This window comes from Culex pipiens, chromosome 1 (genome assembly GCF_016801865.2).
Source record: "Culex pipiens pallens isolate TS chromosome 1, TS_CPP_V2, whole genome shotgun sequence".
NCBI lineage: Eukaryota > Metazoa > Arthropoda > Insecta > Diptera > Culicidae > Culex > Culex pipiens.
This window is the reverse complement of record NC_068937.1, coordinates 135,919,572-136,063,750: the sequence shown is the minus strand read 5'-3', so window position 1 is coordinate 136,063,750 and position 144,179 is coordinate 135,919,572. Positions and strand designations below refer to the sequence as shown.

Here is a 144,179-nt window from a genome sequence, read left to right as displayed (position 1 = left end):
TCCCCCTATTTTCAGAACTACCCGAGGGGTTGCAAACTGCATCCAACTGCAGTCGCCGCCCCCCGTAGCAGTAGCATTGGGGTCAGATCGTTATCCTCTAATAGTGCGAGCACAAAACACCAACTCGTTACGCTTATTAAATCGAGTTGCGAAAAGTGAGTTTTGCGAGAATGAGAACTTCTCGTAGTGAGTCAGGCGATTTGGAGGTGTACCCGGGTAGACAATTACCATTTGATGACCATATAAAACCATAGAATGTTACTTGGCGCAATAGTGACCATTTGTAAAATTGTTTTTCTATTATTTTTTTTCAACTGAAATTTAACTGTTTAAAAATTCTGAACTGTTTATTTTTAGGTAACTGTTCAAGGACTATTCATCAACAATACAACAAAAAGTTTTAATATAACAAATGGTCACAGACTTTGGTGAATGGTAGTACCAATTTGTTGTATATTTCAATAACCATAAGATAAATAGTGCTCCAATGGTTGTTGTCCTTGCGGGCACCATTCGGTTCGGAACATATGATAGAACGGTGAGCTGTCCGCGCGACTGTCAAAACGCCGACGTGGCCTAAGGGGAAAACAGGTCAGGCCGTAAATTTTGCGCGTTGACAAGCTGCGAATAGCTGCACTACATACGAGGTGGGGGAGGCGGGCATTACACTAATCAATTTAGCATATCGCTGCTCGAAAGAGAGGGTGTAAATCGTATCAACACTCCGAAGCTCTGTACTCTTGCCAGGTGCTTGTACTCATGACTGCAAGGACAATCCTAAAGTGTCGTAAAAAACACTTTTACCTTGTCGGGCTTTTTTGTTTGTTTCTCAATCTAGAAAGGATCTGCTCGGAAGGGGTTGGCACCATAAAAAGGCGTCACATATAAAATGCAAATGAGATCGTTACTGAGGGAGCAAACATACTCTTTTGCTGCTGGCAGCAGTAGTGGTAGTCAACAGTGTGGCCAATAAAGGTCTCCCCCCTCACCCAGGGGAGCATGCTAGTTTCGAACAGTACTCGAAAGTGGTCACAATGAATATCCGATTGAGCGTCAACGGAGCCATAAACGAGAGCGAGCTGGAACGAGTTAACTTTTTTTATGATCCAACTCGGAAAATGGGAGGATATCCGGTCCCAAGGTTCTGCTGCCGGACAATCTTTACTGCGTAAGGGTAATTACGCGGACTGCTCCATTTTGATGGTCATCTAGTAATTTAGGGCAAGCAGTTTAACAGTATTCAAGCCCAGTTAAAGAATTCTTAAACGGTTTTTAATCCTTGCGACCAAACCAGCAAAATCTAATTTAAGAGGAAAATGCTCTCAAATTGTGAGTAAACGATACGATGCACAAAGTGATCGTGAGCGTTTGGCTCTCAGGATAATTCTAGTTTATGTTTACCATTGCGAATTATGTTATAATTTTTTGTATTTTTACGCCTCTAGCAACGCAATCTATTATGAGAGGAAACTGCTCTCAAATTGTGAAACTGCGCAGAGAACTTTTCTCTTTATATAAAAGTGATAACTCTCTTTTCGAGAGAGTTTTCTCTCAATCTTTTCCTGTTTTTGTTAGGTAAAAGATTAAGTGAAAACATTTAAGTAACAGAAAAATAATGTCTTCTCATCGAAAATCCTACCACAAGACACTTTTGCATAATGTCATCCCCCAATTTATCTTCAAACTCTCCCCATCGAGAGCCATCCGATTAACCCTCGATGATGCCGATTTATTGAATTTTTCCCGACTGTCTGTGGAAACGGAAGCGGAAAACGCACGCAAAAACCGATTAACGACAGGTCTCCGAGCTACCCGGAAGGGAAAATCCCAGCAAAAAAAGAGAAACATTTTCAAGGGTTGGTTTCTTGAAGCGACATTAATCGAGCGCGATAAAAGTGATGAACTGGGATTCAATTTTCAGGGGATTTTTTTTTCTATCGGAAAAAGGGGAATTTTCAAATTCATCTTTCTACGTAAGGAAAAATAACAAGGCAGGTAGGTCGTAACTTGTCGCGTTTTTCTTGCTTAAAAATGAAAATTGCTTCGGGAAACGCAAGTTCCATAGACCGTGGATTTAATTATGAGACACCGACGAGCGCCTTTTGCTGGTCCCCTTGGAAAAAGGAGGAACAAAAGTGCCACGGAAAGCGCAATTTAAAATTGTCCTCGTTTTTTCACAGATTGCGAAACATGGGGGTTCCTTTTTGGGGTATCAGGACTGTGAAAATCACAAAATTAGAATTATTAATTAATATTTTTTAAATTCATGTTCAAACATGTTTTTCAGATAGCGGCGGTGCCATCTAATCTCGGTACTTAAATGGACACTTTTAGTTGATTTATTCAATTTGATTAAAAAAATGATCACCAAGCCAAGAAAAACTTGAAATGGACGAAACATACACTTGATATGTATTCTTAAACCTCGTCGACGTGCCATCCGAGCAGCAATGCTAAATGGTGGACTGGATTCCATTTTTTTAAGATTAGCATTAAATTTTCCAACACAACTTTCACATCTCTGCTCACGCCCCAAAAATGAAAACTCCCAGGAAGTGTACGCAATTGTATACGCAATTTGCATACAATTTTCCCAGGCCCGAAAGCCCGCCTCCTCACGCCACCGTCACACTTGGTTTGCCGTGACGAGCCCACGGGCTCGGGATGGCTGTTCGAGGAAGTGTCAAGAATGATTCTTGCCGGTTGTTTGTGCTGAGTTGTTGAGGCCCCGCGAGGAATACACAAAATCTGGCACCTTGCGGATGTACATTTTTTTCTGGACGAGGAAAAACTTGATGCTTTTTGGAGGAAGACAAGTATGCCGAAGTTGAAGGCGTTTTTCCCTGGATTAAGGCGACGCTTGGTTGAAAATAAATCAAGGAAATGGGCTGTGTCGGTCAGATTTGCCACCTTAAAGTGGTTATTTTGCAATATCAGCACGTCATTTGGCGAAGATGGAAAATTGTGTGATTTTCTGGTGAATGCAAATAAGATAAATCAGTCTTTTCAAACTTTTCCAAGTTTATTGTCAACAGTTTCAAACTAGCAGTGTCTGCTTTAATATTCGCCTATAACTTTTCCTCTCATTTGAGTCCGCAAGTGTTTAAAATTTTATCGTCACAATTTTTAAACAGACTTTTCGAAAACACTTTTATGATTATGAACCCGCCACCACCGCCAGTCATCGGCGACAAAGGCAAAGAAGATAGTCTGCAGTAAGAGGGCAAGTTTTTATTCTCTGACAGCACACGAAAGAAAGAACTCGTTACACGCCAATGAAGCATGGCAAACATAAATAACAAAATTTCCTCTGTTGCCAACTCTGTGATGTGGCGGTTAGTTTTTTTACTGTCCTTTGCTGTTTTGTCTAAACTTTGTTGCCGATCAGGGATGGGAATCCAATTTTATTTTTTTCGTCAAAATTTAGAAAAGTACAAAACAAATAATAAACGTCTCCTCCATAGCATAATTGCTCGGGAGGCACGTAGACGGGTGCTTGAAACAGTTTTAGAGTATTTTTTCTAGTATCAAGTTCATTTTAAAATACATAAACAATTGTTTATTTAAAAGTTAAAATGAACTAATCGTCAAAAACAGTCCAACTTAGCAGCGTATCTCGGTTGGCACCGTCGAATTTAAATAATCTTTAAACTTCTCATGACAACTCGAATTACAGAACTCCAAACTTTTCACGTCAAATTCTATGTCCCACCTTTATCAGCTCCGTTTTTGGAATGTAATTACTGTTCAGGACTAACTCGAGGAGGGGAAAGCGGCGAAAGCTCGGCTCATTAGGCGCCCAATATTCTGCTAATTAGCAGAACAGAATGTCGAGTAAGTGTTTTGCGTTTGTCAACGCGCGTCGCGGCACAGTTTCAGTTTAATTGAAATTAAAATTCACCAAATGGCCACCCGGTGAGGAGTTTTGTGCTGTGTAAAGTGGAGATGATTTATGGTTTGGACTGGGGGGAAGAAGAATTAGGGACGGTTTTCTGGTTTGTTGTGTTTCGCCGAGGGTGACAGCTCGACAATGTCGAGTGTCGAAAGCGATGGCTTTATGAGTTTTAAATCATGGCCAGGAATGTGTCTAGTCATTTTCAGACATCCCGGATAAACGAGGACAGTTTGCTTACCATACAAGATTCTACAATTAGGGAAAAAGAACCCATTTATGAATCAGTAATTTTAGTGCTCAAAAGTATAATTTAACCTTTTTTAAATTGTTACTGGACTTACGTTAAAATCGAAAACCTTAAGGTTAATGGTAATCATATGGTTATTGTCTTTGCAGGATGCAATAATTTTTAACACAACTTTTACATTGTAGAACACAAATCAAAGAGTTTATATTTAAAGATTTATGTTCAACAAAGCAAATTTGGTGGATCCAGAGAGGAAACCAGGTTGGTTTGAATACAAAATAACACATTCAAACTGATTCTCCGAAGAAAATCTTCTGGAAACCCCCGCAAAAAGGCTCCTTCCCGGAATCCGGAATCCCCTCAACAACACGGAGAAAAAAGAGTTCCCAAAATCGTGAACAAGCGTTCATGAAAATGGGAACCACGAACAAAGTGTTCAAATTTTATGGTACGTTTTTCAAAATCGTACCATGGGATTTGAACACTTTGTTCGAGGTTCCCATTTTCATGAACGCTTGTTCACGATTTTGGGAACTCTTTTTTCTCCGTGAAGAAAATGATGTTTTCCATTCACGCAGAAAATGCTCTCGATTGTCAGGTTGGGGTTCCTCCCACGCACGGTTTGGTTTGGAAAATTCGCTGGTAATGACGATGTGCCTGTTCGAGCCAGAAATAATCACAATGAAGTGTATCGCGACAGGTTTTTGACATTCCACCTCCGTCGTCCTGTTTGAGGTAAACTCCACTGGATGATAAATTTAATAGTATGTAATTTCAGAACGCAACGAATTATTCATCGATTTTACTCCAGTTAACCGTTTATCACGTGCTGGAAATCAGATTTGGGTGAAACTCTGCGCCAAAAGTAGGTCATCCAGCTTTATCGTCCCCGTTGATAGGGGAATGTGTGGCATATAATTAGAGGCTATAAATTTAGGGCTTGTATGGAAATGGGATAGCCTTCCAGGGTGGGACAACCAACTAGAATCCCGAAATAGAAAATAGAACATCAGAAGTTTAGGCAAAAGGACGAGCCCTTATCGGTGGAATCGATCAACCTCGGAGAAGCTGTCCACCGCACAGAGAGAGAAAATCCACTCTGAAAAAGTTCGTCAGGTGAAATTAATTACTGCGCTAATTGGATTTTGGGATTTTGTGCTTAAATTCGTCGTCGCGCGTCCGGACCAGACACTCCGGTTACGAAACCGCAATGTCCGAAAAAGGGCTCGAAAGTAAATTTATGATCAGGTCGGCCTAAGTGGTCCGAATTTGCGTAACATAAGCGGGTTGCTTGGGAAATTTGTTCGCGATGATGGTCGGAACATGTGTTTCGAAAGGTCATGCCGTGACTACTGTTTGCCGTGTTGTTTGTACAGGCAAATTACCTGCTGTTACGCGGTGTAGCCGTAAATTCGGTAAAATCGATATGGCTGTCTGCAGTTGGTAATGGCTGCAGATGGCAGATTATGGGGTATTCAAGGATACAGGCTTTGACGTGACTCTGCGAAGCGGATAACGCTCCGCAACACTTGTCGCGGGTAAAGTGCGTAAACTGCAATGGGAACTGCACGGCTAACTATCGCGACATTTTCGCGAGAAAACGCGTTTTTATAATTTCCAACGAAAATTGGTGGCTCCAGAGATGACAAACTGTTCAGCCAGACACTTAACTGCGTCCAATCCAAGTATCATAAAACAAGAGACAAAAAACCGAGCAATTTCCTCACCGTAACAATCTCGACTTTTATTCTCCATCCTGGGACAGTAAACCTGCGACTTTTGGGCCTCGCTGGCCGTCCCTTTTGACGTTCCCATAAAATGTTTGAATTTCTTTCTTCCAAAAAAGCACCCACTCACAAAAGAAATGCCAACGATTGCAATCGAACCGTGCTGCCAAAACAGGTCACAAGACATCCGGAATGCCGTCGCCGGGAATGCCCATAACCTCCAGCGCGGAGCAGTTCCATTTCGCTGAATAGGGACCATCCATAAACCACGTGGACACTTTTTTGGGATTCTGTTACCCCCCCCCCCCTCCCGTGGACAATTGTCCATACAAAAATAAACTTTTTTGTATGGATCGTGGACTATTGCCAAACCCCCCCCCCCCCCCCCTCAAAGTGTCCACTTGGTTTATGGATGGTCCCATAGGTACTTCTACACGTTGATCAAAGGCAGACCGAACCCCGACTCTCGAGAGGTGGCTCCTTCGCCGTAGGCCGCTTCTAAAGGAATCGATTTTCGCCCGGAGGTGAAGAAGCTCCCTCGAAGAGGGAGGTGGGTGGGGAAACCTTTAAGCATTTTCCAGCTCCTTTTCGGGTATCGTTGCTCGATTTTCAAAGAACTACACACACACACAGAAAGAAGCGAGTCCCAAAACGTGAGCATGCGGCCTTGCTGGGACCTTGAACTGGTGCTGCTGGTGGTTTGTGGCCGTAAAAAACAGCCAACATGGAACGTGACGACTTTCCCTTTTTTCTCAAGACCACTTCAAGTGGTGACGGCGGTGGCGAAGGCTCCAAAATATTTTCATAATTCAGTTAGGGGGGGAACAAAGGCAGGGTTCTCCAACGCCAACTCACATGTGGAAATTCGATTTTCACACCTTCGCGGTTGGCACAGAAGGAAACATGAATTTGACAGGGTATCCCTTCGGGAAGGGAAATGATGAATTCTAATGGTTTTTTTTTTTTCAAGTGAAAGCTGACAATTGAGATATCGAAACTGACGTCCTCGAAAAATGGTGAAGAAATATCAGAATCGAACCTTTTTCTCCGAAATGAAGTCTTGAAGTTCCATAATCGCTTATATATTGTCGATTATCAGTCCGAAAATGGGCCCAGCAAAACCCCGAAAAAAACGGAGATTTTATTCACTATACCCCTAAACGATTGCTGAGCGGATAAGGAATCTATTCTCGTCTGCAGCAGCTTTCAAAAAGGCATCCATCATGTGGCAAAGGCACTGGCGAAAGTCAACTTTATTGTGGGGGTTGGCGTATTTTGGCATGACTACGATAGGGTGAATGTACCAGTTTTTGATGTCTTGTTTATTTGCATCAAAAGGACTTTTAATTTTAAAGTCAAACACAGGTTTGAGAAAAAAACCATTCAGAGAATAGTTCACTATTTGAAATTGATTTGAAAGCATGATATATACTTTCAAATATGTAACTCGTCTCATCTTAACTTCAATTTGACATAAAATTCTAAATTAAACTTAAACTTTCATTTCACCTTAATTTCACCTTAAACTACCATTCCATCTTAACTTTCCAGAATTAAAATAAATATTTGTTTAATTTTTAACTCAAATTTCTCATTTAACTCAGATTTCACCTTAAAGTTTCATTTTACCTTAAGCTCATATTTACTCTCATTTCACCTTAACGTCACTACCGAATGTCACAATTAACTTAAGATGAAACGGTAGTTTAAGGTGATACGGGAGTTTACGTTAAAATGGGAGTTTAACCCGTATAGGCCTGGGTGAAATTGGAATCACTAAAATGGCCATAACTCAGCGAAAACTCAACCAATTTGCATACTTCTTTATTAGTTGGACTCGTTAGAATGTCTATTTTCCGAAAATGACCCGCAGAACCCGGAAATGTTCCGGTGGCCGGAGATATTCCGGTGGGTCACTGGGTCAAACAGGGTCAAAAATGGCCATTTTTGGGTCCCGCACTATTTTGTTGATAGAAATCTTGGAAAAAACACATTTTTTCATGTTACGATCTTTGTTCTGCCAACAGACAATACTGACCAATGATTTTGCACCTCCGGGGATGTTCCGGATTGAACGGGCAGGTTCCCTACCCCGGGGGAACCGGTCAAGGGACGGTCAGAAATAAAACTATTTCTATCATGGCAATATGGGTGTCAAAGTTCATCATTTTCAAAATCAAGCTCATCTTTGATCCCCAAAACCACTTTTGGACCGATCTGGCCACTTTGGGACCGGTTCCCGGTACTCCAGTGAAATCCGGAATAAGGCAAATTACGGGAATATTTCTGAACAATTTTTGACTGGGCAATATGGGAGTCAAAGTTCATCATTTTCAAAACAAAGCTCATCAATGATCCCCAGAACCACTTTTGGATCGATCTGGCCACTTTGGGACCGGTTCCCGGTACTCCGGTGGAACCCGGAATATGGCAAATTAGGGGATTATTTCTGTATAATTTTTGACTGGGCAATATGGGTGTCAAAGTTCATCATTTTCAAAACAAAGCTCATCCATGATCACCAAAACCACTTTTGGACCGATCTGGCCACTTCGTGACCGGTTCCCGGTACTCCGGTGGAACTCGGAATATGGCAAATTACGGGATTATTTCTGTATAATTTTTGGCATGGCAATATGGATGTCAAAGTTCATTATTTTCAAAATCAAGCTCATCTATGATCCCCAAAACCACTTTTGGATCGATCTGGCCACTTTGGGACCGGTTCCCGGTACTCCAGTGAAATCCGGAATATGGCAAATTACGGGATTATTTCTGAACAATTTTTGACTGGGCAATATGGGTGTCAAAGTTCATCATTTTCAAAATTTAGCTCGTCCATGATCCCCAGAACCACTTTTGGATCGATCTGGCCACTTTGGGACCGGTTCCCGGTACTCCGGTGGAACCCGGATTATGGAAAATTACGGGATTATTCCTGAATAATTTTTGACAGGGCAATATGGATGTCAATGTTCATCATTTTCATAATTTAGCTCATTTATGATCCCCAAAACCACTTTTGGACCGATCTGGCCACTTTGGGACCGGTTCCCGGTACTCCGGTGGAACCCGAAATATGGCAAATTACGGGATTATTCCTGAATAATTTTTGACAGGGCAATATGGAAGCCAAAGTTCATCATTTTCAAAACAAAGCTCATTTATGATCCCCAAAACCACTTTTAGACCGATCTGGCCACTTTGGGACCGGTTCCCGGTACCCAGTGAAATCCGGAATATGGCAAATTACGGGATTATTTCTGAATAATTTTTGACAGGGCAATATGGATGTCAAAGTTCATCATTTTCAAAATCAAGCTCATTTATGATCCCCAAAACCATTTTTGGACCGATCTGGCCACTTTGGGACCGGTTCCCGGTACTCCAGTGAAATCCGGAATATGGCAAATTACGGGATTATTCCTGAATAATTTTTGACAGGGCAATATGGATGTCAAAGTTCATCATTTTCAAAATCAAGCTCATTTATGATCCCCAAAACCACTTTTGAAACGATCTGGCCACTTTGGGACCGGTTCCCGGTACTCCGGTGGAACTCGGAATATGGCAAATTACGGGATTATTCCTGAATAATTTTTGACAGGGCAATATGGATGTCAATGTTCATCATTTTCAAAATCAAGCTCATTTATGATCCCCAAAACCACTTTTGGACCGATCTGGCCACTTTGGGACCGGTTCCCGGTACTCCGGTGGAACTCGGAATATGGCAAATTACGGGATTATTCCTGAATAATTTTTGTCAGGGCAATATGGATGTCAATGTTCATCATTTTCATAATTTAGCTCATCTATGATCCCCAAAACCACTTTTGGACCGATCTGGCCACTTTGAGGCCGGTTCCCGGTACTCCAGTGGAACTCGGAATATGGCAAATTACGGGATTATTTCTGAATAATTTTTGACAGGGCAATATGGATGTCAAAGTTCATCATTTTCAAAACAAAGCTCATTTATGATCCCCAAAACCACTTTTTGACCGATCTGGCCACATTGGGACCGGTTCCCGGTACTCCAGTGGAACTCGGAATATGGCAAATTACGGGATTATTTCTGAATAATTTTTGACAGGGCAATATGGATGTCAAAGTTCATCATTTTCAAAACAAAGCTCATTTATGATCCCCAAAACCACTTTTAGACCGATCTGGCCACTTTGGGACCGGTTCCCGGTACTCCATCCAGTGAAATCCGGAATATGGCAAATTACGGGATGATTTCTGAATATTTTTTGTCTGGGCAATATGGATGTCAAAGTTCATCATTTTCAAAATCAAGCTCATCCATGATCCCCAAAACCACTTTTGGACCGATCTGGCCACTTTGGGACCGGTTCCCGGTACTCCGGTGGAACCCGGAATAAGGCAAATTACGGGATTTTTTCTGTATAATTTATGGCATGGCAATATGGATGTCAAAGTTCATCATTATTCAGAAATAATCCCCTAATTTGCCATATTCCGGGTTCCACCGGAGTACCGGGAACCGGCCTTAAAGTGGCCAGATCGGTCCAAAAGTGGTTTTGGGGATCATAGATGAGCTAAATTATGAAAATAATGAACATTGACATCCATATTGCCCTGTCAAAAATTATTCAGGAATAATCCCGTAATTTTCCATATTCCGAGTTCCACCGGAGTACCGGGAACCGGTCCCAAAGTGGCCAGATCGGTCCAAAAGTGGTTTTGGGGATCATAAATGAGCTTGATTTTGAAAATGATGAACTTTGACATCCATATTGCCCTGTCAAAAATTATTCAGAAATAATCCCGTAATTTGCCATATTCCGAGATCCACCGGAGTACCGGGAACCGGTCCCAATGTGGCCAGATCGATCCAAAAGTGGTTTTGGAAATTATGTATGAGCTTGGTTTTGAAAATTATCAACTTTGACATCCATATTGCCCTGTCAAAAATTATTCAGGAATAATCCCGTAATTTGCCATATTCCGAGTTCCACCGGAGTACCGGGAACCGGTCCCAAAGTGGCCAGATCGGTCAAAAAGTGGTTTTGGGGATCATAAATGAGCTTGATTTTGAAAATGATGAACATTGACATCCATATTGCCCTGTCAAAAATTATTCAGGAATAATCCCGTAATTTGCCATATTCCGAGTTCCACCGGAGTACCGGGAACCGGTCCCAAAGTGGCCAGATCGGTCCAAAAGTGGTTTTGGGGATCATAAATGAGCTTGATTTTGAAAATGATGAACATTGACATCCATATTGCCCTGTCAAAAATTATTCAGGAATAATCCCGTAATTTGCCATATTCCGAGTTCCACCGGAGTACCGGGAACCGGTCCCAAAGTGGCCAGATCGGTCCAAAAGTGGTTTTGGGGATCATAAATGAGCTTGATTTTGAAAATGATGAACATTGACATCCATATATCCCTGTCAAAAATTATTCAGGAATAATCCCGTAATTTGCCATATTCCGAGTTCCACCGGAGTACCGGGAACCGGTCCCAAAGTGGGCAGATCGATCCAAAAGTGGTTCTGGGGATCATGGATGAGCTAAATTTTGAAAATGATGAACTTTGACACCCATATTGCCCAGTCAAAAATTGTTCAGAAATAATCCCGTAATTTGCCATATTCCGGATTTCACTGGAGTACCGGGAACCGGTCCCAAAGTGGCCAGATCGGTCCAAAAGTGGTTTTGGGGATCATAGATGAGCCTGATTTTGAAAATGATGAACTTTGACATCCATATTGCCATGCCAAAAATGATACAGAAATAATCCCGTAATTTGCCATATTCCGAGTTCCACCGGAGTACCGGGAACCGGTCCCGAAGTGGCCAGATCGGTCCAAAAGTGGTTTTGGTGATCATGGATGAGCTTTGTTTTGAAAATGATGAACTTTGACACCCATATTGCCCAGTCAAAAATTATACAGAAATAATCCCGTAATTTGCCATATTCAGGGTTCCACCGGAGTACCGGGAACCGGTCCCAAAGTGGCCAGATCGATCCAAAAGTGGTTCTGGGGATCATGGATGAGCTTTGTTTTGAAAATGATGAACTTTGACTCCCATATTGCCCAGTCAAAAATTGTTCAGAAATATTCCCGTAATTTGCCTTATTCCGGATTTCACTGGAGTACCGGGAACCGGTCCCAAAGTGGCCAGATCGGTCCAAAAGTGGTTTTGGGGATCAAAGATGAGCTTGATTTTGAAAATGATGAACTTTGACACCCATATTGCCATGATAGAAATAGTTTTATTTCTGACCGTCCCTTGACCGGTTCCCCCGGGGTAGGGAACCTGCCCGCTCAATCCGGAACATCCCCGGTGGTGCAAAATCATTGGTCAGTATTGTCTGTTGGCAGAACAAAGATCGTAACATGAAAAAATGTGTTTTTTCCAAGATTTCTATCAACAAAATAGTGCGGGACCCAAAAATGGCCATTTTTGACCCTGTTTGACCCAGTGACCCACCGGAATATCTCCGGCCACCGGAACATTTCCGGGTTCTGCGGGTCATTTTCGGAAAATAGACATTCTAACGAGTCCAACTAATAAAGAAGTATGTAAATTGGTTGAGTTTTCGCTGAGTTATGGCCATTTTAGTGATTCCAATTTCACCCAGGCCTATACGGGTTAAGGTGCAATCAGAGTTTATTAATAAATTAGAGTTTAAGGTGAAATGTGATTTTTAAATTGTAGTTTAAGGTGAAATATGGAGGCGAAATGGGAGTTTTGTGTAAAAAAGAATTTTGGGTAAAATAACGAATTTAAGGCGAAATCGGAGTTAATAGAGAAATTGGAGTTTAAGGTAAAATGCAATTTACAGTTAAATTGCAGTTTAATGTGAAATATGCATTTAGAGTTAAAATTCCGTTCAAAGTGAAGTTTAAGGTGAAATGGGAATTTGAGACGAAAAGTAAGTTAAAGGTGAAATCAGGGTTTTATGTTTATGATTAAAAAATAGAAGTAAGTTCATGGGCGTGACATTTTTTTCTATCAAATATCCGAAAACATAAAAATTTTTCCGTCAACCAACGTTCCCTTTACCCTACACCAACACCGTGCGTGTATCTGCGAGTGGTACCTACTTTGTTTGCTCTTTTATTTCACCGGAAAACCACCACGTACGCCGAGAAACCAGCACCAAAACGAAATCTCGTGAATAAAGATATCGCACCGAAATGGGAAAAGTTTTTGATTTATTTTCCTGGTTGGTGCTGGTTGGAGTTTATCGCAGTCTGCGTGAGGCGTGTTGACGAAGCCAACTTTTTGTTTCTTCTAGTAGCGAAAGCGGAAGTATCCCTTGGAGTTCTGGGAATTGTTTTCCGATCTTCTCATACGAACAACATTCGGATCAGTAATTCGTTTTGTGCTGTCCAATTGATTTTGGAGCCTAATGAAGGATGACATGAGGTTGAGGGGAAACGTTTTCTCTTTTCCACCTGACGGCGATTGAGAAAAAATAGCTTAAAGCACCTTTTTCTGCTTTAATCAATTGAAGATTCGAATTTGGTGGCTCCAGAGAGGACAAATGTGTCTAATTCTGTTTCACACTCTTTACACTGTACATTTTTCGTCAAAACTCTCACTGTTCACGTCTTCTCCACCAGGATCAGGACGGAACAAATTATTGCAGGCCGTAAATCACTTTGATGGGATACCGACACAAAATTCCTCCACGCATCTCCACGCTCGAAAGTTCATTATACTGAAGGCGGCACCGCGCGTGATATGGATTCGCAAAACATTTTATAACATGAGGAAGGGAATTTTCCCACCCCCACCCCCAAAGATTTTCATTAAACTTCGAAAGCGTGAAGAGGAGAAGCTGAAGCAATTATCAAGTGTCGTAAATCACAGCCGGGAACAAGATTTCGAACAACAAACCAGAAGGGGGAAAGGGGAAGTTTGTTACCAATTTTCCGGACGAACCAACTTCACCATAGTGATTAGAGCCCGGCTCGACGATAAGCAGGTTGTGCGGTTTCGATCCGTGAAATTGTGATTCTCGTCCCGATGATGGGCCTATCATTCACTAGCTAGTGTGTGCGCTTTCAATTAACCTTGAGGTCTAACCAATCAAACTTTCTTTCAATTAGTTCTCACATGCAAGAGAGAAAACCACAAGGTATCGTATTCCCTCCCTTCCGGAAAGGTCGTCAAACCCCGACCACCGAGTCGCCATGAATAAACCATGCAGGAACCTTCGCGTTCGTGTTATCTAACATTTCTTTCCCTGTCAAAATGTAATTACTTTAAGCCGATTTGCGTGTACTGCCACCAGGCTTGCCAGACTAGCTTCTGAACTTTCCCTTTCGACCAGGACCAGGACGTCGTCGTCTGGCGAGGCAGTAGAACGTTGGGAAGGTATATAAAAAGTAGTAGTTATAGTACAAGGGGATTGACTTTCTAGCCACAACCTTGCATGATCATAAAGTGTTTTCTATTCTGTCCTAGAAGCGGCGAAGTACTTCCTTAAATTTGTACACTTTCAGCAATCTGGGATATGAAAATCTCATTTAATTAGGTATTATTTTTTACTGGAGTAAATTCCAATTTTTGCCAAGTTGGCAAACAAAATTTCCCGCAATATAATATCTCCTTCACTACTTTAGTTAGTTGAGAGATTGATAAATTTTACAGGCATGTTGATGGATCGATCATGGTCAAAAATTATCGAATTACGAGGTATGATTTTTCTCAACTGAATTCTCATCACTGTTCCTTACTTTTCCAATCGGCTAACCCAAACAATTCATATTGCTTTCTAATCGAAACTTCCGGCCGAGAGTGTCGAACGCGATTCACCACAAAACTCTCAACTTCGAAAAAAAAATCCCTTTTCATTACCTCCAGCAGGGAAGAAAAATCCACCTATCGTGACTACTGGAAATAAGCCACTTCTTCTGGAGTATTAATTTTGTGGGTGGAAGCAAAAGTCTCGGCGCACTTCCTTCCTTCCAGGCTACGGGGCTGTCCGGCAAGGCGCCTGCAACTTTACGACCTGGTCGCACGTAAAGGCCACCGCCCCCCCGAGCGCAGTCTCGTGAATTCCAGGCGAGTGGCTGTCAAAACATGGCTTTTTGATCAATGTGGGCACGCCGCAGGTTGGAGAGGTTTCATATTTTGTATTTTTTAGATTTCGGAAAAGCTCCGGCAATTCAATTTGTCACCCTATTAAAAATGAAGTGTTTATTTTTTTTTACTGTATTTTTAAAGTTTGTCTTAAAACGCGATCATGGCTAATGACCAATTTAAAAAGTATTTTCTAGTAACAATAAAATATCAAATAACCGGCAACCCTGTCTGAGTATAGGAATACTTAATAATAATTTAGCCATAACTTTGAAGTCGAATATCGTCAATTTTGAAGTTATAGACTCCCAAACATTCAACGAGTTTCATATATATATTTTTTTTTTTTTGGATTTCGGAAAATCTCCGGTAATCCTGTAGATCACCCTATTAAATATAAAGTATTTATTTTCATAATAAAATATTTTAAAAGTTTTTCATGATCAAATCATAACGTTGCTATAAAAAATCAATATTTTCTAGTTACAATAAAATATCGAAGAACTGCTAACTCTGTTTGATGATAAAAATATTTAATTGTAATATAAATAGAAATACACTTCCAAAACTGCTTCAGGTTTTTGGAAAGCCTCTTCAATGAGTCTTAATATTTGAAGATCTGGCAACCCTGTCGAAAGTAATGAGTATTTAAGTGCAATTTACTCCAAATTTTACATCCAAACATCGTCAATTTTAGATAAAAAGAGATTTACAGTGCTTTCCTGCTCAAAGAGACTAGCTTCGGCCAAAGGGTTGATTTTCGTCCAGGCGAAAATCCTTGTTGCAAAACATCTTAACTTTCTAGTTGAAAAAGACCACAAATACATAAATCTAAGCAAATTATTAGTCAGGACGAAAAGTACCATTTCGATTGTTGCCAAACCTTATTTTATTCGTAAAGTTTGAAGATCTGGCAACACTGTCATGAAAAATCGCTAATTCTTTTAGATTTAAAAAATGAAAATTTTCCGACATCGACACCATGACTAGGCTTAGTGATTTTTCACGCTCGAAAATAGCAAATTTCACGGTGACCTCAATTTCAAAACACCGAATTTCACGCAAATTTCGCGGAACGTGAAAAATGTTAAAATAACTCTGAAAATCTTATGTTTAAATCACAGGAACTACTTTTTATGCTTCATTATATATTATTCTTCAATAAACTGACGTAAACGTGACAAAAAAATCTCCGAATTATCAAAAAAAAAAATCCGTCTGGTTTACGGATGGGTTTACGGAAAATGTAAGGCATGCGTATTCTCATTTATTGAATTGCTTTTTTAATATTCAACTAAAAAAGGTTAAAAAGTTTTCACTGATTTGCTTCTGTTTTATCAGTTTAAATTTTATTGAATTTCATATCAAAGCAAGATTCAACAATCTTGTCCATCCAAAATATGTAAAATAGTTTAAATTTTCTTCAACATTTAGACCATTCAAAATAATTTTTAAAGTTTTCATCTTTCTTTTTAAAAAACTATATTTAAAATCCATAGGCAAAAATTTTATAAATTGTTATTTTTTTTTTTTTTTTGGGAAGGGTGATCCAGCCGCACATCGTTGATGTTGAAACCTCTAAACTGGGCCCTCGTCTTGTCACGTCCGTCAGTAGTCTTGTCGTACATTATAACTAGAACCAGATCTGCCAATGAATTAGTACACTTCGACCAAATAAACACTGACGCTGTATGGATCTGACTCTAGAATAAATGCACAGTTGTGTGTTATTCAGAAGTCCAACATGTTCAATTATTCATATAAGTCCAAATATTCATTTGCGGATAACTACCTAACTTGAATTGAATACAAGATTTAAAGTAACCTATCCGAAAGCTACTCTTATCTCAAATCCCCGAAATTTTAATGAATAGCCAAAAATTCTAGTACGTTTCTTTTAAACCCTGTCTGGCTTTTTTTTAAAACAAAAAAAAATAGATTACCAGTTCATATTTTACAAGTCGCTAATTGAAAAAGAGATTCGATGACAGCTTACCGGCCATCGATTAAGCCCTGAGACTGCGCCAAAGTGGGTTCTCGCAGCATGAAGTGGTGTCCATGTGTAAAAATGGAAGCTTCAGCAATATACTGAACACTTCGATTTTAATTCCACATCGAATCAAATCATACTCTTTGCCAGCATCAAACCTATGACACTTATTATGACAAAGCCCAGGGCAAAAATTTTATAAATTGTTATGAAATCGAAATTTTTATTCAAAATAAGAACAGAAAACAAAAAAATGTATTTTTTAACTTTCAAGGGAATTATTCACACAAATAATCAAATATTTTTAAAATAAAACAGGACTCAGAAAAAAATCTGAAATGTTTTAAAAAGGTGATCTCAAAAATTAAAAATACTCTTCACTTTATTTTAAATAAAACAAAGTTTGATTTCTTTTAAATAAAATAGTAGTATAATTTGTACTACAGCGAACTAAAATATTACTAAATTAAGTTAGTTTCTATAGAAAGCTTATCAAACGAAGACTAATAAAATTTACTTTGATAGTCTTTATGGTTGAAATATTTATTATAAAGTCATTTGAAAAAAAAAAATTCTACAGTAGTTCATAAGATTATTTTTATTCCTTTTTGAGTTTGATTAATTATTTTGAGAAAAATCGTTACATTTTCACACAAACATAACATTTCACGGGATTTCGCGGAAAAAGCCAAATTTCGCGGATTTCACGCTGTCCGCGAAATCGTGAAATTTCACTAACCCTAACCATGACCTTATAATTTATTAGAAATTGAAAGTGAAAAAACAAAAAAAATTAGAACCCTAGCAGAACTCGGAAACTCAAACATTTAAAGCATTCGAAGAAACTTATATTTGAAAAGAGAAGCAGTTTACCAAAGTCAGAATCGTTGTCAGTTTGAGGCCTACTGGCACATAACTCTAGCAGAAGAACGAAAAGGAAACAGAAAAAGCTTCCAAAATATAATTTGATAAGGTTTATCGGATATCCGTTGAGAGGATTGGGAGATAATCAAGCGGACCAATCTCCCTCAGGCAATATTTGTTCGCAGGAAGTAACACATCCATCAATTTCGTTCTATTTCTGTAAACATTCCAGCCAGTTAATCGGAATATTTCTGTTGAAATTTATTCTCTTTCTTCAGACAAAAACAGGGTCCAAATAAATTTATTAATTTATTTAGACCCCATGGCGGTTTGTCTCTCCTAAAATAAGTGACTTTCACCTCCACAAATTTTGCATCAAACAGTCAAATTAAATTTCCCGAAACTTCACGATTTCGCCATCGCTCTTCCGACAATTGTCAGTATTTGCATACATCGTCTTTGCCATCCTGCCACCAGGTCATGATTTCCACCATCTCCACCCCCTCCAGGTTTGAGGTAATCCTGATTGAGCATCGACTCGCTCCGCTGAATAGTTGATTAGCACGGCACGGGGAGCCCAGGACCTTGGGGGTGGGTTGGTACCCACAAGATGGAGCCGCCAAGTAGCTCGTTGCTTTATTTGAGCTTTATCGTGCTTAAATTTAGCATTTACGGGATTGTAACAGTGAGAAAATTTAGGAAATTTGTCCTTTGACACATTTTTATTAAACTCAGAGAAAGAAGTCATTACAAAAAAAATAAAATATAAAGTTCTTCAAAATACTTAAAGTTACGAGCACTTAAACGCCTACCTTTTAAAGCCAGATTAAGCTTCTCTGCCAACTGTGCATAATGCTAATTTTACGCGCTGCTGGAGATAGTAAATTCCACCCCCACGATGGAATGTTCTTTCATCGCTTAAAAGTCTTCGCCGTCGTTCCACTTTCGCGCGGCGTGTGTTTGCAATTCATGACGGCAGTTTTTTTTTTAGAATTTAAGATTTTCCCTTCCAGCAAACCTTAAGCATCATCAACTCAGCGAAAGAGAAAGTCGTCGAAGCAAAAGTTTGAACCGGCGTTCTCTTCGAGAATGATGGCAGGTGTGGTGAAGAGCTTACGTTTTCCTTTCGCATACTTTTTTTTTGTTTTATTTTCCAAGGGGGGGTTGGAGGGAAATGGTTGGAAAAACAAACGCCCCTTCTTACACCCACCAACACCATCAACCCGGAGGGAAAAACTTTTGCATTACCATTTTTAAGTGGGTGAAAGTTTATTGATCACTTTCTTCCCACGAAGTATAAAGCCTCTCCACTTGTAAGTTTGCTCGGCGAAAACGATGACAGAAATCGCCTCCCCTCGCACAGTAATGGTGCTTTGCCAAGTAATTTTCCTGTTTTGCTTCTGGGTAATTTAAATTCGGCCTCTCTCTCTTAAAAGTTGCCCAATTAGGATGGAAAACTTTGCGCTTCATTGCAAGTTTATGAGGTAGCAGCACTCTGTGAAATTTTGCCCAAACTAGATTTTTTTTCAGGAAGATAATCGAGTCCTCCCTTTATTGATCTGTTTAATGGAATTCCATTCGTGAAAAAGGGATATTTCCGCCCGTCACGAAACCACACACTATCGATCCCCTCCCCATTTTTGCTTCAGGTTGCTGGCCGGCCAAGTGAAAATTATGTCACGTTATGACCATCAGAGACGTTCCAGCAGCAATCCCAAAAAATCGACCCAAAAAAAAGTTTCCTTCTTGTCCCAAAGTGATTATTAGTTATGGCTGAATGACACTCCCGAAAAAGTTAAGGGTAGGGATGTCTTCTTATTTTTATTTTTTCGGGGGACCCCGTTTTAATATGATTCGATGAAGGAGGAAATCGATTTTTACAGCCTGTGCTACGATAATTTGGGGTTCATTTTAATTATGTTGCGATGGGACGATGACATTTTCTTCCTGCCTTAGCCTTATGAAGATACACAGAGTCTGAAGCAGTCTTAATCGATTTTTTTGCAGTTTATGGTAGACGCTTTTCCATAGAACCCTTATCAATGAAATATTACAATTCATGACAGTTCTGTTTTGTCAGCATTTTGTAAAATTATCTTTCACGTTTAAATGATTTAATTCTAGTATATTGATGACAGGGTTGCCAGTTCTTCAACATGTACTACATATCGAAAATTTCTTTTTAATACTTATAACACAATGAAAATAAAATAAATTTTCTGTAATCGTTTTTCAAACTTCGAAAAATCTTTTAAAAGTTCCGAAAGAGTATTTTTAAGGACTTTAAAACAAAACTATCCAAAGGCCACAAAATTCATCGCTTGATAAAATTCTTTAAATGTTTGATTATAAATCCTTGAAATGTCCATTAAGTGCACAATTAGCATGACAGGGTTGCCAGATCTTTAAAATGAACGGTTCATCATAAAGGTATTGTTAGTAACTCTCAAACGATGTGCAAAATGGGCTATCCGGAAATCATTCTCATTATAAAAAAATATGTCAATTAGCCTAGAAATATATAAACCAAATTTCTGCGAAAGAAGCCAAATCTCACGACAAGGCTATCAGACCTTAATTTTTTTTAAATTACCGGAAATTTTCCCCAATTCCTGTCTAGACGATTTATTTTTATTTTTATTTTTATCAAAAGATTTTACCTCCAAATTTTTAAAAATTGTCTTCAAAATACCAAACATCAAGTTTTGAAATGAAATGAAAAAAAAAAGCAAGACAACATAACCAGTTTGAAACGATTTGCGTGCTTGGCAATATCTTACGACAGAGTTGCCAGATTATAAAATGTTCAGAGCCGAAATCTGGCTATGAAAAATTATGAAAATATGTCCAAAATTAATTATCCGACATTTGCCCTTTAATAGTCCAGCATATATAGAAAAATTTCACGCCCAGGCATTTAAAAAACTATCTAGACAGTTCCGGAATTTTGTCAATCGTCATTAATATCATCTAGTCTCGAAAAGCTTATAAAATGTTATTGCTATTTTTTTTTATTAGGTAGTCATAACTTTATACAGGGTTTCCAGTACTTCCAATTTCATCCCTTTTCTTTTGGTTGGGTTTGTCTCATAAAACAAAAAATAAACTTTCTAAGCCTCTTTAAGATCACTTTTTAAAGCCTCTTCCTTCGGAATACTCGACGAGTTTTCATCCCATTTTGCCCTCCTCCTACACAAGCCTAACCTCATTAGAGACTTAATTTAGGCATTCTTCGTCTCTTCGTGCGCTTTCCCCTCTTAACTAAACGAGTGGAGAAGAAAATACGCGAAACTTTGGATATAGCCTGGCACTTCTATATTGTAATTAATATACACGTCCCACAGCACAGCAAGGGGAGCTCTTAGCCAACCGGTTAATGGTGGTGGGAACACCTTTGTCGTACAATTTATACGAACAATTAACGTCAAGATAACGAATTCCGGACGTCCTCTCGGTCTCACGAGCACTTTTGGGGGATTCTGAAAAACACCATGCGTCTCCATCAAACAGTCATCAGTCGGTGGAGTCGCATGGTGACTTCAACGCAAGCTGAACAACCAAGCGTCTCCATCAAACGTTCTCGAATCTTTTGGGGAATATTTCCTTACCAATTCAGAGCGTCAAACAAAAACACAATTCTACCCCAAATAACGTACCGGTCTTGCAGCGCGCAACTGCATTCCAGGCGGCGTTACGTCACTTTACCGTCGTCACAAACTGTCAAACCTTTCTCGCGGCTCTAATTTAATTACAATTAATCGTCTCACTTGGCGTACTCCCCTCCAAAAAAAATGGTTTCAAATTTCTGACACTACCGCGAGCGAACGACGTAATACGGGACACTTCTTGGCGTGTTCCTCTTCTTTTGCCTCCAGAAAGCCAGAACGAGACGGCCTTTGTTATTGCCGAGAACGACGACGAACAGGATCAATATTTTGCTTCCTCGTCCGATCCCCCGCAGAGCAGATTCCGTACCTTTTTTTCTCGCTAGACGTTCCGTCGACTGTCTACTACGCCGCCGAAAATGCCGGCCAACTCGCCGGGAAGTTACGTAACCCCTTTACCCGGTCCGGTTCTCCACGACCTGTTCAACACTCGTGCGTCGTAGACGCTCCGAAGTCTCGTAATCCACTTCAATTTTAAACTCCTGAGAAACTCCACTTGGCTACATTTTCGACTCAAAATCACAACTTGACAACGTAGAAGCTTCACCACTAGGACACTAGTTTGAGGGCTGGCAGAACTGTCGCACTGCTTAAATCCGTCTTGGCTGGAACAGGACTGCGCTGCAGCCCAACCCAAACATCGTACACGCACTCGAATTTCTCCCCTGTTAATGTGGAGGAACCGTCTCCGGAAGTGGCCAGGCAAAGAGGTGTCCACAGATGGTGGCGGGCGAAGGCTGAGCTTTTAGGTCTATACTCGCGGCGGCGGGGGATGGAAATTAAAGAAAAAGCACAGAGTCGACAATAGTTTGTGTGTTATTGTTGGTGGAAAAATCGCCCCTTTTTTTTGCTGGTGCGGGAAAAATGTTGGTCGTGAAGTGAAGTAGGGCAGAGGTGCAGATTTTACTATACACACGAGAGCGAGTTTTCCATCGAAAGGGAAAGTGAGTGTAGTTGTGAAGAGCTTGGCACGGTTTGTCACAAATACTAGCAACCGGGGCTTGTACTGATCAGCTGAGAAGGACTGGGCCTTGGACTTTTTGGAGAAGGAAAAGTTGTTGTTTTTGTTGGTACTTTGGAAGGATTTGTTTGCTGTCTGCGGACGGTAGGGTGGCCCTTAGAAAAATATTGTGTACATGTTTAAAATGAATGCATCATTTTTTCTGTTTAACTCAAAATAAGATTCGTATAATGGATGCCAACTTACTTTCTTAAAAAAAATTAAACGATGTTGTTATTGCAGATTTTGTATCAGTTTCAACAGAATATTGATTGAATCTACATAGTAAAAAAAATCATGATAATGTTACATCAGGGAATGCGTCCATGCGTATGTCAGAAAAATGTGTAATTTTACCTCTGTAAATGTGTAATTTCACCAAGAGGTTTTTCCGTGCATACGAAACGGGTCGGTTTGTTCGTTTAGTGCTCTTTATTTCGATTCGATTTTTTCAATGTTTTCGATACATTGCAGTATTATTTTAGTGTTTAGCTTTGAGTTTGTGATTCACACTTTATGAATCAAGTGAAGTTTTTGCCCAGTATTACGATTAATCCTAAGAATAAGAGGTTTTTTGGTGAATGTTTTCATTTTGATTTTCATTCTTTTGACATTCGATGCGGCGGCGTTTCAGTTTCCCTCGTTCCGAATACAATTTTTTCAATGGGCATGAGTTGCACAGAAGTTTTTGTCATAACTTGGATGCAAGTTGAAGCGACGCGATCTTGTTTCGGTACAGGGGGTCGCTATTCTTGTTTTTTTGTGAAATTCGATAGGTTGAATGTTTTTCAATCAATAGAAAAGCGTGAGAATAACGAAGCTTAGCACTGTTGAGCTAATTTCTCGGTGTTGCAACATAGTGCTCAGTATCATTGAAGGATCATCATCATGGAACTCGGTGAGGACTTTCCAATTACATATTTTTATATTATATTATATATTTTATTTATTGTATTACACAGAAAAAAAAATCATGGTAATATTACATCTGGGAAGGGGTACATCTTTTATGTCAGAAAAAAGGTGTGATTTTCCCTCTGGAAATGTGTAATTTTACCACTTTTCTGGTGTAATGTCACTTTTTCAGTCTAAATTGAGGTAAAATTACATCATAAAAGAGGTAATATTCAACCTTCCAAAATTAAAGCTTCCAAATTTACATTATTTTTTTCTGCGTATTATATATCATCACACTTGACACATTCTACACAACTAATGCAATCATAAATTGGAGCGTTTGGTACGGTATGTCCACGCATCCTTCCTCCCCTGTAGATTCTGTGAAATGTGATCCGTTCTCAGAATCCTCTCTGCGGTAAACACAACGCAGTAGGGCTGGCCGCTTTAATTTTTGCAATACATTTTCGGGTGTTCTCGGATGTACTGCAATTATTAATACTGACAAGAAAAGTGCTTGGGGCGTAATCTAATCGCAAGACTTTCCAGCATGCTTTCATCGGACTGGCTGCGTTTGTGTTAGATTAGATTAGATTAGTAAATGTGTAATTTCACCAATTTTTGGTTTATGTCACTTGTTCAGTCTAAATTGAGCTAAAAATACATTTAAAAGAGGGAATATTTAATCTTTCAAAATTACGCCTTCCAAATTTACATTATTTTTTACTGTGCAGCATTTTTTTGTAAATTTGAAAGATGTAATGTTTGAAGTTTTAAAATTACCTCTTGTAAGATTTGGATCAATTACATCAATATAGACTGAATAATTGACATTACAACGAAACAGTGGTAAATTTACACATTTTTAGAGGTAAAATTACACATTTTTCTGACATAAAAGATCTAATTATACCCCAATGTAATATTACAAATTTCTGAAATAATTTAAGCCAACTTTCACTGATATCGCATAAAATTGTTAAAATTATATCCTTCGTCCTAACCACAAGATAATTGCTTCCAATAAATTACTTCATTAAGGGCACCCTGACTTCAAGCAAAACCAAAACATTATCCAGCTCGATGGTATTTGTAATCATTTGCAACCGTCTGCCATGTTGGCCGTTCCACCGATTTTTCAATGTATTTGTGTGAGCTCCAAGTTGTGGAAAACTCTTCAAAAGAGCGAGCTTCCAGTTCTGAGCGTGCGTCAATTTTCCTTTCGTTCGCTTCACAAAAAGCTCACCACCATCAGCGAGAGTTTCGCTTTCCAACATCCTTGAGACTCATTTTCTCTCTGTATTGGTGGAAAATTCCTTCTAGTATTTGTGAACCGGTGGCACCTCTCACGTGGTCTCCCCTCTCGTGCACTTTCGATTTCATTTTCAAGGTGGAAAAGCTTCTCTCTCTCTCTCTCTCTCTCTCTCTCGCGGGAGAGAGAAGCGGAAAATTTTCCTTTCAAAAGGCCTCCAGACGCACGGTTTTCACTCTCGAAAGCTTGCCTCGTCCCTTTCGCTCTTTCGGGGCAGACGTTACCTTTCCCTACGTCAAACTAATTGAAGCATACCTGGTGGGCATCCTTTTTTGTTGTTGGTACGACTACCAAGAAAGGAAAGGAAAAAAAACGATGCCTCTTGCTGGGGATGTGGAGCAATTTTCACTGGCATTTTTCCAGCTGGGTTAAGCTGTCGTGTGTGTGTGCGTTCCGATGTGGCGACACAAGTCTATTTTTGGTTTGTGATGCTTCAACTTTTTAGAGTTGAGTTATTTTTTTTTCTTTTTTTTTTTTTTGGTAGGTGAACCGTTTGGTTACGTGTCTTTTCTGGCCCTCCAGGACATGGGTTTGACAGGATTAGGATCGAGATTCGACGATTTTGTAGAGGGAGCGACGAGTTCTTATTTTGCTCGGTCAAAATTGGTTAGGAAAGTTTTGTACATGGCATAGTAGTTGTGGAAAAGTTTACCTGTTCATAGATTGAATTGGTACTGCATTAAGCACATTTCCTGGAAAAGTTTTTAGTTTAGTTAACTAATTCACATACGTCTGATATTTTCACATGAAAATAATAATAACCCATGTATTATAATAATGGTACAAAATTTTCAAAATTTAATTGTTTAAAAATAAGAAAAATAACATTAAAAACGATATTTAACGTATTTCAACTAAAAAATAACCTATTCGTGAAATATTATAATTAATCATTCAGTTATTTCAAAATACAGTGTTGCCAGATTATTAAACATTATGACTTATCGGAAAGGAAAATTAAATTCCTATCCAATGATGCAAGGAAAGTTAGTTCGAAATAAATTTCACTTAAGTCGTGATACCTTAGGACAGTGTTGCCGGAAAATCAAATTTTATTAGTTATCGGGAAGCAAGTTCTTCTTTTGTTAAAAATAGTATTGAGAGTTATTTTCAACAAAAAAATAACTTAAATTCAGCCTTTAAATTTTCTATAAATTTTACTTAATTGCTCATAACTCTTAACAGTGTTGCCAGATGTTCAACATATTTAAAAAATAATTTGAATATCTTATAAAATGGTATATTAATGAAGATAGCTTTTTTGTATCTTCTGGACTTTGAATTAAGAGAATTTTCTAGTTTATAACAGCCCTGTCCAGAAAAATTAGCGTATTTTGAGCAGGTTTTCCTTTTTTTCTCAGAAATTGAATTTCAGGTCAACCTTCCAACCTTTCAGATTCGTCAACATTCGTGGAACACAGCCAGATTTTTTATCGTCACCATTAAACCCATATCTCGAAAGGTTCTTTTTCTCTAGTTTCGTTCCTTTTCCTTTTTCCCATTCAAGCACCCCCCAAAAACTCCTTCGCAAATGCGTGCGCTGCGTGGGCTTCATTTTTCGCACAAAGAAATGGCACCACCAAGCCAAACTAGGTGAAAAAGGACCGGGAAGTTTCCCTTCTAACAAGGAACGAGGCTTCTTCTTTCTTTATCGTGCTAGAGAGATACACCGGAAATTGAAATGTCGGCTTCGTAGTATTTGGGAGGTTTCCTTTCGGGGAATCGAGCTCCACTTTGGGTGTATATTGTGGGCGCCCGGAAGGTAGGCAGCCCGTGAAAGTGAATGAAGCCGAAATTTTCGACAACTTTCGCTATTATCTGGGTGGAAAATGCTAGACTTTTTTGCTTTGTTATAAATTCAACTATGAAGAAGTCCTGCGATTTTCTTAATTCAGTGACCGCATAAATTGTGAGTTTAGTTTGAAGAAAATATTCCGTTGGATTTCAATTAAAATTCAACACCAGTTGTGAGCTCCTAGTTCTGGGAAATGGTCTAATCCAACTCACCAAACATCACGAACAAATTAATTCATGCCGGCATTCGCAGCGGATTCCTGCGGCAGCTTAATCAAATACTCTCCATTTTTGGAGCTTAAACTGCCATTTTCTTTGTGAGGACTTGGGATGCCCACTTTCATACCCAGAAATCGAAATCACTCAAATTTTACCAGAAAATTATTATCCTTACAGCTCAAAACGCGTCTAGAAAAGCGGAATTCCAAACTGCTTAAGCGAGCTCAGTCGTGCGGCAAATCCATAAATCAATAAATATTGATGCCAATGCCTTAGCTGGCGGCACAGTCCAATAGAGAGAGAGAGAGAGAAAAAGTTCCAACGAAAACATGTAGCATTAATTTATTTGTTGGCTCCTCTGAAAATGAACCAGAGGAAAACTGCTGAAGTGTTGGAATTTTCTGGGAGGAGGGCGACCCAATTTTCTAGCACAACTCGAAGATCCCTGCATTCTCGCATTTTCTCTCCCACACAATGTAAGTAAAGTTTCTTGTTCTTTGGCAAAATTTTGGGTTCGGAAAAAGTTTTTTCTTTCTCCCTTTTCTCCAAAAGATGCGGGGCGACCTTTTTGAAAATATAATGTCAACACAGATTTTTAGAGCGGCAACGTGCTGTTTTCAGGCTGAGATTTGTCAATTTAGTGTTGTCTACAACAGACAAATAAAAGCCAGATTCTATCACTTTGAATTCATCTCTGAACTTGAAATCCAGACTAAATTTCTACATTTTGCGTGCGAAGTTAAAAAAATGCAAGGGTTTCGATTCCCCTTAACATGAACTATGTTAAGGGGAATCGGTACCCTTTGCGCGATTTTAGTTGTTCTACAAAGTTAAATTCCAGGATTCCATTTTACTCGAATTTTAAATTTTTTAAAGTTTTCAGACAAGTCTTAGTTACAATGTTCAGTACTTATGTACTAAGTAACATCTAGAGTTCAACTCAATTCCGCCAACGTTACAACGTACGCAATAACCCAGTGAAGCCCTTATCTACCGGTTGTAATCTCTTTTTTATAGGCAACCATAAAACCAACACGACAAAATTGCCAGATTTCCAATGCCCAACTTCCGCTTTCCTCGCAGAGGGTAAGGTTCCGCTATTTCCGGGGACAATTTTCTAATCAAATAGCAAAGGTGAACCAAAAACAAACCTTTATATAATTTCAGCGCATGTGGGAAATTCAGGTAGCTGAGGAAGCAAGATTGTTTCGTCCGACCTGTGCCGATTTTTTTTCGGCGTACGAAAGTAAGAAATTAATTGGGACCATAAATTAACCTGCAAATAAAGCGCGCGCCGCCACCACGGCTGAGGTCGGTAGGACCCAAGATCAAAGATATACGGCTTGGGAAGCAAATGAAACGGAAAAAACGACTGGGGCGGCACAATTTACAGAGGTCGAACGGAAGAAAACGCGAGGCTTAAGGATCATGCTGATTTTGATAAACGAACGCAAATATATGCGAACGCAGCTCGAGCGGATGCGGGATGGAAAAGCTTCAGGACGTTGGGGATTTGGTCCGTCGTATCGATTTTCCGATCGAATTGTAGTGAAGAGTGGAGATAATTTGAATTAAAGATGTGGTGCTCCATTTTGCGAGATTTTACTTTTTTTTTGTAATTTTATAGCCGGCCTAACGATATTTCACTAATTTATTTATCAATTATTATTATTTCATAGTTTCTTAGCCGGCTTACTCAGAAAATATATATTGAACGCACAGAAAAAGGGAAGATAATTTGAATCGAAGAAGTGGTGATCTTTCCTGAAACATTCTTATAGGCAAACAAGAAACCAAAACCATTCTGCTCAAATGAGGTTGAAATGCCGGGTTGCTGCGGTTGAGTTCTTAAAGTAATTTAAGGGATTTTATTATGAAGAGGCGTCTCAAGCCAAACCTCTTCAGGACTTCAAAGAGCCGTAAAATTAGTTTTACAGTTTAATTGAGTTCGATATTAAAAGCAAGGGCACCCTCTAACCACAGAAAAGATTGTCCAACCCCTTCAAATATCCATTTCTTCCGGAAGTTTACCAGACAAGATAGTCCTGTGGCAATCTGTCAGCCCTAATCCCGGCCCAAATTATCATTCAATCCTGCAGGACCCTTGCAAAGGTCCGGGAATCCCACAATCTTTTAATCAAATTATTATCCTCAACTTTTTACGCATACAATCCCTTACGAACTGCCACTTCCGGTTCAACACTTGCGCCCAATGTCACCGACGGCTGATTTGCATGATTTTACCTCTCGGGCGAATCACTACTTTTAGCAGGGTACCTTTTACCAGGGGACGCCGTCAAAAGTTAGTCAATGCACCCGGAAAACCGGACTATTTCTAGAAAAGAAAGTGCGGAGTGAGATTGTTCGGACTTCTTTGCTACACCTTGAAAACTTTCCGAAAAAAATTACCACTTTTTTAACTCTTGTGCAACAACGAACGCTGTGCAACTGCTGTGAAACATTTATTCAACATGCACTAAATTTCATTCAGCACACATGTTATACAGCATTTCAGAAACGGTTGTGTTACATTCGACGAGAAAATTGAAACAATTGTTTCACAAATTTGCTGAAACAAACAAAATGAATGTTGCATGTATGTTGCAAAGCAGTTTCAGATTATTTTGGTGCAAATATGTTGCATTTAAGGCAAACATGTTGCATTTTAAGTCATAACTTGTTGCACTGTAGCAGTAATCATTGCGCACAGAAGACATTGTTTAACTTATTCTCCAGTTGGAACTTGTTTCAAACATGTTGCACAGATGTTACACAGCAGTTGCAGACAGTCCAAAAACTTCCAATTCGCGATGCTCAACGTAGGATAACCTCGAAGGAAACATTTTTATCTATTTATTGGCTTGTTGGAACTTGTTACAAACATGTTGCACAAATGTTGCAACGCAGTTGCACAAAGTTCCAATTTGGTTTTCGACCGTCCAAAATCTTCCAACCCATGATGCAGAACGAGCATCCGGGAAGGAAGCATTCTTATCACCAGGCACTGCTTTGCATACGCACCATTAGGGAGCTCGAACGAAGGAAGAAGGTGCTCGTAGAGGGTGGTTTATTTGAATGTTTATGCTTTTGTTTTGCCACCCTTCCGGAAGACGTTCCGTAGACTTGACTCGACTGGCTGGCTCGGGAAAAAGTTTTTTCCGACAAAATTGCCGGCTTGTTCCGACCTTTTTTTTTCGGGACGAAGGATCCCCGCCGAGTAGGTCACATTTTTCTTCGGAAATTCTTGTGGGCTTTTGTCGTGTAGGAAAAAAAAATCTTGTGTGCGCCACCGATGGTCGTTTGTAAAATTATGTTAATAAGATTTATAATTTGGCCTCTATTCATAACCTCTTTTTTGCGTCTTCAATGTCTTGGGAACCTTTTTTTAAGGAGAGAAAGAGAGGAGTTCTGGAAGCACGAAGCAGTAAGATGGAAACCCTTGTTTCAGAGTTTTTCCTCTCGTTTGCGGTTCTCCGGAAGCGACTGTCGGAAGAGGATCCGTATTGGTCTGGGAGATAAAGCGAGAGATAAGCGGCTTATGAAAGCAAATTGGTTTTGGGATGCGTGGTTTTATTGAGTTTGCCATTATTGATGAGTTATTGTTACGGTTTGATTGGCGGTGAAGCCACCCCCCGCGGAAAATGTAAAGTTTCGCATTTGACAGCTCATGAACATTTTAAATTGTTGTAATTTGTCGAAGGTATACAAAGAAAAAAATCAATTTTCCAACAAGCTGTCGCCGTTGATTTGGCTCAGTGCGCCTCGCTGAACAACCTGTTAAGTGCGGCAGATAAAATGAATTTGTCACGAAACATTACTCCGACCATTGTGAACCATCCATCAAAAAGTTGGCGTCACTTTGCGTCCCTATAGTCGACGAGCACACGGTGGGCTAGGGGTGGTCAAAACTTTGGCAACAATGTTGAACATAAACGTTTTTTTACATATTTATATATTTTCAACATATTTGTTGCAATTATGTTGCAAATATGCTGTATTTGTTACAAAGCTTCGCTTCGCTTGAAGACTTTGATCCGAAATCCGCAGACTGGACTTCGCCATGTATATGTGATGATTTCCCAAAACAGGTTGCCTAGGAATTTACAATTGGGAATAACACCAATTCCATACTCCTATTCCATACGACTCAGGGAAGGGACTTGGAAGATGTTCTATTTTTTCAAGAGAATAAGGGAATATCTCCAAATTTGTAATTTGGCTCTATTTGTTACAAACAAGTTACACTAGTTTCAACCCAAGAATTTCTCACCGTGCTGCTGACATCTGCAAAAGTGCGTGAAAATCTGTCCCGTCAAGCAGTTTTTTTTCCTTCTCGCAACCAGTCATTAATTTTCCGATCCTGCGCCAGCTCGGCTCGGCTCTCGGGCTCAATTTAGCAACTGTTATTATTATTTTCGCAGGGATAATCCCTCTCAATGGGATCGCCGCGTCTTGTATCCACGTATTAACGCCTCAAAGCAAAGACGAGAACGACGAAGAAGAAGTCAACTCAGCAGCTTAATCTACTTTCCCAAGAGGGTGGTAGGCGGGTGGTTACGTGAGGGTTTCAGCCACGTGCACGAGGAAAAAAATGACACATTTGGCTCATATCCTCGGATACCCTCGTTTTTTTTTTAGATGCCTCGTCTTATCGCTGACAAAAGTGAAGGCTCTCTTCTACCAACGAATTAGTACAATGGGACCAGCCGATCGTTGTCATATTTTAACGTTGACGTTTTATTAACTCCCAGGGCACGTTAAAAGGGACTGTCAAAGTGGGTTTGACTTTTTTTATGTGACGTGGGTTCCACGTAATGCAAAAGAAAAAATCTGTTACACATTTGCTATCTCAAAAAAAAAATCAAGACACCACACACTGATATTCAATCTATCACTTTCGAATTATTAATGATTTGTATGGTGTAAAATCCTCCGAAAAGCCCCTCCAATCCCTTCGCAACATCAACCCGTCAAGTAGACCCAAAACCCAAAAAGTTCCGAATGACAAAAGAACTCCGAAAATCCAGCCAACTGGAAGCACTCTCGTGCAAACAACTCTTCCACTTCTCTTGTCAGAAAACCAACCCCGCAGAGAGAATGTGTGTCACTTGCTGCTGCTGCTGTCACAGTTCCCAGGGAATCGTAAAGTCAAACACTCATTTGTATTCTGAAGAGGGGCGCCCTAGCCATACTTACGGGGGCGGATTTAAAGTTTGGCAGCACAGTTTGTGCTACTGTTCTAGGGCTAGAGTTCTGTTGATGACGACGATTTCGGGGGGAAAAACTTTAACATTGCGAGCAAATCTCGATGATTAAATTTTATTCGAGGTGTTATTGGCTATTTTGAAATTGATATTTTTTTCGCAGAAGAGAAAGAATGAAAAGTCTTTTGTGAGGAAAAGTTCTTCATTGCGTGCCGTAATTTCATGGAAGTCCGCATCGCTTGTTCCATCACTTCAATTATATCTAGTCGCGCCAGTTCAAGTTTGGCCATGAAAATGGCTCAATTCTGTTCCAGATTGCTACTCTAGCAGATACAGGGTTGCAGTTACCCACGCATGTTTCGTTTCAAATGGACGCCTTCTAACTAATTTGAAACAAAACGCCCTTTTAACAAAAATGTAATGAAACATCTGGAGCTTTCTTAGGCATAAATAAAATAGAAGGGGCGCATTGTAAAGTTCATTCCAAATCTTTAAAACGCCCTTTTGAAAATTGATGTTTTGATCAGACACGCCCTTTTGTAACGCATCTAGCGTTACATCATCTTATCATCAAAAAAACAAAATCTACTTCCAAAACGCCCTTCGAAGGGCACATCAGACACCCATGGCGCATTAAGCACATAAATTAGTAGCTCATCCTAATTTTAATGAGTGAGCAGCATGAAATTTTATGAAACTACTGTTTCTAAGATTAAAACGCCCCTTTGAAATAAATTTTCAAGGCGCCCCTTCAAGACGCCCTTTGACGGACCTCAAATAAAATTTTCAGATCTCATGTAATGCAGGAAAGCATGCAGAGCATGTCCAAAATAATGTTGCTGAAAACTTTTGACACAGTCTTTTGAAAATTGGTTTTTACTTTTAAACGATCAGAAACGCCCCTTCAAAACGCCCTTTTTGAATTTGGTTATCTTCACTAAACGCCCCTTTCAGGATGTTTCCCAAAAAATTAAAAATAGTTAAGGGAGCTTCTGGAGCAACTTTTCACCCATTTTTTCGGCTTCAACCCGGCACATTTTTACGGCAAAAAAACCGTGTCCAATTCAAAGTCGCACTTTTCCGCGCGTTCTTTCAACCATCGCACCGTCGTAATTGCAAACACAATCTGTGCCATCGCTGCTAGGGTGTAACTTGATAGATCAAAAATCAAATTTAATATTTTCTTTCCTCCCAATTTCGTTTTCCCGCCCCAAAAAATCTTCCCATCAGCGAGTGCTGCTAGAAGCGCCCCTCCGGCTGACGAAGAATGAAAGATGAAACTTTTCGCCCCAAAAGGCGCAATATTTCGACGTCGTCCACGACGATGATAGTCGCTGGTGCTGCTGCCGCTTGCCGGAGGGATTTATAATGTAAATTAAATAATAAGTAATCTTATCTGCCGAGCGAAATCCTACACTTGGCCCGCTGATCCAGAACCGGGAAGGCCCTTGGAGAGCTTTGACGCAAGACTGCCGACAGTTTAAAGTGTTTGACAATGCCGTTAATTATGGTGCGAATTGGGCTGGGGAGCGCGATTTAATTAGAAATGTTTTGTGAGAAAGTTTCTCTTCCACACGAAACTTGTTCATTGATTTCCAAGAACACTGAGCTGGTGGCGCCCCGGAAGAGAAATTGTTTTTGACACGACAAGGACTCTCTACTTTTTTCATCTCTCCCCTCATCCATTTGTCAATAGCTTTCTGATTAATGTTTTATGATTCTTATCGCTCGAGAGTATTGCTTTGCCCATGTCCCCACCGTCAGCACAATCAATATTTATAAAATACGTTGTATTTACGTAGGTACTTGCAAAGAAGTTGCTCGGCAATCAAACCGAGAACATCTCACGTTGAGTGATAATTATGGAAACGTTTATTGGTAGCGTGATCTTCCGTCCAACTCAGCGCGGTCCGCGTGAAGACAACATGCGATTCGCACTGCTGAACTTGGCAGCCACAGACAAAGGGATGCCACATTCTTCTGAGTGTCTTTTTTTGTTGCAAAACTGTGTTTTAAGGTTTTAATCTTCTGTAGATCGCTTATGTTACATTTACAAAACTTCCTACATTTTAAAATTTGGTTTCACATGTGTTTTATAAAGGTTTGAAACCTCTGTGAAACACTTATGTAACCACTGTGCAACAACATTCACCTGGTGAGACAGAGGGAATCTTTTTACAACGTACATGAAAAATTAGAATTCAAAAGTTTTCGTAGTCACTTTTTTAAGCTTCACCAGTGTGAAACGCTTGTGTAACCTCTATGAAACAACTTTTGTCAAAAAAAGACATTCGAAATCCGCTTATCTTTGCTACCGCTGTAACACGCAGATTTCGCCGCAATTCGGGCCAGGAGGTAGTGCCCTGTGAAACTTTAATTTTCGGTACAGAATCGACGACGTTCGTGGGGACACAATTACCCAAATTGGTACTATATAACTTTAATTGTGTCGCCCCGGTTCAACCCTTTACCCGTGGCGCACAAAGGTGGTATCATAAACATAACACAACCCGACGTTTCACGAGACACACAGCCAAAGAAAACAATGATCGGGCTCTGACTAATTTTAGTATCGGCCCAAACCAGTCATCATTGCGGATTGAAAGGACCTGTAGTAGGGAAGTTGATTTTCATTATTAAACCTAGTTTTCTCTACCATACAAATCAAAGTATGAACATTTTTCATGAATTCGTGAATTTAGTTCATAAATTCATGACAAACATTCACAAAGTGACTAGCTTTTTTTTCTTTTATGAATTTTTAATTCATTGAAAATAGCTAAAAAACTAAACGTCTTGTATAAATTTCAAACCATTAAAGTTATCATTTTCATTTATTCGTGAATTTTATTCATAAATTCATAAATTTGTTATTTCCAAAAATTGAACGAAATTGAATTTGTATTCATGATTTCATGAATTACGATTCATGAAACCATTAAAATTATCATCAAAACACGTTTGTTTTAACAAAATTAAACAAAATGTCACTTCGCCTCCTTCTTACTGGCTCCTTAACCCCCAACGACGGCTCAGTTCTGGAATCGAATTTCCCGAAATTGTCGCGACGGCTACGTCCCCCCGAACTCGGGTCAGATCGTAAATAAATTAAAAAATAATAACTGCCCCCTCTTCAATCAGCGTGCACGCGATGGTGCGTGTTTGCGTGATGTGGCTTGTTTTTGGGTAGGTATTTCTGTGGTGATGGAGTTAAAGTTTTGTTTCGTTCCGAGCGTGACGTTTTTCGGGGACGTCACATGACTTTTTTTTTACTCAAAATATTTCAATTGTTTGAGTGTATGATGTAAATTTAGCTTACATCAAATATGATGGAATTTTTCAGACAAACAAAATTCAACCGGTTCTGAAATCTCTCACCCTAATCAAGATTATCACCCAATAATAAACAGAAGCCAATAATGTGCCATGTATTAATAACCGTTTGTTTATTTTTCCATTCACTCCGACTAGCGGTTTTATTTGTTTAGTAATCTCGCAATGAAAGACACCTCTACTCTCCCCACATACGGCCAAAGAAGAAGCAGAAGATGACGATGATGACGTTAATGTGGTCCGGCCGCCACCGGATCGGTATTTGTTTTGGAGCCGCGCGACCGGCAAACTCACGTGTTCCGATGAGGGACCACTCAAAAATTACGTAACTCACTTGAGAATAACTAAATTTCATAGACTCGACGTAACGAATACATTTCAAAATCAAAAACAATTTTAAGTTATACATTATATGTACGGTGAGATATTTCAATGTGGGAAACATATTTCAGAGCTGGCAACCCTGTTCATAGTAATTGGTACTTAGGAAGTTTTTATGTTTCTTTTTTAAAAATCTGACATGACAATTTTGATAAGCTTGACGGCATCCCCCAAGAAAATTTGTGTTTGTCGATAAAGAAATAATTTAGAAAATCTGGCAACCCTGCCATGAGATTATCACCTCTTATGTGGGAAATATATTTATTAACTTCTGAAGGCCAGATAATGTAAATTTAAATGAAAATAACATCCAGTATAAGATATTTTTGGTACATTTTTGAAATACATTCTTACGTGCTGGCAACACTGCCTATATATTTCAGCATTTATGAAATAATGTTAGAAAGAAAAGGCAAAAATAAATACATATTTCAATCAAATCTGAACTCGGCAATCAATTTTGAAACAACGTCAGTTTCGAACGACCCCCAACCGTTGATATTTCTCGCACTAATAAATATTCTAAGGTTCAAAGTTCCGTGCGCCGAATGGGCAAAAATCAATCAAGATCTCCCAGATCTGCGCTAATCTCGCCAAATGACTTTGTAAGCATCGGCGGTTGAGCTAGGTTGAGGTTATCAATTCCGTTACAGGTTCAGCTGGCAGTGATGCAATGCGAAACAGTTTCGATACGAGCCAAACATCAACACATGCTCGATGCTTCATTCGGAAGATTCACCTGAATCTGTCAATCATTCGTCAGATGCCGTAATTGAACTAAAACACATTTCGTTGTTTTGCTAACTCCCAACACGCCACGCGAGCGATTTTCCCGGCCTTTTTCTAGCCTCAATGGAGCAGCCTGGTGGTCCTCACGCTTGGCGCACGCTTCAAAAACCATTATGCTTTCTCCAAATATTTATCTTCCTCCTCCGCAGCAGCAACCAGCACCCAGGCACCAACCGGCACTGATTTATGGGTCATTCTTTGGGGACGCACAGCTGCTTTTCGAGAGAAGTGAGAAGGAAGACGATTAGAGTCAAGAATAGCTCCTTGAACGCGCATCGGCTTTTAAGGTCGTCCTTTTTGGCGCGCGGAACGAAAAGAAAAGGTGGAACTTATCAGGTGACATTTGCATGACAATATCTCTCGTACAAACAGCATGAATATTTCATGAAGATGTTTACTCACGAAGCGGGAGGTCGGAGGTTGGAACCGTTTTCGCACAGTTTCGGCACGACGCGACGCGTCGTGGGAGTCTGTCGTTACGCTGAGATATTACAGGTCTTCAGGAGGAATTACAGCGTACAGGTATGATGTACACTGTAGAAAATGTTACAGTGATGCATTGTATCATGTCTCTGCATGATTTAACACAATCAAGTGAAAGGGGTGGGGACGCATGGTGTATCAAGTCCAGAAATAGAACAATCATGATTTTTTTAACTGTGTTTCTTACTTCTACTAAACATGTTAATCCGCTGTGTCTTTTATATATGGAATCTCAATAACTCTTGCGTATACGCACCCGTTTATTCTGGATCCATACAAGCCCCGTCAATTTCAGATTCCTCAACGAAGCCCACCCGAAAAAAAATCTCGCGAATTTTACGCCATGAAAATGTGCGTTCATCACATTAACACAGGAGCCATATCCTACTGCTCCTTCCCCCTCACACACACACACACGTGGAAAATGTCTTACTTTTTATGTCAGCCAGACAGGCTCGCAAAAGCTCGGGCGCGCGATGTAATCAAGTTGTGCAAGATGATGATTTAGGGCACACGTGTCTCGCTCTTCCCCGGTAATGGGATGTGTCAGCTTGAGTTCGGATTTCTTGAAAATTTAATCCACTGCGGAACCGAGCGGTGATAGAGAGGGTGCTGGTTGTGATTTCAGGAATCTCGGAGGGATTACTCCCAAAATCGATTGAATTTCTTATTGAAATAAATAAAAAAAAATCAGTTGACAAGCTCACGAAAATTACAAAAAAAAACAGTGAGTACAATTTCGTCAAACTATGAGCAAGTCAATTTCCGAGTGTACAAACAGTACAAAGTAGCTCAACCGCTATTTTTTAGTGAGAGTTACTTTATTTCATATACGGTGACGTTAATCAAGTCTGTTTTACGATCAACCAACAAGAAGTGCATTTCTTGGCGTCATTTTTGGTGCGTTAATGACGTGGGGATCCTTTTACGAGCCAAATTTATTAAACCAAGTCGACGACGTTGTCAACAAAGCCCCAGTAATTGGAGGGTTGTCGTCAGGAAGCTGCGTGGGATTTATTTTTATGAAATTTCATTTTTTTTTTATGGACTGTAAAATTGTTTGTGGAGCTGAGCTAATTGTCATTTCTTTGCTTTTATTCATATTGTTTGGTTTCAATATGGTTCGTAGAATAATGCCCACGTATTTTTCATATTAGTCACAAAAAAGTGCATAAAACATTTGATGTCAACATGATTTTTAACGACTAGAACCTAAAATTTCAAAGATTCTTAAGCTTCAACACCAAAAATTTCCGACACGTGTCTTCAACGTCACCCGAAAAAGTCCAAACTCTCACTCTCGTTACAAAGTTAAACGGCAGCCTAGCAGTGAATGGACCCCTCAAGACTCACGACGACATGAAGGCTGGCAAAAGTTTGCACGACGGTGCCCATTCATTCTCATCAACGTGCGAAAATGGTTCGGATAATTTGGCCAAACGGAAGAAGAAAAGTTACGTTTCTTCTTTGCCTTTCTGAGCTTCGACGTTGAGAAAAGCTGGCATGGAAAGAGCAGTCGGGACAGGGTGACAACTCAAAGTTGCTTGGAAATTTAAATTATTTTACTACTTTAATTTAACTGCTCAAAATACTTTTAAAAATCTGCAAAATTTATGGGATTGAAAATCAACGAATATAAAAATAATTAGGTTGACACCCTACCTTAAGACGTCACTTCACTTTCCTTCTACAGCTTCTTCCTTCACCAGCAACGGCAGTAACAATTTCCCTTCAGAATTGTGCCATTCGGTGAGGGTGGGAAAATAAATAGTGACAAGGGTGCGCCCGGCAAACAACACTTTTCGTGACGTCGTTTCTTGCCTCCCCCGTTTGGTGAGGAGGTGGGTGCAAGAAGAGAAATGTGTTTGTTTTTTTAGATCACTTTTGCCATGATTTTCCTTGCCCCCTTCACAGTGTACGACTTTTTGTTCCTGGCAAATGTTGCGCGCGATATGACTTGCCATTTCCGGCTTCCGGAAATGTGGGTTTTGAAGCCAGGTCAGAGACGCCAACGACGCAATTGAATTAGTAAATTTGATATTTTATGATAAAGGGAGAGATGAATGGTGGAACAATTTGCGGGATTGAAACAATTTGAACAAAATTGCGAGAAGTAGTGATGGTTAGTTATTTTCAAGATCTTCTATTTGAGAACTCAATCTCACAGCTTGAAAAAAGTTACGACAACTCCATTAACAAAGAAAATTAGTAGGACAATAAACATGATTGATAGGCCCTTCTAGCAGCAAAATGGCCTTTCTTCACTTCAACAAAAAATCCCAACGATGTAATCTGTCACCACCACATTCTGTAAATACGGATTTCTGTTCGACAGACAGACAAAAAAACGATAAACCTTCTTCTCGTCCGTTGGACAGCAAAAACTTGTCAAACTAATTTGTGCGCTTTATCTGTCGGGGCAAAATCCGCCCAAACAAAAGGAAAGGTATTATCGACGACAGTAAAAAGTCATTTTTCACAGCCCGAATCTGAAACTAAAACTTAAAGCAGACAGGTGGCCCAACACAAAACAAGACCCCCGCGCCGAAAAACTGTCCCCAAGGATGTCAGCCGGGGTGTTTAATTTACTCACTTTGGCGTGAATGGGTAGTTGACAAAACTAATCAAAACCGGTTTATCTTGGTTTGGGTTGAAGCGCTACTACTATTTGGCCAACTGCCACAATTTCGTAGGTTTTACACGGTTGAGCTGTGTACTACGCGATTGTTGGTAATAATTCTTACTATCTCTGCTGGCCACCGTCCAACTGCGTAGTGAGTGTCAACTTAATCAAATTACTTTACAACCGTTATGAACGCAGAACTGATGAAGGTCTTTGAGGTCCCTTTTTTGGTAGAACACAGTAAAAACAGAGGAAAATTTAAAAAAAGGAAAAAATAAGCTTTTTTCACCCAAAAACTTTCATCACACTTAAACATTATTCATTTATAAAATACTCAAAAGAAATTCAAAGAAGATTTCCTTACCAAACAATTGCAACCAAGGTTGATCACTTTATCATATTACATAATCAACACTTCTCAACCGCATAAAATTCTCAAAACGTGCCGACCAATTCACCAATTTGGCGTGCGTTTGAGAGGAGAAGACATTTTTGTTATTGACCGTTATCAATTTGTTTACGCAGAGGACGGCGGTCAGCATGACGATTGAATGTCGAAAAGTGACTTAGAATTTTTGTGAAGTTTGAGACAGTAGACTGCATTTAGTATAGAAAAGAAGATTATTTTTGGAAAATATACAAAGCAAACTCTTTTTTCTATACCTACAAAGAAAAAAAATATCATCAAATTCACATTTTCAAACAGTTTTAGGTAAAATTACTCAAAAAGAGGTATTATTCAATCAACCGAATTTTCTAACATCCAAAATTCAACTTTTTTTTCTGTGTTGTATAAAACATTTCTTTGTTTAAAAAAATAGTGTAGTTTTTGTTTCGAAATTTCAAAAACCAGGTTTGAAATTCGACTTGACAGCCAAAGTTGACCCCTAAAAAAATTACATTTTTGAAAACATTGGCAAAGTCACATAAAACAAGTAAAACCTCCAACTCATAAATTTTCTAAAGTTTCAAGAGTTCTTCTTTCCAATGGATTTTCAAGATGAGCAATCCTCTACGAAATCGGTCTTTTTTCTTCAATTTTCGGTATGCCCAAAGAAGCCATTTTGCATCATTAGTTTGACCATATAATTTTCTATACAAATTTGGCAGCTGTCCATACAAAAATGATGTATGAAAATTCAAAAATCTGTATCTTTTGAAGGAGTTTTTTGATCGATTTGGTGTCTTCGGCAAAATTGTAGACATGGATACGGACTACACTGGAAAAAAATGATACACGGTAAAAAAAAATTGTGATTTTTTTATTTAACTTTTTATCACTAAAACTTGATTTGCAAAAAAAAAAAAACAATTTTTAATTTTTTTTAATTTTTGATATGTTTTAGAGGACATAAAATGCCAACTTTTCAGAAATTTCCCGGTTGTGCAAAAAATCATTGACCGAGTTATGAATTTTTTAATCAATACTGATTTTTTCAAAAGATCAAAATTTTGGTCGCAAAAAATTTTCAACTTCATTTTTCGATGTAAAATTGAATTTCCAATCAAAAAGTTCTTTAGTTAAATTTTGATAAAGTGCACCGTTTTCAAGTTGTAGCCATTTTTATGTAACTTTTTTAAAAATATTCGCAGTTTTTCATTTTTTTAAATTAGTGCACATGTTTGCCCAGTTTTGGAAAAAAAATATTTTTGAAAAGCTGAGAAAATTCTCTATATTTTGCTTCTTCGGACTTTGTTGATATGACCTTTAGTTGCTGAGATATTGCAATGCAAAGATTTAAAAACAGGAAATTTGATGTTTTCTAAGTCTCACACAAACAGCCCACCATTTTTTCAATGTCGATATCTTAGCAACTAATGGTCCGATTTACAATGTTAAAATATGAAACATTTGTGAAATTTTTCGATCTTTTCGAAAAAAATATTTTCAAAATTTTCAAATCAAGACTAACATTTTAAAAGGGCGTAATACTGAATGTTTGGCCTTTTTTTTAAATGTTAGTCTTGATTTGAAAATTTTGAAAATAGTTTCAGTCGGAATAAAAAGTACAAAAAAAATCGAATGACCGAAATTCTAGCGAACTGCTCGGATCAAAAATTGGTGAAAATGGATTTTTGGCGATTTTTTAAATCGAAGCCCGGCCAAAGGCGGGGTTGAGTTGTAGAGGGTTAAAGCAAATGCGAATAATGCGATTCAATTGTTTTTTCATCCAAGTAAGATTAACATAAACGCCCACCAATCGAACATTTTTGGCCTGAATATCTCAAAATTGTATATTTTTTTTAATTTCTAAATCAAACTCCGTCTAGAAGTTGAGTTGTAGAGGGTTAAGACAGTAAAGTTTAAACTCCGATGGCAATTGGGCGCGCGCTCCTCCAGCATGGCGCACAGTCACGATAATGGAGTGCGACAAACAATTACCACTCGCCACGGGAGGTCAAGTTCAACTGACACTTGCCGCCACAGCTCCGTGGCAACACAGCTTGAGATGTGGACCGGAATAAATGTTGTTTATTTCTTAATTTCAAGTTGTTAATTTACCAAGTTGAATATATAGGGCTGAAAAAAAAGAATTCGGCACCGATTGCAAACGACATTTTTTCAGTTTAGGAAGTTTAGAGTGATGAGTGTGGAAAAGCAAAATTTTCAATTCTGTTTTAAAAAAAAGTGCTGAAAAGAAGTAGTACTCAACACCCTTAAGAGTTCGGTAAGAATTTTTCAAAATACTTATTTCAATGAAAAGTAAACCTTCAACAATTTGTGAAAGTTTCCACAGCATTTCATTTCTGCGAAATCGGTGATTTAATTTGTATTTCATCATGATGCGATATCTAAATACAGAAATCACCATAAATCTCGAAGTACACATATCAAACAACTAGAACAAATGTTGAATGATACTTTTAATGATCCCACGCGCAACATAAAAGTCAATGTTCTAAAATTAGCACCATGACTTGCAAAAAAACTTCAAACAAATGACAGTCAGCTGTTGTATTTTGGTACGATCATAGACCATCTCCTCTCGTATGGCAACAACATTTTAATGAATGAATTTTCAACGGCGGCTTCGGTGCTAGAGATCCATCTTAAATGTGTTGTGTTGTGTGTTCTTATTCTTAGTTGGCAAACAAAATCGGGGGAAGAGCTATGATAGTCACATGACGGCGAATATCTCACCGTTTCAACGAGCTTGTTTATTATCGTAACTTGACTAGGATTTGTTTGCGAGATATTGGTAGAGGAATGTGACGAGGGGTAGAACCAAACATAATGCTTTCGATTTGATCCATCATCACCCATTTTCGTCCCAAATCTCTTCCCTCATCTACAAATCAAAAGTGCTGATGCTCACAGTAAAAATTTAAAAAAAATCGAATCAAATTCAAATCTAACAACCAAAACGAAAAAATTTCAACTGTGGCAAATCAAGCACCTTTAAAATCTCAACAACCACCGCGACGCAACGGCTGTCAGTCGGTTGGCGTTTCACTCTCACTTAAAGTTGTTCACCCATCTCGGAATGATTTACTTATTTTTGTGTGTTTTCCTTTTTATTGCTGAGCAGTCAGGCAGGGGGTAAACCGTTGTGTGCGTGTGTTAATCAACTGTGGTAATCGAAATGTGCCATCGTGAGTGGGGAATTTCAATAAATTTGATGCAAAATGATCTGTGCAACGAAAGCTACAACAATGTCTTGAGAATATTGCTCTCGATAAGTCCAACTTAAACAAACATCGAAACACGACAGGGGAAATTTAAATTGCAAATATTTATCGTGTTTTTATTTCTTTTGAAAACAATTTGATCCCAGTTTCTACATTAAAAAAAAAACAACTTTTTAAATTATTACAGACAAAACTTAACAAACATTAATTGCTTCCAAATTACAACCCTTTACCCTACATTTTGTTATGTCTGCCTGAGTTAAGTTCGAAATGGTACAACCCTGTTAAAAAAATACTTTCTCACACAAAAAATCTTGTTTTCACCTCACAGCAACAACAAAATAACTGCCAAGTGAATCAGCATGATTTTTTCGCGATTTTTAATGTGTGCCACTGCTTTCTGCTCTTGCGGCCACACCAAAATCATTAAACAAAGATTAGCGAGCGGATTTTTCCACTCGGTTTTAACCGCCTCGGGCCGACACGATTATGACAGAACGCGGGTGGTAAAAGCTGCGGGAAAATTCGTATGGTTTAAGGGGGGGAGGTAGGAAGGTACCAATAAACCATATGCCAGTCAGTAAAACATGTGACATGGTTATTTCGCTTTATTTTTCGGGGAAATTCTGATGGGATTACACAGTGGTGCAAAAATATTTATGGGTTGAAAAAGGGCAAATTTGTGTTTTAAGTAGCACATTTTTACGAACTATGAAAATGTGACCCGAGGCATTTATTCAAAAACTAATTTATATTTATGTTTACAGTATGTAAAAAAAGTATTTACACCCCTTGGGCACTATGCACATATTGTGATGAAACATCTAAATAATTTAATGTTGACAGAAACCTAGTACTACGTTTTGTTCAGAAACTCATGCCAGACATTTTGCTACAAAAAGCTCATGAAAAGATGATTTCTATAAAAAGTTATATAACAAATACTATTACGAAAATAAAAAAGGTGCAAAAAAAGTTTGTACACCTTTCGAAAAGTTAACATAAATAATGTTATTTGTTGACAAATCACAATAAATCCAGTCTCTCAACTCCAAATAGGCATTCTTGACAGATTAAAAAAATGCTTTGGATTGAATATAATGTTTACTAACTACTTAGTATAAAAGTTTATATAACTCTGGAAATTCTATATAAAACTTATCTAAACTTAATTTTGCAAACTTTTAATTCAACTAAATGTCAATATATTACCAAAGAATTGCTAAATAAACATTTTCAAGTGGGTATAACACCGTTTTGGGGGTATTTGTATCGATAGAATAGATTTATCGTTGGAATTTCGTACCAACCCGGAATTACGCCGTAGGAAAATCCGCCGGCATCCGAACCGGTCCACGACTCACAAGTCAATCTATGTGAAATCGGAAAGGACATAAAATTTCCGATCTTTTGATACCCAAACATCTAGGTTTTCTTTAAATCCTACGTTTTTAAATACCTGGGAAAAAAGTATGTTTGATAAATGAGAACAAAAATTACGAAATTCCATACATTTTTGGCAGGTTGTTCAAACGAAACCAGAAAAACGTTTTTGCTTAGGTATTTGAAAACGTGGGTTTTATAGAAAACCTGGATGTATGGGTATCAAAAGATCGGAAATTTTATGCCCTTTCTGATTCCACATAGGTTGACTTGTGAATTGTGGACCGGTTCAGATGCCAGCGGATTTTCCGACGACGTAATTCCGGGTTGGTACGAAATTCCAACGATAAATCTATTCTATCGATACAAATACCCCCAAAACGGTGTTATACCCACTCCAAAATGTTTATTTAGCAATTCTATGGTAATATATTGACATTTAGTTAAATTAAAAGTTTGCAAAATTAAGTTTAGATAAGTTTTATATAGAATTTCCAGAGTTATATAAACTTTTATACTAAGTAGTTAGTAAACTTTATATTCAATCCAAATTCTTTTTTTAATCAGTCAAGGATGCCTATTTGGAGTTGGGAGACTGGATTTATGGTGATTTGTCAACAAATAACATTATTTATGTTAATTTTACGAAAGGTGTACCAACTTTTTTTGCACCTTTTTTATTTTCGTAATAGTATTTGTTATATAACTTTTTATAGAAATCATCTTTTCATGAGCTTTTTGTAGCAAAATGTCTGGCATGAGTTTCTGAACAAAACGTAGTACTAGGTTTCTGTCAACATTAAATTGTTTAGATGTTTCATCGCAATATGTGCATAGTACCCAAGGGGTGTAAATACTTTTTTTACATACTGTATATTCGAATTATTTTGTCAATGAACATTCACTTCAAATTGCATGTATGGTTTTTTGCTTGTATTCAAATAAAATAAATAAAAATGCATTTAATTTTTAAATATCTACCAATAAATTATTAACTGTGATTGTGTGCTTCGAATCAAATTCCCGACAGCCGGCAGTGAAATTATTAGAAAGTATAATTTTAAAAATTGACAAATTAATAGTCAGTATCCGATCCGCGGTAAACAAAAAAAAACACGTTTCGTTCTAGATAGAAATTCCAGTAGACTTACTTACTACCAGAGAGCACACGTGGATTGAAATGCTAAGCAAACCAAGCGCCTCCATTGAATTTACATGGCTAAGATTGAATCCATGGAGGCGCTTGGTTTTTCAAAAATGACCCCATAGCATTTATAACGACAATTTATGCTTAAATATTTTTTGTTAAGATATATGGTATTTGTTTTGCAAGAATTGACCTTAAAATTAAATCTAACGATTAGAACAGCTTAGAAACCATACTTATTGGCCAGGACAAAAAAATATCAGCTTCTGACATGAATTTTCAGAATGTTGCTGTGTAATTCTTACGTCTTCAGCCAAAATCATATCAAAACTTTTAAAGTAAAAGAATTTTAAAAACTTCAATTTTAAAATTGGGAATGAGTCATTTTTGATAAAATTTCGTTCAAACAAAGTTAAATTACCACATCCACAAATCAATCCACCCCTCATTGTTGTTCAACTCCTTGCGCTTAACCGGCTGACATGTTTATTGGAACAACTGCTCGCGCCCGTCCAAGAACTGGTGGTCAACACGAACAACAACTGATTGATGGTTGTTAACCTGAGACTAAAAGATCTGTTATTTTAAGCGGACCCACCCACGCGTATTTTTAGCACTTTGTAACGAAAATATACACATGCAAAGCATTGCTGCCTAATCCTGGCCCCCGTCGCATTCGATAGATTTATTTGGCTTTTTATTTACTCCTCACACTCGCAGTGACAGTACGAAATGGAAAGTTACCAAGTTGTGGGCCGCAATAAATATCTTATTTACCGCATTTTCTGCAGGTTAACTTTCGGTGAGGAACTTCTACACGTGTGTGACGCTGACCCTTGTCAGCCCTTCTCCAGAGGTTCGAGGTTCTCACTCCAAATCGAACTGGATTTTGCCTTTTTATGGCCCGGTGAAACTTCTCGCCAAAAAAGTCGTGGGCTTCCTTCGGCGAGGGGGAGAAGGGTCTCAACAAATAAATAAAACAGGACAGGTCGACCCTTGAACCGTCTTCTTAAGGGGGCAGATTCAAGGCAGATAAGTTGTGGCCAAGACCTTTGAGGTGGTGCAGGTTAGAAAGATCAGGCCAAATTTGAATTAGGAGGAGTTGGATCTTGATGAACGACCATGCGTCCCCACTACTTTCACTGAACTTACTCTGGAGTTGTGGTAACTGCAAAATCGCTACCAATAAATTAGATTAGGATGAAGGAAATCAACTTTTATGGCCAGTTCGTAACATTCTTCAAGAATCTGCAAAATGGCTGCAAATAACCGTAAAGTTTGTCTTCCCTTAGCAACAAAGAGTTCTGGTTTGAGTAGCTTAGCAAAAGTAAAGCCTTCTGCCAACGTTGAAAGAGGTGTTGATTTTATGAGCAGCTTTCACGGTGTAACGATTTGGAAGAATGAAACAGAATGGGCAGTTTACAAACTACGTATTCTGTTTAGAACATTGTATTATTTTGACAAACATAACTCTAAATTTTTGAAGTAATTTTTTGTGTTGAAAGTCTTTGATTTACCTAACTGTTTTGTTGTCAATTTCTAGCACCAGAAAAAAACAAGATTTTCGACCAAAAAAAGTTTTTTTTTTTCATAAAATTATTTTTATTAGGCCCTTTTCGGTACTGGGACCTGGTTAGGACCGAGCCGGCTTTTGTAAATACATTTTTTTAAAGCTAAGAGTTATTACAGAGGATCTTGTGTGAAAATGTTAGTGGGAGGGGAGCCGATTCGACCAAAAAACAAACATGGAGTAAAATTAGTTCCCAAAATCGTGAAAAAGCGTTCGTGACATTGGGAACCATGAACAAAATGGTCCAATTCCATGGTACCTTTTAAACTATTTGTTCGTATTTCCTATTTTTATGAACGCTTGTTCACGATATTAGGAAATAATTTTACTCCGTGTAAACTTAATTGAATTTAGCACTTATTTATAAAGACATTCGAAATTCTGAATAGTTTATGAAAGCCCCCTTTCCAAAGCATGCTGCCCGCGCTGACAAAGAGCAGTGCGATATCATTTAAACTGGGTAATTTGGACGATTTTTCCTCCTTGCAAAATCCGCAGCAGAGTGCAAGCTTTTTGGGGTGGTAATTTTACAATCTAGTAGCGCACAAAAAAAGAAGAGATCCCAACTGGCAGCAGGGAACAAAACGGAAACTATTCCCATTGCCACAGTTCAAGCCCCTTCTCATCTTGATTTTTTTTTTTGTGGATGGAAAAAGTAAATTTTGGTGCATTCGTTTGGAACGAATGCGAAATTGAAGAAAAATTTACTCAAGATGAAAAGTTTGACTTTAAAGTTGTCACGAACGCTGACAATATGTAGAAAACCTTCAAGTTGGCAACCCTGCCGCAATCCAAATTGAAAACCAAGTTCATTCGCCCTCTTTCACGAAAGTGCACATTTTTCAGGACACAAAAAAAAGTGCACAACATTGAAACGAAAATGAAATAAAGTGGCAGAAGCTCCCAGCACTATTGCGTGGAGTAAAAGAGCAGCATAAATGACAATTTTCGACAAAAATAGTGCAGACACAGTCTACTTTCAGGCGTATTCTTCCAACTAGCTGCCAATAGATGGCGGCAGTGTTACCCATTTTTCTAACGTTATCGTCTGTTATCTGTGGATTCGTTACATTTCTTCTAAGCGCTTCCAGTGAAGGTTGGCGACAATAAAAAGGTCGAAGTTCTGCTTTGTCCCCCTCGACCTAGTCGGGGATCCACTCTGAAGGAGCGCACTCGACATTTGTTCCGGAGCTTAGACATAATTGCCCGGTATTGTATGTCATAACTGCTTTTGGCCAAAGCTGGTAAGAGCATCATATTCAAAAGTCGTTTCAACAAAAGTAGTCATTATTTCTGGGGTTCGAAGGTCTTCGTCCGCAAGGTTTACCAACCTCATTCAACTTTAGTTTCGGACGGGAAAATTAATGTTCCGTACGATTTAAAGCTGCCCTCATCAAGCACGATAAGGATCAAATCACAGGTTGACCCATTTCAACGCACGTCATGCCAGGATTCGCAACCTACACGTGAACGCAATTAGCTCTTTAAACAAATCAAGAACCGTTCAGCACGATTGGGCCACGCAGTCACGTGATTGCCTCATCCCTCTTCGAAGTCGTAAAACACAGCAAATCACGACGGTGGACCACTTTCTGGGAGGTGCCAAATCCCCAGGTTGGTCTAAACGGCTTTAAATCCGTGTTCCGCTTTTATAACCCCGTCTCTGTTTTGTGGTAGCTCTCCGAGATGATGATGCTCAATGATTTATTCGTGCTCGTTCCCGGGGATTGACACTCGCACACGTGTGCGTACACGCATATAAATAGACACCTTAAACGTAACCGATTTAGCTTTCAGCTCTCAGAACCTGGACAGAGGAAAGTCGTTGTTCTAGTATAGGACCAAAGACTCAAAGTCGCAGTAGGCCAATAAATCACAGCCAAAAAACACTATTTTGGGGCCATTTTGACAGAACGTACGGAACGTGTGACGTCGCTTGTGATATCAAACCGACTTTTTTTGACAGGAAAAAAGACAGAACAACTGGAGCACGAGTCCACCTACCTGATGACGTAGTTGACGCACACGATGCTGTGGGGCTTTTGCTTATCGTAGATGAGCGTGGCCTGCGTCACGACCCAGGCGTAACCCCCGGTACGGGCCAGGAACCGGTACCGGGCTGTTTCGCTCTGGCCCTTGCTGATTACTGTTGGGGGGAGGAAGGAAAGAAAAGAAAGGATACATTATCATAGGGGAAGGCACGTGTCATGTTTGGGAATGATGTACAAGTGTGAGTCGTGAGGTCGTTTCCTTCAACATTCTGTATAATTGGAAGATGAGCGCGTCAAGTGACTAGAAATTGCTACAATTTTATTTAACTTAATTTTAGGTAGTCTGAAAACCAGTTCTTATTAAAAGAAGAAAAATACTGAATGATACGTAAAAAAAACACGTCCGATCCTATGACATTGAATGTCTTGCAGTAGTTCTGGCTTTTGATTGACATTTTATGAGATTTAGTAGTAGTATTTTAGTATTTTAGTATTTTAGTATTTTAGTATTTTAGTATTTTAGTATTTTAGTATTTTAGTATTTTAGTATTTTAGTATTTTAGTATTTTAGTATTTTAGTATTTTAGTATTTTAGTATTTTAGTATTTTAGTATTTTAGTATTTTAGTATTTTAGTATTTTAGTATTTTAGTATTTTAGTATTTTAGTATTTTAGTATTTTAGTATTTTAGTATTTTAGTATTTTAGTATTTTAGTATTTTAGTATTTTAGTATTTTAGTATTTTAGTATTTTAGTATTTTAGTATTTTAGTATTTTAGTATTTTAGTATTTTAGTATTTTAGTATTTTAGTATTTTAGTATTTTAGTATTTTAGTATTTTAGTATTTTAGTATTTTAGTATTTTAGTATTTTAGTATTTTAGTATTTTAGTATTTTAGTATTTTAGTATTTTAGTATTTTAGTATTTTAGTATTTTAGTATTTTAGTATTTTAGTATTTTAGTATTTTAGTATTTTAGTATTTTAGTATTTTAGTATTTTAGTATTTTAGTATTTGAGTATTTCAGTATTTTTGTATTTTTGTATTTTAGTATTTTAGTATTTTAGTATTTTAGTATTTTAGTATTTTAGTATTTTAGTATTTTAGTATTTTAGTATTTTAGTATTTTAGTATTTTAGTATTTTAGTATTTTAGTATTTTAGTATTTTAGTATTTTAGTATTTTAGTATTTTAGTATTTTAGTATTTTAGTATTTTAGTATTAGTTTTAGTATTTTAGTATTTTAGTATTTTAGTATTTTAGTATTTTAGTATTTTAGTATTTTAGTATTTTAGTATTTTAGTATTTTAGTATTTTAGTATTTTAGTATTTTAGTATTTTAGTATTTTAGTATTTTAGTATTTTAGTATTTTAGTATTTTAGTATTTTAGTATTTTAGTATTTTAGTATTTTAGTATTTTAGTATTTTTGCACCTTCATAAAAAAGATAAAAAAAATCAACATACTATGCTATATTTTCGGCAGATCAAAGCTTGTACCATTTTTTTCGTAAAGCCAAGGTGCATCCTACCTTCCGAAAAACTCTTTGGGTAATAATCATGAAATCCTTGTAACGACTTCATTCACCTTTTTACTTTGCCTCCTTCGAAAACATTTAAATAGCAATTTATGGCCTCGGGAAACCCCATCGGCAATAGATGTAGCATTTCGCGAAAACGCCCTTTCCACATTATTTTTCCCTCACTAATGCACAAAAGTGGACTAGGGGTGTATAATTTCTGTTCGATTAAGCTGCTCTAAAAGGAAGCATAAATTCCACTCTGTAGTGGAAAGTGCAGCGCCACCCCGCTGTGGGCGGTAACGTGACAATAAACCCGGAGAAGCTTTCAGGACTTTAGTTTTTTTCTTAAACGATTTCTTGAACTTTTGTTCAATTAGTACAAAAATTGAGAACGATTTTGAACAACTTTTAAGTTGATCGTTGTGCTATAGTACAATTTTTAAGACAAGTTCGTAGAACTTGCACACAACTTTTTACAGTGCTCCCAGTAATTGTGACCACGAGTGGGTCGTTCCCATTGCACCCTTAAGGGAAAAACTGCGAGGGTGTTCCTGACGGGGCCGGCTTATTGTCCTCGTGGGCTCACACACACGTGTGGCACCTTAAGTCAGCAGAGTACATCGCAATACAGAACGTAGGTAGTTCTCGATGATGGTGTAACAGTTGGTGCGCTCTGGCAAGACGACAAAAAGGGAAAAATAGGAGCAAAGATCCCGATGATAGTCGTCTATTGTGAGTTTTATTGAGCAGTGCCCGTTAAATTCGATGCATGCCAACATTCGGTAGCAGGTTTTACGTGCCGCTTGCAATGAACCCTGGGGCTTTATCCTCTCCATCCTTAAGCGAGAAGGAGGAGGGTTTACAAGGTACAAGGCACTTTTCTTTGTTTTCCGTAGAAAATTATTTCTCAGCGAAAATTATTATGCCAGCAACAACACAAAGTGCGGTGGAGTCATGTTTTTCCAAATGTAACCAAAACAAAAGCATCTTCCCACTTTTTTTTCTTCTTTTTGGTAAGGTTGAAAATTGAAACCGAAATGAAACTCTAAATAAGCTTATTAAGTCGCTGGCAGAGGAAGATTTATTACGGGCAGGGGCCATAATTGAATTCCACTGCTGGTCGGAACTCCGGATGAGTCCTTGGAGAGGGGAAATTTAGAAGAATTGTGCTGCAGCGCTGCATCACGAAAACGACTTAATGCAGTCCACAAATGTCTGGCACTCGCTCTCTCTGGGGGGATTTATAGTGGATATCATAAATTTTGCCCCAATGGGGAATTTGCTTTGGTAATCCAAAAGCTGAACAACTTGTTTGGGGATTTTTTTTGTTTGAGAAATAGTAAAAGTCACTTAATATTTATGACCACTGTTTCAGTGGATTCGTTTGAAGTGATCTGTTCGAGCAGTATAAACTAAACTTGCATTAAAGAATCGTCAAAACAAGCATAGAATAATACACTTGTATGCAAGTTTCAATTTCAGAACAACGACATCTAGTTGTGAATAGGGAAATCTGACCTGCCACAATTTTGACCTTACTCCACAAAGAAACATCTTTCAAATCGTTTTGCTACGATCTCCGCAAAAGTTTTGTTGATCTTCCTGCGCAATTTGTAACCAGTTCTCGGTTACACTGTACGCGTGTAACCTCGGAGACCTGCAACAACCTAATCAGGGAATTGAGTCCCGCCTTTCCCTCTTTTTTTTCTCGTCCTTGGTCCAGAGGTGATTTTTCTTATCCGTTTCGCCGAAACCGTTCAACCTTCTTGTCCTAGGACACGTTTCCCACCGGATTTTCGGGATGGGGAAACTTTAATTTTCCCCACAACTTTTTTCATTAACTAAATTAGACTCCCCAAACACACTCTGTGGAAGAGTAAATTTTTGCGCTGGAAGCTGCTCCGAGGTTCGTGAAAATCGGGGTGGGAACGCTCTCTGTCTTTCGCTAATAGCCCTAATACCGGGCACGAATACAGTGCAGCGCAAGCTTAAGTCAAGATTTTAATTCAATTCCAGAAAGCGAGCCAAAAATTCTGCGGTGAAAATAGTTTGTGGCAGCTCAAGAACTTTTTTTTCTTCCAGGGGTACTTGGAAAGACCAAAGAAAAACAGACTTTTGTAAAGAAAGAAAAAAAGATGCTCAACAATGCTTTTCACTTTCACGCTCCAGGGGAAATGATTCGAACGGGGTTCAATTAGTGCGGTGCATACACCGAAAATGCATTCCTTTGATGGTGGAAAAACTCCCCGAAGGGAAATTTGAACATCGGATGTAATTAGCGAGGAGGACTCGCAACAGAACTTGTACCTTAACTAATTACCGAAAAGTTGTAACCGTTTTCTTTTAACATTTTTTATATCTTAAATATCGAGCACAAATTTATCAATTTCCCTTTCCCAAAATCTTTAACCTTTCGCTAGATCGCAATGACACCGCGAGGTGCACTCAACCGTAGGAGTAAACAAAATTCCCTCTAATTGAAACACTAATTTCCCATGCAGATCATATCCCCAAGGAAGATAGCTAATGTGCAGAAGCAACTATAATCATCTGGTTTCCCTTTGATGTAGGGAAGATTTGCTACAAAACATTTGCCCAAAGCGGTGACGTCACGCTTGAAGTAGTGTAGTGTCACTATTCTTGAATTATTTTTTTTTTGACATTGTTCACGTTTAAACATGAACATTAACAAAACATTGTATAACATCACTGCTCGAGTGGCACGTCGTCAAAGTGTTCAAATTGTCTCCAAAATTGTTTTATTTTTTATCATAGAAATCAAAACCAGAACACACAACATAGGGCACATAAAATAGACAGTGGTCTTCATAACAGCGAACCTCGCGTGGCACGTCGTCGATTTGTCATGATTTGCTATTTTTTATATTTTCTGAAATTTCGTAAATAAAACTATTTTTCTCTAATTAAATTAAAACAAAACTGACACAAATCATAGGATAAAGTCCACCGCATAGCATCGCTACTTGCGTGGCACGTCGTAAACGCTGCAATTTTGTAAGCTCAGTCGCAGATTCGCTAGCAAGCGCATTTTTGTATGATACTAACTGTGAAAATTTTGCAGCATATTTATTTAAAAAAAATAATTTATAAATAATTTTAAAATAACAAAAACAGGTGCATCTACCTTATTGCCTTAAAATCAGTATCCTGGCAATTAATTCCCAGCTGGCGTAACTATTGCACGTGGAAAATATCACCTTCAGAAACTAAAACTTACAGAAAAGGTCCCCGCTCGGAGTCCCTTACTCCACAAGCTGTCATCGTTCGCATCGAAAATTCAATTAAATTTATGGCTGGATGATAAATTATACGACGACGACCAACTCAAGCGGGAAACCTTCCTCCACGTGTGCCCTCCAAGGACACAAAGCAAGTGACATGGCGAGAGCGGAGCAACTCGAAACACAACCAACAACCCCCTGAAGCCAAAACGGAGAAGTCGCAGCACATGATGCATTCTATTTAATAAATGGTTCGTGATTAAAATAATAAAATATTAAAATTGGTAAAGGGGGGATAAGAACAAGGGTTGGGAAGTAAAAGGTTGGAACCACCACCGCTAAGGACACTACACATTTTCTTTTTATCAATTTGTGTTACATTTGGGGTCGTCCCCGCGGAACGATACGTTTCTTCCTTGCGATGAAACGGTGACGGGAATGATTTACCGTAAAATTATACGGTAAGTTAGAATTACATTATTTTTTTATTTTAGATTTTTTTTTAAATATTGTTTAATAAATTCGTCTTTGCTTCTTCTTTTACGACATCTTTTTCTTTTTCAAGATCTTCTTATTCCTCAACGCTTTCTCCTTTTACGATGTTCATTTGTTTTTCGCAGCATTTTTTCCTCATGATTTTATCGTGCTCCAAATTAAGTTTTTTCTTGCAAAACACCCACGATAGTTGGCCGTGCATTTCCCATAGCATTTGGCGCACTTCACGCGCACTTAACTTTGTTTTTTGTAGATTTTTCGCTTCGTTTATTTTTTTCAAACAAAATTCCACAAAACCAGCACCGCCGAGCAACTGCATGTTGATAGAATAATGCACTCGTAAAATTATGGCACAACCACCAACCAAGCACCACACTGATAAGGGCGCGAGACAGAACGATGCATTAAATTTTAAAACCATCCCCGATTCGTCCTCGCCAGCAAGGACACCCGGTGCAATGATTTTGTAAGCACCGGTGCAGCTGCTGCCGCTGCGGTTTCCCCGGAAAAAAGGGCGACGACTTTCCCGACCAAAAAACTGACTGACGAGCTTAATCTCGAAACCATTTCGGTTTTAATAATTTATTAGCCAAATTTGTGCAATCAATTTAACATATATTCAATTTGATGGATTTTGCTGCAAAGTTTGCACCAGAGATGATGGCAACAAGAAGGCAGCGAATCTGCAAACAAAATTAAGTTTTTATCATCTATAAACAGAAATTTTGCTGCTGGTTGGTGCTCAACCGTGCAGTCGGGCTTTGGCCTTGGCTGGTTTATGGCTCAAAACATATGAGATCTCGGCGTTGGCCGCACAGGACATCAGCCTGGCAAATTTACATACTTTCTTACGACCGTGGTGACAGAATTGCCGTTAAAGCTTGGAAACTCACTTTAAAGGCTAACTATAGGCGTTTACTGCACTGTTAGTACGAAGTACGAAGCAGTAAAAATGTAATATGGAAGGTGTATAATTTAAATGTGTAAGTTTACATGTTTTGTATGTAATTCTACGAAAATAGAATTAAAAAACCCAATTAAATCAGATCGCTCATGTTTTAAGGCGGCATTTCATTAAATTTTAGGCGATAAAACAAATCTGTAAAACACATTTTGCATAACAAAAATAATTTTACATGAAAAAAGTGTAAAATTAAATACTTTTTTACTTTTTTTTTAAATAAGTAAAAAGAGGTAATTTTAATTTTTTTTACTGTGATTTCTTACACGAAATCCATGAAAAAGTCACAAAGTCACAGCTCACCAACGCGGAAAATCGCCAAAAATTAAGATGAATTGCACAGCTAATCGAAACTGTCGTAAAACCAGGGTTGTTACGGGAGAGTCGAAAAAAAATCCGCGCCAAATCCGCGCCGACCTAAATTCCAAAACCACGCGAAATCCGCGCTATATAAAAAAATATCGCGACCATTATTTAAGAAATTAAATTTTTTTATGAAGAAAAACTTATACAGAAAGAATTTGATAAAAAAAAACTCGTTCTATGGCTCCAAAAGAATGAAAGCAATAAATCAATTTTTAAAAATACATCAAGAGACGGTCAAGGCAAGGGTCATGAAAAAAAAACATCAAAATAAAAAATACAATATATTAAAAACCTAAAAATTTAACTTCAAAAATATAGGCTCAAAATTAAATCAAAATTTAAAATTTTAATATTATAAAATTTTAAATTTAGAAAGTCCAAAAATTCAAAATCTACGATTTTATATACAGTTTTTAATCTAGAATTCTCGCTAAAATATCACTACGAAAGAAATTTAATTTCCGATATTTAAAATATTGTCTTTTCATAATTTCAAAATCTGGCATTCAAGAATTTAAAAATTTAAGGATTTAAGGGTGCACAGCAACGAAGGAAGTTGCTGTCTTCTTATTCCAAAATTGTCAAACTTACGGACCCAATCCTGCAATAACGGAATTGTAAAACTAATCATACTTTGTTGTAAATTACTTTATGGACACTACTTTAGGGGAAGAATAAAAAAATATTTCGATAGTTCTCGTAGTTTTGAAAATACTAAAATATCTGTAACAAAAATCTTGGTGCAAAAGCTCTGGTTGATGTGCACCGTTAAGAATTTAAGAATTTAAGAATTTAAGAATTTAAGAATTTAAGAATTTAAGAATTTAAGAATTTAAGAATTTAAGAATTTAAGAATTTAAGAATTTAAGAATTTAAGAATTTAAGAATTTAAGAATTTAAGAATTTAAGAATTTAAGAATTTAAGAATTTAAGAATTTAAGAATTTAAGAATTTAAGAATTTAAGAATTTAAGAATTTAAGAATTTAAGAATTTAAGAATTTAAGAATTTAAGAATTTAAGAATTTAAGAATTTAAGAATTTAAGAATTTAAGAATTTAAGAATTTAAGAATTTAAGAATTTAAGAATTTAAGAATTTAAGAATTTAAGAATTTAAGAATTTAAGAATTTAAGAATTTAAGAATTTAAGAATTTAAGAATTTAAGAATTTAAGAATTTAAGAATTTAAGAATTTAAGAATTTAAGAATTTAAGAATTTAAGAATTTAAGAATTTAAGAATTTAAGAATTTAAGAATTTAAGAATTTAAGAATTTAAGAATTTAAGAATTTAAGAATTTAAGAATTTAAGAATTTAAGAATTTAAGAATTTAAGAATTTAAGAATTTAAGAATTTAAGAATTTAAGAATTTAAGAATTTAAGAATTTAAGAATTTAAGAATTTAAGAATTTAAGAATTTAAGAATTTAAGAATTTAAGAATTTAAGAATTTAAGAATTTAAGAATTTAAGAATTTAAGAATTTAAGAATTTAAGAATTTAAGAATTTAAGAATTTAAGAATTTAAGAATTTAAGAATTTAAGAATTTAAGAATTTAAGAATTTAAGAATTTAAGAATTTAAGAATTTAAGAATTTAAGAATTTAAGAATTTAAGAATTTAAGAATTTAAGAATTTAAGAATTTAAGAATTTAAGAATTTAAGAATTTAAGAATTTAAGAATTTAAGAATTTAAGAATTTAAGAATTTAAGAATTTAAGAATTTAAGAATTTAAGAATTTAAGAATTTAAGAATTTAAGAATTTAAGAATTTAAGAATTTAAGAATTTAAGAATTTAAGAATTTAAGAATTTAAGAATTTAAGAATTTAAGAATTTAAGAATTTAAGAATTTAAGAATTTAAGAATTTAAGAATTTAAGAATTTAAGAATTTAAGAATTTAAGAATTTAAGAATTTAAGAATTTAAGAATTTAAGAATTTAAGAATTTAAGGATTTAAAAATTATAAAATTTTGGAAATTAATAATTTAATCTTCAAAATTTAGATATTTTGAATTTCAGATTTCTAAAATTTGAATTTTGAAATTTTAGATTTTTTTAATTACAATTTTTGAATTTTAATATGTATTTTGATTTTTGTTGTTAAAACAACTATTTGAAAAAAAAAAGTTTCAAATTTTTTAATTTCTGAAGCTTTGAATTTGGAATGTTGTGATCTTTTTATTTTCGCCAAGAATGTTTAAATTAAGAAAAATATTCTACGTTTAATTCCATCTAAAATTCGAAAGTGGAGGCCAGCTTCTGTTACGTTCAATCAAGCTCATATTTGGCATCCACCAGAAAAAGCCCCAATAATAGTTTTTGTTACACATTCTAATGTCTATATCTTCGGGAAAAGTTTTTAATATTTGATTTACAACATTAAAAATTGAATAAATCCAGTATAAAATTAAAAATAAATAAGGTTAAAAATCATTACTCAAAACTCAAAAGAAATTAAACATTCAGAGCCGGAGATGTTAAGAAATGACTAGAAACATATAAAAAATAATTTCTACATAATCTTCATCTTAATTTTTCGACGTTTCGTACTAATAAAATACAAACAAACAGAAGAAAATTCAATTAATAAAAAATATATTGCACTCAAAGGAAAAAACAAATCATCGTTATTCCTGATTCTATCTCTCTCAATTAATTTCTTTATCAAAATTGCCATCAGCGCGAAATCCGCGCCTGAGCAAAATTAGCCAGCAAATCCGCGCCAGATCCGCGCTATCCGCGCGAAACGCGCCATCCGCGCGATCCGCGCCGTCCGTAACAACCCTGTAAAACTCAACACGTTGGAGGTCCCATTCCACGTGGAGTCTTGACCTGGGGAGCTCACACGTGTAGGCACACAAGAAGGTATCAAATCCTGTGTGAATCTATTATTCAACTGGTACCCTGGGAAAAGCTCATCAATCATTCGATACATCAGCCCACTGCCACCATCTTCGACGAAGATTTTTTGTTCATCGGTGTAATCTACCACCAGTCAATAGTCGGTACTACGGAGCTGTCGAAGAAGACTAACTTGACAGGGAAAGGGCAGGTTCTTGGCACCTTGCTGAGCAAACGAAACGCAACCGAAAAAAAACATGTCAGAGACTCTACTCTGACAAAAAAAAACTGTAACATGTGCTATTAAGAACGTGATAAAATAGTGGCAAAACATTGCAGAACTTTTTGTTTTGGTGCGCTTCTTTGTGGAAAGAGTACATAAAATTAAACGATTTTTGATGGGTTGCCAACAGATGGAGACAACTTTTTGGGAATTCCACGTGCGCGATGGCAGCAAATGCAGTTTTATGGAGGTGACTGAAAGGATGCGTCAACTGCATCGCTAATCTGGGGGGTAACAGTTGGGGATCTTCCAAAATCTAACATTTGCTTTAAAAAAAGGAAAGAGTAAAGGGTGAAGTTCAAAAATCGCAATACAATTCTTCACCCCCTTCGAAAGCCTTTCACCCCAAGATCCAGCACCTAATTATTCCAAAACAATAATTCGTTTTAATCGTCCATAAACCCGACTTAAGTGTGCACTTCGATAACGATTCTTAATTACATGGCGCTGCTTCCACTTAATTACATCCTGTCCTGTCTCGAAAAGGAAACCAAATTGTCACAACAGCTTGCCCCTGTCCCATTGTGGTGCAGCGGAATTTTCTTGGAAACCGAACCTTTTGTCAAACGGATTGTAATTTTCCCCGACCAATGCACTTTTGATGAATTGGAGAGGAAAACTCTCAAACAACAAAGGTATGCTAATCGAAATGGACAAAATTATAGTAATTATCACTCATTTTATTTATACAGTTTTACTTTTATTACACTCTAAAAAATGTACCAAAAAAAGTTACTTTAAAAAAACTTTGAAAAAAAAAACGAAAAAGGCGTCCTTGAGGAAGACCATGGCAATGTAAACCGAAACGTCAATAATTAAAATAAGTTTCTCTGATGCTCCAATAAACATCTCAACTGGCAGGGTACGACCACTCTCAATTCAGAGTGTGTTGTACCTCTTCAAGGACACCGGTTTTGTCCTTGAAGCTTCAAAGCCAAAACAAAGTGAACAGAGCTCCTGAAAAAGGTTCCGTTTCGTGCAGTGAATTTGTTCGTTCGTGACTGCACGATGGTGATGATGATGATATCCTTCCCCCCAAAAACCTTAAATTGAACGATGAGAATTGACGGGGAGGAACAAATGAAATTAAATGGCAGTCGTCCCCTCTTGAATCCTGCCCCGAAGGGCAAACCGAATTGTGGTCAGTTTGCGTTTCGACCAGGACGCTCATAATGATGCATTTTTAATGCCAACTACCCACCTTTCTAAAGGAATAGGGATATTTACCTTTCCCATTTTCGGAAATATCAATTTATTTCCCAAAACTAACTTTACGTCATAAATGACTCAACGAACCGACTCCCGAAGAACCATTTTGAAAAGGAAAATCCCAGCTGTTGCAGAGTGCATTTTCGACAATGTTCACCTGGCTAAAGTGCAGCTTTCGTTGTCGTCGTCGTACCTACTTTGGTAACAAGGTACTTCTTATGCAAATGCAGTCCTATTCTCTGTAGCTTTGTTTGAACAACCGACGACCTAAAGCCACACGAGAGGGAGGACTCTGTAGAATTTGGTCAGGGTTGGAAATTTTGTCAAATGTTTTTTCTAATTAATTTTATTTTATTTTCGTTATTTTGTGGGCATTTATCAATTCTCTATTTCTTACCAAATTCCTCTTTTTTTCTCTGTACTAATTTTGAAGGATATTTCCAACACTGACTCAAAATTTTCCTCTACAAAACACTATGAACTAGCTTAGTTGCTACTGCGCCTCGGCAAAGGAAAAGCCACGGCCCAAAGCTCTCAGCACCCGACCAGCAGTGGAAAGTGCAACAACCAGGTTCAAATGAAATCCCCTCCTCCCTTGAACACAATTTGATGCCATGCCAAAAATGTTCCCAAAGATGACGTTGACGATCGACGACGACGACAAAAAACGGGCTGTTTATGAGGCTGTTCAACTCTGGTGTCGATACTGGGTTTTGTTTTGTTTTGTTTTTAGAGAGATGATGAAAATCCAACTCTTTACTCTTTATTTCTTTACTCTTTACTCTTTACTCTTTACTCTTTATTCTTTACTCTTTACTCTTTACTCTTTACTCTTTACTCTTTACTCTTTACTCTTTACTCTTTACTCTTTACTCTTTACTCTTTACTCTTTACTCTTTACTCTTTACTCTTTACTCTTTACTCTTTACTCTTTACTCTTTACTCTTTACTCTTTACTCTTTACTCTTTACTCTTTACTCTTTACTCTTTACTCTTTACTCTTTACTCTTTACTCTTTACTCTTTACTCTTTACTCTTTACTCTTTACTCTTTACTCTTTACTCTTTACTCTTTACTCTTTACTCTTTACTCTTTACTCTTTACTCTTTACTCTTTACTCTTTACTCTTTACTCTTTACTCTTTACTCTTTACTCTTTACTCTTTACTCTTTATTCTTTACTCTTTACTCTTTACTCTTTACTCTTTACTCTTTACTCTTTACTCTTTACTCTTTACTCTTTACTCTTTACTCTTTACTCTTTACTCTTTACTCTTTACTCTTTACTCTTTACTCTTTACTTCTTTTACTTCTTTTACTTCTTTTACTTCTTTTACTTCTTTTACTTCTTTTACTTCTTTTACTTCTTTTACTTCTTATACTTCCAGCATCCAAAAGAACACATGTTGAAAATAAAACGGTATAATGTAGCCCCTCATTTTTTTGTAATTTCACTTTTGAGCAATTCCAACTCAAATCTGGAATTTTTCTGGTACTTTTGTACCCGACCCTCGCCGATTTCAATGAAACTTTGTAGACATGTTATCCTAGGCCTATATAAGGCATTTTTGTGTATATAGAGCCAATAGTACTCGAAAATAACATTTGAGGAGGGCGTAAGGTATTTAAATATTTTTGTATTTTGTAATTTAAAAATTACTGTATCTCGAAGCCGTTGCGTCGTATCAAAAAGTGGTCAAAGACAAACTTGTAGGAGATTGGACGAGCTTTCTGAAAAAATACACTGAAACAAAAATACACGCCACATCTATGAGATTTTTTGGTTTTTAAGTCTAAAACTTAAATTAAAAAATGATGTCACGATTTTTTTTGTTCAAAATTTTTGAGGAAATAGCCTAAAATATTGCCAAAAGACTGACGAAAAATGCAGGTTGGTATGTCTCTCCTAAAAAAATACAAAAATCATTTACTAAAACTGTTTTTTTGAAAAGTGGTCTAAACGTCAAAATTTTTAAATACCAGTAGTGGAAATCGATTCTCCAGACAATTGTACATAAAAGTCTCTATATTGACCATTGTCCTATGTCCAATCCGTGGGAAGATACAGCGGTTTTAAAAATAAAAATGTTGAAAAAACGGGTTTTTTGGTGGTTTTTGGCAATTTCTATATGACAGATTTGGTTTTTCAGTCTCGTAAATATTTTAACCGGAAAGCTCGTCCAATTTCCCATAAGTTTGCATTTGTCCAATCATATATTTTCAAACATAACATATTTACCTACTTTTAAATGTAACCCATGCATTTTTTTATTTTCGATTTTGATTCTAAACTAGGCCTTGAACATATAAGCAAGATATTTTCAAAGAAGTAAATAGAAACAAAATTTGCAATCTCTCCTATTTTTTTTAAATTACATCAAAAAAGATGTAATTTTACCTTCAAACTCGTCGTATTTCCAGTATTCACTTCGTTTAATTTTCAGTTTCAATCAAAATTTCGAAAGCAAAAATTCTAATTTTAAATTGTTTCAACTATTGCATAATTGTTATATTTTTTTCTTTTCAAGTAAAATCAACTGCAGCACGTAAAACTGCATCCCCTTACAAGAAAAAAAAAATCGAAGTGGCAACCAGCAAAGGACCAGCATCAAAACCTAACCAAAAGTGCAACGAAACGAAACGAGCAAAAAGGAGGGGTTGGTAAAATTTCATTGGCGTGAATTAACATTTCGAATTCAATTGATTTAATTTTCTGCCCGGCACGTTCGCTCTCCCTCGCGCTGGGATATGCCCTCCGGGGGAGGGCCCACCCACCGAGAAGGATTTGCTGCTGGGTTTTGGCCAAATTTGAACACAGTTAAAATTCTTTTTTTTTTAATTTCTTGAGATAATAATAAATTCAAATTGAACAATTTAAAATAAAGTTCCAAATTTTCAACAGTTCCCTATCAGTTCATCGAAGCGGACATTTGCTGCTTGCTGGTGGCAGGTTTTGGCTTTCGGGGTGATTTTCCCGGTGCTCTGTACAGCCAGCAAATAAAGTACAATCACACTTTCTTTGTTCCGACGAAGGCGAACGGTTTTTTTCCCCGACCATGCCCTATCTTTGATCTATTGATCCTGGCCTCCACATCTTCTTGGCTTCAACCAGAGAATCAACCAGATTTGACATCAGAAGCAGCAAGCCAAAATTGACTGACGTAAGCTGTCTTTTTTTTTTGGGTTAGGAACAAAGGCGATTGTGCATCTTGCACAACAGCTAAGCAGAAAATTGCTGATTGACGTGTACACATTTTTGCCCTTTCGACAACTCTGACCCCTTCGAGAAAATTTCGGGAAAAGGATTCGATTTCCTAAACCAAATTTAGATATGAATCTGCAAGCTGTCGTTCGTCGCTCGACAAAGAAAGAGAGCAATTCGAGTTAGGGTACAAGTTATTTCGAGCTGCATTCCTCAAACGTCTACCAAAATTCGCGAAAATGTTTCAATTAATATTTTGTCAAACACGCGTTCAGTTTGCCGTTTTTCAAAGCTGTGCAAAATTTAACGAAAACCAACTGTTGAGCGAAATCGTCCCTCATAACGCACATCAATCATAATCTGCAAGACGCCGGCTGCAGTGCTGTGAAAACCTTCAATTTTGAGATGAAATTCTCAATTTTGAAAAACCAAAAAATCCCATCGCTGACCAAAGCAAAAAAACATGACTCCCTAGAGAATTTCGAATTAAAAAAAATTGCACAGAAACAGCAACTCTGGCTGCTAAAATGATGCGATGCGATCGGATTGAAAATAGATTTCACAGCATTTTCAAGGTTTTTTCGTGACAGCTGTCAGACCGCACGACAGTTGCTGCTGCTGCAGCAGCTGCGTTGGTTCGCATTGTGGACAATGAACTTGATCTTGACACGAGTCAAACTTCAGAGGAAAATAAACCGACGTTGATCGAGCGTTGCTGTAAACATTATTAAAATTTAACTAAAAATTCATAAAACTCAAATCAAAACTTTAAAATGCACCAAAACATGACACCTCATTTTCATAGTTCGAGCACGAACCGCCAATAACATGTCCCAGCGGGTGAGAATTTAGTTAGAGAGCACAGCAAAAACTCAACCAAGCAAAAAAAAATGGAAAGGACAAAGCATAAATGCAACCACAGGTGATACTCTCCCAACCAGTGGCGCCGACTAGTCCAAAATGTTGGGGGGCACGGTTGTTTTCCGAAATCAATAGGTAAGAGTGGCGATAAGCTGTTTGAGTTTCTTGTATATCACGAATTTTACCAATTTGAATATTACGATGTGAAAAGAATTTTTTTCATCCGGAATCCATTATTTTTGGAAAAAAATAATTTATTAAAACGTGATTTAAAATTGTGATTGGGTTAATTATTTATATGTTTGGAAGGCGAATTCCTTCTTATTGGCATATTCTCACTTATAATTAACAGATATTAAGAAATTCAGCAATACAAATATTCTAAAAATAAAAACAAAAGTAAAAAGCAAAAATTTAGAACTTGAGAAATTAAAAATAAAACTAATACACAATAAAAACCAACAATTTTTCAAATCGCTATTAAAAAAACAGACACACAAAATTCAATATTCCAAAATTAAAAATAATACTATAATATAAAAAAATCTAGAGATAAAAAAAACTCATGGCTTGAAATTTTTGAGAAATCAAAAGAAGAAATTCAGAAATTTAAGCAATCAGAAATTTAGAAATAACAATAAAATTCAATGTTGAAAAATCTAACATTTAAGCTATTTTTTAAGAATTTAAGAATTTAAGAATTTAAGAATTTAAGAATTTAAGAATTTAAGAATTTAAGAATTTAAGAATTTAAGAATTTAAGAATTTAAGAATTTAAGAATTTAAGAATTTAAGAATTTAAGAATTTAAGAATTTAAGAATTTAAGAATTTAAGAATTTAAGAATTTAAGAATTTAAGAATTTAAGAATTTAAGAATTTAAGAATTTAAGAATTTAAGAATTTAAGAATTTAAGAATTTAAGAATTTAAGAATTTAAGAATTTAAGAATTTAAGAATTTAAGAATTTAAGAATTTAAGAATTTAAGAATTTAAGAATTTAAGAATTTAAGAATTTAAGAATTTAAGAATTTAAGAATTTAAGAATTTAAGAATTTAAGAATTTAAGAATTTAAGAATTTAAGAATTTAAGAATTTAAGAATTTAAGAATTTAAGAATTTAAGAATTTAAGAATTTAAGAATTTAAGAATTTAAGAATTTAAGAATTTAAGAATTTAAGAATTTAAGAATTTATGAATTTATGAATTTAAGAATTTAAGAATTTAAGAATTTAAGAATTTAAGAATTTAAGAATTTAAGAATTTAAGAATTTAAGAATTTAAGAATTTAAGAATTTAAGAATTTAAGAATTTAAGAATTTAAGAATTTAAGAATTTAAGAATTTAAGAATTTAAGAATTTAAGAATTTAAGAATTTAAGAATTTAAGAATTTAAGAATTTAAGAATTTAAGAATTTAAGAATTTAAGAATTTAAGAATTTAAGAATTTAAGAATTTAAGAATTTAAGAATTTAAGAATTTAAGAATTTTAGAATTTAAGAATTTAAGAATTTAAGAATTTAAGAATTTAAGAATTTAAGAATTTAAGAATTTAAGAATTTAAGAATTTAAGAATTTAAGAATTTAAGAATTTAAGAATTTAAGAATTTAAGAATTTAAGAATTTAAGAATTTAAGAATTTAAGAATTTAAGAATTTAAGAATTTAAGAATTTAAGAATTTAAGAATTAAGGAATTTAAGAATTTAAGAATTTAAGAATTTAAGAATTTAAGAATTTAAGAATTTAAGAATTTAAGAATTTAAGAATTTAAGAATTTAAGAATTTAAGAATTTAAGAATTTAAGAATTTAAGAATTTAAGAATTTAAGAATTTAAGAATTTAAGAATTTAAGAATTTAAGAATTTAAGAATTTAAGAATTTAAGAATTTAAGAATTTAAGAATTTAAGAATTTAAGAATTTAAGAATTTAAGAATTTAAGAATTTAAGAATTTAAGAATTTAAGAATTTAAGAATTTAAGAATTTAAGAATTTAAGAATTTAAGAATTTAAGAATTTAAGAATTTAAGAATTTAAGAATTTAAGAATTTAAGAATTTAAGAATTTAAGAATTTAAGAATTTAAGAATTTAAGAATTTAAGAATTTAAGAATTTAAGAATTTAAGAATTTAAGAATTTAAGAATTTAAGAATTTAAGAATTTAAGAATTTAAGAATTTAAGAATTTAAGAATTTAAGAATTTAAGAATTTAAGAATTTAAGAATTTAAGAATTTAAGAATTTAAGAATTTAAGAATTTAAGAATTTAAGAATTTAAGAATTTAAGAATTTAAGAATTTAAGAATTTAAGAATTTAAGAATTTAAGAATTTAAGAATTTAAGAATTTAAGAATTTAAGAATTTAAGAATTTAAGAATTTAAGAATTTAAGAATTTAAGAATTTAAGAATTTAAGAATTTAAGAATTTAAGAATTTAAGAATTTAAGAATTTAAGAATTTAAGAATTTAAGAATTTAAGAATTTAAGAATTTAAGAATTTAAGAATTTAAGAATTTAAGAATTTAAGAATTTAAGAATTTAAGAATTTAAGAATTTAAGAATTTAAGAATTTAAGAATTTAAGAATTTAAGAATTTAAGAATTTAAGAATTTAAGAATTTAAGAATTTAAGAATTTAAGAATTTAAGAATTTAAGAATTTAAGAATTTCAGAAGTTCAGAATTTGAGAATTTTAGTACTTAATTTCAAAATTTTTTAGGGTGCAGTTAAAATTTCTATGGCCTTATAATTTTTTTTAAATCGATCATAAATTGTAGAAGGCGATACACTTGTGTTTTTTAAGATTATAAGATTATAATGTGTCTTCAAAAAATTTCTTTTTTTGGGACAATTATATGTTTAAGCTAAAATTGGTACAGAACGTTTTACGGTTAACAAATGTATTTGAAATCTCTTCAAATGCTTTCTAAAATACCCAAAATATTATCGAATTTATCAGCATTTTTGTAAATGTAAATGTAAAGCAGTCAACAAATGACCATTTTGAAAAGTGTTTCAGTTTACTTTCGCTAAATCCTTATCTACAATGGCAAATCGCAGAATGTTGCGTCCAAAAACTTGATGATTGTTTTCGCAAGAGTTTGCGTAAGTTTGATTGTAGAAACGATAAACGATTTAAAAAAAAATCACAGGATTCAAAAAACCACAAATGTTTTTGAACTATTTTACAGATTCGCTTACAAGAATTCTATCCGTGTGTACAAACGATGTTTCAATTAAGTTTTAAATATTATTTTCAATTATTTCTGTGAATTTTATTTGTAATATTTGAAAAAAAAAATAATAATTTCCTTCCAAAATTTCTGGGGGGCACAATGTATGGGCTGCCCCCCTGCCCAATTTTAAGGGGGGCAAAAAGTACCGTGCCCCCCCAGAGTCGGCGCCCGCCAACACACATTGATTGCAACAAAGATATACGTTTGACAGCTGCAAGGACAAGTTTCAAACTATTGTAGAGGCGAGGAGCAATGGACCTGCTTCACCAGCGTTCATTTACTGATTTTGCACAAAAGCATAAACTCTGGTTGTGGTGTGTCACTATCCACAACACTTCCAACTGTACCAATTTCCATTGGACTGAACGGAGCAACCATGGTATGGGGTAAAAATAACGAGGGGTACACACCGTAAAAAAAAGCAAAAAAGGGGGAGTTAAAAAACCAAACAAACTAAACAAATTCGGAGCTATGCTTCGAGAAACGTGTAAATTTACATCATATAACTTGTATTATTCGTGATTCCACAAGAATTGATGTGAAATTACATGGAAAAGCAGGTAATTTGCAACCATCACAATGTTCAACCTTCTCAAAACTTTCAAATTTCGAGCCCAACTTTCGAAATTTTGAAACAAAAAGTACCACAAAATGCTTTCTATATTATTACAGTCATGCAAACATTTCAAAAGGGCGTAATATTGAATTGCTGGCCCTTTTGAAATGTTAGGCTTGATTTAATATATTTGAAAATATTGTTTTCGAAAAGATCGGAATATTTCACGAATGTTTCATATTTTAACATTGTAAATCGGACTATAAGTTGCTGAGATATCGACATTAGAAAATGGTGGGTTGTTTGGGTGAGACTTAGAAAACATTAATTTTCCTGTTTTTTTAAACCTTTGCATGGCAATATCTCAGCAACTTAGGGTCGTATCAACAAAGTTCAAAAAAGCAAAATATAGAGAATTTTCTCAGATTTTCAAAAATATTTTTTCCAGAAGTGGGCAAACAGGTGCACTAATTTAAAAAAAAATGAAAACTGCGACTATTTTCAAAAAAGTTACCTAAAAACGGCCTTAACTTGAAAACGGTGCCTCTTATCAAAATTTCACTAAAGTACTTTTTGATTGCAAATATAATTTTACATCGAAAAATGAAGTTGAAAAATTTTTGCGACCAATATTTTGATTTTTTAAAAAAATCCGTATTAATTCAAAAATTCATACTTGGTCAAAGATTTTTTACCCATTCTGGAAATTTCTGAAAAGTTGGCATATTATGTCCCCTAAAACATATCAGAAAATAAAACAAATTAAAAACAGCGTTTTTTTTTTTGAATCAAGTTTTAGTGACAAAAAATTAAATTTAAAATCTCCAATTTTTTTACCATGTATAATTTTTCCAGTGTAGAAAATATTCATACCTACAACTTTGCCGAAGACACCAAATCGATCAAAAAATTCCTTCAAAATATACAGATTTTTGAATTTTCATACATCATTTTTGTATGGCCAGCTGCCAAATTTGTATGCAAATTTATATGGACAAACTAATGATGCTTCTTTGGGCATATCGAAGGCACCAAAAAAGTTTCAGCCGAATGACCGAAATCTCAGAGAATTGCTCACTACCGAAAAAGCAAAATATGTACTTTAAATAGTTTAGCCATTGCAAATTTTCCGTCAATTTGAAAGAGTTCATTTCGAGGTGCCTGTCCGTCGGGACGCATTTTTTTCGCGTTCCGTTTTCGTCGATCGTCGTCGGTGTGTATTTCGGGTGAGTTCGTGCGTGTGTGTGTGAAGGTGCGGCTAGCTCTGGTTGTCACGATGACAGCAGAGCTGAGCCAGTTCGTTTCGCGGTGCCTGTCCGTCGGGACGCATTTATTTTCGCGTTCCGTTTTCGTCGATCGTCGTCGGTGTGTATTTCGGGTGAGTTCGTGCGTGTGTGTGTGTGAAGAAGCGGCTAGCTCTGGTTGTCACGATGACAGCAGAGCAGAGCCAGTTCGTTTCGCGGTGCCTGTCCGTCGGGACGCATTTTTTTCGCGTTCCGTTTTCGTCGAACGTCGTCGGTGTGTATTTCGGGTGAGTTCGTGCGTGTGTGTGTGTGAAGAAGCGGCTAGCTCTGGTTGTCACGATGACAGCAGAGCAGAGCCAGTTCGTTTCGCGGTGCCTGTCCGTCGGGACGCATTTATTTTCGCGTTCCGTTTTCGTCGATCGTCGTCGGTGTGTATTTCGGGTGAGTTCGTGCGTGTGTGTGTGTGTGAAGAAGCGGCTAGCTCTGGTTGTCACGATACCAGCAGAGCAGAGCCAGTTCGTTTCGCGGTGCCTGTCCGTCGGGACGCATTTTTTTCGCGTTCCGTTTTCGTCGAACGTCGTCGGTGTGTATTTCGGGTGAGTTCGTGCGTGTGTGTGTGTGAAGGTGCGGCTAGCTCTGGTTGTCATGATGACAGCAGAGCTGAGCCAGTTCATTTCGAGGTGCCTGTCCGTCGGGACGCATTTTTTTCGCGTTCCGTTTTCGTCGAACGTCGTCGGTGTGTATTTCGGGTGAGTTCGTGCGTGTGTGTGTGAAGGTGCGGCTAGCTCTGGTTGTCACGATGACAGCAGAGCTGAGCCAGTTCGTTTCGCGGTGCCTGTCCGTCGGGACGCATTTATTTTCGCGTTCCGTTTTCGTCGATCGTCGTCGGTGTGTATTTCGGGTGAGTTCGTGCGTGTGTGTGTGTGTGTGAAGAAGCGGCTAGCTCTGGTTGTCACGATGACAGCAGAGCAGAGCCAGTTCGTTTCGCGGTGCCTGTCCGTCGGGACGCATTTTTTTCGCGTTCCGTTTTCGTCGAACGTCGTCGGTGTGTATTTCGGGTGAGTTCGTGCGTGTGTGTGTGAAGGTGTGGCTAGCTCTGGTTGTCACGATGACAGCAGAGCAGAGCCAGTTCGTTTCGCGGTGCCTGTCCGTCGGGACGCATTTATTTTCGCGTTCCGTTTTCGTCGATCGTCGTCGGTGTGTATTTCGGGTGAGTTCGTGCGTGTGTGTTAAGGTGCGGCTAGCTCTGGTTGTCACGATGACAGCAGAGCTGAGCCAGTTCGTTTCGAGGTGCCTGTCCGTCGGGACGCATTTATTTTCGCGTTCCGTTTTCGTCCATCGTCGTCGGTGTGTTTTTCTCGTTAGTCATGTATTTGAAACACATCACAGTCGGATTTCTTTGTTCTATGATTTGCAATTGTTTCACGGGAAGATTCTTTTTAAATTGCGTCAGCAAAATATAAATTATCATTCAATTCGACCATTCGTTTCCCGCGAATCACGGCGACAAATATTGTTTCAACGCGATTGTTTAAGTCCTTCAGATAACATCATAACTCTTCAGTCATTAATTGGTCGCTCATCTTATAATAATTTAAAAGTATAAATAGTCTCAGGGCAACTCTACGTAAATATGTTACGCTGAGTTTAATATTTCACCTTTTAATCACACATAATTTTGATTCTATCTTTCCACAGCCGGCTGTCTAAGATTGAATCATTTGTGTTAAACTCAACACCAAATAACCGGGAATAGTCTCATCCGCATCATCCGATTGTTTGCCTTGAGAATTCATAATCCATCACACCATTAAACAAATTTTATTGATTGGGTCGCATCATCATCCTCTATGATGAATCCTGGCCATTACCCTTCCCCACTAACAAAATCCCAAGTAGAAGTAGTTTTCCGGCACACGCGGGGGTGTGGATATCGTATAGAACCCACCCTTGGTAGCAGCCTGTGCTAACTAACATTCCCGTCCCATCCCCTCGAGATCTACAAACTGACATGGCGGGCGCCGTTGGTGGCCAACGACTGTTTCCTATTCGCACCGGCTCTAGTTTTGATGATCGTGATGTTTTATCTTTTCAGCGCATTCATGCATGCTGTTGATAAGGGAAACATCATTTGATCGTTGAAGCGTGTGACCAGTTGTGCTGATGGGATATTACGGTCCTGTTCAGCAACGGAGAAGGACAACCATGGGTGGTCTCTCATGCTCATGCTCATGCTCATGCTCAAATTTTCCGTCAATTTGAAAATCATTGCAAAATTTGTTATTTTCAAAATAATAATTTTGAAGAAATAAGTTAAAAAAAGGTTTGCAATAGCCTACGAGGTTCACCAAATTGTAACAATACGACGAGTGCTGAAAAAATCAAGTTTTGCAACGAGTTCCATTCAACTTTTTTTTAACTCTGAAAAACACCATTTGAATGGAATTTTAAGTCAAGTGTCCTTTTGTTTAGCAAATTCACTGTTAAATCAAAACAATATTAAAAATAAATGATTTTGATACAAGCACTAAAAATTTCAACTTTTCAGCACCGCGTTCTGTGCATAAACGTGAAACTTTTCAGCCCTTGTATCGAAAAGTAAAGTTGATATTTTTATCTTAAGAAATTCCTTATTTTTCAAACTTTGAGACCTTGATTTAAAAAAAACTAAACTAAAAAGAAATTTTCGTGAATCCTGAAATTTTAAAATAGATAAAATACTGACAAAAAAACTTAAAATGATACCAAATACCTCAAATTCTCAAGATATATTTTTTAATTTGTTTGTAAAGTTGTTGACATTATCCTTTTGATATTTAAGTTGTTTTTTCTTGAAAAATGTGTTTTATTTAGTTATTTTTCCCAATTTCCCTTACAAATATTTTCTACAGCTGAGCTGATGTTTTTTATTTTATTTTTTGCTGGTATTATTCCGTTCAACCATGCCAGCTTGCTCTTCACACTGGCAAGAAGTGAGAAAACGGCGTTACGACTAAAAGATAACAGAGGCAGCTAGCAGCAGCAGCTATGATGCCAAAAAACCCACCGACTCTGTGACTACAAACAAGTAGAGTATAGTTGAACCGCAAAAAAAAGAAAGAAAAAAAATCAGCACGACAACCGTCCCTGACCAACGCCAATATGATTTAGATATTGACGGGTCAGTTTTCGTTCTACACAACACAAAACAGCAACGAACGTCGTCGAGTTGTGCGCGGGAATTACACGGCACTCCTCGAATAGTTGACAACAACAACAAACTTAAAGTGTGGAGAATCGAAATATAGACTCGAGAAGATGAAATTATAAAATTTCAAACTAAAAAACTTTTTTTGACGTTTCGGTCCACTTGATGCTTGGGCTTCCTCAGGGTAGCTGAAATTAATTTTAATCAATTGACATTTTCATGAAATGTATGATTTAGATTTTTAGAACGAAGACATATCTTAACGTTTCGGCTCACTTCTCATGTGACCATCTTCAGGGTTGCTTACAATCAAATTTAAAAAATATACTCATTTGACATTTTCACATGATCGGGAGCTCTCAATGATATTGCAGGGAAAAAGGTCAGGTCCGTCACGAGAGGGACCCCTTTATGGGGAGGAGGGAAGGGTGTTTAGAATGGCGTTCACTTTAATAAAAGTTGGCAAATAGTGCACCCTCTGCAAACACACACACACAATCACGTAGCAAACAACACGTCAACAACACACTTTACTATACTGAAAGAGGGGTAAGAAAGGGCAGCTTTCAAATATTGATGAATAAAATTAGCAAACCCAAACCTGGATGTGGAGAAAGAGGTGTCTAATTTGATTTGAAATAGTTACAAACATGGTTTTGTTTTTTTTATTTTATTATTTTATTTATTGAAATTTTTTTGATATTTTAGTATTTTCAAAGCATTGTTTCAATTTTTTGTTTTTTTTTTTATGTATTTCTATCTTTACATCCCAAACCTAACCCAAACCAGATGCATTCCATTCGCTGGATGTTGCCAAATTTTACGATGCCGTTGATATCTCTTTTTTTCCTCTGGTCGTCATCCCATCATGTTTACATTTTTGTCCACATTTTCCTCCCGGTGACGAAGGCAAAAGTAAATTCTGCTTACTTCTAAAGAGCTTTCTGCATAGAGCGTTGTGTGTGACAACCCAAAGTGCAGTGAAAATATTTGAATAAAAAAGTTGATTTCGCTTGCGGTGGCTTTCATCTCATCTCATCAGAGGCAACTACCGAACAAAAAAAAAATGCCAAAATTTTCTTTCGGGAAGAACCGGCGAAGGTGGTCGCCCGATATACAAATCATGCTTCTTTACTGGCGCACAGTTCAACAGTCATGGATGGTGTTGGGACAAGATTGGAGAAAAGATTTCTGAATTTTTTCCCCCCAAGTTAAGGGCAAACAGAGATTGTGCTACTGTATGTTCACTTTATTTGATTATGCCAACACGGAGGGTAAATAGGAACGAAACGTGATTTTTGACACCAACTTCGGGGTTTGACGTTCGGAGATCCTCAACAGGTCTACGAAGAGTAGAAAAAAACAGTAATTGGGTGCACACGTGCACAGCATCCAATTAATGTGCCAACATTGTACGGACCGCTTGGAGCTATTTATCTGATAGCAATCTGCCCGACATTGCGTACACAGGTCATGCGAGTGGCAAAAGTCGGCCCACAAATGCGATACCAAACGCGTCGAGAGTCATTCATCATACAAATGACCTGCGCTGCACGACATGATCGGTTTGTGAACGCTTTGGTCACTTACGCGGGGAGTTGGTCCCGGGATTGCGCTTGAAAGCATTGCCGGGACAGCAAGCAAATTGCTTATGCAGCGCGTGAAATGCGCCAACTGCAATGGAAAACGAGCAGCTAACTATCGCGACTGTGATACGCAAAAATTAAAAATTCGGGATTGTAATCGAATTGCTTATGCAGCGTATAAAGTGCGCAAACTGCTAGGGGAAGCGGGCAGCTAATATTCGCAACTCCAGTACGAAAAGTAGCTTAATTCTATCCCCGAATCCGGGATTTCAAATTTCCCGATTCAAATTGCAATATTTTGAGCAACTCCGCTCAAAAACCTAGTCCTGCGTGCCGCCTGCAAGTGCGCGCACTCGACCAAATTACCATAAGGTTTTGCCGCAGTATTGACAACCTATCCACCATTATCGGTCATAAATCTTTCCTCCCATGTGCGCTCGAGGAGACGCTAACCTTAATCAGCGTGGATCTCGCGCCACAAAATCCAATCTCGCAAACCAGTTTCGTACGCAGCGCATATTTTGATTTAATGTGAATTATTATTGAAGCTGAATTGATACTTTGATTAAATCGCTAAATTAACGTCGCGACTTGGTCTCGGGCGCATTGATGAAATTCGATGGTTCGATCAATATACGTTGCACACACGCGTAAAAGATCGGAGATCGGACGTTGGCCGCACCGAAATTAATTGCGGCTGTCGGCTAGAAATGTCGAATTAGACCAGTATACCTTATGCCAGGGTGACAAGATTGATTAGTGTGGACGTAAGGACGAGGGTGGCGAGTTGATATTTCACTTTTGCGCGCGCGCCCGCGATCATGTGCGCAAATTATGTGATAATGGTAATATATTGGAAAGTAAATGGTACCTGCTCGAAGGGGTGACCTGGAAAAGGGCCCTACCGATAATGGCGGCGTTATGAAACAATTAAGTGGACTTGACGTGTTTTGCTTGTAGATTAAAATAGAAAACTTGAATAATTTTATCAATTTTAAATTTAGTTTTGAAAATTCACTCCCAAATTTGTAAGCCATCTTAATTTTTGATCAACAATATTTCCTTTGACTCAAGGATTTAAAACGAAGTTTTAAAATAAATTTGGAAGCCAATTAACCTTTGTAAGCATAATGTGTGTGTTTGCTTCCAAACCAATACGTGATGGCCGGCAGCGAAATTAAGTGAAAGTATAGTTATTATCAGTTTTTTTTTATAAATCGTTGTCTATCGATTATTTGATGCCTCTGTGCTATCTTGTACTAAGCTTGCTGGAATTCTTACCTAGTTAGCATAAGAGAGCACAGAGGCATCGTATTGGTTACACCAAACAAGTCTTCATACAAAGCTGTTCAAAAGAATTGAAAACCTTTATCTAAAAAATACCAATTTTACATTTTTGAGTTCAAAAAATCGATTTATTCAATTCCACCTATATATTATTATTTTATTTTTAAATTTTTATAATGTTAGACGGAGGAATTGAGTTTGGAAAAATATTATTTATTGCAAAAACACTTCACAAAAAAGTGAAGTGTCATTTTCGATTGCAACTTTAATTTTTCATCAAACATGACTTTTTGTATTTGTTTGACAATATTTCATTTTTTTCCAAAAAATACAGTTTTCCAAAAAAAAATCAAAAAACTTGGTACCAAATTTTGCATAATTCTAAACTGTAGCGCAAAAGATGCCCTTTTAGTCCCTTTTAACATATTTCATAATTCGTCGATTGGAAAATAATAACTGGAAGGGGTAAATTAGCGGCTAAAATGTGCAAACTGCATAGTGCAATGTACAGCAAAGAAGCGCGAGTGAAAAATGTGTAGTATATATTTTTTGCTTTGCTTTTTCATAGTTTTATTCTGCTTGTAACGGCAAGCCATTGTTTAAAATATTTACAAGACAGCCTTACACCACTGCCAGCGCCCCTAGCGTTGGATGAGAGAATCACTTCAATCTCGATGCAAAAATCGGTTTCTCAACCCGTTACTTTCATTTTTTTTTCTAAAATCAACATTTTGGAACCTTTTTAAGTATTTCAGTTTTGGGGTTTAGTGATGATTTAACTGTAAAAATAATAATAATAAAGTCACTTGCTAGACCACTCCCAAAATCGTCCAACTGTTTTCGGAGTCAGCCAGTCTACCCACCAAGCTACTCATTGTCCAAAATTGACCTAAAACCAGGTCCACTGCTGATCACGTTCCTTTGGTTTCACCAGGGAGCTTTCTAAAGCAGTTCGAATTGTATTGTTTGCAAATTTGTTGTTCATCAAATTTCCCAAACAACAACAACAAAAAAGACGTAAAATTACGCAACCGTCAACTGTTTCAATTAGCATAAAACAATTTGGCAAAGCTCGCGAAATTGGATCCTCATTAGTACGCTAATGGTGCCGTTACGATCGTATGAGCTCTTGTGTGGAGGAGAGGGGGAGAGGAGGTAGAGATTCGATTAATAGATAAAATTCAAATCAGGTCCCCGTGTCGCGCGGGTAGAGGTTACAAACCACCAAGTGTTATGAGCTTGTTTTTATCGAGCCTAATATTCGTATGTGTTACATTGAGGTTTATGGCAAAATTATTCCGGTTTCGGGGACAAAGTGCGCTCGATGTTGATGAAGAAATTTTTTAAATTTGAATTCTTTCAATAAAGTTTATGACATTTTTTTAAATAAATCTTACCATAAAGTAATTTAATTTCATATAAAACTGCGATTTCTCTCTCGTGTCACGTTACTCACGACGCAGGACGTGATTGATTGGGTGTGAGTGTCGGTGCCTCTTGTTTTACGACCCTATTTGGGACGATCTGTTTTGGCCAGGATGGTTTATAGCTGGCTAGGTGGTGCTGGTACACCTTCAAATTCAGCAGCTTCATCCTCAACGAAAATCAGTCTAGAACGAGCCCAATGGCTGACCATGCTCAATGCAAAAGGCGAGCAGATTTTATTTTATTGTTTTTGTGCTGTTTTATTAGGTTGGGGAAGGCAACGCCATCACTCAAGCCGTTTAGATCCCGAATCGAGCTTTAATAGGGTAGTCTTACAACATTTCCGTAGAGTATCCCAAAAAACAAAAACAAAAACAACCCCCCCATCATAACGCCTCCCCCAAAAAACGAAACAATGAAGTTTTGTTTTATCTCTCCAACTGCCATAAACTTGACCTGAAAGGGTTCTCCCTTCTCCTTGCCTAATCAGCCTAAGTGAAGAACGTGGTGCCGTTCCGCCCGTCTTATCGGTCCGGCTCGTCATTCGTGAACGACCCCCATAAAGAAGTGTTTGCATGCTGCACCATCACAATAATATAAATTTTATTTTATATTTCGCCAATGGAAGTGGAGCTTTTTTTCTGCTTCTCCCCATTTTTATAGGGACGTTCAACTTTCACTTCGATACAGTTCCTCCAAAAGGGGGTGTGGAAATGCAGTTCGTGCAAATGTATGAGCCTGGTTGCAATTGGTAAACGGACGGAGAAAACCCCAACCCTGCAATGTGCCGTTTTGCTGGGGCCAACACATGCTCCTTGGGATAGTGTGGCCATAACTTTACCCTGCATGGTAGCGATATAATGACGATGAATTGTACAACCGTGATGGAAAATTGAATGTTGGAAGCGCGAAGATCCTCGACTTGATAGAATGTCTTATCAATGTTCAAAATACTCCATTCTACAAGTAAATGAAGATCAAAAATTTTGGCATCCCTATTTTTGAAGAAACGAGTTTTGAAGCGGAAGTCAAAATATCGATGTAAAAACTTCTAGTATCTTCTCACATGTAAAATACCTTGATGACATCTATCATCTGTCAACGCACCAGTTGGTGTCGTTTTAAATAAACAATTACCTCCGAATTTGTTTTCTGGATCACATGTACTCTACATTTTATCGACATTTCATAGAAGAACTGTAAGATTAATAGTTCGATTTTACTTCAACATAATATTCAAAATTTTATGTGTGTATCTTTAAAATATAAAAACGTTCCAATCTAATCTAATCTTACCTAATTCAATCATATCTAATCTTATCCAATCTTATCTAATCTCATCGAATCTAATCTAGTCTTGAGCAATTCTCTGAGTTTTCGGTCATTCGATTTTTTTTGTATTTTTTAATCCGGCTGAAACTTTTTTGGTGCCTTCGGTATGCCCAAAGAAGCCAATTTGCATCATTAGTTTGTCTATATAATTTTCCATACAAATTTGGCAGCTGTCCATACAAAAATGATATGTGAAAATTCAAAAATCTGTATCTTTTGAAGGAATTTTTTGATCGAGTTGGTGTCTTCGACAAAGTTGTAGGTATGGATATGGACTACACTGAAAAAAAATGATACACGGTAAAAAAAAATTGGTGATTTTTAATTTAACTTTTTGTCACTAAAACTTGATTTGCAAAAAAACACTATTTTTAATTTTTTTATTTTTTGATATGTTTTAGAGGACATAAAATGCCAACTTTTCAGAAATTTCCAGAATGGGCAAAAAATCTTTGACCGAGTTATGATTTTTTGAATCAATACTGATTTTTTCAAAAAATCGAAATATCGGTCGCAACATTTTTTCAACTTCATTTTTCGATGTAAAATTGAATTTGCAATCAAAAAGTACTTTACTGAATTTTTGATAAAGTGCACAGTTTTCAAGTTATAGCCATTTTTAGGTAACTTTTTTGAAAATAGTCGCAGTTTTTAATTTTTTTAAAATTAGTGCCCATGTTTGCCCACCTTTGAAAAAAATATTTTTGAAAAGCTGAGAAAATTCTCTATATTTTGCTTTATTGAACTTTGTTGATGCTACCCATAGTTGCTGAGATATTGCTATGCAAAGGCTAAAAAACAGGAAAATTGATGATTTCTAAGTCTCACCCAAACAACCCATCATTTTCTAATGTCGATATCTCAGCAACTATAGGTCCGATTTACAATGTTAAGATATGAAACATTCGTGAAATTTTCCGATCTTTTCGAAAAAAATATTTTTAAAAATTTAAAATCAAGACTAACATTTTAAACGGGCCAAACATTCAATATTACGCCGCAAATTTGATTTTACATCGAAAAATGAAGTTGAAAAATTTTTACGACCAAAATTTCGATTTTTTGAAAAAATCAGTATTGATTAAAAAATTCATAACTCGGTCAGTGATTTTTTGCACAACCTGGAAATTTCTGAAAAGTTGGCATTTTATGCCTTCTAAAACATATCAAAAAATAAAAAAAATTAAAAATAGTGTTTTTTTGTAAATCAAGTTTTAGTGATAAAAAGTTAAATAAAAAAATCACCAAATTTTTTTTACCGTGTATTATTTTTTTCCAGTGTAGTCCGTATCCATACCTACAACTTTGCCGAAGACACCAAATCGATCAAAAAATTCCTTCAAAAGATACAGATTTTTGAATTTTCATACATCATTTTTGTATGGACAGCTGCCGAATTTGTATGGAAAATTATATGGACAAACTAATGATGCAAAATGGCTTCTTTGGGCATACCGAAGGCACCAAAAAAGTTTCAGTCGGATTAAAAAATACAAAAAAAATCGAATGACCGAAATCCTAGAGAACTGCTCAAATAGAAACGAAACAAAAACAAGAATAAACACAATTTAAAAAACAAAATACAGCCTAATATCTCTGAATGCAATTGAATCAATTGCCGGGAATTTCCTCTAAACAAACGAAGAAGAACGAATCAACTCATTTGAATACATTACCCTAAAACAGAGCAAAGACCAAGCGCTTTTCCAAAACCAAAACCAACACCAACAAAACCACCCCCGCATCTTTCTGCGCTGAATCGACGACAGTGGCGAACCAATTATGCACGCATTTTCATAAAGAACGATGAGACGCTTGCCAAAAACCAGAACCAGAGGGTTTGTCGCTGACTGGCTGGCGAAAGCTTAGCAGGAATGTTTTCCTTCCTGCTTGCGTACTTCCCCCCACTGTTCAAATTTTCTTTTTAACGACGCGACGCACATTACGCGCGTTTTTTCCATAAAATTTTACAAGCTGAATTTAATTTCGAAATTATACGTGATTTGCGATTGAAGCTCCCTGGAAAGTTCCTAACGCCTTAATGGGTGAGGAACATACTTCCGGGAGGAAACGACCACACAGTCAGGGAGGTTGGAGGGTTGTAATGTACTCTTACCGTTCTTGAAGGTGCCCATCAAGTGCTCCGAATCGATGCCGTGGTGACACTCGTACAGCGGTTTGCCCATCAGATCGGCCGGGTTGTACCCGAGCAGGGCGAACATTCTGCAAATTGGAGAGATTTTTGTCAAAAAATAGTTGATTTGCGAATTAAAGCTAGATCTCACTTATCATCAACGTAGCTAAACTTCATGTCCAGCGAATGCTTGCTCAGAAAGGTGCTAGCGTCCAGCGGCACCTCAATGTTGGACGGGTGCGGCAAAGGGCGCGCAACGGCCACCAGCTGGCGCTGACCGTCCTCCTTGCACGCGATGTGGCCCGTCACGTGGATCACCTTGTACGAGGCGCTCTTGATGTTGACCGAACGGCCGCGGCTCGTCAGAGTGCACTTTAGCCTGAGGAAGAAATCGCGCGTTTCCTGCGGCTTACAATCGCTATTGGCCACTCCCTTGACCAGCTCCGACGGGCTGTGGTGACGGCCGTTCAGCGCCTCACGCAACTCTTCGTGGTCACACTGGTGCGAGTAGTCCCAGATCGGTTGACCCATCATGTCAATCTGAAACAATACGAAAAGTCATTATAAACTCGCTCCCAACTCCAACCCAACTCGTTCAACCAACCTGTGCAATGCCCAGAAACTCGCCAACGTTCTCCGAGACGTACGTGACATCACCGTCCGCGGACAGAACCAGCAAGAATCCGTCCAACGTTTGCAGCGCAAGCTGTTCCTGTTCAATCATCAACTCGCTGAGCGCAGCCTTCGAGTCCTGGTCAACATCCTCGCCATCCTTCTCTTGCTCGGCAGCCACCTTCTTCCCAATGTCCGGAACTGTGAGTTCAAAAAAGAAAATAAAAACGAAGCTTTCGTTAGTAAAGCTGGTGTCGCCACCTCGGTGTCAGTTTGGGAAGCACAGCGAGCAAAGCTCGCCGCCCACCCTTAACCGTCCGAAGTTTTAATTTTACTCACAAAGTTCGAGCATGTCGCGGACGCGCAGGAACGCAATCGACAGCCGCATCACGCTGGCCTTGTCCAGATGCTCGACGTCCTCCTGGGGCATCGGCAACAGCCCGGCCAGCTCCTGGAAGATTTCCGTCTCGCGTGACCGGCGACATCGGGCGGCGTCGCGCGATTTTTCCTTGCGCTTTTCGTTGTTCCTGGGGGAGGAGAGGGAAAAAAGTGCAATTAGAGAATGTTTGGTGAAGCCGCACATTTGACCCAAAAAAAAAGAACGGATTTTATTTTTTTGCGAAAAAAAAGTGTTTGCGATGCTGTGCATTGGAATTTCATAAAAATTCAAAATATTTTTAATCCAGCCCAAACATGCTTAATATGATTTTCAATGCAAAAAAAAAAAATTATACTGTTTTTAGTGATTTAATTTATATTTTCATAAAAAAAATTTGAAGTTTTTTGAAAAAAAAAAAATTGCCTCTGATTTTTCAGAAATACGGTGAGGTAGAGTGGTAAAAAATGTCCTAATGTCCTAAATTCGCAATTCCCAATTTTCAGTGAAAGAACGGGCCTTGACCGATCTTATGCACTAGGTTCCCGACGACGCGCACTGCCCTTACACCTACATCTCACCCTTGCTCTGAGTCAGTACGAGCAACACGCTAGAACACGCTTTGAGTGTTCGAGCCAGGCATGCACATGAAAATGTTCTAATGTCCTAAAATAATTAAATAAATTTTAAAACTATAAAAATGAAAAAAAAATATCTGTTTGTTTTATATTTTTGTGATATCTTTAACATTTTTAAATAACGGGTATTCCATGAACCACGTGTACACATTTTTGAAAGCATCAAACCTCCCTTCTTTTTCTCTTGATGTAGAATAGTTCATAGAAAAAAATCATGTTCGTATAAGCAGGAACATTTTTTTTAGATTAGTAAACTTTATGAATATGTTATAAGAAGATTTTATCCGTTTGTTCCCATTTTTAATATGAATTGACAGAAATGCTTACAAAAATCGAATCTATTTCAATGCCAACAAAAAAACGTTTTTATAAGTCCCATTGAAAAAGTACTGTAGAATTATTGCCGGCACCAACCGATATCGACACAAAAACATATAAAATGTGACAAACAAACAAACTCGCACTTTTTTCTTATTTGACAGTTTGACAAACCTGCAAACAACTCAAAATGTACGCAGGCTGACGTTTCTGCATACAAACCAAATTATCAAAAAAATGCAAGTTTGTTTGCCATAGTCTAATACTTGCCTTAAATTTGCATTCCCAAAATACGTATTTTGTAATTTTCGATTTTAACACGTTTAAGGGGACTGCAAAATCTTCCTTGCGCTAGATTTTAGGATGGTGCAAATTTTTTTGAAATAATGAATATTTTTTGAAAAATTGGCAATTTATGGAAAAATATCAAATATTGTCGAACAAAATATCAAAAATAATTTTTAGAAGCAAAATTACATTTGCAATCTAAAATGACTCTACCTTTTTGATAAAGTGAACCGTTTTCAATTTCAAATTTAATATACCTTAGGTTTTTTTTTTTTTGATAAAAAAAATGTTCAGTTTTTTTTTGCAATTGAAAAATACTTCATGAAGGATAAGCACCCTTGGAGAAAATAATTTAAAAAAAACTGAACAAAATCCTGTAATTTTCCATTTTTGTTTTTGATCGGATACAACCTCTGATTGCTAAATTTTTAAATTTCCAAAATGCCAAATAATGTAAAAAATCCTTAAAATAAAAAAAAATAAGTCTGTTAACGGGCCGAATTAAAGCTCCTTTATTAACGTCAACAAAAGTGAAAAAAACACGGATCGAAATGTTGTGAGCGAATCCGTTAAATCATCATACTACCCGGGCAGACTATTATAACAAAATTCATGCCATTTCAATAACAAATACTGATAAAATAACAAAAAGCGTTATGGAATATTCTTGCAAAATCAATTTTTGCATAAGAGTTGGATATCAGTTTATGTTATTATAACAAAATTTGTTGTTGGTCTGATATTGATTGAAAGCAAACACAACTTGGGAATAAAATTTTTTGTTATGGAAGAAAAACTCCACATGTTATTGGGATGATCGGATTAGTTGTCAAAATAACAAAAAATAATAACAAAGATTTGTTCGAAGAATAACTAAAAATGTTATAAGTCTGTTATTACAATAACAGTCTAATAACAAAATCATAACGGCGAATAACAAAACTTGTTATAAATAACAAAAAATGTTATTGGCCTAGTATATTCAAATATAAAACAATGTTATTCCAAAGTTATTACCGTCTGCTCGGGTAAGCTTTTCGACCTATAAAATATAAAAAAGTATTTAAATGGATTGTTTATATATTTAATCGTACACTCAACATTCCCACCAAATAAGTGATTTTTACAACCTTTACTATCAAAAACCACTGAATTAGCTAGCCCTTCATATTCTCCCTCCCGGCTTATCAGTTCCAAACATAAACCTTAATCTCTACGTGCTCCTGTGGCAATTGATATGGGCCAATAATTCGAACGATTATGATGACACCAGGTTGTGTATCCGAGTGAGGCTTCTTCAAATCGGCAATAATTTGACCAAATTGACGAGCCACCGAAGTTGCTCCCGGACTATCTGTTCGTTTTACGACTTCTACTGGAGCTATTGGCGATGATACTGCGTGGGCAACGACTGACCTTCGCCAAAAAAAAAGTTGGACATGGAAAAAAGTGGGATGATCCACCGAGTACGGTGCAGTTTGTCAACCTTTCTTTGTCCAACTCCCGGCGGCATCGTGGCGACCCGCGCTCGTATCGCCGTAAGATGATCTGTCACCCCGGTAATTGTGGGCGTCAGTTTGCCGGCCGATGACTACCTGTTGGCAGCTACTGGATGAAAGGTTTTACCGACCCCTGTTACACCAAATTAGCGGCTATCAAGATCCGGATAAGGGGCGCCGCCGCCACCTTCTAAGACATTTTATTGCAGCAAGTGATAGAAGAAAAAACCATGCGCCAATCAAATATGCGACCATATTTCCAACAAAAGCGAAAAAAAAAACGGTTCAATCTGGACTCGAATCGAATGGGTCAATAAATCATTCGATGGGTTCGCCGGGGGTAGAACAATGTGACAGCTGGCGCACTTTCAGATTTGACAAATTTGGCGATTGTGCGTTTGCGGCTATGAGATAATGAAGGAAAGGTACTTGAAAAATTTGCATTTGACCGATTGGGGTAATCCTCATTTAATTAATCACCGAGAGTAAACAGTACAAGATTTAAAGTTTGTGTACGTGACGATCTTCATAGACCTAGCTGTGAGTACTACTAGCTAGTGGATGTTCTGTTTCTCCCCCCACCGATTCGTAAATAAGGTCACGCGCAAGATTTAAGTGTCTTGTGAGTGCCTCTAGTACACGCCGTTACGCTACTCAGTGAAAGTACCGCAAATGACTCTATCTTCGATCTGTTCATGTTTTACTCATTTGCATTCCTAGCTCCTTAAAGAGTGTCGCTTCTGGACACCCCTGACCAAATTTCAAACAAATGTTGAAGGATGGTGGACAGCTGATCGGTGCAAGCTAATCATTTCACTGATTAAAAAAAAAAAATTTGTTAAGATATAACATTATTAATTAAAATGTATAAACAATAAATTTTGATGTTCTTGTAGGGGGACTTAATAAAAAATTCATTTAAAATATTATAACTATCTACCAACCAACATTTGCCAAAAAAAATAACCTCGTGGTAATGGTAAAAAAATAAGTATTTGTTTAGTAAAATTTGGAATGCTAACATTGTAGCATATTTTGAAATTTGTGGTTTAGGTCACCAAATTTATCCTTCGAGAAATTCTGTACGTTTTTGCAAATCAACTTATCTATGTATTTTTTTTTTATTATTAGGATGAAACTTTGTCCATGCATTCCTTATGTCGAAACAAGCAATTTTGCATCACTAGTTTTTTCCATCCAAGGCTCCATACAATTTTACGAGCAGGTCATTTAAAAATGGGAATGTTTTTTTTATGATCAAGCCTCCGCCAAAGTTGTAGGTTTTGGATATGACTCAGAAAAAATGTAGATATACCGATAAAACATTTCCCAATTTTGTTATTTAACTTTTCATTACTACACAGAAAAAAAATGATGGTAATATTCATTAGGGAATGATGACAAATTTTGTGTCAAAAAAAAATTGTAATATTACATCAGAAAATGATAAAATTTCATAAGTTTATGGCGAACATTCATCAGGATCACATTTTTGCACATTTTTTAGGTAATATTACTTAAAAGAAGAGGTAATATTCAACCTACCAAATTTGCAACATTTCAAAATTCATTATTCACGAATTCCCAAAATAAGTATGTTTTAATTTTTGAAATTGTTTTGTTTTTGGGATTTAAAAAAGACAATTTCTGATACCGGAAACATTTTCATTTTTTTAATGTGTTTGTCGAATCGAAAGTCTTGTCAAAAAATGAAATCATTTTACCCTAGTAACATTTTTAAACTTACAGGTTTTATCATGGTTCTGAAAACCCTCATACGGCCTAAATAGGCTTATATGGCCTACTTAAAACCTAAAATGTTACTAGGGTAGGAACAAAATTTAATTTGCAAAATTACTTCAACTTGTTTTCTAAGTTCCACCGCTTTCAAGTTCAAGAAAACCGAAAATGTATTTCATTTGAATTTTTTATTTGACTAAAACTTTCCAGGGGGCTCCCCCAATGACCACAAGAGTCATTTTGCATCATTAGTTTGTTCATACAAGTCTCTGAACAATTTTGACAGCTATCCATAAAAAAAAATGTTATGTCTTCGGCAGAGTTGTAGGTATTGATAAGGAATATTAAGAAAAAATAGTCCAGACTCGATTATTCGAAGCCTCGATTATCCGAAGTTCGATTACACAGAAAATAATAATAATTTGGAAGCTGTAATTTTTGAAGGTTGAATATTACCTTTTTTATGATGTAATTTTACCTCAATTTAGACTAAAAAAGTGACATTACACCAGAAAAGTGGTAAAATTACACATTTCCAGAGGTAAAATTACACCTTTTTTCTGACATAAAAGATGTACCCCTTCCCAGATGTAATATTATCATGATTTTTTTTTTCTGTGTATCAGAAGGTTTGTGTAGGACTTCGAAGAATCAAATCACGAGCAAACATATTTTTTCGTTTTTTTTTCTTCTTTTAATTGTTTTAAACATCAAATTCGAGTTCTGCGACCCTATTTTAGTCAAATTTCAATAGTTGATTGCCTATTAAATAATAAAATGCATTTTTTAATATTACGTCACCGCCATATTGCCCGTCATCTTGGATTAAAAACAGTTAAATCACGTTAGCGTAGTTATTTTTTTTTTTGTGGTTCGATTATCCGAGGAGAAATTTTTCCGAGGCCTTCACAGAACACGGAAAAAAGCGATTTTAAACTACCTTTAAAAAAAAGTCAGTTTCCCAAAAACCGTATTTTTTATAAATTTTGTTATGTGTTTTAGGAGACGAACCCCGCAACTTTTAAACTTTAAAAACTGCTCGTTTTCAAGATATTGTTACTTAATGTTTGATATTAACTAAATATTTGAAGTTTTTCGATTTTTTTAAATGGTGTCCATGAGTGATCATCACTATAATTTTTTATTTCAAAAAGTTAAGAAAGTTTTCTGAAATTTCGTTTAATTCAGATTAAAGCATTTGTGGAATTTTCTGATCTTTTCTCAAAAAATGTTGGTAAAATTTTGAAAATAACATCAACATTTCAAAAATGCTTAATATTGGATTCTCAGCCTTATTGAAAATTTAGTTGAAATTTCCAAAAAAGTTGCGAGGTTTGTGGGGTGCCCCTTTGACATAATTTTAATATTTTTTTATTAGAATCAGGGCCCTATCATATACACATTTTGATTAGCTTATAAAAAGTTAACGAAATAATGATGATCAAGTTGGGGTGGAAAAAAACAGAGTTCAGGACAAAATTATAAAATGGACTTTGTTTTTGCTCAACTCAAAACTCATATTTCAATCTTATATTTTGTACATTTGCCGGGACCGTGGTGTAGGGGTAAGCGTGATTGCCTCTCACCCAGTCGGCCTGGGTTCGATCCCAGAAGGTCCCGGTGGCAAATTTTGAGACGAAATTTGTCTGATCACGCCTTCCGTCGGACGGGAAGTAAATGTTGGCCCCGGACTAACCTAGATGTTAGGTCGATAGCTCAGTCCAGGTGTAGGAATCGTCTCCCTGGGTCCTGCCTCGGTGGAGTCGCTGGTAGGCAGTTGGACTCACAATCCAAAGGTCGTCAGTTTGAATCCCGGGGTGGATGGAAACTAAGGTGTAAAAAGAGGTTTGCAATTGCACTCAACAATCAAGCCTTCGGACACCTAGTTTCGAGTAGGAATCTTGCAATCGGAACGCCAAGGCAATGCTGTAGAGCGAATAATTTGATTTTTATTTTTTGATTTTGTACATTTAAAGTCGGTAAACGCTATACGAGAGAACTTCCTTTTTCTTTGATTAAATAATTGAATAAGTTTTAATTGAAAAAAAAAACAACAACAATAATGAATACCAAAAAAGCTATAACTACCCTCCCTTAAACCACCAATTCGCGTACAGTACGTGGTTTGGCACTTGGCGGGAAAATCTAGCGAAATGAATCACATGCTGCAGCTTCGACTCTCAGTTCATTGCATTTCGCCGGCTGTGGCCAAGCCCGCGTGGATGGCGGAACAGCATGTGACGATCCGACCAGACTCAACTTGCTTGCGCGATGCAATGATCAACAGGTTGTGTTTAAGGGGAAGGGACTGAGGGGCTGACGAAGAGAAGGTGATTTTAGATTTTACACACAGCGTAGTCGCGTGGTTTTGTTATGAAAATATAGCAGCATCATGTGAAGCTGTTGACGGAATTTTTTTTTTAGATATTTTATGTTGCGTCGCATTTGGATCTTGATCTGAATGTTTAGCACAGTTAGTAGAACTAATGTTTATAAAATTGACTTTGAGGGTCATATTGAGCAAGATTCATAATTGAGAAAACTTGTTCTGAATTATCCCTCAGCTCGAAAAGAGTAGTATCTGCTAAAAAAAATGCTTCTTGTTTTTATCGCACTCTTGATTACTGCCTGAGGCAAACACACGATAAACTAGCTACTATTTGCAGCAATAAATGTTCCACTGTCGATGTCGGGAAAACAACACAAGGCCAGCACCAATGCGGATTCTTAGCTTTAGAATAGAATGCTTCAGATATAAAGGGGTTTGTTATGTCCTATCAAAATTATGATCACGTGTCTGATATGTTATTCACGAAAGAACAAGAAAGATCATGAAGATTCTTCCTTTAAAGTAACTCCTCAAATGCGCGACCTTCGCAATCTTTAGAGATAACATCCAACCAATAACAAACCATCAAACTTCCAACCACAAAACCACTTTATCAAGTGGTTTATGGCAGCCTATCCAGGTCTTCTGATTGGCTACCCAAGTCGAACCAATCAACGACTTCTTCACTTACATAAAATCCTCCATATCAACAACATCCACGTACGGGCAGGGGGCCTCTCCGTAAAATCCGTAACAATATCCATAGTTCCACGGACCACCCGGAGGTCCCTGACAGGGTGGCACATTCGGCAGCGGATAAGGCTGTTCCAGGTAGGCATGATTCACCTGTGGTGGCGCCGCCGAATACGACACCGGTTGATAAGCTTGCTGCTGCTGCTGTTGAAACGCGGGCACTACTCCGTTGTTACCAACCGGAAGATTCGGATAGCCCGGTTGCGGAACCGCCCCAAACTGTTGCGACTGTCCGTAACTTTGACACTGTTTCTCTGGATAGTAGAAGCTCCCGTTCTGGGGAGGTCCGTAAAACGAAGCACTATCATTCCCGTACATTTCACCGGGACCACTCCAAGTCTGCATCATTTTGAACGATATCAAAAGTGTCTTCCCAAGAAGCCCTATCCAACCACGTTATCAGCTTCCTCGGACAGGAAGTTTCATCACCACGCGCGCGCGACTTCAAACAAGACACGAACCGAATTGCCGACGAACAAGCAGAGACGTCCACCTTGGACAGCCGAATATCCGCGAATGATTAACGACCCTCCAGAGGCAGGAGGATCCCGTCCTAATCAGCTGAATGGCCAATTCATGTTGTACAACCCGAGTGTGGTGTTATCATTCCAAAAGTGGGAGAGAGGGCCGTGATAAACTCGTTGAGGTGTCTTATCTATACCCTCGGAGAGATCTTCGTGACGGAGGGGCCACCAAAAAAAAGGCTAACAACAATTCTATGAAGAAGTGAATCCTTCAGCCGGAATCCGCGACATTATCAGTGATAAGCCGTATTGACAGCTGGTTGTAAAACCGCAGAGAGGTGACATCTAGTGGAAATTAAGTGAGGATTGAGCGGTCAAACCTAAATTGAGCAACAATCCAGAATTTTTTTTTTTTATGATAACATTTATATAGAGCGTCCTATTTCCCGGGGTTACAAATTTCCCCGAAAATTTTAAATTTATTGAAAATCGTTCTGATCTTGGTTCTGATTATTAAGTTGCATCAAAATTGGGTACTAAAGTCCTATGTCAATTTTTATGTACAACGGTAAAAAACACGATTAAAAACCATTTCTGATCACTTTTTTTCATTTTAATGCAAATTTTTTTTTTGACAAGACAACATTTTTTCGATGGATCAACTATGGTCCCCTTGGAACGAGCTGTCAAGTAGGAGCTTTTCTGTCAAGAAGGACCGCGAGGTTAATTTTTCAAAATTGATTTAAAAATCCATTTTAAACCCTTTGTGCTCGTACAAAGGGTCATTGTACTCAGAAAAGTAAGCTTTATCGCTGTAAACAATAATATCAGCAATCTAAGCTTCATTTTAGGACCCAATTGTATAGGGACTCATGGGGTTCTGGCTATATGGGAGACATTGGCTATAATCGTATGAAAAATCATGCAAACATAAAAATATTATAGTGTTTTGGAATCGGGATGATGTCAGCTATCCATTAAAATTATAATTTCATGAAAATTTTCACAAAAATACGTATTTTTCCTGTATTTTGAAAATGCATTTTTTTTCTCTAAAGAAACCAAAAATATATTGTTTTTGCTATATGGGTATCAAATGATCAGGATTTTTTCATACATTTCGAATGTAATAACATTTTTTTTTGAAAATACTCAAAATTTTCACAAAACTACGTTTTTCGAAAAAAAAAATACCCAAAATTTCAGTTTTTACAATAAAGTTATCAAAAAATCAGGATTTTTTCGAACATTTCAAATGTAATAATTTTTTTTGAAAATTATCAAAATTTTCACAACACTACGTATTTTCGAAAAAATACTCAAAATTTCAGTTTTTATAATATGGGTATCAAACGATCAGGATTTTTCATACATTTCGAATGTAATAACAACATTTTTTGAAAATACTCAACATTTTCACAAAACTACGTATTTTTGAAAAAATACTCAGAATTTCAGTTTTAACAATATGGGTATCAAACGATCGGGATTTTTTCATGCATGCATGTTTTGTGAAAATTTTAAATATTTTCAAAAAAAATGTTATTACATTCGAAATGTATGAAAAAATCCTGATCGTTTGATAACCATATTGTAAAAACTGAAATTTTGAGTATTTTTTCAAAAATACGTTGTTTGGTGATATTTTGAGTGTTTTCAAAAAATGTTTTTATTACATTCGAAAAGTTAATGTAAAAACTGAAATTTTGAGCATTTTTTTTCGAAAAAAACGTAGTTTTGCGAAAAATTTTAGTGTTTTCAAAATATGTTGTTACTACATTCCAAATGAGCATGATCATGAGCATGAGCATGAGCATGAGCATGAGAGACCACCCATGGTTGTCCTTCTCCTTTGCTGAACAGGACCGTAATATCCCATCAGCACAACCGGTCACACGCTTCAACGATCAAATCTAGATTAAATTTTCAAAACAACCTATCTCTCATGGGTTTCCTATGCAGATAGGGCCTTTTGAAAATTTCATCGAGAAATGATGTTTCCCTTATCAACAGCATGCATGAATGCGCTGAAAAGATAAAACATCACGATCATCAAAACTAGAGCCGATGCGAATAGGAAACAGTCGTTGGCCACCAACGGCGCCCGCCATGTCAGTTTGTAGATCTCGGGGGATTGGGACGGGAATGTTAGTTAGCACAGGCTGCTACCAAGGGTGGGTTCTATACGATATCCACACCCCCGCGTGTGCCGGAAAACTACTTCTACTTGGGATTTTGTTAGTTGGGAAGGGTAATGGCCAGGATTCATCATAGAGGATGATGATGTGGCCCAATAATCAATAATTTTGTTGAATAGGGTGTATTATGTATTCTCAAGGCAAACAATCGGATGATGCGGATGAGACTATTCCCGGTTATTTGCTGTTGAGTTTAGCATAAATGATTCAATCTTAGACAGCCGGCTGTGGAAAGATAGAATCAAAATTAAGTGTGTTTAAAAGGTGAAATATTAAACTCAGCGTTACATATTTACGTAGAGTTGACCTGAGACTATTTATACTTTTAAATTATTATAAGATGAGCGACCAATTAATGACTGATGAGTTATGATGTTATCTGAAGGACTTAAACAATCGCGTTGAAACAATATTTGTCGCCACGATTCGCGGGAAACGAATGGTCGAATTGAATGTTAATTTATATTTTGCTAACGCAATTTAAAACGAATCTTCCCGTGAAACAATTGCAAATCATAGAACAAAGATACCCGGCTGTGATGTGTATCAAATACACGTTGTATAAAAGGCTCCGAAGAACACGTTGCCGAGTAACCGCCCGCTACTCACAATCGAATCAAAAAATTCAAAAACGCGCGCTAATTGTCTATCCTAAATGTTAGCGTGTCTTTCGATAAACGATTCTATAGAAATGAGTTTTTTTACCGTGAAAATTTAACACATTGTTTGAAAAATAATTGCACAATTTACCCGACGCCGTACCTTCTGATCAACGATGATATAGGAAGGGCTTTTAAAATCACAAAACAATTAATGTAATCTTAATACATGAAAGACGCAACTGATTAAAAAAAAACAATTACGAAGAATTTGTTCGCGTATTTTTATCACTAATTATGAAGTTAATCTGAAAAACCTGGAAATAAATTGATTAATAGATATCAAGCTCATTCATACCAACTCTTACACACAACTTATTGTACCAGTAAACTTATATACTTTAAAAATAGTTAATCAAACATCAGATCATAGGAACATGAGATTTTTTATGACATATTAAAAAATATTCATTAAAATAGATGATTGTGGCCATAGTTAAAATCATTTAAAATATTCATAACAGTTTGCTAATTGATCAAAATTTAATAAACAAAAAGTTGTATGATTTCTGATATCATAGGCAGTTTAAAGTGATCCTGTGCCGTCGACTTTCTAAATTAAAGCATTCCACAGAAAGAGAGAAAATCGCAAAGTTGTAACAAACAACGCTCAGTTAATATCTGTTAATATTAGCAACCATGGACATTAGAGGGTTAAGTAAGCCTACCTTGAAACAGCAGACCCACCCTGATCCAAACTGTCAATTTTTAAAACGCACACGCATACATGATTCATTCTCTGCCACAGTACAACACACACACACACTACCACACACGCACGCAATCAGAACGGGCTCACCAAATATGTCAGTTCCGAATGGGCTTCCTGCAGCTCCTCTGGTCCGCGCGCCATCGGAAGCATGGCGAAAAAACGGCCCAGCATGGCCTGGTGCAATGCCGCCTCACCACGGTCAATTCTCAGGAGCCTAGCGCAGCCATTTCTTCATTTGATGATCCACCCGCCAGCGCACTCGACCAGTCATCACCCCAACACTGCTCGCATAGAACGAAAAAACACGACGATACAACGCACACACATTAAGAGTGAGAGGCCGCCCTCAACACAAATACCAGTGCAAACAACCGACGGAGCACAACCGGTATCGAAAATCCGGATTTTTACGGAAACACGTTAGAGAACACTCAAGACCAACAGATCTCCTGGTTCCCTGGAAAAAACCCGGGCCGAATAAACCAAAATATGGACCGAATACTCCGAAAAAACACTTTAGAAATCAAAACCAAACTGACGCGGAGAGCATCGAACCAAACGCGGCAAACGCTCACACACCTATCTCTATGTTGTTACTACATTCCAAATGTATAAAAAAAATCACGATCGTTTGATACAATATGTAAAAACAGAATTGTTGAGTATTTTTTCGAAAATTCGTAGTTTTGTGAAAATTTTGAGTATTTTCAAAAAATGTTGTTATTACATTCGGAATGTATGAAAAATCCTGATCGTTTGCTACTCATATTGTAAAAACTGAAGTTTTGAGCATTTTTTTTTTTTTTCGGAAAAAATGTAGTTTTGTAAATTTTTTGAGTGTTTTCAAAATATGTTGTTATTACATTCCAAATGCATAAAAAATATTCCGATCGTTTGATACCCATATTGTAAAAACAGAAATGTTGAGTATTTTTCGAAAATTGGTAGTTTTGCGAAAATTTTGAGTATTTTCAAAAAATGTTATTATTAAATTTGAAATGTATGCAAAAATCCCGATCATTTGATTCCCATATTGTAAAACTTGAAATTTTGAGTATTTTTTCGAAAATACGTAGTTTTGTGAAAATTTTTAGTGTTTTTATAAAAATGGTTTTACATTCGAAAGGTATGAAAAAATTCAAATCATTTGATACCCATATTGCAATAACAATAATTTTGAGTAGTTTTTCGAGAAACATTGCATTTTCAAAATACAGGAAAAATACGTATTTTTGTGAAAATTTTCATGAAATTATAATTTTTAATGAATAGCTGATATCATCCCGAATTCAAAACACTATAATTTTTTGATGTTTACATGATTTTTCATACGTTTAAATCCAATGTCTCCCATACAGCCAAAATCCCATAAGCTCTGTGCTTCAGTTAAGCACTGGGCCGTGCTTAACCGAGACAGCTGTACGAATCAAAACCGGGGTTGTGCAAAACCGGGGCATGACTGTATTTCATAACAAATAAATCACAAGTCATACTAGCTTTAGTTCTTGAAAATATTGGTTAAACTTTTTAGTTTTTCCTTAAAAATCTAACTTCTCGTGTTTGTTTAACATCTAAGTTTTTAAAAAATGTGTGAAGTTTTTGGGCACCCGTAAAACAATACAAAGTAGTTTTTCAATGATTTTTTTATGGTTTTGCCTCATGGTTTTCAGGTATTTAATCGACTTCGGTTGAACTTTTGTTTTTCATACCACAAAAACATGATTTAAACTATACGATAAATTTACATCATTTTACAAACACTTTTATTTTATTTTTCTATAATTAACCTTCTAACAACCATTGTTGCATCAATGCTTCATAATTGTTTTACATCAAATTACAATTCGATAGCGGTGTGCTCTCTTATACTAACTGACATTTTGGTAGTTGCGAGAAAATCGATTTTTAAACTTTGAATTACTGTTTCTGGAAAACTATTCGACAAACAATTGTTCTAACAATTTTAAAGTATGCACCTGACATTACTTAAAGACATTGTGAAATATAAAAACTTTTGAAATGCTAGAAAAATTTTGGCAGAGAAAATACGAAAAAAAAAATCATGCTTGCAATTGGCACAAGTGTGTTTTGGGAGGTAATTTGTATGAGTTAGCACAAACGTGCACAGGGCTTTGGTACAAAAGCGTGCAAAGTAATTTAATTGTTAAAATAGTTCAAATTAGTTGTTTCAATGTTATTTTTTCACGAGTTGGTTAATTTAAGCGTAAGAAAAACATTTTATATCAAAACTTTTTTCAAACACTTATTTTAGTTTGAATTTGGTAGGAAAATTAACCTTTTGAAAAAAATAGCATTTAAATCAAAATTTTTGTATGAAAAAATTAGTGAAATTATATTTTTTATGAATATAATTGTAAAACCATCCATAATACATCAACTATGACGAATACTAGGTTGATGTATTCCTAAAAACATAAGAAAATGATGTTGTAAAAACTTTTAGCTAGTTTATTTTATTTCAATTATATCATACGACCTTTCAAAAACGAATGGTATCCAAGGCACAAACCGTTATTTAGATTTATGGTGAATTGCAGTTGGAACAAGTGTGTCTCATGCAATGGAATCGATGAATGTATTGAATAGAACAAATGTGCCCTAAATAAATTAAATACGTAATATTTTTAAGTATGGACGACCCATACAGTTGTGCCAAGTGTGCACATCAACTATGGGAGATGTTGTTACGTAGTTTTTTGCATGGACGACCCCTGCAGTTGAGCTAGGAGTGCACAACGACTTGAATAATATTAAATTGGACTTTTAGGTTGGGCTTAGTGGGTAATGAGTTGAGGAAAAATGTTGTTACGTCGTTTTTTTTGCATGGACGACTCCTGCAGTTGAGCTAGGAGTGCACAACGACTTGAAGAATGTTAAAATTTGACTTTTAGGTTGGGCTAAGTGGGTAATGGGTTGAGGAAAAATGTTGTTACGTCGTTTTTTTTTTGCATGGACGACCCCTGCAGTTGAGCTAGGAGTGCACAACGACTTGAATAATATTAAATTGGACTTTTGGGTTGGGCTAAGTGGGTAATGGGTTGGGGAAAAATGTTGTTATGTCGTTTTTTTGCCTGGACGACCCCTACAGTTGAGCTAGGAGTGCACAACGACTTGAAGAATGTTAAAATTTGACTTTTAGGTTGGGCTAAGTGGGTAATGGGTTGAGGAAAAATGTTGTTACGTCGTTTTTTTTTTTGCATGGACGACCCCTTCAGTTGTGCTAGGAGCACAACGACTTGAAGAATGTTAAAATTTGCCTTTTAGGTTGGGCTAAGTGGGAAATGGGTTGGGGAAAATTGTTGTTACGTCGTTTTTTTTACATGGACGACCCCTTCAATTGTGCTAGGAGTGCACAACGACTTGAAGAATGTTTCAAACTGGACTTTTGGGTTGGGCTAAGTGGGAAATGGGTTGGGGAAAATTGTTGTTACGTTGTTTTTTTTTGCCTGGACGACCCCTTCTGTTGAACTAAGAGTGCACAACGACTTGAAGAATATTAAATTGGATTTTGGGTTGGGCTCAGTGGGTCGTGAGTTTTTTTTTAAATCTTTTTAAGTACTTTGTATGGGATTTTGTATGAGCTTTATTGTGCAGGAAACATGTAAGCAAAGTTTCGGCTACGTAACAACATTTTACAAGTGGGTTCCAACCCAAAAAACAAATTGAAAACATTCTTTAAGTCGTTGTCCACTCTCAGCTTAACTGCAGGGTTCGATTATGCAAAAAAATACTACGTACCAGTGTTGCAAATGAGTGATAAAAAAGCTATCAATAGATTATCTCTGCACCAAAAATATCCGAGAGTATAGTGGCCGTCGCTATAGCTAGTGAGATCTCTTCTTGTGTCTCGTGATTCCCAGCGATGTCATACTCTCTCTATCACTCTTCCCCTTTACCCCGACTATGCGCTCTCACCGCTGAGTCTCTCAATCTCTCCAAAAACTGCAATGAGAGAACGCGAGATGGCGATTAGGATCCGACCACGCATGACGTCCCGTCAAACTGCGTTTGCGAAATTGGTTTTGTGGCGGATTTTGTGGTTAAACGCTTTTGCGGTAGGATGATCGTGGAAGCGGAAATGAGAGAGAAAAGGAAAATGTCAATCGCGAGTGGGCAAGCACGAAAACGTGTTCGGCCTTGTTCGGCGCTGAGAGTTTCAATGAAGAGAGAAGAGCAGTTGTATTTGAGGCATGAATATTCAGGCGGGATAATTGTAGTTGCTGAGAGCTGATATTTTGATATTTTAACAACCCTGCTACGTACCGTTAGTGGGGGTGACACTGTGTCTGGGCGTGAGATTGAGTCAAAGTATTTTTTTTTTTTTACCGATTTTACCATTTCTCAGGTGCGTCTCTATGACTCTAAATTCTGTTAAAATGGTATAATATGGTATAGTAGCCCAACTCAAAAGTCCAATTTGAAACATTATTCATGTCGTTGTGCACGCTTAGCTCAACTGTAGGGGTCGTCCATGCAAAAAAAAAACGACGTAACAACAATTTTCCTTCAACCCATTACCCTCTTAGACCAACCCAAAAGCCCAATTTTATATTCTTCAAGTGGTTGTGCACTCCTAGCACAACTGCAGGGGTCGTCCATGCAAAAAAAACGACGTAACAACATTTTTCCCCAACCCATTACCCACTTAGCCCAACCTAAAAGTTCAGTTTGAAACATTCTTCAAGTCGTTGTGCACTCCTAGCTCACTTACAGGGGTCGTCCATGCAAAAAAAAACGACGTAACAACATTTTCCTTCAACCCATTACCCTCTTAGCCCAACCCAAAAGCCCAATTTTATATTCTTCAAGTGGTTGTGCACTCCTAGCACAACTGCAGGGGTCGTCCATGCAAAAAAAAACGACGTAACAACATTTTTCCCCAACCCATTACCCACTTAGCCCAGCCTAAAAGTTCAGTTTGAAACATTCTTCAAGTCGTTGTGCACTCCTAGCTGACGTATAGGGGTCGTCCAGGCAAAAAAAACGATGTAACAACATTTTTCCCCAACCCTTTGCCCACTTAGCCCAACCCAAAAGTCCAGTTTGAAACATTCTTCAAGTCGTTGTGCACTCCTAGCAAAGCTGAAGGGGTCGTCCAGGCAAAAAAAACGACATAACAACATTTTTCCCCAACCCATTTCCCACTTAGCCTAACCCAAAAGTCTAATTTGAAACATTCTTCAAATCCAGGGTTGTTACGGGAGAGTCGAAAAAAAATCCGCGCCAAATCCGCGCCGACCTTAAACCCGAAACCGCGCAAAATCCATGCCATTTAAAAAAAAATATCGCGAGCAACATTAAAGAAATTTTATTTTTAATGAAGAAAAACTAATTCAGAAAGCATTTGATAAAAAAAAACTCGGCTCCAAAAGAATGAAAGCAATAAATCCATTTAAAAAAATTCCTTAAGAGACGGTCAAGGCAAAGGTCATGAAAAAAAATCTTCAAAATAGAAAATACAATATTTAAAAACCTAAAAATTTAACTTCAAAAATATAACCTAGAAATTAAATCAAAATCTAAAATTATAATATCTGGAGTTTTTTCGAAAAGGTCCAATAAACCAAATTTCCAGTTTTTGTTTTTTGGGGGTTTTTGAAACCGCCTTGAGTCAGGGGTAATAAAAAACACCCAAAAGCAAAAACTGAAAATTTGGTTTATTGGACCTTTTCAAAAAAAAAACTCCAGATATGATAAAATTTCAAATTTTGAAAGTCTAAATATTCAAAACCTAAGAATTTTTATACAGTTCGTAATCCAAAATCCTCGCTAAAATTTCACTCCAAAAGAAATTTAATTTCTGATATTTAAAATAATGTCTGCTCATAATTTCAAAATCTCTAAATAAAATAGGACTTCAAAAATTGTGGAATTCAAGAATTTAAGAACTAAGAATTATAAAAAAAAAAAAACATTTTAGAATTTAAGAATTTTTGAATTTTTGAATTTTTGACCTTTTGAATTTTTGAATTTTTGAATTTCTGAATTTTAGAATTTTAGAATTTTAGAATTTTAGAATTTTAGAATTTTAGAATTTTAGAATTTTAGAATTTTAGAATTTTAGAATTTTAGAATTTTAGAATTTTAGAATTTTAGAATTTTAGAATTTTAGAATTTTAGAATTTTAGAATTTTAGAATTTTAGAATTTTAGAATTTTAGAATTTTAGAAATTTAGAATTTTAGAATTTTAGAATTTTAGAATTTTAGAATTTTAGAATTTTAGAATTTTAGAATTTTAGAATTTTAGAATTTTAGAATTTTAGAATTTTAGAATTTTAGAATTTTAGAATTTTAGAATTTTAGAATTTTAGAATTTTAGAATTTTAGAATTTTAGAATTTTAGAATTTTAGAATTTTAGAATTTTAGAATTTTAGAATTTTAGAATTTTAGAATTTTAGAATTTTAGAATTTTAGAATTTTAGAATTTCAGAATTTTAGAATTTTAGAACTTTAGAATTTTAGAATTTTAGAATTTCAGAATTTTAGAATTTTAGAATCTTAGAATCTTAGAATTTTAGAATTTTAGAATTTTAAAATTTTAGAATTTTAGAATTTTAGAATTTTAGAATTTTAGAATTTTAGAATTTTAGAATTTTAGAATTTTAGAATTTTAGAATTTTAGAATTTTAGAATTTTAGAATTTTAGAATTTTAAAATTTTAGAATTTTTGAATTTTTGAATTTTAGAATTTTAGAATTTTAGAATTTTAGAATTTTAGAATTTTAGAATTTTAGAATTTTAGAATTTTAGAATTTTAGAATTTTAGAATTTTAGAATTTTAGAATTTTAAAATTTTAGAATTTTAGAATTTTAGAATTTTAGAATTTTAGAATTTTAGAATTTAGAATTTTAGAATTTTAGAATTTTAGAATTTTAGAATTTTAGAATTTTAGAATTTTAGAATTTTAGAATTTTAGAATTTTAGATTTGGAATGTTCTGATCTTTTTATTTTCGCCAAGAATGTTTAAATTTAGAAAAAAAAAAACAAATATTTTTACCGACTAAATTCCATTCCAAAATTCGAAAGTGGAGGCCAGGGGTCGTCCATGCAAAAAAAAACGACGTAACAACATTTTTCCCCAACCCATTACCCACTTAGCCCAGCCTAAAAGTTCAGTTTGAAACATTCTTCAAGTCGTTGTGCACTCCTAGCTGACGTATAGGGGTCGTCCAGGCAAAAAAAACGATGTAACAACATTTTTCCCCAACCCTTTGCCCACTTAGCCCAACCCAAAAGTCCAGTTTGAAACATTCTTCAAGTCGTTGTGCACTCCTAGCAAAGCTGAAGGGGTCGTCCAGGCAAAAAAAACGACATAACAACATTTTTCCCCAACCCATTTCCCACTTAGCCTAACCCAAAAGTCTAATTTGAAACATTCTTCAAATCAAATCGTTGTGCACTCCTAACACAACTGAAGGGGTCGTCCATGAAAAAAAAACGACGTAACAATAATTTTCCCCAACCCAATGCCCACTTAGCCCAACCAATAGTCCAGTTTGAAACATTCTTCAAGTCGTTGTGCACTCCTAGCACAACTGAAGGGGTCGTCCAGGTAAAAAAAACGACGTAACAACATTTTTCCCCAACCCATTACCCACTTAGCCTAACCCAAAAGTCTAATTTGAAAAAAATTTCAAATCGTTGTGCACTCCTACCTCACGTACAGGGGTCGTCCATGCAAAAAAAACGACGTAACAATAATTTTCGCCAACCCATTGCCTACTTAGCCCAACCCAAAAGGCCAATTTGAAACATTCTTCAAGTCGTTGTGCACTCCTAGCACAACTGAAGGGGTCGTCCATGAAAAAAAACGATGTAACAACATTTTTCCCCAACCCATAACCCACTTAGCCTAACCCAAAAGTCTAATTTGAAACATTTTTAAAATCGTTGTGCACTTCTAGCTCACGTACAGGGGTCGTCCATGCAAAAAACGACGTAACAATAATTTTCCCCAACCCAATGCCCACTTAGCCCAACCCAAAAGGCCAATTTGAAACATTCTTCAAGTCGTTGTGCACTCTTAGTACAACTGCAGGGGTCGTCCATGCAAAGAAAACTACGTAACAACATTTTAAACTAACCTACAGAATCTAAATACACTTATCCTAATCAATGGGTCGTCCAAACAAAAAAAAACTACTCCACTAAACCATTTTAACACATTACACCTAACTGATAATTCCTTCTCGCTTACAAATGTGCACACTTGTGCTATTTGCCTTCCAAAATAGTGCTCCATAATATTGCTTAAACTAGTAAGGACACCTGGCAATTTACCATAATATTATAGTGTAATCGTATTTTTATGGATTTGCGCGTTTTCAAAAGGTCAAGCCATGATGGAAAATAAGAGAGCACATCCATGATGCGTTCGAAAATGTCAGTTAGTACAAATGGTTGCAGGGCGATATCTCCGCGTAGGAAACGAATTTTTCAGATCTGTTAGAAGCGTTTTGTAGGGAATTTAATTAGCTAAAAGATGGCATCATTAACTCATTTTGGCCCAATTTTCAGTTAGAACATTAGAGCACACCGCTATCGAATTGGAATTAAACGAATTGAAGTAATTCTTCGCATTCGCATGTAGATGATGATCTTAGCGGGTTGCAGACTGGATTTCGTCATGTATATGTGCTGATTGCTCAGCCCAGGTCGAATTGAAGTAATTCTTCTTGCAAAAACCTATTTGAAACATTTAATGGTTTTCATCTTATCGTGGTCATGGTAAACAAAATCGTAATCAATCTCATTTTTTTTTAATATTCCTTATTTTTTATCTAATAATTCTTTAAAAAGTTTACCGGAATTGTAATACAGTGGACTCTCTCGTTGCCAATATTGAAGCGACCGTCGAGAGCGGGAGTTATCAAATTATAGAACTAAAAATCTAAGCAACCTATTTGAAGGGACTGAAAAATTTATTGACAGCTGGAGCAATATTGATATCGAGAAGATCGACAGCCAATAGTTTATTTGCATCAAGCAAGAAACGAAGTTGACTTTATAGCTGTCGGCCACCATTGCTAGTACCAACCACTAATGTCTTCCTTTTTATCTACAAGGACTTCGCCGCCCTGGGCTCCTAAGTGTATGAAAGTATGGCACGGAGCGACGGCGCCGAATACCCATATTTACACAAAGAATTTTAGAGCGCCCGTCGCGGGATTCGAACCGGCCTAAGATCTATTTCCAGTTGCTTTAGAAATTTATATTTAAAGAAATAAATCTTGATAATAAATTGAGCTTCTTCATTGAGTATTTTTTTCTAGAGCATTTTTAAATATTTGGTTCCAAAAAAAAAGAAAATGTATACTTCCGATCAAATTTCGGGAACGGGAAATATTTTTTAACGGGAATTTCCGGATTTTTTTTCCCGGGACGGGAAATTGGACGCTCTACATTTATAGAATTCTTAACTATGAAAGTGTGATCAAATAATCAACGAATCTGAGAGTTCTTATTTTTTGTCAAATGCATTTGGTGGCCAATAAAATCTCATTTCATCAAATGTTTGGCATTTTATAACTCAAATTATGCAAGCAAGAACTGAGTTCCGGTTTCAAATAAAGACAAAAATATCACTTAAGTGGCCATAACTTGAGACAGGGTTGCCAGATTATTAAACTTGTTTTGAAGCTCTTATTGAAAACATACTTTTGGGAACCCAAGACGGATCGAGTGGGACCAAAACGGTCAAAATCTGTTCAGCCACACCCACACAGACATTTGCTCTGAACTTGATTCTGAGCGTCCCCAAATTAGTTTGATTATCCGAACTCACTTTTTTTTCGAGGACATCTGATAGTGGGATAATCGATGTAACTCTAAATACTGTATAGAATAACCTGAGTAACCTTAACCCCTTGTCAAAACTATTTGGAAGCCGACCTCGAAATAGTTCACGACTTCTAGCTTGTTTAAAAACTGCATTGTGCAGCCAATGTTCGGGGAGCGAAAACGATCCATGATCAACAAGAGGAAAAAAAGTGAATGGCCCTCATTTTCGACACCACGACCAATGTGTCGGTTCCACCTCCGAACTTCCGAGCAAAACGAAGATGACGAACGAATCCAGAGCAGCAGCTATTCAAAATTTCAATATTCATTCATATCAGCAGTCAACTCTCGTCGTCGTCGTCGTCGTCGTCGTCGGACTTCGATGTTGAAACTGCCCGTCGCGACGTCGTTTTAAATATGTTGAATGTGTTTTGGTGCGATCGTCGTGTGTCGTGTTCGGTTTTGCTTTTGTTTCGATGGCTTAATTTTTATTTTGTGTGTGGAAACTCAAGTTCATACTATACTTAAAGTTGTGGTAGTAGCTACTGTCGTAGTAGTAGCTATCGCTGTCTTTGTTGATGTTTTCCGATATGATGGGTCCAATTACAAACCCAACGCGCGAGACAGTGGAAAAATTCAAGTCGGCTCTGCGCACGCGAGTCAGAAACGTGAGATAGGCTGACAAAAAATATGATGTTTTGTCGTTGCAGTGCAAGCAAAATTATTATGTTTAAGTGTGTGCGTGGTTTTCAATTAGAAGATTTCTCTTCCATAAAAAAAATTTGAGTTAAAATTGAAAAACATAGAAATACAACAATAGCCATTCAAAACAGAAATACAAAAATTACAAATAAAAAAATAAAAGCCTGAAAATAAAAAAAAAGCTGAAATACTAAAATACTAAAATACTAAAATACTAAAATACTAAAATACTAAAATACTAAAATACTAAAATACTAAAATACTAAAATACTAAAATACTAAAATACTAAAATACTAAAATACTAAAATACTAAAATACTAAAATACTAAAATACTAAAATACTAAAATACTAAAATACTAAAATACTAAAATACTAAAATACTAAAATACTAAAATACTAAAATACTAAAATACTAAAATACTAAAATACTAAAATACTAAAATACTAAAATACTAAAATACTAAAATACTAAAATACTAAAATACTAAAATACTAAAATACTAAAATACTAAAATACTAAAATACTAAAATACTAAAATACTAAAATACTAAAATACTAAAATACTAAAATACTAAAATACTAAAATACTAAAATACTAAAATACTAAAATACTAAAATACTAAAATACTAAAATACTAAAATACTAAAATACTAAAATACTAAAATACTAAAATACTAAAATACTAAAATACTAAACTACTAAAATACTAAAATACTAAAATACTAAAATACTAAAATACTAAAATACTAAAATACTAAAATACTAAAATACTAAAATACTAAAATACTAAAATACTAAAATACTAAAATACTAAAATACTAAAATACTAAAATACTAAAATACTAAAATACTAAAATACTAAAATACTAAAATACTAAAATACTAAAATACTAAAATACTAAAATACTTAAATACTAAAATACTAAAATACTAAAATACTAAACTACTAAAATACTAAAATACTAAAATACTAAAATACTAAAATACTAAAATACTAAAATACTAAAATACTAAAATACTAAAATACTAAAATACTAAAATACTAAAATACTAAAATACTAAAATACTAAAATACTAAAATACTAAAATACTAAAATACTAAAATACTAAAATACTAAAATACTAAAATACTAAAATACTAAAATACTAAAATACTTAAATACTAAAATACTAAAATACTAAAATACTAAAAAACTAAACTACTAAAATACTAAAATACTAAAATACTAAAATACTAAAATACTAAAATACTAAAATACTAAAATACTAAAATACTAAAATACTAAAATACTAAAATACTAAAATACTAAAATACTAAAATACTAAAATACTAAAATACTAAAATACTAAAGTACTAAAATACTAAAATACTAAAATACTAAAATACTAAAATACTAAAATACTAAAATACTAAAATACTAAAATACTAAAATACTAAAATACTAAAATACTAAAATACTAAAATACTAAAATACTAAAATACTAAAATACTAAAATACTAAAATACTAAAAAACTAAACTACTAAAATACTAAAATACTAAAATACTAAAATACTAAAATACTAAAATACTAAAATACTAAAATACTAAAATACTAAAATACTAAAATACTAAAATACTAAAATACTAAAATACTAAAATACTAAAATACTAAAATACTAAAATACTAAAATACTAAAATACTAAAATACTAAAATACTAAAATACTAAAATACTAAAATACTAAAATACTTAAATACTAAAATACTCAAAAACGAACATTCAAAAATGCAAAATGAATCAAACGGCATTGAGTGAACCAAAAATCTGAACTCTTTACATTCTGCAGTCAAAAATTTGTCTCACTAATGACAATTTGAAACCGATATTATACAATTCCGTCATTCCGACTACGCGACTATTATCTCCTGCAGCAATCTACGCCATTCAGCGCTGACAATGCAGAGCAATTTATCGCTATGAAGTTTCGTTTTCTCCGTCCGATATCGTCTCGGACTTCCATCGTCGACAAATCGCCGCGCTCGAGAATCAAACTCGCGGCAGGGGAAGTTCGTGCCGGGAATGCAATTTGCCACCACACGGAATGACGCAGTCAAATTGGCTGACCAAAAGATGTGAGAGCCAAAGGATGTGGTTTTGTACTAATTTGTACTAAATAGGAGGTTCTACTCTGTTCAAGGCGATCGAATTTTATTGATGGGGCTTTGTTTACGGACGTGATCAAGGTGCGTAATTTTTGGCGATTTAAAGATTCTAATACTCTAAATAGGCGACCTCCTCTAAGACCATGGAGTACGTGCATAATCCAGCTAGTATAATGGCGCTAGTACACTCCATTTAGTAGCCATTAGATGTGCACTTGTTTCCAACTGCAACAACCATATCGTCGTAGAGTAGACAAACCTGTTTCCAATTTCGCGCCATCGCGTAACTGTTTCGTTCAAGTTTCAAGTTTAAATTTTAACTACCGCGCGATGTGTAATTTTTACGCGGTGCAGAATTTCTGTCATGGTTGCAGTTTTGTGAACGGATGTGGCCTCTCCACTTCGGGGGTGACACCACCACAGTTCAGCAAAGTTGATTAACTGTTGTTTGGTAGGTCGTAACAGATCTGATTTTGCGAAATTAGTTGGAAGCAATTATTTGCCGGAAGACCTTATAACAACTGATTTTGACTTTCGACGAGATTGGTAGTTTAGGTAAATAAAAAAAAAGCGTTTGATAAAAAAAATACTTTTCTTCCAACGAGATTCGAACCGAAATTCTTCGCATGCAAGCCCACCTCTTTACCAGTGGACCGCAATCGCGGTTGCACTCTCTACTAACGTTCACGCGAACATCCTAGAACTACGAGATAATCTTATTTATTTATTTATTTTTTTTTTTCTTTTTTTGTAATACAACTGGCAACGGATGTCAATAGCTGGGTTATCACGGAATGTCAGCGAAGTTTGATTTGGGTGTAGACCAAAATTTATAAAAGTAGTACATATCTTGCTAATTTCGATCTCTCGCGGACCTTTGAGTGTACAAATTCGAGCACTTATGAAACACTAAGCTGCAGCTTTCCACGTGCCAGCGTCAGCGTCTGAGAAGTCCACAATCTGCTCTGTGTGTTCGTGTGGTTACGCGATAAGTTTGAGAATAATGTAGGTCATTATAAATGTGATCTACACAAAAAAAAACCGGTACTCCTCTTACATTCCCGTTCCACCTCAGTCGGAACGCGATGATGATAACAACAACGAAGTAATTGCTTCTCGAACACGATCGACGCGTCCTGAAGATCGCCCAGAAATCAGCAGGCGGCGGCGGCGCCATTCGAAGGACTCTCTCCTCCTCTGACTTAATTGTGAAATTGGTCGTTTATCATAAAATAAATTGACTTTATGGGTCGGACGATTTAAGGCCAACCACGGATCCGAGAGGAATCTCGCCGGGGTGCTACCTTAATTCATGAATGTGCATTAGGGTGACTTTTGGGAAAGTCCGACTTGGACTTCTGATTCACTGCTGGAATTTTCACCTCATGATAAGCTATTTACTAGTGCTCGAATTTTATTTTCGCATAAAAAATAATCGTTTTCTTAGTTCGAAAATTGATATAATTTCAGCCAAGGCAACGTAAAAAATACTATTCTTATAATTATTGATCGACGATTGTAACCAAAAATGTATAAAATTGATTCATTGGGAGCATTCTAAATCGTTTCTTTTTTTAGCTTTTCGTAAGGGAAAAATTAAATGTGCAACTGAGGTAATTTTTACTGCAACCCTATTGTGCGCTCGATGCATCTTATTCAAAAGGACGGGTGTGGTTCACAAGGAAAACTGCATTAATTGTGATTTATGGACTCGCCAGAGGATAAATGATAAAATAAGATTTTTGGTTTTGCAAACAACAACGTTTAATTTCCAGGAACAAAGTTTGTACGAAAACAATTTTATTTCATACCAATTACTTTAAATGAAATTGTTGTCCAATATTAAATAAACAAGTACTCCACAAATCATTTGGAATCTTTTTTAGAAGTTTCAGAGAATTTCATCAGCTGAAAAACAAACTTAAATGAACATTGAACTGATTTATGCTCAATATTTTATTTAAAATTATGATATTTAGAAAATGTATAACTTCCTTCCTACCTTGTAGATTCTGTGGAATGTAATCCGTTCACAGAATTCTCTCTGCAAATAATGCAACGCAGTAGGCCTGGCCACTTCAATGAGTGTAAAACGGATCGGGTATGCTCGAATCAGGAGTTTTTTTTTTTTAAAGGTCCAATAAACCAAATTTCCAGTTTTTGCTTTTTGGGTGTTTTTGAGACCGCCTTGAGCTAGGGATATTAAAAAACATACAAAAAGCAAAAACTGAAAATTTGGTTTATTGGACCTTTTCAAAAAAAAAACTGCAGGAATGTACCATATTGACAAAATGGCGAAATCTGACCACATGTTCTTCTAAGATGCCTTCTTTGGAATTGTTCTGCTTGTATTCGAATAAGTTAGATAAGAAGTGTATATTTTTATCAAAATAACGATTGTGTTTTTTCACTGTCTTTTAATGCAGCTGTCCCGCCCGTGTGGATCAATCGGACCGCGCACTGAACTCACAATCCAGAGGTCACCGGTTCGAATCCCGCGGCGGGCGCTCTAAAATTCTTTGTGTAAATATGTCGGCACCGTCGCTCCGTGCCATACTTTCATACACTTAGGAGCCCAGGGCGGCGAAGTCCTTGTAGATAAAAAGGAAGACACTAGTGGTTGGTACTAGCAATGGTGGCCGACAGCAATAAAGTCAACTTCGTTTTTAATGCAGCTGCCGAAATTGTATGGATGATGGTAAGACGGCTGTTTCGGTAATTTAAAAAAATCGACTAATTTACCTTTTAATATAATTAAGAGTTATAGCTCGGCTACCCAACAGCTTTAATTGGGTACTAAAGCCCAAAGTCATTTTTTATGTACAACGGTAAAAAACACAATTAAAATTTCTGATTACCTTTTTTCATTTTAATTCAAAGTAAAATACAGTAGTTGTTCGGTAACTGGGCTGAGAACGTAGCCCAGTCACCGAATGTTGCTCGTTAACTGGGCTGAACATAAAATAACGAGGGGACCACCGATGCATAATATTTTCCAGATGAAATATAAAAATAAAAGTTACTCAAATTTATTTACAATGCTAACTTCTCACATTTCTTTAATTGTAACTTAAAATTAAACAAAAGTTTGCAAAAAGTTTTTTTTTATTTATTGAATATGATTTTTGCATCCATTAACCCCTCGGTCATTTTGGTTTGTTTTGATTTTTTGACGTTTGTCTGCTTTTTAACTGGGCTACGGCCCAGTTATCGAGCGCCCAGTTAAAAAAAGCAGCCCAGTTAAACAACACCCAGTTACCGAACAACTACTGTATTGACAAGACAACATTTTTTCGATGGATCAACTATGGTCTCCTTGGAACGAACTGTCAAGCAGAACTGTTTCTGTCTTTTTCTGGGCCGTGAAGTGAATTTTTAAAAAATTGATTTAAGAATCCATTTTAAATCCCTTGCGGTCGTTCAATGGATCATTGTACTCAGAAAAATAAGCTTTATCGTTGTGAACAATAATATCACATATCTAAGTTTACCCAAACTCAAAATCATTAAAACACTTCATTTTTTTAGAGAATTGTGTAAATTATTGTTGGAAAGCAGAAAATGGCTTTTGAAAAATAAAGTTTAGATAAAAAATAATTAAAATGTTCACAAGAAAAGCTCGTTTGAATTCAAAAAGAGCGATTTTTACAAGAATAAGTATTTTTTCGTAATTTTCATCAGCTGAAATTTTGTGAATACTTTATTTTTTTACCAAAAACGCCGTTTGCAGAATTAGTTCGTCAATAAAAATCTACATATAATTTGGGCAGCTGTTCATACAAAAGAGCTATACAATTATTATTATTATTATTATTTTTTTTTTTTTCAAAAATCGTCGTTTACTCTGAAAACATTTTTTCTTGTCGATTTTACTATTTTCGAAAATTGTAGGTATTGACGGGATGAATTCTAAAAAAAGTTACTCGTCTACTCTAAAAAATACTCTGTTTTTTTTTCGTTTTTTTTCCTTAATTTTTTGTGAAAATTTAATCTTTTGACTCTGTGCCATGTGATCCGTTCACAGAATCCGTGCTTGAGTTTTAAAACTGGCTTTCCGTTTTAATGAGTGTAATTTTTGTGAAATCAAAAGAACATATAAGAAAAGTAATGTTTTTTTGTAAAACAACTCAAAATGTCTCCCCAAACACGGTAAACAAATTCAAAAAAATATTACAGAGAACAAGGCCCATAGGATGTGCAATACAAAATCATTCCCACAAACCTATCACCCCATCACGAGCTAATCATTCGCCACCAGCACGGCATAAACATCGTCGTTACATAAACGCATCGTCAACTTCGGAAACGCATCTTTGAGAGCCGAGAAGAAGCAATATCCTCCAAACAGCAACACGAATGTGAAGTAGCAACAAATCAACTCGACCCAGCTGACCACCCCAACAGCAACAACAAGCATTAATTGACCTGGCCAACTTGCTTTGCCAGCCAAGCCAGAGCAGTTCGAGAACAATAATAACAATAATTTCCAACAACACACATCCAAATGGGGCTGGCTGGTTGGTACCTCCACGCCACATGGACATCACAAACACAGCGACGCGAGCGAACAACTCACCTTCGTTTCTCTTTTTCTGGTTTAGGTTTCGCTGGTGCAGCTCTCGTCATTTTTGCTGGAGTTCAGGATTAATCCTCGCGATTCGGCTTAAAAAGTTGATCTCGATCGTGCGGGAGTCCCAATGCGCAGCAGCTTCTTGGAACGAATCTTTTTGTTGAGATTGTTGAATCTACTTTGAACACACACACGCGCGCGCGTACGAACTTAGTCTTCACGGGTCTTCACGGTGTTTCTTGTATTACGAAATCCTTGTTGAAATTTACTGCTCTCACTCCACACACTTCTTTTTTAGGGGGGTGGACGGGCAGGTTGATTAGTTTCCACAAATAGCACACACTTTTACGCACCAAAACACTTTTAGCTGGAAAGGGATAGCTTCTGGCGTATGCCCTTTTCCAAAGTTGCTTCCGAATCAATTCACTAGACAGCTCTTCTACGCTTAGCTCAACTCACTAGGCTTAGGCCCCTGGCCGCGCAATCTAGCTCACACCGAAGGTCGGCCCAAATATCCCAAATCTGCACTCCGGTCGGCACCTCCAGGCCAACTCCACGGATCGCATTCGCAACCCAATTTGACCACAAAGTTACAACCTTGGCTAGCCGTACACCCGTAGACCAATCTCCTTCTGTGTTATTACGCAGACAAGTTGGTGCTGGCTGCTGCCTTCGATAAGGCCTGCCCCTCTCGCGACGATGACGACGGGAAATTTTCCTCCGCGACGACGACGGCGACCTCCAAACGGCACACGCGACTTGTTTGTTCGACGACACTCGCGACGGCGACACCGGAATCCGGATCAGACCAAAGGTTCCAGCGGTTTCTACGTAAACTCGACGACCGAGAAGACACGGGAGCTGTTGCTTTTCCGCAGAGAGCAGTTCATTTCCTTTCACACCAAAATATGAACTGTGTGATGGGTTTGTTGGTCTGCTGCGCTGAACTGTCAGATGTTGGTGTGTTTGTGTTTGTCTGACGGGTTGTTTTGACGTTGGTTCTGTTTTTCTTTCTCTGTCAACTCAACAAAAACCGCACTGTTGTTCAAGATGCTGTTTCTGAAGGGGTTCAGTCGCGGCGAATAACCATGAACGGTTTCCAGACAAATTTCCAGATGACTGATGTTAAAATCGAAATCCGTTGTAAATAATTATAATTATTCACTGCTTACACATTCAATATGCCACTTTGGAACGAAGTTTTTTTGAGGAGGTTCCTAAAAAAGAAAGAAAATTTGTAAATTTTAAAAAAGATATTTCGGCGGAAACAGCAACAACAGAAAAAGAAATAAAATAATGATTTGAATTTGTCTAGAAAGCATAAAATCTCCAGATTTTTTATATCAAGTTTTTTTTTATCACAGTAGCAAATATTGTAACAAGTCGAACAAACAATCTTCGATTTATTTCAGATATGCTGAAAATTATTACTTTTCTCTCCCTTTTCTATTTATCTTTTTTTCTCTTTTTATCTCCCTGCTCTAAACTCTCCTCTCCAAGTTCTAACATCTCTTTCTGTCCAATCCCGTCTTTCTCTCCATCAATGACGCTTTGCCTTGTGCTGGAGAAGGTGAGCCTTCAGCTTGTATCGATTGTTACACATGTCGCAGTTAAACATCCAAAAATGGCGCTGTTGGTGCCTGTTCTGGGCTGCTCGAATCGAAAACCTTTGGTTGCACACCCTGCACGCAAAGGGTTTAACTTTCAGATGCACACTGTTCATATGGCCTTCCAGGTTCTGCTTTGAGGTGTAACGTTTCCGGCAGAGGTCGCACGCAAATCCGAGCTGGACTTTCTGGTCTTTCTTCGTCTTCGGCACCGCATGATCAAGCACGTCGTCCAGCACGACTCGCGGTCGGGCAACGGCATTTCTGCGAGTAGCGCCCGCTGCTTTTACTCTTGCCGAGACGGTTGGCGTTGCAGCTTCCGGATCTTGTCCCACGGAGATCTTCTCCTCAACGACACACGACTCTTCCACTTCCGCTAGACCTCCGGCTGCTGAAGTTTCCATGAACGAGCGCAGTCTCTGCAGCGAATCGCTTCCCTGCTCTGCCAGCTTCGTCAGCAGATTCTCCAGCGGCGGCGTTCGTGGGCAATCCGCTACTTGTACAACGAGCTGCTTGTACGCTTCGAGCTGTGCCAGAATGGTGTTGAGGAGGACCGCCACGGAATCTGCTGCCGAAGATTCCTCCTCCTTGAGTACCAACGGCTTCGGCACCTGATTTGGTGTGTTCTGTTTAAGTTCCTGCTCCGTTCCGGGCATGACCTCGCACCGGATGTCGGCCAGCAGTGCCTCCCAGCCGGGCACGACCCGACTCACGGCATCAATAATCCGGTCGACCTCCAAAAGCGGAAGGTTTGGCTGGTTTAGCTGCGTTTCGTGAAGAAGTTTTGTTGCTCAAAATCGATTGACAATGGAACCTATGTCCCCAATTCTTACCTCAGTCGCCATTTCTTGCAGTAACTGAATGGCGTACCCGATTAATTCGATTGAAACTGTTTTTCCGCCGTTTACCATCGTGACCGTGAGTTCTTAAGCGCAAAGCCCTTGGCGGAAGCTGAAATTTTGGCGCAATTTTTTACCGCTTGTAAAGTTTGACGTTTTCGTTTTCCACGCTCATTTAAAGTTACTTCATTTCTGAGTTTCACTCAAAATTCGTCAATTTGGGGTTATTCAGAAATTGGTTTGAGAAGTTACCCAGTCACGACGTTCTAGCAAGAGCAGGATATTTTAAGAAATTTTCTACCGTTATTGTAGGATTCTGGCAGAACCAACTCTGCTAGAATATTTCGTGACTGGGTAGTACGGAGCTGGCAAGAAACCCAAGCAACGCAAAAAAAACTATCCTAAAATAACATTTTACACAGTGACAACGGATGATTACTTTTTCGTTTGACACTTTTTAGTTTGCAACCCGATGGGTTGACAAAGTGAAACTAAAAGTGACAAACTTTCACTTTTAACACGGGACTTACACTTACTATCAAACCAAACGTTTGGCAGCAAGTGTAAACTAACTAAACAGTGACCCCGTTCGTTTGTCAACAATGGGTGTCAACCTATCGGGGTCTTAGTGTATACTGAACATATTTTATAACATTTATTTATGAATTGATAATACTGATATGCATTTTGATTCCAGTAAAGCCTTTTCAATATTAAATAATGAAGTTCAGCAAAAACGTAAAATCTTAGGGAAAAATTCAGGGAAAAAATAAATACTTTGAATCATTTCATTTAGAGTGCGCAGGCCACGGAGACGCGCAGTCTCGTTTATGCATGTTCATTTTTATGTTTTTTGTATCGCTGTTTAGATTCGATTGCGGGACCTCGCGGTTGCTATGCGTTGTGTTTTTCGGAGCCGTTTTTTTTCTTGCTAGCAGTGAGAAAATCAGTCCTGCTTTTATCATCGTTGATCGGAAGGCACGCCACCGGTTTAGTTCGTTTAAGTAATTGTTTAAATAATTTATTTCATAACACGCGTTTACGCGGAGTCGTGTTTTCTTTCAAATTCGTTCAAAGCAATAATTTATTCCAACTATCAGTTTTAGTTTTAACTCATCAAACTAACAGTTTTATGACAAAGTGTTTAAATATGTACTTTGATGCTTTTGCACATTTTGTATTTTGGGACCACCCTTCGGAAATAAATACGTAAAACTTAAGGGGTTACATACATGTAGAAAATCACAAAATTTCATATTACAGAAAATTTATCAAATCCACTTTAAAGATGATTTTCAATCCCGCCTGAAAGTTTTATGAAGATATTTCTTGATTTAACTGAGTTAGAGACGATTTAAGCTTAGAATTTTGCCATACGTAAAGCAAACTGTCTAACTATCTGAGCGTTTTTCTCTGAACACCAAGTTGATTTACGGCTGCCACGATATCTTGAGATGGGACGGACCAAATTGGCTGAAATTTTGGGTGAAGACTCCTAAGGCATATCCCGTGTGCATGACGAAGCCCGATTTTGAAATTTTGAATTTTCAAAAAATACAAAAATCAAAAACTGACGATTTTTTATATGATAAACAGAAAAATATTGTTATTTTATTTTTTAATAAACTTTTTGAAAATCGACCTCCGTCATTTGTTTATTTGTTTAACACCAACAGGCACCACATGCCCAAATGGTGTGCTTAAAACTAAGTACATGTACACAAATTATCGCCTAAAAAACAATAAAAACTTATTTTTGATGACGTCACGGGACAGATTAAAATCGAACAAAGAAGCTACAAAATTGAATGCTCTGTGTAGTCCCGTCAACGCGCTATGCATAGCATAGTTCGTCCGGCGAACAGGAACACGCAAGAACGGAGTGTTACGAAGCGTTCGAAGCGGGGCCATAATGTCTAGTCCTCGAAGAATGGCTGGGCACTGCAATCTAGCAGTCAGAGCGTCGGAGATTACGAGTGCACGGCTGACATTTCTACGCACTGCTAAGGTGTCAAGGTTGATCAGTTTACAGCGGCTTTCGTAACTAGGCAGATGAAATGGATCCCGCCAGGGGAGTCGACGGAGCGCGAACCGGATAAATCTTCGCTGCACACTCTCAATCCGCACCGCACTGTTTTCGTAGTAGGGGCTCCATACGGCAGAACAATACTCCAGCGTTAAACGGACCAAAGCGCAGTACAGAGCCTTCAAACAGTAGACATCTGTAAAACCTTTTGCTGCACGGAAGATGAAGCCGAGCTGTCGCGAGGCTTTGGAAATCATGTATGATATGTGCTGCTTGTATGTGAGTTCCGTGTCAAGAAGCACGCCGAGGTCCTTGACACAGTTCTCCCGGGGAATTAATGTGCCGCAGATCTGGTAGTCAAACTTGATTGGGTTGCGTTTCTTGGAGAAGGTGATGACAGAGCACTTGGTGGGGTTGACGACCATTCGATTTGTTTCACACCAGTCCGCGAAGATGTTCAGATCCTGTTGGAGGGCTTGAGCGTCGGCTGCATTATTCACTTGACAGTAGATCTTCATGTCGTCTGCGTAGGACAGACGCGGTCCAGAGGGGGAGTGGTTGCAGTCGTTGTAGTATAGAAGGAAGACGAGTGGTCCGAGATGACTTCCCTGTGCGATACCTGAAAAGGCCATCAAGGCAGCCGACAAGCAGTCTCCAATCTTGACGTTGATTTTCCGGTCGGCCAGATAGGACTGGAACCAACTGAGGAGAGTCCCGCCGATTCCCATCCTTTCCAGTTTTGCGATCGCAATAGCGTGATTCAGCTTGTCGAACGCTGCCGACAGGTCGGTGTACACCGCGTCGGTTTGCGATCTGGCGGTGAAGCTGTCGGTCACGAACGTCGTAAACGTGAGTAGATTCGTCGTTGTTGACCGCGATGGCATAAACCCGTGCTGGTCCTCGCTGATCAGGTTTTTGCAGAAGAAGAAAACTGGAGCCATGACCGCTAGCTCGAAAAGTTTCGAGACGGCGCACAGTGCTGATATTCCACGATAGTTGTCCACGTTCCGTTTATCACCTTTCTTGTGTACCGGAAACATGAAGGCGTGCTTCCAGAGCTTCGGAAATGATCCAATAGAGAGGGATAGATTGAAGAGGAGATAGAGAGGCGACAGGAGCCCGTCGATGCATTTTTTCAGGAAAATCGATGGAACTCCGTCCGGGCCTGTCGTGTTGGATATCTTGAGCTTGGCTACGGCTTCCAGAATCTTGGAGCGATCGATTCTGATGCTGTTCAGACCCAGACCGTTTGTTGGGACGTTGCTGGCGGCGGCGGTGACTTGTTCTGGTTGCAGGTCCTCTAGCGTAAACACGCTCGAAAATTTCTCGGCGAACAGCTGGCAGATCTCCTCCGTATTCGATGCTGTTTCGTCTCCTAGGAACATAGATGACGGTAACCCGATTTCTTTCCGCTGCTCGTTGATGTACTTCCAAAATCCTTTCGGGTTAGACTTGAGTTTCTTCTGGGTACGTACTTCGTGATCGGCATGACACTGTCTACTCATCCTTTTGTAGTAGCTGTTGAGTCGCACGTAATAGTTGTACAAAGGTAACGTCCGATGTTTGGAGAATTTTTTCAGTGCCGACCTCTTTGCAGCTTTGACTCTCCTAAGCTCGCTAGTTTGCCATGGAACACGAGCGTTCGTAACAGGTTTCTTCGGTACGTGCCTGTCGATGGCGTAGCTAAGAATGTTGGTAAAGGTCTGTACGGCCTCGTCGAGATTATCCTTGTCAAGTGTGTTCTCCCAATCAATGCTTTGCAGGAGCTCTAACATGCTGGGAACGTCTAAATTGCGATAGTCATAGCGGACTTCACAAACAACTGGCGTGTGCTCGGTGGCCAAACGGACCGGCAGGGACAGCAGCAGCGGCGGATGATGCCGGACATCCTTAACTAGCGGTGCCGGAGCGATGACTAGCAGGGGTGCGGTATCTGGGCAGCTGACAAAGCAGATGCACACAGGACTGGTTTAACGAGTCTTCACCAAAATTTTCAGACGATTTGGTCGAAGCAATGTTGAGATATCGTGGCACCCGTTTTTTGAAACTGCTAACTTCAAATAGCTATATCTCGGCAATGATACAACCAAATGTCTTCAAATTTGTTTTGTTAATAGATGAAAATGTGAAAATGAATACAGATTTTGAAAAAAATTAAGTGTGTGCTCAAACCAACCTCTGACATTTTTGCCGATTTACATGTATGTGACCCATCAAGGATTTATTTTCTAATTAGTTGGCATGTTGCCAACTTTTGTTAGCATACCTTTGTTATACTTGTTGCTTAATTTTTTGAAAATTGGGCCAGGAATTGAATTTTAGCTTTACTGTAAAAACACCGAGAGGGACGAAATTTAAGATAATTTGATTTTTAAGAATTTTGAATTTTGTAAATAAAGAATTTAAGAACCTTTAAACTTTAGAATTACAGATTTTTTATAATTTTAACATTTGCAATTTTTTAGAATTAAACAATAAATATATTTTAATTAAGGATTTGTGAATTTTAAAATTTAATAATATTTGAGTATTTAAATTATGATATTTTACAATTTTGGAGTTTTATAATTTAAGAATTTTGAGATTGGCATTTTTTTGGATTTGAGCTTGAAAATGTTAAAATTCTGAAGTTTATAAATTTTGGATATCAGATATTTATTTTTAGAGTTACATTTTTTTAGAATTTTACATTTATAGAATTATAGATTGTTTTATATTTATAATTCTGGAGCAAGTTCTGGAGTTTTTTTTTAATGTCCAATAAACCAAAATTACAGTTTTTGCTTTTTGGGTGTTTTAATACCCCTGACTCAAGGCTGTTTCAAAAACACCCAAAAAGCAACAAGATTTTGTAATTTTTTGGCATTTTTGCGGATTATCATTTTTTTTCATATCTTTAGAATGTTTAAGAATTTTAGTTAAAATTTTTAAAAAATAAGAAGCTTAAATTTTTAGAAATTTTTAATTTAGGAATTACAGAATTATATATTTTTTTTAAATCGGAGATTTAATATTTTGAGAATTTTCAGAAAGGTTTTAGAATTCAAGACCTCAACATTATAAAAGTTTAGAATTTAAGAACTGCAGAACTTAAATTTTTTGAATTTATTGGTTTTTTAAGAATTAAAAGCTCAAGCACCGTCGGGGTTTTTTTTGGGTAAATATGTATTGAAATCTGTTACGAAAATTGGGAGAAAGAAAATTCCAAATTTTGCGTTATGCAAAAAGGATGGTCCTAAACCAAATTTCTATGTAGTTTTTCCATGAAAATCTGAGCGATAAAATTCCTGATGTTGAATTTACCTTTTTTATCAAAACAGTTGTTCGAGGAACGTGACAATCATCTTTAGATTTTTTTTATTTTTTTTGACTAAGATCAGGGAAGATTCGGACAAATTCAGTAGTATTTGGTTTTGTAGAAATATTTTACTAAATAATTGTTTTATAAATAGATAAACTCATCCAACAGGATTATAATTTGCTTTGCTCAAAACGTTTCCAATCAAAAAGAAAATCACTCACCTTCATTACGTCCCACTTCCTCAATGATGCCGAATGCCAATCTCCCGCTCAAACTGCTCCGCCTTCAACGTCCCGTCGATCGACTTGAAGTCCTCGTTGAACACGCTGTACGCCGAGACCTCGCCGGCGGCCTTGGGGCCGGTTCGCGTGTTCACGTAGATGGCCACCAGCGCCGACAGCATCAGGAACACGACGCCGAACCGCAGCTCGATGGCGATCGCGTAGAGTGTGACCCAAAAGAGAAAGTACACCAGATAGGTCACGTAGTACAGGTAGGAACGGGGCGGTTTGGGGGTAGTGGATGCTGGCAGGTCCTCCGGGTGCTGGTCCGCCGAGGAGGAACTTGCCACGGAAAGGATTGATTCGGTTTCCGAGTGCGTGCGTGGTTTGTGCTGCGGCTTGTGGACGGGAGTTATTTTGTCCTGCTTTTTCGGGTGAGGATCGACCTGAGGGGGAGAAGAGACGGGAAGGTTAATTTGGAATGCTACATACTTAAACCCCGGAAGGACAACTCACATCCGCTTCGACGATGACGTGGGTGGACTTTTCACCGTCCACTTTGACCTGCTGGAAGGAGACCATATTGTAGAGACGATCTTTGAACGAATTCAGCAGCGCCTGGCGGCGTTTCGTTGAGCGGTACGAGGCGAGTTTTGCGTCCATATGAGGCGCAGATGCCAGCGGAGCGACCCTGTGTTCTAATTAGCGGGGTTTTGTTGGCGGAATTAATTAGCAAAATTAAACGGAACGAAAATAGACGATTCGCGAGATCTTTTTTCGAAAGTGTTGCTCTGTTTATTCCGGGTTTGTTTTGATTTGCGGTTGCAACACGACGCGTCATCATCATCAGCTGTCAAATTGCGAAGAAGACACACGCTAATTTGAAATGGTTGAAAAGTGGGTTATATTTTCGTGCTTTTCTGTGTATTCTTACCGCTTTTTGTGTATGATGTTCGAATCTGGGACCCAGATTCGAATAAACGGAATTAAATTAGAAAATTAGAAACATTGTTAAATATAATTACAAATCATTTTTTAATAAATTACTTGCATTGTTTTGCTAGTAATTGGGTCATAAAATGATGCTTAGATTGCTGATATTATTGTTTACAGCGCTAAAGCTAATTTTTCTGAGTACAATGACCCTTTGTACGACCACAAAGAGTTTGAAATGGATTTTTAAATCAATTTTGAAAAATTAACCTCGCGGTCCTTCTTGACAGAAAAGTTCCTACTTGACAGCTCGTTCCAAGGGGACCATAGTTGATCCATCGAAAAAATGTTGTCTTGTCATTATTTTTTTTTGCAATAAAATGAAAAAAAGTGATCAGAAATGGTTCTAGATCGTGTTTATTACCGTTGTACATAAAAATCGACATAGGGTTTTCGTACCCAATTTTGAATTTCTGTATGAAATTCAACAAGTATAAGAAAAAAAATAATCAAAACTTGCACTGTTAACTTTACGCGTGCACAACCAGACGTTTGGCACCCTTTCCCCACAGAAGCTGTCAAAAGCCAAAACTGTCACGAAAGCAAAACGCCAGCAAAATCGAACGGCGATTTTTAGGGCAGCAAAAAAAGTGTTTAATTCGCACAATTCCGGTCCCGAACCCGGCACGGTTCCATCGCGCGTCGCGAGTGTTCCCCCCTGCGCCGTGGGCCACCAACCGATCGTGCACGGTAGTGGCCAGCCATCGCCATCTGTGCGCCCTCCCTATTTCTTCCCAGTTGAAGGCCACCCTTGAAGAAGAGAGTGAAAAAAGCAACAAAAAAAAGTTCCACATCAAAAAGTCGCTTCCATCAGCACATCAGATTGCGTGTCACGATGTCCAACGAGAACGATTCCGGCGAGGGTGGGTTCTGGGCGCCGGCGGCTGCTTCGCCTCCGCAGCCTCAACAAGCCCCTTCCAGCAGTTTCTTCCCGCTGGGGCAGGCGGCGGCGGCCGCGGCTTCCGGACACCACCATTACGGACTTCCGGCGCCGGGGAATAACTTTACGGTGCTTTCCGACGCGTTTGGGAACTTTTACAAGGTGTACCATCAGCCGAATGCGGCCGCGGCCGAGCAGGCCGACGTGGCGCTGAACAACGGCGGTGGAAGTTCCGTTGAGAGTCCGCCGATCAAGTGCGAGTACGAACTGTTTTCCAGCAGCAACAACAGCAGCTTCATTCGCCCGGTGCAGGGCTTTGGCTTCCTTTTCCACCAGCAACAGCAGCAGCAACAGCAACCAGCTCAGCAAACTGTCACGGCGTCGGCTCCGGAATCGGCGGGTGGAACCGGTTCCGGCACGAGCATGCTCATCAACCAGCTGGTCGGTAACTGGGCGCCGACCATCTCCGGAACGTACTCGCCCTTTGGCAGTGGCGCGCCCTCGCTGCTCGCCGAAGGTTTGCCCAGATCTTCCGAAACGTACGCAACGGAACCGACTCCACCGATGGTGCCGGCCCAGGCCCCGCCGGTGCAGCAGTCTCCCGTGCGTCAACCGGTGGTCACGGCTCCGCCAACTCCGGAGCACAAACCTGCTTCACCTGCCGTGAGCTACGACCAGCTGAACGATGAAAAGAGCGCCAAGCTGAACGCCAACGTCCGCAAGCAGCGCATCGTGGCCGAGGTCAAACCGATGCGCATGTCGTACTCGGACGTGCTCAGCAAGAATGCGGCGGCGGCCGCGGCGACAACCGCTTCGTCTTCCAGCACTGCTACCGGTGGAAATGGGGCGGCCAAAGTGACGACAGCTGCGACGCAGCACAAATCCGCCAAGGTCGTTCCGAAAAAGGGCGCCGAGTTTGGCAAAAAGGTTGATCGGCCCGCGCAGAAGAAGCCCACGCAGGTTGCGGGCTCGAACGTGGCTTCCAGCCAACCGGAAGCCACCTTCAAGCCGGTCGTCATCCAGAACGGTGGCGGTCCTGCGGACAAGAACTCCGCAACGAAAAAGAACGACAAGGTGAATGAAAAAAACAAAGCCAACTCCAACAAGTCGAGTGGCAACGCCGGTCGCGGCAAGAATCGACTGCGCAACTTTAGTGACGCGTACTCCGTGCAGGATGTCCACGGTCCGTCCGGCAAGGAGGCTTCCAACGACGACGAGGAGGAGGAGGAGGACGATGACGACGGTGAGACCAACTCGGACGACGATTACGACCAGGAAGAGGAACAGCAAAACTCGCAACAGCAGCAGGTCTACAACGTCAAGAAGAACAACGCACCGAACGATACTCACATCGAGAAGATTGCCGCGTCGCGATCGACCGGTTTCAAGCGCGCAGGTGGCAATCGGGGTGCGTCCCGTGCCAAACAGGACAAATCCTACCAATCGTCCTCATCGGCGCTCAACTCTTCCGGCAAACGTGGCAACCAGCGACCTCGCAAGAACCAAAAGTACGTCATCGTTCAGAAGATCCTGAACGCCTGGATCGAGTACACCGTACTCGCGGTCCTCTGGCTCTGGTCCCTCGTAAGCGACGTGGTATACCTTAGCCTGCGACTCTGCTGGGACTATCTCGTCGCGGCGTTCCAATACTGCGAGCAAAACTTCACCAGCTGGCGTCGCGAACTCCAACAGGACCATCCCGGCACTTGGTTGCGCAACGCGTGGAAATCGTTCGACTCGCGCTTCGCCAAGGACTCCAAGTGGGCCTTCTGGCGGGGCAAGAAAAAGGCCGAAGATCCCTCAACCTCCAACGCCCCGAACGGCACCAAGAACTACTACAAAGACGGCCGCCTCCCGTCCACCGCCGACGAAGCCATGTCCTCGCTCCTGAACTGCAAAGGCAAGGACGCTTACGCGATCCTCGGCGTCAGTCCCGACTGCTCGCAGGAGCAGATCCGCAAGCACTACAAGAAGATCGCCGTGCTCGTACACCCCGACAAGAACAAGCAACCGGGCGCGGAAGAGGCGTTCAAGGTGCTGCAGCGATCGTTCGAACTGATCGGCGAACCCGAGAACCGGAAGGCGTACGACCAGAGTCTGGCCGAGGCGCTGAACGCCGAGAAGGCCTGGTCCGAGATCAACGACCTGCTGACGCAGCTGCACACCAAGATCTCCGAGGCGGCCAACACGATTCGGTGAGTTTGTTTTTTTTTTGTATTATTAGCTTTGTATTGATTAATTTCGCTCCTTCTTATGTACTTTTTTCATATGTACTGTTAAAATATCCTTGCGGTTGAAAACCCTGCTACAAATCGCGCAAGGAAACTGATCAAAGTGGGCTCTGTAATGTCTGATCATGGCCTGCTTTTCACCAAATCGCTTGCCACAGCCTTTAAACTTACAGGAATGTGGCTTGTCAGTCTTGCCCGTGTGTTTGTTGAGAATGTGAAGTTTAAGGGTATGGCTTGATGACAAGATTTGTTTACAACGCCGGCATTGGATTCCTGGAAGAAGAAAAAAAAACTGAATGTCAAACTTAATTGCAAAATTGAGGTCATTTTATTGTGTACTGCGATTAAAAAAGTAACGTATCGCTCAAGAGGTATGTTTTAAATTATTTTTGCAATTCCATCGTGAAACTACTTACTTTTCCTGTCATTCTTGAACGACGAAATAGCCTACTTTTCTGTACCAAAAATAACAGAATCGAATAGCAACACTTTTCAAAATAAATGCTGAAAAGTTCTACTTTTCAGCACTGAAATGGGTGCTGAAAAGTTGAACTTTTCAGCACTTGTTTCGAAAAGTGACACTTTTCAACATTTTTTTGATTTAAACAATTTATTGACAAAATACATGAAAATTTGACTTAAAATTTCACTCAATGGGTGTTTTTCGGAATTGCAAAAAATGTTGTATGGAACTCGTTGCAAAACTTGATTTTTTCAGCACTCTTCGTATTTATCCAACTCGGTGAACCTCGTTGGATAAATGTACGACTCGTGCTGAAAAAATCCTCTTTTTGCAACTTGTTGCATAAACTACTATTAAAAGGGAGCTCAAACGCTTCAAAATTGTTTGGTAGAATGGTAGAATGATTGTATCGACCATTGTTGCGAATCGAGGATCTGAAATTCTGACGATCAAATGGTCGTCTCTTTTTGCATTCACGACTTGTAAAATATGAACTGTTGTTCATTTTTTTGTTTTTTTTTTAAGAAGCCGGACAGGTTTTAAAAGAAACGTTTTAGATTTTTTTTGGCTATTAATTAAAATGTCGGGGATTTGAGATAAGAGTAGCTTTCGGATAGGTTACTTTAAATCTTGTATTCAATTCAAGCTAGGTAGTTATCCGCAAATGAATATTTGGACTTATATGAATAATTGAACATTTTGGACTTATGAATAACACACAACTGTGCATTTATTCTAGAGTCAGATCCATACAGCGTCAGTGTTTATTTGGTCGAAGTGTACTAATTCATTGGCAGATCTGATTCTAGTTGTAATGTACGACAAGACTACTGACGGACGTGACAGGACGAGGGCCCAGTTTAGAGTAGAGAGCCTAGAGCTTATTAGAGAACGGACATCTCAAACCAAAAGTACCAATCGAAGCAAGAGAACTGTCAAACGGAGGTACCAATCGAGCATAAGACAAAGGATTTTGCTCGATTGGTACCTCCGTTTGACAGTTCTCGTGCTTCGATTGGTACTTTTGGTTTGAGATGTCCGTTCTCTAAATAGCTCTAGGCTCTCTAGTTTTTAGGTTTCAACATCAACGATGTGCGGCTGGACCACCCTCCCAAAAAAAAAATAATAATTAAATAATTTGATAACTTAAGAATAATAAAAAAAATCAATGGTAATATTTTCGTAATTTTTCAATTTAATAATTCGTACTTTTTTACATTTTTTGAGTCTGTAAGTTTTGGCAATTTCAAATTATGAATTCTATTTTTTTTTATTATTTGAATATGTAAATTCTGAAATTTCAAATTGTTGAATTCCAGATTTCTTAATTTTTGCCTTCCTCACCTTACTGAGGAAAGGCTATAAAATCACTCGCAAAATGAACTTCTTTATTCGACCTCGTAGACCCACCTTCACGTATACCTATCGACTCAGAATCAAATTCTGAGCAAATGTCTGTGCGTGTGTATGTCTGTAAGTCCGTGCACCGAAAAAAATGCACTCGATTATCTCCGGACTGGCTGAACCGATTTGGGCCGTTCTGGTCTCATTCGATCCGTCTTAGGGTCCCACAAGACCTATATTAACTATTATGAAGTTTTGTTAAGTATTTCAAAAGTTATGCTAAAAAAACGATTCTGGCTAAAGTTTGAAAGATTGTAAAAAGGGTGGTTTTTGTAAGAAAACCCGTCTGATCATACATTTTTAGAAAGGTATTTAAAAGACCTTTCTAATGAGCCCAAAACATTGAAGATCTGATAACCCTATCAAAAGTTATGAGCACTTAAGTCTCATTTGTACACATTTCAGAGGCCGGATCTGAAATATTTTGATGAAAAAGTTGTCCGGATCTATCGTGCTACCCATCGTTGGATAGGTAATCAAAAGACCTTTCTACCAAGCCCAAAAGATTGAAGATCTGATAACCCTATCAAAAGTTATGAGCAATTAAGTGTCATTTGAACACATTTCAGGGGCCGGATTTCAAAAATTTCGATGAAAATGTTGGCCGGGTCCATTATGCGACTCGTTGCTAGTTGGATAATTGAAAGACCTTTCTAATGAGTCCAAAACATTGAAGATCTGACAACCCTTTCAAAAGTTATTAGCACTTAAGTGTTATTTATACACTTTTTGGAGGCCGGATCTCATATATTTTGATGAAAATGTTGTCCGGATCTATCATGCAACCCATCGTTAGATGGGTAATCAAAAGACCTTTCCAACGAGGCTAAAACATTGAAGATCTGACAACCCTATCAAAAGTGGAGCCTAACATTTCATTAGGGCACAAAACTTTTGTAAACAATAGTGTATCCCTTTCACTCAAATGACAGTTTGCATAAGGTGTGAGAGGGATACACTCTTGTTTACAAAAGTTTTGTGCCCTAATGAAATGGAAAGCACGAAGTTAGGAGCACTTAAGTGTTGTCTATACATTTTTTCAAGGCCGGATCTCATATATTTCCATGAAAAAGAAGTCCGGGTCCATAATACGACCCGTCGTTAGTTAGATAATTGAAAAACCTTCCAAATGAGCCAAAAACATCGATGATCTGATTATTCTATCAAAAGATATAAGCACTTAAGTGTTATTTATACACTTTTGGGAGGCCGGATCTCAAAAAAATTGATGAAAATGATGTCGGGGTCCATCATGCAACCCGCCGTTAGTCAGATAATTGAAAGACCATTCAAATGAGCATAAAACAAGATTTGATAATCCTATCAACAAGACGAAATAAGACGGAAAAGACGGTAAAGCACATTTTGTTTTATTCACAACATTACGTAGAAATGCAATACAAATGAAACATTGACTCTTTTTGTGGTGAAGAATAGTCCCGCATTACTGTGGGGAACCAGGATCCGGCTATGGGTGCCTCCAAGAGAAGTCATTCAAGGAGGCGATTGAAATTTTCTTCGTTTGAAAGGAGCCATACTATAATGAGGCGGTACTCATTTTTGGCCAGGGGGCAACTCGCGGCGGTTAAGTAGGCCACTTCCTGCAACTTAGAGCGGCCATCCTGGTGGTGGCTCAGCGACGATGTAGGTTTGACTCTAGGATCTGGCGTTGGACAGCAGCAAGTTTGTCCACTGGAAGTTGTACGCAGGCAGAACCTAAAAAGAAATAAAATTGTCAATTCGCGACAATATTATTTTGATAAAAGAAACACTTACTGTTATTGCTATCTTTGGCAACTTCATCTTACATATTTCGAGCCCGGTGCCTCCACCGGTGCCGAATCTTTTGGTGGTGACTTTAATCTGGCTTCGGATCTTGAATGGCTAAATATTACGTTGGCTTAGTCTGTCTTTTGACATCCACAAAAAATGGTTACATATAGGTTGACAAAAAGAGCTTCGACGTTTGACGTTAGAAAAACTGTTATACGGATGCTGTTTTATCATTTGACTTCAACACACAGCTGTTATACGGGAGCAAGGTTTGGTAGGAAAGGTAAACAGAGCATCAATAGAGTCGTATCAAAAATCCCTTACCAAAAATCATGATTTTCTGAGTTCAATATCCCACTTTTCATACGATTTTTTCAGTTCAACCCATATAATCATTTTTTTGGTTGTAGTTCCTGAACTCAAAAAATCGTATGAAAAAGTGGGATATTGAACTCAGAAAATTATGATTTTTGGAAGGGTGGAGGGCTTAAGGATCCAATTATGAGGAAGGCACTAACCACCTAGAGGTGGATTAAGCAACGTTTTTTAATTTTTACATTACATTTCGCTTTTAGACGGAGATTTTAGCAGATTGCTAAATGGATTTCGTAATGTTGTGATAATTGGGAGTAGAATCAATTCTACCTGAATCAGAGTGGCAACATAATTTTTTTTTTTCAATAAACCAAAAATCTAAAAATTTAAATTTTTATATTGAAAAAACTTAAAAAATCTAAAAAGGGTCATAGCTTCAAATTTTTTAAATTCTGTAACTTTTCGAATTTTGTTATTTTGATTTTAATAAAATTGTTATTAATATGAATTGTTAGGCAGATGTTTCAAAATAATGAGTTGTAATGTTATGTTAAATTTATATAACAAATCTCATTTAAAAAACATCGCTCCTTGAAGATTATTTTGAAGTTTCTTATTAAGAAAAAAATCAATAAATTTTAGAAGAAAACTTTTTTCATTAACAACTTCTTAGAAATTGATGTTTTTGCACTCTACGAAAATGATGGAATTTATTTATTCCTAATAATATTTTCCTTTGTAATTTGAAAGGTATTCTATTGTTCTCAATTATTTTGTTTATCAAAATTGCTATCCGCGCGAAATCCGCGCCTGAGCAAAATTAGCCAGCAAATCCGCGCCAGATCCGCGCCGTCCGTAACAACCCTGATCCGCAACCTGGCAACGCCACGTTGATCAACGATCAACAGATCGTAGTAACCTTGTGATAGTTTCAACTAAACTTTTTCATTCCCTTTCAAGACCTAGTTAAATAAAAATCGTTCTTTCAGGTTATGGGCCCAGATTACGTTCAAGAAGATTAAAGTTTTCTAACTCAGACAAATACAATTATTGATTTTGTTTTATACTAGGTCTCCTTACCTTTCCCTGTGCCGTCAACAGATCCTGGCGAATTCCCTCCACTCCGAGCCTTTTTTGGCGGAGTTGCCTCCTCTTCGGATGAGGACGATTCCGACTCCGATTCCGATTTTAGCGTCAACGGCTTCGGCATCACTGGTTCTGCTTCCGATTTGTTCTTTCCAAGTTTCAACTTCGGCAGTAAAACCGCCGGCACCCTTTGTTGCGAAATCGCTGCCGGTGGCTGATCCCGAACGTCGTCGTTGTGCCGGCCGGCGATGTCGGTCAGCAGGGTCACAACCTGGCTCATTGCATTCACCCTCCGTCCAATTTCCACGAGTGGCAGGTTTTGCTGCGTTTGAAGGGAAATTTATGATTCTGCGGAAGATCAGTACTGTATCAATCTTACCTCAGCGGCCATTCCGTCAAGCAGCTGCTTTGCGCGACCGACCAGCTCGGCCAGGAACACATTTCCGGAGTTTTCCATCGTGCGGAACTTGGACGACTCTTGAGTTGACAGAAAAAAAAAACTGACAGAAACTGCACGGGAATGTGCAAGTTCTGAGCAGCGTGCACAACTTAATTTTGACGTTTTGTTTCGCGCGCTCTCGACTTGTGTTTGTTTTTGTTGTTTTTGTTATACACGAAGATGAAGAATTCTAGAAAGCTAACATAAAAAATAAATATTTCAAAAAGTTCAGATTAAGAGAAAAAGCATAAAGTTTATGCATTTTCAATGCGCGAATTCTCGTAAAAACCGAGATCAAAACCCAAATAATGTCGTTTTTTTAATCTTAAATGGAATTTTAATCTTGAATGAAAGATTTGTTCACATTTTTTTTTAAATATTTCCCTATTTGTAAAACCTCTTACAGGTGCAGCAGCTGCTGCCTGAGACATCCGCGGAAGCCCACCGGACGACCCCACTACGCGGCCAGGGAGTGCAGCTCGTGCAAGATTCGGCACTCGGCGCGGGAGGTAAGTCACAATCCCCAAGTAGTGTTGATCTAACGCGGAGTTGAACTGTTGTGTCGTTCGTTCCAGGGTGACATCTGGGCCGAAACGAGCTGCTTCGGGCTGCGCTGGAAGTACCTTGCGATGATGGAGGGCAACGTGTACGACATTACGGACTGGGCCAACTGCCAAAAGGGCGCCCTCTCGCACCTCCAGCCCAACTCGCACATTGTCCAGTACGTACACGATCTCGGAGTTGGTTGAGACTCTTCAAGAAATTCAATGACTTTATTTCTTTAAAAAAAAGGTATCGCATCGTCCTCGGCGGAAACTCGCAGCAAGGCCAGCAACAACAGCAGCAGCAGAACCAACAGGGCGGCCAGCAACAGCAGCACGTCGGAGGAGGTGGCGGCGGTGCCGCAGGATCGCAGTCGGACAAGGACGCCGGACGGGGACGGAAGGAAGGGTGGGTTTCGGATGACTCTTCAAATAGTTCAGTCAGCTAAATTCGCATCATTTCAACTTTCAGTGAATCCAACCTGGACGACTTCCTGAACAACATTTACGGTGGCCAGAACCAGCAGCAACAGCAGCAATCGCAAGGCGGTTCCCGGCGGCGTCACCGTAGAAACTAGACTTCCTCCGTAAAGAGAGAGAGAGAGATTAACTATTAGAGCTAGATTGCCCCACCCTCCCAACAACCCTCATACATTATATCCAACCAGTGTTTAGAGAAAGAGCTTAGAGATTAACTAAGCGATAGACAAGCAGATGCTATCGCGTCAATAAGTTTTTGTCTTTTTGTTCACGTTGCCGTGTCGCCGAAGATCAACCAGACTCAGCAAGACCACCACCACCAGCAGCAGCCGCCGCCAACAACAGTCAGCCAACTCAGTACAAACGATCCTACCACGCAGTAGCAGCAGTAGCCAGCAGGCGCACTCGGAACCGAATCTTCGCATGACTTCGACGCGACACGGTAGTTTTTGAGTATAATCAACATCCAACATGTTTAGTACCAGTAGAAAAGCAGAATACTAAATGCTAAAAATTAATAAATCTGTAAGGCGTTCGTTGAAGCATATTTCAGTAATAAACGCTGAAACACATGGACGCTTTTTTTTTTTCTTTTTTCGAAGAAAATCCAACAAAACTTGCCAATATCGATTAAAATATTCACAAATTTAAAAATACTGAAATAAAAACACAAATTTCAAGCAATTCAATTTCCATAAATAAATAAAAATCCAAAAATAAAAGATTCTAAAATTGATAATTTCCAAAATCTAAAACTCTTCAATTATAAATCTGTGCTCAAATGTTTAAAATCTTAACGTCTTAAATTCTCAAGTTCTTGCCTTTCTTGCCGCTATCTACAATTTCAGAAAATCCAATAACTTTGGAGCATTTTTGGAGTCATATTTTAGATTAGATCCAAATTTAGATAATGATTAAAATGTTGTGATTCAATTATTTTCATTCCTTTGTGGACCATCATTCAGTGAGGTACTCCTGGATTTTAGCTCCTGAAAAGTGCTTAAAAAGTGCAAAAATGCCTCAGGGCAAGAAAAAGAGGCGGTCCTCACCAGCAGGATCGGCAGATTTGAAGAAGCTAAAGAATGCCGAAGCGCTACCTGCAAAGCCAGGCAGTTTGAGCAAGGACGCTCAAAAATTGTCTGGAAATCAGTTCGCTACCCTCCCTGTGGACGTGAGCGAGAAGGAAGAATTTGAACGACGGGAAAAGTTGCCACCCATTTTTGTGAAAACATCGTCATCGGATTCGGTGCGAAAGTGGCTGACCGGGTTTATCAAATCTGGTGCTTTACGAGCTTCCATTCGCTTGTGTGCTGATGGACTCAAAATTCGGCTACCTACCAGAAAGGATTACAACTACGTTCGGGATTTCCTGAACAACACAAAGATTGAATACTACAGCCATGACGATCCAGGTAAACGCCCCATGAAACAGGTCCTCCGAGGCCTGTACGACATGGATGTGAGTGTGCTGAAAGAAGAGCTCAAAACTCTTAAGTTGAACGTGATCGAAGTCTTCAAGATGACGAGACACAACAAGGACATCAAGTATCGTGATCAACTGTACCTGGTTCATCTCGAGAAAGGATCGACAACGCCGTCTGAGCTGAAAGCAGTTCGGGCAATTTTCAACATCATCGTGACTTGGGAACGTTATCGTCCAGTGCACCGTGACGTGACACATGGTACGTTCGTTTGAGGGCTAGTTCCGCACTGAGTGCCGCACTCAGAGCTGTCAAAGTGTTTGTTTGAAGAAACTCGCGCTAGTTCCGCTCGAGTTTCGCCGCCATCTTGGAACTGAAACTCTAGTGCCGCACTCGATATTTTTTCAGTTTCATGCGAGTTCCATGCACACTGAAAAAGAATGTTCGTTTGAACCAAAACTGGCACCGACGAGTGTGGCACTCAGTGCCGCACTGGCTGTTCAAACGAACGTACCAACAGTGTTCGAACTGCTTGCAGTTTGGACATGGTGGAAGGAACTGTTTCATCAAGAGTCGTTGGGCAACCTGCGGAGGTGAGCACAAAACACAAGCTTGCGAAACAATCAACGAGAACATCGAAGCGAAATGCTTCAATTGCGGCGGCGACCATTCTACCAAGAATCGAAGCTGCCCAAAACGTGCTGAGTTTGTAAAAATTCGGCAGCAAGCGACGACGAGGCACCAACCAAATCGTCGCAAAACACCACCAGCATACACGGACGTGGATTTTCCTGCTTTGGCGTCACCAGGAGCAGGATCTACTCGAGTGGTTCCAAATCTGCAGCCATTGCCGTTGAATCAGCGGCAAAGAGTTGCAGAGCATACAACACCTCCAGGCTTCAGTCAGCAACCGAGGGAAAACCAACCAACATCAACGGGTGAAGGCAGTAGTGACCTGTTTTCACCACAAGAACTTCTGAACATTTTCATCGAGATGACAACAACTCTGCGTGGGTGCAAAACTCGCCAGGAACAAGTAAGAACTCTTGGAGCATTCATCTTAAAATACAGTTCGTAGTTTACTCGTTCTAGTGATTTTGAATATTTCAATGGATTTATTTTTTTTTAGTTTTATGTTAGGATTAGCTGTTAAAGTGATTTTTTTTATTTTTTTACCCAAATGTATTCAATTCAATGCAATAATGTAAAACAATTTGAAGCAAATAAATAAATGTGATCAGTTAATAATAAAACGAAAAATACAACAAAGATGAAGAGCATTAGGCCATACCACTTATCATGTAAAAGAAATGTAATTATTATAAGAATGTTCAATAAAGACATATTTAATTTCAAAATTGTGATTCAATTAATATCTGGAGTTATCTGAAGTCCTCGTCAAAATTACGACGAGGACTTCAGATAATCGAGTATTGTTTTTTATGCTTTTATTTGAACTCTTTTTTTTTGGTTAAATTTAAAAATTTAAAAAAAAAACTTCGAATTTAAAAATATTAAAGAATTTTTGTATTGCTCTTTCATTCCACCATAATTGAATATCTTAACTTTTGAAATTTCACATTTTTAAATATCTAAATGTTTGCATTTTACTAGTGTGAATTTTAGCTTTTTGAATATTAAAATTTTCGTATATTTCTTTATTTTTTATTATTTGGGATTGCTGAATATGTTTTTTTGTTTTTCTTTTATATATGATTTTCTAGATTTATGGTTTGAATTTTTTTGTTAACATTTGATTTGTTTCTATTTTTTTTTTGTAAATTATTAGGTTTTCTATTTTTGATTAAAAAAAAACAAGAAAAGTTAATAAATATCCCACAGACTGTGATATATATTCATTTATTTTTTACAAAAATAACGTCAAACGCCACTTTCCGATTTCCCTTTCAGCTGCGTACCACTTGAGAAAAATCTATTTGTGACCCTTTCCATGACCATTTCTTGACCGTTTTTTATTTGGAGTTTTGCGTTCCTTACGATCTTCGTACTACTCAAGGAGCTATTACACTATGGCAATCACACTAACAAACTCGCACTTTTTCGCGTCTGACAACGACGCAAGCTGACGTTTCTGCAAACAAATGTTGGCGAACAAACAACGCAGACAAACTGTCAAAATGTGCGAGTTTGTGTGTTTGTTTGCCGTAGTCTAATACCTCCTTTACCGAATTTGTACACTCAACCCCCGGTGGTTGGTCACTTTTTCGTTTGACACTTTTTCAGTTTGTACCCCGTTGGTTGGGCAAAGTCAAACTAAAAAGTGACGAACTGTCACTTTTTACACGGCGCTCACGCACACTATCAAAACAAACGTTTGGTAGTGTGTGTGAACTCCGTGTAAAAGGGGTGTCAAACTAAAACGTGACCCCGTTCGTTTGACAACAGTTGGTGTCAAACCATCGGGGTTTGAGTGTACTGATTTTGCCTGATTTTTTTTTGAGTATCCTTTTTTGAGGATAAAAGGGTAGAAAGTATCCTTTTGAGGGATAGTTCTGATTTTGAGTGTAGACATTTTGACTAAATTCTGTTTTCAGTGTATTTCAAGAAGGCCCGCACAAACAAAACAAACGCAAAACGCATCTTCCTTTCCGGCCGAAATATAAACCAAAAAATGGACAGCAGCGGCAAAATCTTCCTCAATGACCTGATTGCCCGGGCGGAAGCCCTGCTCGCGGCCATGTCCGCGGAGGTAAGCGATTAAGCAACATCAGGGGGAGCAAAACCTTTCAACATTTTTCTCCACCTCCAGCTCAACAAATCGAACCTCCCACTGCCGGTGATTGTCCGGATGATCAACTCGGTGCACCAGATCGTGGCCACCTGGGAAGCAATCTTGGCAGATATCCGACCGACGGTTGGCCGAAACGGCGCTGACGGTGAAGAGGAGGAGGAGGAGGATAGGAATCCCCTTCTGGACGCAACGCTCCCGACTGCGAACGACTCACGGCAGGAGGGCGTTGGGGAGATGGAGAAATCTTCGCCGGTGTTTGAAGCGCCGGAGATGCCGTTGGAACGATGTAAGGGAAACAGGATGATTTTGGGAAATTTTCAACATTAAATTGATTTCAGACGACCTCGGCCAAACCGGAACCGGTCACATCACGTGCGTTTGCTCGTCCACCTCGGATGACGAGTTCTACATGATTGACCAGACCGCCAAGGGATTGCAGCTGGCGGAGGTTCTCAAAACGCTGCAGAATCTGGACGAACGCCTGGACGTCGTTCCGGAATCGGCGACGGCGGTTTTCGGGGTGCGGTTCGAGGGAACCATCATGAGGGCCGTTCGGAATAAGGTGGACGGTGAAGGCGAGCCGTGCTTTATTCAGCTGCTGGACACGGGAGAGATTGTTCCGCTGGACACGTCCATGGAGCTGTATGAAGTGCCACCCTTTTACGCCCGATTGGCGCCGTTTGCCGTTCCGTGTCGCTTGGAGGGCTTCGAGGATAATGCGTTCAAGGCCGGTGATAAGCGAGCCTTTCTGGGTGCCAGCCTGTACGAGACCAAGTGGTTCCAGGTGGTCCAAGTTGGTCGATCGCGTTTGGTCGTCCGGCTGGGTCCACCGGGCGAAACCAAGCAGGTTGTCCAGAAAGAGGCAGCGGTGCCGGAACCGAGTTACAAGATCTCGATGGACACGTTGAGTCCGGACCAGGTTGAGGAACTTAACGAGGAGCCGCTGAATACGACTAACGTGATGAAGGCCGTGTTGGGTTACGTTCCGCAGGACGATCGGCGAATCTGTCCGTTCTACGATCCGGCCATCGAAGGCTGCTTCAAGGGATCTGGCTGCCGGCTGGAACATGTGGCCAAGCTTGAGGATGGTTGGACCCGGGATAAAGTGCCGCACAAGATCAAAATCCGCGCCGAAATGGAACAGCCACGCGTTGGATCGGAAATGGTCCTCATCCCGACGTTTGTGGTCAACGTGAATGAATTCTACGCGCACATTTGTCTGCCAAAGCTGAGCGATTCGTTGATTGATATGCAGAGCAAGCTCAACGATCCGGAGTACACGCGTGACTTTAAGCTGCTGAACCACGAGCCGCACTTTTGCGAGCTGGTCTTTGCAAAGTACGCCGTCGACGGCCGCTGGTACCGGGCGGAAGTGGTTGAATTCTTCTCCCTCGACCGCATCTCCGTATTTTACGTCGACTACGGCAATCGGGACACGTTGAAGATCGATCAGCTGCGCTACTGGGACGATCGGTTCGACTATCTGCCGTTCCAGGCGGTCCATTGCCGGGTCGCCAACATCAAACCGCTCAAGCAGAACCACCCGGAAGCGACCGATCAGTTCCGCCGGGCGGTGCTGGACCGCGGCGTGAAGATCCACGTGCTCGACAACCAAACGCCGTGGGAAGTGCTGATCTACGACGAGGACGGGGAAGATATTGGCGAGATTCTGGTGATGACCAAGCTGGCCGCACGCCGGCAGCCCCTCGTGATGGACCACGCGGGCGCGATTCCGGCTTGATTTTATTTCGTGACTTTCTTTTGTGGTACTTTTGTTGGCTAAAGTATAAATATTAAAAATACTTCCGTTTTCATGATCTTATTTTAAAACTGAGAGCTTTTTTATGTTTCAATAATTAAGGCTGATACGCAGATCGGAAGGAACGCAGAACTCCAAGAAACGGTCAAGGAAAGGGTCACGAAAAGATTTTTCTTAAGCAGTACGCAGCTGAAAAGTAACAGAAACGGAAAGTGCCGCTTAACGTTTTTTCGCGCGGTGCTTGTTTGCAATATGTTTAGATGAAAAAATCAAAGAATTGGATTTTTCTTTTTTGAATGCGACTGAAAGTTACAAACGTTTTAATATTTTTATATTCGTTAGAATAATAGAAAAATCCCGGCGAATCTCAAAATGCAGAATCTTTAAATTAAAAGGACAGATTTATTTTTTTTGTTCGAAACAGAGTAAAAAATAGGAGTTGTTTTTATTGCTGTTGGCTCACGTGTCGCCAACTATTGCTAGTACCAACCAGCAACCTTTGGATTGTTAGTTCACTGCACTGTCCGATTAGGGGCAGGGGGGGCAGAATGGCCCATGGGGGCAGAATGGGCCACCCTTGGTTTTGGGTTTTAGAATGGATTTAGACCAACCGTAAGGCAAGGGTCTTTTAAAGGACGTCAAATAACATCACTATACCGAAAACGACGTTTGAATTCATTGTATTTTTCGAATTATGAGCAAAAATGTAAATTATTGACAAAACCACGCAAATGTTGTTTATTTCGAGGTTTTTAAATAAGCTTTCTGAAAAGTTGGATTGTTTGAAAAAGTTTGTACAATGCTTATAATGTTACTAGATGTTTCTACCAAGGTAAGCAAACAACAACGGAACCTTCAAATCATTTAGAGGCTTGGTGGTGGAAGTGTTAAATTAAAATCCACTTGGGGGCAGAATGGACCACCCTTTTCCTGCCTTATAAAAACAATCAAAAGTTACGAAAATCGAGCTAATTGGATTATTTCGCTCCTGGTAGCTTCACAAATCACGTTTAATGCAACAAAAGTTGATTTTTTAGTTGTTTTGATGCTTATTTGTAAAAATAATGTCTTATTACAACATATTAACACTATTTTCAAAAATGTTTGTTTTGGTAAGTGACTATTTTTATGAAAGTGGTCTAACTTCATGGAAACTATGTTAGAAAGGTCCCTTAAGTCATTTCTTATCTCCCTTCAACGTTGTATTAGACGAAATGGCTTGTTTTCTAAGGTGGCCCATTCTGCCCCGCAGGGTGGTCCATTCTGCCCCGCACCCTGGAAAAGTAGTCGAAAAAACTTTTTTTTTAAAGTGCACCAAAAATAGTTTTAATCTAAAAATTTTCATCAACCCACTATACAACATTGAAGGGAACATCCCAAAGCATAAGCCTACTACACTGAATTCATAAATTTGTATGTTTTTCTATGGTTTTTTGCGCATTTTACTTACACTGAGAGAAAAGCTCCTAATAATACCATAAGTTACGTCTTATGAACGAGGTCCCAGCTGTGTCCATTGAGGCACTCACGAAACTTATAATTAAGCTTATGAAAGTTTTATCAAAGCTTATGAGATCAGATCGAATCAGCTCATGCTTTACATAAGATTTTCCAATGCTGTTCGACCAATGCCATGTTGTTGTTTTTTTATAAGAACTGGCAACAAAGTTCATAAGATTTTCCTATGGATTTTATAGTTTGGACATTTCGCTATTTACAAATGGCAGCAGTGTGAAAATTGCATAAGACCCAAATTTAAAAATGGCGTCAGAAGAGCAAGTCGTGTTAGACGAGACCGTTTTATTAGAAGATCTTCAACAGGAAGCGTTGGACGTGTTTAAGCAAGCGAATTTCGATTGCATTGAGCTAATTACATTTCAACGATCACAGTTTGAAGCAAAGCTTGCCTTATTCCCTGAATTCGTCGTAAACAACTTGTGGGAAGTTGTTTCCGAGTGGAGGACCCGTAACGTAAGTTCTTGCTTTTTTAATTTTGATGATTTATTTTGATGAGTTATTTTACAGGATCTTGACTTCAACTTCACAATCGAAGACGGAATCGACTCGGTCCAGATCAACAGTGAAAGCGAAGCGACGAGCCCATCCCAGCGCGCCATTTCACCGATCGAGACGCCAGCTGGAGGCTCCGGCAAGGACGGCACGGATCTTGTTGTCCCCGGCCAGAACGGGCTCGCAAATTCTAACGTAAGTTCATTAGTTTAAAATGAAACCATAATATAACCTAAATTTCACTCCACAGACCGATCCGGTGGAATCGATCCCGAGCCTGAGCGGAAGTTGCGCGACGATCACTTCCCGGAACGCAATTCTGCCGACGAGACAACCGATTGTATCTATTCCTAAGAATTGTTTACTTAAATACACTCAAACCCCGATGGTTTGACACCAACTGTTGTCAAACGAACGGGGTCACTTTTTAGTTTGACACCCTTTTTACACGGAGTTCACACAAACTACCAAACGCATGTTTTGATAGTGTGCGTGAGCGCCGTGTAAAAAGTGACAGTTCGTCACTTTTTAGTTTGACTTTGACCAACTAACGGGGTACAAACTAAAAAAGTGTCAAACGAAAAAGTGACCAACCACCGGGGGTTGAGTGTACAAAAAAAAGCAAAAAAAAAATTCTTACTTACTGCCTTCACAGTTATCTAGATCTCAATTTGATATATACCGTCATCAGGGGTGACATTGGGTCTGGGGGGTGAGATTGGGTCATACAAATATCAACATTTTTGTATGACCCAATGTCACCCCTGATGACGGTATGCCAATATTTTTCCAATAATAATTGACACTGATATCCATAATAACATAATTATTAAAGTCATTAAAAACTTCTTACAAATATCATAAGATTGCCTTATGAAAATCACGAGTAAAATTTATTAATTAACACTGATATCCATAATAAAATAATTGTTGAAGTCATAAAAATCTTCGTACCAATATCATAAGATAGCTCAATGGAAATCTTAAGTGACGGCTTTGTCAAATTTCCCCTCCCAGCCATAAGAAAATCTTATGACATCCGAATAAAATCCTGATGTCGAAAGGTCATAAGACGTTCTTATGGATTTTGCCAGTACTTTTTTCTGAGTGTATGAGCGCGTTTGACGGTGTGCGCGCTTGAGGTTCTTTGGGGGAAAAAACAAAAAGATCAAAAATATTTAAAAGTTAAAATTAAATTGATTAAAAATGTTTACTCAAAAACATTAAACAACAATTATTAATTATATTGCGCGTATTCCCGAGAAAGACACGCGGCAAACCAGCCTCGAAACGACGCGCCGCACTTTCGGCAAATGCGTGCTGTCAAATCCCATACTGCGCGTTTTGTTTTTGTTGATATTCTTCTTCGAATCGCCTGGCATTGTTGTCAGGTATATTTTATATTGCACCAAAAGTGCAGAAAATCGCTGGCAACAATGTCTATGACATATTCTGAAATGCCGCGCGGCGTGTACCTTTGAAAGAAACGGACAATAAACAAAATTGAGAAATCAATAATTTAAAATTTCTTCAAAAAATCAGAAAATTATAAATTTATAAATTCTAAAACTAGAAAAACTGAAATTATAAAATTATGAAATATGTAATAATCAAATAATGAAATAAGGAAATTAGGAAATTTGGTAATTAGGAAATTAAAAAATTTGGAAGCTAGGAAATAAAGCTTTCTAAGTCCAGCGAAAAAAATAAAATTTAACCCAAAAATGACGAACTTCGCGTCACAGTGTCCTGATGCAAACAATGATCGAGCTCGAGCTGTCACAGCCCTGCGAAGTATGTTGGCTGACATATCGGGCGGTCAGTCAAAACAGCCAGCTAGAAGTCGCCTGACAAAAAAACTTTTGCTAGAAAGAGATAGGAAACCTGATGCAAACACACCTTCAGCTGCCATGTAAACATACTTTGAATGTGTTTGTAAATTTCTGACTAGAAAACCTTATTGGGAAATTTGGAAATTAAGAAATTTGGTATTTAGGAAAATAAGAAATTTGGAAGCTAGGAAATTGGGAAATTTGGAAATTAGGATATTAGAAAATAAGGAAATCAGAAAAATAGGAAATTAGGAAGAAAGGAAATTTGGTTCTTAGGAAATAAGGAATTTGGGAAATTAGGGAATTAGAGAATAAGGAAATTACGTAATTAGGAAGTTGGGAAATTAGGAAATTATAAAATAAGGCTGGTACAAATGTTTAAACGTTTTTCTTAAATTCTTATTTTTTCAAATTCTGAAATTCCTAAATTCTGAAATTCTTAAATTATTTAATTCTTAAATTCTCAAATTCTTAAATTCTTAACTTCTTAAATTCATAAATTCTTATATTATTAAATTGTTAAATTCTTAAATTCCTAAATTCTCAAATTCTTAAATTCTTCTTAAATTCTTAAATTATTAAATTCTTAAATTCCTAAATTCTAGATTAAATTTTCAAAAGGTCCTATCTGCATAGGAAACCCATGAGGGATAGGTTGTTTTGAAAATTTAATCTAGAAATTCTCAAATTCTTAAATTCTTAAATTCTTAAATTCTTAAATTCTTAAATTATTAAATTCTTAAATTCATGAATTCTGAAATTCTGAAATTCTTCTTTAATTCTTAAATTTCTAAATTTTATTGTTTTTCTTGTTATTCTTAAATTTTGAAATTTCTGAACTCCACATTTTTTATTCTGAAATTTTGAGTTTTTTTTTGAATTTTTGAAAAATTAGAGTTTTTGAATGTTAGAATTTCGGGTTTTTCGTAAATCGACGGTAACATTTCAAAAGGCATCATGTACATTTTGACACTTTCCTGGTTATTGCATATTCTGAAAGTACTCCTAATATGCTACCTCTCCAACAAAAATGAGCAAAAGTTACTTCAGTAAAGTCTGTTTAATCATGGTTTTAAGTAAAGTAACATAAACAAAATCTCTGCCATCAGCAGTCCCTGTTTATATAGCCCTGTCAACCTGTCAAACAAAAGACTACATGAACCTCGTGACGAAAAAAAAGCAACATGAACAAAGCGCCATGTACATTCGGCGAAGAAAAACGAATCATAACAAAGCGTCCCCCTTAATGACAGCAGGGTGATATCGACGTTGGTGATTTCAAAAGGAGTTATGTTTGTTTTACTCAAATAAAATTACGGAAATGATGTTTTATTGAATTTAGATGATCAAGTATCAATAAAAGCAACGTTTTTCATCGTTTGTTATTATTAGAACATCTTATTTTGCTTTTATATTAAAATGGGAATTGAAAATGGATGCTCAACATTCAAATGCGTTTTTCTCAAAACGCATGGTTTGTACATGATGCTTTTTGAAATGTTGGCGTCGAAATATGTGTTTTCGAATTTCTATTTTTCAGATTTTTTAAACTTTTGAAATTTTGACCTGTAATTTCTGAAATTATTCAGGTTTCGAATTTTTAATTTTTTGAGCTGTTGAATTTATGAATTCTTTTATCTCGACTTTAATATTATTTTTTTTCAATCCTGCATATTTTTTTTAATTTCCAAAATAATGATTTTAAAAATGGTTGAAATTTCCTTCAATTTTTTTTTGTTATTTGAAATTTCTGAAATATTTGTTTTTCCATATTTTCAAATTTATATTTTTGAACCATTTGTATTGTCGAATATCAGATTATTATTGAATTTTTCAGTAATAAAATTGATATTTGTATGATTATTGTCAAGTTTATTTTCACTCCGGTTTATTTCATTTCGGTCCCGCCAGGGTGGATTAGGGGCAGGGGGGGCAGAATGGCCCACCTACACTCAGAAAAAAGTACTGGCAAAATCCATAAGAACGTCTTATGACCTTTCGACATCAGGATTTTATTCGGATGTCATAAGATTTTCTTATGGCTGGGAGGGGAAATTTGACAAAGCCGTCACTTAAGATTTCCATTGAGCTATCTTATGATATTGGTACGAAGATTTTTATGACTTCAACAATTATTTTATTATGGATATCAGTGTTAATTAATAAATTTTACTCGTGATTTTCATAAGGCAATCTTATGATATTTGTAAGAAGTTTTTAATGACTTTAATAATTATGTTATTATGGATATCAGTGTCAATTATTATTGGAAAAATATTGGCATACCTATATATCAAATTGAGATCTAGATAACTGTGAAGGCAGTAAGTAAGACATTTTTTTTTGCTTTTGACGAAGAACTTCGTCTTAGGGCTCTATACAGGGTAGCAATCCAAAATTTCGCGAAGCGAAATGAAACGCTTTGGTTTCACCTTCCCCTCTTCTTAGCGCACGCTGGTTGGTTGAACAAACGTTTCCCAATCAGTCAATCGAGAGACGTGAGATTGATGTATCTAAAATCACCCCCACTCCACCTCATAATTTTCGGATCGTCGATGGGCAACAAGCGAATAAGGAAGTATAGGAGAATGGGTGCAAAAAGGCGGGGCATACGTCCCCTAACTAAATCAACAAAACTCGGCTCGGTCGGTCCCGGAAATTCATTCTGTTGCTGGACGTCGACGAGTCAACATCAGGAGCAGATGGCCTGGAGGCCTGGTAGCAGACGGCTTGGAGACCCGGGAGCAGATGGCCTGGAGGCATGGACACGCCAAGACATGCCAGCCGGCATGAGCGGGAGTTGATTATTGGAACTGGCAACCACCTGGAGTGGTCGGAGGCCCCGGGGATGTTCCGATAAGGGGACATTTGCGGAACCATAAGAGTTGGGGCAATATGGGTATCAAACTTTAGGGATTTTGATACTGGACATGAAATTTGACATTTTGGCAGTAGTGGCCACAACCTGGAGTTGCCGGAGGCCCCGGGGATGTTCCGATAAGGGGACATTTGCGGAACCATAAGAGTTGGGGCAATATGGGTATCAAACTTTAGGGATTTTGATACTGGACATGAAATTTGACATTTTGGCAGTAGTGGCCACAACCTGGAGTGGCCGGAGGCCCCGGGGATGTTCCGATAAGGGGACATTTGCGGAACCATAAGAGTTGGGGCAATATGGGTATCAAACTTTAGAAATTTTTAAACAGGACATGAAATTTGACATTTTAGCAGTAGTGGCCACCACCTGGAATGGCCGGAGGCCCCGGGGATGTTCCGATAAGGGGACATTTGCGGAACCATAAGAGTTGGGGCAATATGGGTATCAAACTTTAGGGATTTTGATACTGGACATGAAATTTGACATTTTGGCAGTAGTGGCCACAACCTGGAGTGGCCGGAGGCCCCGGGGATGTTCCGATGAGGGGACATTTGCGGAACCATAAGAGTTGGGGCAATATGGGTATCAAACTTTAGGGATTTTGATACTGGACATGAAATTTGACATTTTGGCAGTAGTGGCCACAACCTGGAGTGGCCGGAGGCCCCGGGGATGTTCCGATAAGGGGACATTTGCGGAACCATAAGAGTTGGGGCAATATGGGTATCAAACTTTAGGGATTTTGATACTGGACATGAAATTTGACATTTTGGCAGTAGTGGCCACAACCTGGAGTGGCCGGAGGCCCCGGGGATGTTCCGATAAGGGGAAATTTGCGGAACCATAAGAGTTGGGGCAATATGGGTATCAAACTTTAGGGATTTTGATACTGGACATGAAATTTGACATTTTGGCAGCAGTGGCCACTACCTGGAGTGGCCGGAGGCCCCGGGGATGTTCCGATAAGGGGACATTTGCGGAACCATAAGAGTTGGGGCAAACTTTAGGGATTTTGATACTGGACATGAAATTTTATATTTTGGCAGTAGTGGCCACCACCTGGAGTGGCCGGAGGCCCCGGGGATGTTCGGATAAGAGTTCATTTGCGGAACCATAAGAGTTGGGGCAATATGGGTATCAAACTTTAGGGATTTTGATACTGGACATGAAATTTGACATTTTGGCAGTAGTGGCCACAACCTGGAGTGGCCGGAGGCCCCGGGGATGTTCCGATAAGGGGACATTTGCGGAACCATAAGAGTTGGGGCAATATGGGTATCAAACTTTAGGGATTTTGATACTGGACATGAAATTTGACATTTTGGCAGTAGTGGCCACAACCTGGAGTGGCCGGAGGCCCCGGGGATGTTCCGATAAGGGGACATTTGCGGAACCATAAGAGTTGGGGCAATATGGGTATCAAACTTTAGGGATTTTGATACTGGACATGAAATTTGACATTTTGGCAGTAGTGGCCACAACCTGGAGTGGCCGGAGGCCCCGGGGATGTTCCGATAAGGGGACATTTGCGGAACCATAAGAGTTGGGGCAATATGGGTATCAAACTTTAGGGATTTTGATACTGGACATGAAATTTGACATTTTGGCAGCAGTGGCCACTACCTGGAGTGGCCGGAGGCCCCGGGGATGTTCCGATAAGGGGACATTTGCGGAACCATAAGAGTTGGGGCAAACTTTAGGGATTTTGAGACTGGACATGAAATTTTATATTTTGGCAGTAGTGGCCACCACCTGGAGTGGCCGGAGGCCCCGGGGATGTTCGGATAAGGGTTCATTTGCGGAACCATAAGAGTTGGGGCAATATGGGTATCAAACTTTAGGGATTTTGATACTGGACATGAAATTTGACATTTTGGCAGTAGTGGCCACAACCTGGAGTGGCCGGAGGCCCCGGGGATGTTCCGATAAGGGGAAATTTGCGGAACCATAAGAGTTGGGGCAATATGGCTATCAAACTCTAGGGTTTGTGTGTTGTGTCTTTAACACATGGTTCAGAATGACTCTTTGTAATAAATTTTATTGTTTGCAAAATATTACTTGAAAATTGTTCAATGCCGAAAGTTTAACAGAGAATTGATGCAATGATTTCATATCAACTGGCCCGAAAATTTTGCCACCACGATTAGCTGAAGAAGCTTTTGAAAGTTTTAAACGTTATCAAACGTCAAAATACCATGAGACCATCTTTGAGCAAAAATAAACAGATCTTACGAAATAACTATTTCATGATTGATTTTGTGGCAAAGAAACGCAAATATTAAAAACTATAAAAATTAATTTACTTTTGTGTCCGAAGTTCTTCGTCATGATGGTTATGCCTGTAGGATTACCACTGCGCCTTTTTTTTGTACACTCAACCCCCGGTGGTTGGTCACTTTTTCGTTTGACACTTTTTTAGTTTGTACCCCGTTAGTTGGTCAAAGTCAAACTAAAAAGTGACGAACTGTCACTTTTTACACGGCGCTCACGCACACTATCAAAACATGCGTTTGGTAGTTTGTGTGAACTCCGTGTAAAAAGGGTGTCAAACTAAAAAGTGACCCCGTTCGTTTGACAACAGTTGGTGTCAAACCATCGGGGTTTGAGTGTATTTAAGTAAACAATTCTTAGGAATAGATACAATCGGTTGTCTCGTCGGCAGAATTGCGTTCCGGGAAGTGATCGTCGCGCAACTTCCGCTCAGGCTCGGGATCGATTCCACCGGATCGGTCTGTGGAGTGAAATTTAGGTTATATTATGGTTTCATTTTAAACTAATGAACTTACGTTAGAATTTGCGAGCCCGTTCTGGCCGGGGACAACAAGATCCGTGCCGTCCTTGCCGGAGCCTCCAGCTGGCGTCTCGATCGGTGAAATGGCGCGCTAGGATGGGCTCGTCGCTTCGCTTTCACTGTTGATCTGGACCGAGTAGATTC

General features: G+C 37.8%; 7 protein-coding genes across 8 annotated transcripts; 3 read left to right on the top strand and 4 right to left on the bottom strand.

Annotated features, from left to right (window-relative positions):
- Positions 1 to 48,299: 48,299 nt before the first annotated feature.
- On the bottom strand, positions 48,300 to 111,104 carry LOC120425734 (protein similar). Of its 2 annotated transcripts, none has more exons than XM_052706331.1 (6): positions 88,670 to 89,271; positions 81,130 to 81,317; positions 80,783 to 80,991; positions 80,330 to 80,718; positions 80,161 to 80,267; positions 48,300 to 49,371 (listed from the first exon to the last, which is right to left on the bottom strand). In XM_052706331.1, the coding sequence occupies exons 1-6, from the start codon at positions 89,077 to 89,079 to the stop codon at positions 49,226 to 49,228; spliced, it is 1,449 nt and encodes a 482-aa protein (XP_052562291.1). In that variant the 5' UTR covers positions 89,080 to 89,271; the 3' UTR covers positions 48,300 to 49,225. The 2 variants fall into 2 exon arrangements, with proteins under 2 accessions (XP_052562291.1, XP_039446271.1); XM_039590337.2 differs by lacking the exon at positions 88,670 to 89,271 and adding an exon at positions 109,996 to 111,104 and having other exon boundaries at positions 48,328 to 49,371.
- Positions 111,105 to 111,363: 259 nt separating this feature from the next.
- LOC120425747 (zinc finger protein 853-like) lies at positions 111,364 to 112,564 on the bottom strand. The gene is made up of 2 exons (XM_039590352.2): positions 112,430 to 112,564; positions 111,364 to 112,360 (listed from the first exon to the last, which is right to left on the bottom strand). The coding sequence occupies exons 1-2, from the start codon at positions 112,505 to 112,507 to the stop codon at positions 111,530 to 111,532; spliced, it is 909 nt and encodes a 302-aa protein (XP_039446286.1). The 5' UTR covers positions 112,508 to 112,564; the 3' UTR covers positions 111,364 to 111,529.
- Positions 112,565 to 117,883: 5,319 nt separating this feature from the next.
- On the bottom strand, positions 117,884 to 118,812 carry LOC120425733 (SAYSvFN domain-containing protein 1). The gene is made up of 2 exons (XM_039590336.2): positions 118,500 to 118,812; positions 117,884 to 118,429 (listed from the first exon to the last, which is right to left on the bottom strand). The coding sequence occupies exons 1-2, from the start codon at positions 118,644 to 118,646 to the stop codon at positions 118,004 to 118,006; spliced, it is 573 nt and encodes a 190-aa protein (XP_039446270.1). The 5' UTR covers positions 118,647 to 118,812; the 3' UTR covers positions 117,884 to 118,003.
- Positions 118,813 to 119,484: 672 nt separating this feature from the next.
- LOC120425737 (uncharacterized) lies at positions 119,485 to 129,165 on the top strand. The gene is made up of 5 exons (XM_039590342.2): positions 119,485 to 122,051; positions 127,974 to 128,076; positions 128,143 to 128,288; positions 128,360 to 128,518; positions 128,582 to 129,165. The coding sequence occupies exons 1-5, from the start codon at positions 119,812 to 119,814 to the stop codon at positions 128,685 to 128,687; spliced, it is 2,754 nt and encodes a 917-aa protein (XP_039446276.1). The 5' UTR covers positions 119,485 to 119,811; the 3' UTR covers positions 128,688 to 129,165.
- On the bottom strand, positions 122,062 to 127,963 carry LOC128093802 (Krueppel-like factor 6). Its single transcript, XM_052711585.1, has 3 exons — positions 127,508 to 127,963; positions 127,123 to 127,450; positions 122,062 to 122,360 (listed from the first exon to the last, which is right to left on the bottom strand). The coding sequence occupies exons 1-3, from the start codon at positions 127,583 to 127,585 to the stop codon at positions 122,092 to 122,094; spliced, it is 675 nt and encodes a 224-aa protein (XP_052567545.1). The 5' UTR covers positions 127,586 to 127,963; the 3' UTR covers positions 122,062 to 122,091.
- Positions 129,166 to 132,560: 3,395 nt separating the features above from the next.
- Positions 132,561 to 134,592, top strand: LOC120425740 (uncharacterized). The gene is made up of 3 exons (XM_039590346.2): positions 132,561 to 132,720; positions 132,781 to 133,048; positions 133,101 to 134,592. Exons 1-3 carry the CDS (start codon positions 132,643 to 132,645, stop codon positions 134,501 to 134,503), a joined length of 1,749 nt encoding a protein of 582 aa, XP_039446280.1. The 5' UTR covers positions 132,561 to 132,642; the 3' UTR covers positions 134,504 to 134,592.
- A 1,379-nt stretch (positions 134,593 to 135,971) lies between these two features.
- LOC120425727 (uncharacterized) lies at positions 135,972 to 137,145 on the top strand. Its single transcript, XM_052711589.1, has 3 exons — positions 135,972 to 136,492; positions 136,547 to 136,726; positions 136,782 to 137,145. The coding sequence occupies exons 1-3, from the start codon at positions 136,283 to 136,285 to the stop codon at positions 136,923 to 136,925; spliced, it is 534 nt and encodes a 177-aa protein (XP_052567549.1). The 5' UTR covers positions 135,972 to 136,282; the 3' UTR covers positions 136,926 to 137,145.
- The last annotated feature ends 7,034 nt before the right edge of the window (positions 137,146 to 144,179 follow it).

What these genes read in the sequence shown, in the direction of transcription:
- LOC120425734 (XM_052706331.1), bottom strand. Translation starts at nt 89,079, where the DNA reads ATGATGCAGACTTGGAGTGGTCCCGGTGAAATGTACGGGAATGATAGT. An exon ending in CCGCGACATGCTCGAACTTT is followed by an intron (nt 80,992 to 81,129) that starts GTGAGTAAAATT and finishes TTGAACTCACAG; the next exon opens with TTCCGGACATTGGGAAGAAG. An exon ending in AGTTTCTGGGCATTGCACAG is followed by an intron (nt 80,719 to 80,782) that starts GTTGGTTGAACG and finishes GTATTGTTTCAG; the next exon opens with ATTGACATGATGGGTCAACC.
- LOC120425747 (XM_039590352.2), bottom strand. Translation starts at nt 112,507, where the DNA reads ATGGTAAACGGCGGAAAAACAGTTTCAATCGAATTAATCGGGTACGCC. An exon ending in TGCAAGAAATGGCGACTGAG is followed by an intron (nt 112,361 to 112,429) that starts GTAAGAATTGGG and finishes CACGAAACGCAG; the next exon opens with CTAAACCAGCCAAACCTTCC.
- LOC120425733 (XM_039590336.2), bottom strand. Translation starts at nt 118,646, where the DNA reads ATGGACGCAAAACTCGCCTCGTACCGCTCAACGAAACGCCGCCAGGCG. An exon ending in ACGTCATCGTCGAAGCGGAT is followed by an intron (nt 118,430 to 118,499) that starts GTGAGTTGTCCT and finishes TCTCCCCCTCAG; the next exon opens with GTCGATCCTCACCCGAAAAA.
- LOC120425737 (XM_039590342.2), top strand. Translation starts at nt 119,812, where the DNA reads ATGTCCAACGAGAACGATTCCGGCGAGGGTGGGTTCTGGGCGCCGGCG. An exon ending in TTCGGCACTCGGCGCGGGAG is followed by an intron (nt 128,077 to 128,142) that starts GTAAGTCACAAT and finishes CGTTCGTTCCAG; the next exon opens with GGTGACATCTGGGCCGAAAC. An exon ending in CCCAACTCGCACATTGTCCA is followed by an intron (nt 128,289 to 128,359) that starts GTACGTACACGA and finishes TTTAAAAAAAAG; the next exon opens with GTATCGCATCGTCCTCGGCG.
- LOC128093802 (XM_052711585.1), bottom strand. Translation starts at nt 127,585, where the DNA reads ATGGAAAACTCCGGAAATGTGTTCCTGGCCGAGCTGGTCGGTCGCGCA. An exon ending in TTGACGGAATGGCCGCTGAG is followed by an intron (nt 127,451 to 127,507) that starts GTAAGATTGATA and finishes CTTCAAACGCAG; the next exon opens with CAAAACCTGCCACTCGTGGA. An exon ending in TGTTGACGGCACAGGGAAAG is followed by an intron (nt 122,361 to 127,122) that starts GTAAGGAGACCT and finishes TTCTTCTTCCAG; the next exon opens with GAATCCAATGCCGGCGTTGT.
- LOC120425727 (XM_052711589.1), top strand. Translation starts at nt 136,283, where the DNA reads ATGGCGTCAGAAGAGCAAGTCGTGTTAGACGAGACCGTTTTATTAGAA. An exon ending in CCGAGTGGAGGACCCGTAAC is followed by an intron (nt 136,493 to 136,546) that starts GTAAGTTCTTGC and finishes GTTATTTTACAG; the next exon opens with GATCTTGACTTCAACTTCAC. An exon ending in ACGGGCTCGCAAATTCTAAC is followed by an intron (nt 136,727 to 136,781) that starts GTAAGTTCATTA and finishes TTCACTCCACAG; the next exon opens with ACCGATCCGGTGGAATCGAT.
- LOC120425740 (XM_039590346.2), top strand. Translation starts at nt 132,643, where the DNA reads ATGGACAGCAGCGGCAAAATCTTCCTCAATGACCTGATTGCCCGGGCG. An exon ending in TCGCGGCCATGTCCGCGGAG is followed by an intron (nt 132,721 to 132,780) that starts GTAAGCGATTAA and finishes CTCCACCTCCAG; the next exon opens with CTCAACAAATCGAACCTCCC. An exon ending in GGAGATGCCGTTGGAACGAT is followed by an intron (nt 133,049 to 133,100) that starts GTAAGGGAAACA and finishes AATTGATTTCAG; the next exon opens with ACGACCTCGGCCAAACCGGA.